The 144,179-nt window shown below is 42.0% G+C and overlaps 2 protein-coding genes across 4 annotated transcripts; one reads left to right on the top strand and one right to left on the bottom strand.

Annotated features, from left to right (window-relative positions):
* Positions 1-71,252: 71,252 nt before the first annotated feature.
* KIAA0319L (KIAA0319 like) lies at positions 71,253-124,973 on the bottom strand. The gene is made up of 21 exons (XM_026702644.2): positions 124,469-124,973; positions 117,883-118,049; positions 104,405-105,096; positions 97,047-97,311; positions 95,134-95,235; positions 94,529-94,626; positions 93,883-93,970; positions 92,094-92,186; positions 90,005-90,137; positions 87,516-87,744; positions 86,367-86,490; positions 83,869-84,001; positions 82,168-82,316; positions 81,545-81,699; positions 80,643-80,781; positions 79,020-79,179; positions 77,500-77,642; positions 75,679-75,801; positions 74,490-74,580; positions 74,227-74,318; positions 71,253-73,169 (listed from the first exon to the last, which is right to left on the bottom strand). The coding sequence occupies exons 2-21, from the start codon at positions 118,022-118,024 to the stop codon at positions 72,982-72,984; spliced, it is 3,339 nt and encodes a 1,112-aa protein (XP_026558429.1). The 5' UTR covers positions 118,025-118,049; positions 124,469-124,973; the 3' UTR covers positions 71,253-72,981.
* A 205-nt stretch (positions 124,974-125,178) lies between these two features.
* Positions 125,179-143,959, top strand: NCDN (neurochondrin). Of its 3 annotated transcripts, none has more exons than XM_087939613.1 (8): positions 125,179-125,343; positions 131,718-131,817; positions 132,227-132,363; positions 132,698-133,672; positions 134,293-134,537; positions 136,198-136,422; positions 138,561-138,703; positions 141,598-143,959. In XM_087939613.1, the coding sequence occupies exons 3-8, from the start codon at positions 132,241-132,243 to the stop codon at positions 142,032-142,034; spliced, it is 2,148 nt and encodes a 715-aa protein (XP_087795739.1). In that variant the 5' UTR covers positions 125,179-125,343; positions 131,718-131,817; positions 132,227-132,240; the 3' UTR covers positions 142,035-143,959. The 3 variants fall into 3 exon arrangements, with proteins under 3 accessions (XP_087795739.1, XP_026558432.1, XP_087795740.1); XM_026702647.2 differs by having other exon boundaries at positions 125,180-125,343; positions 131,713-131,817; XM_087939614.1 differs by lacking the exon at positions 131,718-131,817 and having other exon boundaries at positions 125,224-125,343.
* Positions 143,960-144,179: the final 220 nt, after the last annotated feature.

Raw genomic sequence — 144,179 nt, 5'->3', positions numbered from 1 at the left:
AATGTGCATTAGACCAGGGCTCTCCAACCTTGGCAACTTTAAGCCTGGTGGACTTCAACTCCCAAATCTGGCTGGGGAATTCTGGGAGTTGAAGTCCACCAGGCTTAAAGTTGCCAAGGTTGGAGAGCCCTGCACTAAACCAGTGGTTGCCAACTAGTGGGCCAGGGACCACTGGTAGTCCACGAGAAAATTTTGGAAGTCCGCAGAGAAATGTCCCCCACAAAGCACTCCTCCCAAAGCAATTAATCCAGGCTGCTCAGTAACACAACGCTGTGCCACCCACATGGCCTGCCCACCCACTGGCCCCCACCCTTCAACCGAGCGCAAACCTTACCTTGAGTAGAACCACATGAGCTGGAACTGGAAGGTAAGACCAATGGCAGGGGAGGGAAATCCGCCCCAGGGTGGCTTGCTGACATTGGTGGGAAAGTCAGGCCCATATTTCAGAGCTGCAGTAGTCACAGGACTGGCCCTTTGGTCATCCCAGAGCAGCTCCTTCAGTCCATGGCAGGCCGGTGCACCTGGGTGAAGAAGTAGCTGCTCCGGGATGACCAAAGGGCCAGTCCTGTGACGACTGCAGCTCTGGAATATGAGACCGACTTTCCCACCAACATCAGCAAGCCACCATCAGTCAAAATTCATCACTCACATTTAGGCACGCATCTCCTCGCCTGGCCTCTCATGACTGTGGGGATGCTGCAACAGTCCTAAGTGTGAAAAATGGTCATAAGTCACTTTTTTCAGTGCCATTGTAACTTTGAATGGTCACTCCACACAAGCAAAGGACCAGCAAAGGAGGGAAAAAACCTCCAGAGAAATTCCAGAGACAGGAAGTCTAGTCCTGGCAAGAATGTAATAAGGGTTAACAGAAAGGCAGTTTCTGTAAGCAACACCAGAATGTTTCCTTCCTGCCTTCCTTACAGGATTAGACCAGTAATTTCTTCTAACAATTGGTTCTCCGAACTGCTTAGAATGTTAACAACTGGTTCTAATGAATAGGTGCGAACCTGTAGGATCCCACCCCTGATTATAACCATTCCTTTGGGCAACCATTCAAAGTTACACTGGCCCTGGGAAAAAGTCCACTAGTTGAAGTCTACTAGTCTTAAAGTGCCCAAAGTTGAAGAAAATTGTGGGCCAGAAATGGCCTAACTTTGGAGAAACATCCCCAAAATGCATATAAATTTCAGACCAATTTCTCAAGTGGGATGAATGGACTTGGAAATAATCAAACGCAGGTAATCCTCAACTTGTGACCACAACTGAGCCCAAAATTTCTGTTGTTAAGCAAGACCAGGGCTCTTCAAACTTGACAGCTTTAAGACTTGTGGACTTCAGCTCTCAGAATTCCTCCTCCTCCAGTCATATTAACTCAGGAATTCTGGGAGTTGAAGTCCACAAGTCTTAAAGCTGTCAAGTTTGAAGACCCTTGAGCAAGACAGTTGTTACATGAGTTTTTATTATCTTTCTTGCCACCTTTGTTAAGTGAATCCTGCAGCTGTTAAGATAGGAACATGGTTGTTAAGTGAATCTGGCTTCCCCATGGACTTAGCTTGTCAGAAGGTCTCAAAAGGAGAATCACACATGACCCCAGGACACCACAGCTGTCATAAATATGAGTCAATTGCCAAGGGTCAAAGTTTGATCACATGACAATGGGGACGTTGCAATGGTCACAAGGGAAAAACAGCCACAAGTCACTTTTTTCAGTGCCATTGTAATTCTGAACAATAACTAAGCCATTGGCTGTAGGCCGAGGACTCCCTGTATGGAAAAGAATCTGAGCTGACCGAGTCAGCAAACGAGGAACTAAGACTTATCCGATGTGATCTGCCACACAAATCCTTAGGTAGAGAAATTCCTGATCAGTCGACGAATAAATGAACTCCCAGGAGCAAGTCCAAAGGAAGTGCAATGGAAACAGACCTCAGTCTGGGGACCACTGGTGGTCCATGAGAAAATGTTGGTGGTCCGCAGAGAAATGTGACGCCCATCGCAATTAATCCAGGCTGCGTGGGATCACAAGACTTGTGTCGCTTGCATTGTGAACAACATGAGGTTGTGAGTGGAGTGGGGGGAAAGGGCAGAGGGGAGGGATTTGCCCCACATGCCTCACCTGGCCTGCAGGCTGCTTCTTTCCTCTTCTTTCTTCTTCTGCTTTTGGCTGCATGCAAGGAAAGCAGCAAAAGTCTTTCTTTCTCTCCCTCAAACTCCACCAGAAATGAGTCTTTGGGACCCTGCAAGGCCTCCTGCCCCAAGAGGCTGCGCCAGCAAAGACTCATTTCTGGTGGAGTTTGGGGGAGAGAAAGAAAGACTTCTGCTTCTGCTGTTTTTCTTGCATGAAGCCAAAAAGTCTCCCTCTCTCCCTCTCTCTCTCGCCCCCTGAGAACGGAGCTGTAGACGGTATCCTGCGATCCCAAATAAAGAATGATCGATTGGTAGGAAAACGGCTTGGGAAATTTTCCTGTAGACTTTTTGGGGATTTTCCCAGGGTCTCTGGTCTGTGAGATTTAAAATTATGAGTTTGGTGGTCCCTGAGGTCCAAAAGGTTGGCGACCCCTGGCATAAAAGATCAAGAATCAATACATCTAATGGGTGAGTCACGGGAGCGTTTTGAAATTAACTGATGTGTGATGAAACCATTTTTTAGAAATGGAACCCTCTGATATGCATTGGAATCGTGACTCAACCTTCTGAGACGGGGCAGAAAATTGCTCATGATATTTGCATGGGTGGGAGATCCGGTAAGAAAGACAATCAGTCCAAAAGTGAAAAAGGGAGAGAGTTGCATTGATACTTAGCCTGCCATACTACTCTAACAGGTAATCCTCAACTTACAACCGTTTTACAGAGACCGTTCAATGTTACAATGGCACAGGAAAAAGCGATTTTCATCTGGTAGCTGCACATATTCGCAGCTGCATCCTTACGGTCATGTGATCAAAATGCGGACGCTTGGCAATTGGTATGTAACTTATGTCTCAGGGATCACGTGATTATCATTTGTGACCATCCCAGAAAAGCTGCCAACAAGCAAAATCAAGCCAGATTCACTTAACAATCGTGTTATTAACTTAACTGCAGGCCATTCACTTAACCATCATGGCAAAAAAGGTCATAAAATTGGGTGTGACTCACTTAACAACTGCCTTGCTTAACAACAGAAATTCAGGTCTCAGTTGTGGTCATACGTTGAGGACTACTGTAATTGTAGAGTCCAGTTTTGGGGAGGGAGTGATAACAAATCAAGTGGTTTGTTGGTAACTCTATAAGGCAGGGGTCCCCAACCTTGGCAACGTTAAGACTTGTGGACTTCAACTCCCAAAATTCCCCAGCTGGCTGGGAATTGAAGTCCACACACACTTGTAAACTTGTTAAGGATGAGAAACACTGATGTAGAGATTCAGTGAAACTCACTGAGCTGAGCAGACAGCAGAGGCAATCGTAGTTTTGTGTTTCATTATTCATATCGGAAACCTGAGGAACCAGTTCAACTGCTTTTGATTCAACTTAAAAATGTAGCCCATTTCTTCCTGTGAACCAGTGGTGGGATTCAAATTTTTTAAATACCGGTTTTGTGGGCGTGGCTTGGTGGCCATGGCAGGGGAAGGTTATTGCAAAATCGTCATTCCCTCCCCACCTCTCCAGTAACCTGCTTTCCAGCTCCGTTCTCCTGTGCAGGGCAACAAAAGAAGACCCAGCCAATCAGCTGGGACTAATGGGAGGCAGAGAATAGATGGGCGCAGGGCCAGTCAGAGGTTGTATTGGCCAGTTCTCCATACTATTCAAAATTTCCACTCCCAGTTCTCCAGAACTGTTCAGAACCTGCCGAATGCCACCTCCGCTGTGAAATATACCCCAAATGTTTCCCCCTCTTCTCTGTGCCTCAGGAAAGCTGCGTTGGTAGCCTCTTTCTTTGGGACCTACGGTGATAAGTGAAGATTCAAAAGGACCAAATGTATCTTGGCATCTAGAACAGAGGTCTCCAACCTTGGCCACTTTAAGACTTGTGGACTTCAATTCCCAGAATTCATGCTGGCTGGGAAGCTCTGTGAGTTGAAGTTGACACGTCTTGGAGATATTCAGATTGAGAAATACTAGGTTAAAACCTTTGTTAACTTTTTTTTGGAACAGATACCAGAGGTGGTATTCAGCAGGTTCTGACTAGTTCTGGAGAACCGGTAGTGGAAATTTTGAATCATTTGGAGAACTGGCAAATCCCACCTCTGACTGGCCCCGCCCCCATCTCTTCTCCGCTTCCCGAGTCCCAGCTGATCGGCTGGGTCTCCTTTGGGTTGCTCTGCACAGGAGAACAGAGCTGGAAAGCAGGTTAGTGGGGTGGGGCTGGGAAGGAACGGGATTTTGCAGTATCCTTCCCCTGCCACGCCCACCAAGCCACACCCACCAAGCCACATCCACAAAACTGGTATTAATTTAGTAATTTTAGTAATTTAGTTTTTTTTTTTTAATCCCACCATTGTCACATACCAAACTGAGGAAGACATTGTTTTAATGTAAGAACCAAGAACATTACTGGAATCAAGTGTCCAGAAAATATGGAAGGAGACAGACGACTCCTTTCACAGAGAAGAATCAATGTCTACTTTGTGACAAACCATGGTCAGTCTAACTCCATGTCTTGTTGAATATGTCATACCCGATTAAGGTTCACAACCAGTATGTTAAGCCAAAACCCATCATTCCCCCAGCCACAATTCCTTAACCAGCTTTGTTAAGCCAAAGCAAAACAAGTTGTATTACGGCTTAATGTGAAGGGTGAATTCTGATGACCATGGTAGAAACCTAGTTAGTGATTTGGAAGGGGCCGGTAAAGGTCATGAAATCTAACCAGCAGCAGAAGGCATGTGTTGTTTTCTCTACTTTATTTTCAGGGGATGAGTGGAAGGCAAGAACAACACTATAAAATATTGAAGGATAAGAGGAGTAAGGTGGGTAGCAAGGAAGCTGCCCAATGTGCGAAGGAGGTTTTGCAAGATGTTTGATCCAAAGAACACCAGATTGTTTGGAGACGAGAGAAAAAAAAATCTGATGGGTTATTTTTGTAACTTGCATGGTGATCAGTCATCATCACTCGCTTATCATCTTCCTAGGTGGACTCAAAGCTCACCAAAATGAGGACCCAGTTTGTTGGGGCAATCTGTTGACTCTGTAAACTGCTTAGAGCAGAGGTCTCCAAACTTGGCAACTTGAAGACTTGTGGGCTTCAATTCCCAGAATTCTCCAGCCACCATAGCTGGCTGAGGAATTCTCGGAGTTGAAGTCCACAAGTCTTCAAGTTGCCAAGTTTGGGCTTAGAGAGTGCTATAAAGCACTACGAAGTGATACATAAGTCTAGGTACTATTGCTATTACCGGTATGAAATTTGAATCAAATCCTCATAAAGGGCCTGAAGATCATCTCCTTTCAACTTTCTGGACTTGGGGGACGATTCCTTTGACCTTGTTATTTGAGTTGAACTCTCTCTCATTGTTGCAAGAGAAAAATGTGCTGAGAAACATATACCTGTACAGACAGGTATGGGCCTATCTGAGCACTCTCCTGGGTTGACCTGTCTAGGAGAGAAAAGAGTAATAGGCCATGACCGTGTTCATTTCAAGAGGTCAGACCCAAAAGTAGTGTTAACATCTGGTCAGTGCTAAGTTTCCCTTTTCGAAAGTTAACCAACTTTTCCCACTTCACTAATTTATGCTCCTATGTCCCTTGTGCAAACCCAGAAAATGGATTGATTCAGCAACCGGGTAACATGCCACTAGAATATAGCATATATAGAATTTGCTTTGAAGAAATGCATCTCTTTCTGAAGCTTATGCGCCAGAGTTTTTGGTTCTGAATTCACAAATGGCTGGATTAGGCCCACACAGCTTGCAGAGTCACACACCCTGGAGACACACCCAGTGAGGTAAGACATGACACTGTGAATCTAGTATCGTAGAGGTGTTGTGGTGTAATTTAGTAAGTCACAATTCCTTTCATCAGGTTGCATGGTGTGATGTACTGAAAGAAGGGGATATATGCAAAAAATGGCAGAAGGATGATACCATGAGAAGTGAAGCCACAATAAATGACTAGATGCCTCCAGAAAAACCATAAAATCGGTGCAATCAAAGGTTGCGTAAGAAGGAGGTGGCTATGAATCAGCTGTAAGCTTTAAAATGTTGAGCAAGAACAGTTGGGTCGCAATTAGATTTTTTCATCTCTCTTTCAGATCTAGGAATGTTGTGTCAAACACAGCTCGTCTTTGACTGGGAATCACAGTGGGGACTGGAACTTCCATTGCTAAATGATGGTAAGGTTAAGTGACTCATCGTCCCATTTTGAGCGTTTTTTGGCACAGTCATTTAACCAACCTGGCTTCCCTATTGACTTTGCTGCTGCTAAGCTTCATGGGAAGATCACATGACCCTGGGATGGTGCAACCAGAGTAAATATATGCCAGTGGTCAAACACCTGAATTTTGATCGTGTGACATGGGGATGCTATGATAGTTTTAAGTGTGAGGACTGGTTGTAAGTCACTTCTTTCAGTGTTGCAACTCCCAATAGTTGCTAAACGAATGGTTCTAAGTCAAGGACTACTTAAGCGTTGCAAGTCAGAGTTAATAGCTCTGTAGGAAAACAACATGCTGTGTATTGGCTCATTCATTTGCTATGCTGGGTAACATGATTATCCAAAACAATAATTTCGCTAGCAACAGGGGATCATAGCGGCGGTCTCAGTGAGAGGATTCGGAGTGCAGGAAGTCCTCAACTTACAACCACAATTGAGTCCAAAATTTCTGCTGCTAAGTGAGTTTTGCTCCATTTTACAATTTTTCTTGCCACAAAATTGCTAAATGAATTACTGCAGTTGTTAAGTTAGTATTATTTAACTAATACGTTACAAAGTTGTTAGATGAATCTGGCTTCCCCATTGGCTTTGCACAGGACCCTGGGACATAGCTTAGTACTTAGCAATAGCACTTAGGCCTATATACCGCTTCACAGTGCTTTACAGCCTTCTCTAAGCAGTTTACAGAGTCAGCCTCTTGTCCCCAACTATCTGGGTCCTCATTTTACCAACCTTGGAATGATGGAAGGCTGAGTCAACCTTAAGCTGCTCCGAATCGAACCCTTGGCAGTCGGCAGAATTAGCCTGCAACACTGCATTCCAACCACTGCGCCACCAGGGCCCCTACGTCCCTTTTTTCAAGGCCATTGTAACTTCACATGCTCACTAGATGAACTGTTGTAACTTGAGGACTACCTGCACTACCAGGCCTTCAACTCGGAGGATGAATATCGAAGGATAATCCTGTTAAATTGGGGTGACTGTTTGGATAGATAAGATAACCTGTCTCCCAGGAGCGCTTCCCTCTCCTTCCAGATGTGGTCAAAAAAGTCAAGATGGCAGCCATGAGGGTACAATTGAAGCTGTGTATGAGTGACACATAAAAGCAGGCCAAGCTTCGACCGAGCTATTGTAGCTGCCGTCTTGACTTTAATTTAGACCACATCCCGTGGTCAGTCCTCCTTCCCTGCTGCATCTTGCTTTGGGTTTCTACTCCATCTTTAAATAGCGTTGCTGGCAACCACAGCCAGCCCTTTGCTTAAGAGTTTTGAACTTCCAATTTTTTATTTTAATGTGTCAGCCAGGCATTGCATTAAGCCCCTCTCAGCTTTGCAAATAACCAAGCTTTACTAAGTGATGCCAAACTGAACAAATACAAGCGAAGACGTTCAACTGATATGCTCAGCCTTCAAAGATGGCATTGAGGAAGAAACAGATTACACAATTAGGAGTCTCTGTCCCTGAAACGGCAGCTGTGGGCTAAAAGAGGCCTAAGAACAGATAAAGATTTATTTTTTCTGTGTTGATGTCCCCCCGCGTCCCATACAGATTTGGTTCTCTGTGGAGAACATCTGGTTCAAGAAGGCTGAGGTAAGTGAGCACTGGCATATTGAAAAGAAAATCTTCCAGAATACAACACAGGAAACATCTGTCTTAATTTAATCTCATCACAGTTTAGTCTTTCTGGAGGGAACTTTATTGCTGTTATGAATTGGACAAGAAAGCAGACAAAACACAGGCAGTCCTCAACTTATAACCATAATTTAGCTGGCAACTTTGGTCATAAGTTGTGACAGTCCTAAAGCACGTTATCACATGACCAGGCTCAATTGTGGCAGTCATTAAGTAAACATTTTGTTTGTTATGGGAATAGCTTTTTGCTGGAAACCACAAGTAAATGCTGATTTCCAGGAAAATATGATCAATAGCAGTCATGTGACTGCAGGATGCTGCAAACAGCTGTAAACGTGAGCCAGTTGAGTGCTCAAAATGCAGTCATATGACCACAGGGAGAGGCAGACATCGAAATTCTAAAACCAGGTTGTAAGTCTCATTTCTGTGGTCCATTATAACTTCGGTTGCTAAACAACTGATTGTAAGTTGAGGACTATCTGTACATCGCTACACCAGATACATATGCTGGCCATGGCTAATTTTATTTTCCAAGAAAACAACTTTGAATCATATCTGTGCTCCTATATGTGTTCATTACTGAAGGCAACCCTAGGTAATGTGAAGAGCCAAAATCTACTTTATGAATAGCAACCACCTTATTATTCAGTATGCTGGAGGTTGTAGCACAATGTCAGCTGGTGCTCCATTCAAAATCCAAGAAAGAAATACTTACTCTTTTAATTAGAGAAAAGGTATCTTTTACTGGAAGTCAAGTGGTAGCAACAAAAGAATTCTGAATCTGAGAAAATAGGCGCGTAAATCACATATACAAAGTGATGGCAATGTTCCCACCCCCAATAGTTCAAATGGTTCTTCCAATTAAAAGTTGTGAATGTCATCATGTGGACATCTCCAGGTGGTGATGTCCGTTGACCTTGGCATACTTTGATAAAGGTTTGCAGCTGCGCAGAGAAGAGAAAGCTAAGCAAGAAATAGAAACCTAAGCAAGAATGTACTCTCCCCGCTCCTCAGTTTATCCAGTAGTAGTTTGCAACACCTCCAGCTCACTTCCCATACTCCCCCCCCCCCGTTACTTATGACAGCCAAAAGATGCAAATCAAAGGAAGAAAATCTTGAAGGCTGACACACCCTATTGGAGAAGGGACATAGGCATGTAGCCTGCCCTGCATATCTAAAATCAACGTGAAGATTTCAGGTGTGGTAGAGATCACGTGAGGTGTTAGTACCACTTTAGAATACCTTGGTAAGATCACCTTTGGAATATTGAATTCAGTTTCGATCTCCATGATCTAAAAAAGATGTTGAGCCTCTGGAAAGAGTGCAGAAAAGAGCAACAGAGATGATCAGGGAACTGGAGGCTAAAATATATGAAGAATGGTTGGGTTTGTCTAGTACGATGAAAGGAAGGAGTAGGGGTGACATGATAGCACTTTTCCAATATCTAAGGAGCTGCCACAAAAAAGAGGGGGTCAAGCTATTCTCCAAAGCACCTGAAGGCAGGACAAGAAGCCATGGGTGGAAACTAATCAAGGAGAGAAGCAACCTTGAATAAACAGACGTAGCCTAACAATTAGAACAATTAGTCAGTGGAACAACTTGCCTCCAGAAATTGTGGATGCTTCAGTATTGGAGGTTTTAAGAAGAGATTGGATAACCATGAGTCTGAAATAGTATAGGGTTTCCTTCAGGGGGTTCGACTAGAAGACCTCCAAGGTCCTTCCAGCTCTATTAAGTTGTCCCCTTGGCAGTGTTGAACTCAACTACCCATCCATTCTTCTTCTACATTTGGAAAGAGAGAGGCCTCGTTTTGCATTCTCTTCAGGCACCAACATCTCTTGGCTTGGTTCCGATCGAAACAGCCAATTCCTTGACATTAGATCATAGAATAACAGAGTTGGAAGGGACCTTGGAGGTCATCTAGTCCAACCCCCTGATGGAGCAGGAGAGCCTATTCCAAATATTAGCCTCTACCTAGGATCGAACTCACAGCCTCCTGGTTGTGAGGTGAGAGCTCCACCTTTTGCAGGTTCAGATTTTTAGCAGCTCTCTTTAGAGCTGGATGATTTAAGAGAAGTCACATTCACGAAGGTTTGTCTACCTTGTCAAGCCTTTATTTAAATCATGATTTATGGAACGAATTAACTGTGGCTAGACTTGGCCAACCCACGAAGCCAAAACTAAACAAGATCCTCGCGTGCTGTGAAAAATGTACTGCTGTTTTTCACTGCTGGCCCATCCCTTCTTTTAAATTGCTTTCACTCCTTATTTCCACATGGAGCCGGGAGAGTTTGGGCAGAGGCTGTTTTCTCAGCCATAATTGCGATTTAAGAAGTTCTCATTTTCCCAGCTACCTACAACTCCTGGTCTGCCGCTCAAAGCAATCTCTTGCAAGCTAGGTTGGGCAAGCCTCACCTTTTCTCAGCTCAGCTTGGAAGTCAAGATGATTGATGCACTCACAAAAGATAGCTGGGCCTGGGTGGGTAAAGCCAGACAGCAAACTAGGCCTGCAGCCCACCGGGGAGGGAAAAGGAAGAGAAGGGTGTGAGAGCGGGAGAGGGAGAACAAGTGTGAGACTATTAAGAGCAAAGGCGTTGGGGATAGAGTGCAAGGAGGACCAGGGGGAAAATTGGAATGCAGCGAGGCCGCAGACGGCCAAGTGTCTTCCAGGTCACAAGATGCCCCTTAGAGTCTTGCTCTTTCCTCACTTAAACCTCTTGGCTTAACTCAGTTTTTGCAGAACATTTGCTACGTCTGTCTGCTTCTCCTGCTCTCCTGGCGGGTTCATCCAATGGTTCTTTTGTTAATTAATGCAATAATTTTTCCAATTGTTCCTTACGGCTGCAAAATTTAGACTCTGAAAAAGGTAGGTAGGAGAAGGATGGACCAGGGGTGGGATTCAAAATTTTTAACAACCGGTTGTGTGGGCGTGGCTTAGGTGGTGGGCTTGGCTTGGTGGTCATGTGACTGGGTGTTTTACTACAGTCATAAATTGTAAATAAATTCTCCACTGCAAATTTACTGTGTAAAACTCTTTTTTTCTCTCATTTCCCTCCAAAAAGAGGGAAAAGATGTTTACTCAGACCCAATCCAGATACGATACAGGTAGTCCTCGACTTATGACCACCATCGTGCCCAAAGGTTTCTGTTGCTAAGAAAGACAGTTCAGTGAGTTTTGCCCCATTTTATAACTTTTTTTGCCATGGTTGTTAAGCAAATCATGGCAGTTATTAGGTGAATCGTGCAGTCATTCAGTGAATCTGACTTCCCCCATTGACTTTGCTTGTCGGAAGCTGGCTGGGAAGGTTAAAAGGGGGAATCCCCTGATCCTGGAATAGTGAGATTGTTATAAATGCATGCCAGTTGCTGGAATTTTGATCAGATTAACAGATAATCAGAGTTGGAAGGGATCTTGTAGGTCATCTAGTCTAATCCCCCGCCCAAGCTGGAGACCCTACACCATTTCTGACAAATGGCAGTCCAATCTTGTCTTGAAAGTCTCCTTATTTCCAGGTTGAATCTCTCCTTGTTCAGTTTCCATCCATTATTCCTTGTCTGGCCTTTGGGTGCTTTAGAAAATAGATTGACCCCCTCCACTCTGTGGCAGCCCCTCAAATATTGGAAGGCTGCTATCCTGTCTTCGCTGGTCCTTCTCTTCCCTAGACTAGCCATGCCTAGTTCCTGCAACCGTTCGTTGTATGTTTTAGTCTCCAGTCCCTTAATAATCCTGGTTGCTCTTCTCTGCACTTTTTCTAGAGTCTCAACATCTTTTTTATAATGTGGTGACCAAAACTGGATGCAGTACTCTAGGTGTGGTCTTACTAAGACTTTATAGAGTGGTATAGAGTGGTATCACGTGACCATGGGCATGCGGCAACAGTCGTAAGTGTGAAAAACAGTCATAAGTCACTTTTTTCAATGTTATTGTACCTTCAGTCACCAAGTGAATGATTGTAAGTCAAGGGCTACTTGTTGGCAAGCCTTCCTCAGTTAGTTGCTCTCCAGATACAGCAACCACACCCTGCCCAGAATGGTTGGAAATTCCAGCCATGGTCCTCTTAAAGAAATCCGAATTAAATCCACTTTGTAAAATGACTTCGTTGCTGTTATACAGGAATCGGAGTTCCCTGAGAAGGAAGCGGATGTTCTTCTGGACTTTGGAACACAAGTTGACAACATGGATGGATTCCCTTCAGTTACCACGCAGCCGTTTCTTTTCCTTATCTCTTGCTTTGTCACACCACATCCTGCTGATCTTTCTGCTTTTGTTTCTCTTAGCCCAGGGGTGTCAAACTCGATTTCATTGAGGGCTGCATCAGGATTGTGTTTGACCTCGGGGGGGGGGGGGGGGTGTGTGGTCAGGGTAGGCGTGGCCACCTTGATGTCGTTCCTGTTGGGGGTGCCTCACCTGTGGTGGCCTGAGTGCTTTGCCAGCGAAAATGGGCTCCCGAGCTCCGCTTTCTGCTGCCAGGACTTCCGTTTTGACTGGCAGAAGGTTGCAGGAGGCTGTGGTAGCCAAAAATGGAGCTCGGGAACCCATTTTTGCTGGCAGAAGCATCGCAGGCCGGTCTTTCACTGTTTCCAGAGCAGCCCCACAGGCCTTAAGTTTGACACCCCTGTCTTAGCCTATTCCAGGACCTCCAATAGATGCTACAGTAATCCTTGACTTACAACCATTTGCTGAGTGACCGTTTGCAGGTACAACAGCACCGAAAAAAATAACTTATGACAGTTTTTTCCCACTTATGACCATTGCATCACACCCATGGCCATGTGATCAAAATGCAGGTGCTTGGCAACTGGTTCCTATTTACGACGGTTACAGTGTCCCAGGGTCATGTGATCTGTTTACTTTACAATGGTGGCAAGAAAGGTCGTAAAATGGTTTTAATTTCACTTAACTCCCAATTCGGAAGGCCAAATTCTCCTCTAATTCTAGCATCTTGTAGAAGTTTTAATTTTATTCTGGCTTTCTTACCTTGCCATATAAACTTTAACACAATTTTATTTAATTCTTCAAAGTAATCTTTACCAAGCCTGATCAGTATGGTTTGGAACAAATATAAAATTCTGGGTAAAATATTCATCTTGATTGTTGAAATTCTACCTATCAATGACAATTGTAAATTTTCCCATTTCTTCAAATCAGATGCTATCTGTTGTTTAAGTTTAATATAGTTATTCTCTTTCAATGTAGTACACCTTGACGTCAAATGTATCCCCAAATATTTAACCTTATTCGTAACTTGAATTTTCAATAAATCTGCCAGTTCATCTCTTTGTTTTAATAACATAATTTTGGCCTCAGTTGTCATTGGAAGTTGAGGAGTAATGGAATGGGGGGAGGGGGAAGTTTGGTAACATAACACACCTGATCATAGATCTGATTGGCTATGGTGAGAAATGAAGTGATGGACTAAGATGGATGATGTTCTGATATGCAGCTGCTATTAAACTTCTTCAATGAACTTCATGTTCTGGCTTCACATAATCACCTTGACCCATAAACTAATCATATGCTAAACCGAGGATCCCCCATATTATAGTCAATAGTTCCAGGGTTAATATGCAATTTAAAGGGGAGCGGGCTCCCCTAATTTTTTAAAACCTGATCGGTATTCTGCAGGCAAAATTAAGCATTGTGATTTATGCTGTTATACTGGGGCATGGCTGCCCGGGGAATTCTGGGAGTTGAACTCTGCAAGTCCTAAAGTTGCCAAGGTTGCACACCCCTGCTGTACACAGAAAAGCCAGGTGGAAATTCACTTATGCCATCACAGCCTCCATTCTGCCTATTTTTGGCTGTATCCTGGCTGGTTGTTTTCTTTGATAACCCTATGGTAGGCTGGTTGTAGCACTCCAAAGACTAAAAAAAAAACCCAGTAGGGTATAAATTAAAATGTAATTATTCAAAACTAACATTTGTAATTAAAGAAAAAGAAGACACTGAATATTTTGAGGTATGGGATCTGTTCTATCATTGGTTAAATAAGAGAAACAGGAGTTAGAAATTCAAAGATTACAAGAGAAAGATTAATCTCACGATCAGGGTTGTTTATTGTAACTTATTAATTTTGATTAATTTTGATTAGTTTTACTAATTAATATGTATCAATGTTATGAGGGAAAAGCACTGTTATCATGAAATTTTCATTAGAGAAGACTATTACTATGATTATGACAAATATTACTCCAAGAAATGTAATCAGGCAACATACTGTATGTATGGATTTTGAACACATTGCTCTTTCTTTTTATTTATATATTATTTTTTAAAAATAATTTTTAAAAAAATGTAATTATTTAAAATAAGTGGTCGATTACATCTCGATCACTTCCAGAACCAATATGTTTACTGGGGATTCCCGTATAATTCCTTTATAAACTTAGATGGTTGTGGTACCAAAAAGCCTGACAGCTCCTGTGCAAAGAAGAAATACTAACATTTGACTAACACTAATTTATCTGCTTGTACTTTGACTGATATGGAACTGCATGTTCCATTTAGACAAAATAAGAATCCCATTCATGGATAAATATTCCCAGCCAAAAACTATATTCTGGCGAAGGACTTTGATCTTATCACACATAGTCATTCTGATTTGACCCAGTGCATGCTGTCAAAAAACTCTGTTGAATGTCCAAACAAAAAAAAAAGATAATGTCTGCTCCAAATACCCAGAACACACACACACACACACACACACACACAGAGAGAGAGAGAGAGAGAGAGAGAGAGAGAGAGAAAGTACAGACTTTTAACAACAATCCTGTGATTAGGTTCAGCTCAGAGACTGTACAGGTAGGCCTCGTTTGGTGATCGTTTGAAGTCACAACGGCACTGAAAAAAAGTATCTTATGACCGTTTTCCACACAACTTTTGCAGCATCCTCATGGTCACATGATCAAAATTCGGACGCTTGGCAATTGGCTCCTGTTTATGACGGTTGCAGTGTCCTGAGGTCATGTGATCCCCTTTTGCAACCTTCTGACAAAGTCAGTGAGGAAGCCAGATTCACTTAACAACCATTTTACTAACTTAACAACTGCAGTGATTCACTTAACATCTGTGGAAAGGAAGGTCAAAAAATGGGTCAAAACTAACTTAACAACTGTCTCACTTAGCAACAGAAATTTTGGAATCAATTGTGGCTGTATGTCAAGGACTACGTGTATCTGGAATCAGAGAGTAAGTTTCCACATGGACGAAGGGAACCAATCTGGAACCACATCAAGATGGATTTGAACCTTGTTCTCCCTCGTTCGATACCTTCACCATTATGCCACCCTGGCTACCAGGATGGAGACTTTGCCCCAAATAAGAGAAAGCACTGGAGAGATTATCTAAAATTAAACAAGATATCCTGATACGATAGCATGCAAGTATTTTATTAAAAAGAAAAGACGGAGAGAGTTTATTATGGGGCAATTTGCAGGAAACCCCGAGGAAGATGCAGGTGTTGTGAATTGTAAGTTGACAATACCAACAGTTTCAAATCTTTCTGTGGTGCCCAATAGAAAAGTTTATTTGAGAGTTTACCCTCACCATCTGTATATTAATAAAATTATTATGCCTGTTTACTTATTTGGAAACTTCAGTTATGTGAAACACGTCATATTGTTGGAAAAAAATATCCATCTGTTTCAGTTCCAAGACAAGAGAAAAGAACTAGAGACAAAATGGAGGCTGGAGCAGAGGTGGCATTCAGCGGGTTCTGACCAGTTCTGGAGAACCAGGAGCAGAAATTTTGAGTAGTTTGGAGAAGTGGCAAATCCCACCTCTGACTGGCCCCGCCAATCCCATCTCTTCTCTGCCTCCTGAGTCCCAGCTGATTGGCTGGGTCTTCTTTGGTTGCCCTGCACAGGAGAACAGAGCTGGAAAGCAGGTTAGTGGGGTGGGGAGGGAATGGGGATTTTGCAGTATCCTCCCCCCAGGAGTGGGAAGGGAATGAGGATTTTATAGTATCCTTCCCAGTGATGGGATTCAAATTTTTTTTACTACCGGTTCTGTGGGCATGGCTTGGTGGGCATAGCAGGAGAAGGATACTGCAAAATCCCCATTCCCTCCCCACCCCACTAACCTGCTTTCCAGCTCTGTTCTCCTGTGCAGGGCAACCAAAGAAGACCCAGCCGATCAGCTGGGACTCAATGGGAGGCAGAGAAGAGATGGGGGCGGGGCCATTTAGAGGTGGGATTTGCTGGTTCTCTGAACTACTCAAAATTTCCGCTACCGGTTCTCCAGAACTGGTTAGAACCTGCTGAATGCCACCTCTGATCTTTCCCCTGCCACACCCACCGTGCTACGCCTCACCAAGCCACGCCCACTGAACCTGTAGTACAAATTTTTTTGAATCCCATCACTGGTCCACATGGAGTTGAGAGTAAAGGGTTTTTGTACCTCAGCCAGCTAGCCATTAACATCTTCCAGCCGGTATGAGAACCAAGGTCATGTCAACAGACACCTGTTGAAATTGGGTGGGAAGCTCCACCTGGACTTATTGGCCCATGTGAACTGAGAGACACAGGCGAGGGAGAGATCTTGTTCTTTTAACTATCACTAAGTCCAGGAATAATTTAGACCTAGCTTCACATTTCTAAGCGCCGATAGGATGTGCTCAATAAAGGATCTCGTGGACCTGAACAAAGTGTTGGTGTCCTGACTTCCCTGAGCTCATTACTTGGAACGATGACGCAGAGTTTGCTAGTGCTGTGTTTCTCCATCTTGGTTATTTGAAGGTGCTTGGACTTCAACTCCCAGAATTCCCCAGCCAACTAAGCTGGCTGGGGAATTCTGGGAGTTGAAATCCAGACATCTTCAAGTGGCCAAGGTGAAGAAACACTACTCTAGCAAATGAAATAGGCCACGCTAGAGGAATTGTACAATAAAAATACCATTGGAATCATTTTCCGCCCCTAAAAGTAACAAAAGATAAATGCTGGAGCTCACATCACTCAATAAAACATGATGTGTTGATTCGAAAGCCGATGTGTCATCTTCCGATGTTACCATTTCACAAAAGATGATGCATTGCAGACCTGATGAATGGTTTATTTTCCGTTTTAACCAGCACAAAATCCCTGGACATATATAATTTCTCTCTTTCCCTCTCTCTCCTTCCTCAAACCCTACATCTTAACTGCTTCTTTTGTCTATATATTTATTTAAAATATGCATCTAAGCCAGTCCCGGGGCCATTTAGAATAAAACGAAAAGAACTGGCACAGGCTCAATATGAGATTCATCGTGGAAATCTACAATAAAGAAGCTACAATTAGCAGGTTTCTTTTGATGAAGCTCAAAGAGGGGTAGGCATGAGGTCCTAATATAGCACGCTATTCAAGTCTCGGCAGTCTAATCTGCAGATTTTGCTGAATTTGGTCAGCCCCCTTCCTCAAACCCTACCTGCCACATCTTCCCCTACCTGGAAAGGCAGCTGGGAATGATTCCATCTTTCCTTTTCATGTGCCAAGGAAAAACTGACTTCTTCTGGGTGAAAGGAGGCTGGAAGCAATCATCTCTGTGAGTGGAGACAGGACCAACACTTTATGAAGTGGGCAATCTGCCGTCATCTAAATCAGGCATCTCCAAACTTGGCAACTTTAACACTTGGGGACTTCAACTCCCAGAATTCCCCAGTCAGTCATGTGTGGACTTCAACTCTCAACTCCCATGCTGGCTGGGGAATTCTGGGAGTTGAAGTTTACAAATCATACAGTTGCCAAGTTTGGAGGCCCCATTTGGCAACTTTTAAGATGTGTGGACTTCAACTCCCAAAACTCCTCAGACAGCCATCTTGATTCTTTTGACCATGGCCAATGCACATCTTTGCAAGCAGGCAACCCAGAGTGGAGTTTGCCTACAGGAGTAAAGCTGGAAAGCTTTCAAAACTCATTCCGGGGAGTCAATTAGTAAGGTCAATTTCCATGGCCAAAGCCACCATGGTTAGCGGGAGAATTCTGGGAGTTGAAGTCCACACATCTTAAAGTTGCCAAAGGTGAAAAAACACTGCTCTAGATGTTGCCAGTTACCAAAGAAACATCTGGAGGCTCAGTGGAATGGAAATAAGATTTGTCTGATATCTAAAAGAGAAATGAGCCAGCTTGGTATCTCATTGGAAGGGATTTCCATAACTACAACCAAAAAAATCATTTATGTCCAGCCACATTTCTCTCACCATTCAGAGAAACTCTTCAAGTAGCACTTATAATATTACCTAGTTTGACGAAACATCTACAAGAAAGCAACTAAGCTCAGAGAGCACCAAGGATCTCTATTCAGAGAAACATCAGCAGCGGAGGTGGTATTCAGCAGGTTCTGGTCAGTTCTGGAGAACCGGTAGTGGAAACTTTGAGTAGTTCTGAGAACCGGCAAATCCCACCTCTGACTGGCCCCAGCCCCATCTATTCTCTGCTTCCCACTGAGTCCCGGCTGATTGGCTGGGTCTTCTTTGGTTGCCCTGCACAGGAGAACAGAGCTGGAAAGCAGGTTAATGGGATGGGGAACAGGGGTGGAATTCTACTGGTTCGGACCGGTTCAGACGAACCGGATGTTAAGTTTTCATCTGGTTCCCGAACCGATATTTCAACCCACCGGCTGACCCCACCCACTCTGCCCCTCCCCTCTCACGAATCTCTACACAGGGTCTACGTGGAGGTTCTGGGAGGGGGAAATGGGCCTGTTTCTGGGTTCTGGTGGGCCTCTAGAGCCTGCAGGAGGCCGTTTTCGCCCTCCCAGAGGCCCGGGGGAAGCCTCCAGACCCTTGGGAAGGTGAAGAAGGGGCCCCTGGAAGTTCTGGTAGGCCACACCCACCATGGCCATGCCCACCCATCAATCATGCAGAGAACCAATCGCTGGGATTTTTGCATCCCACCCCTGGTTTGGAGGGAATGGAGATTTTACGGTATCCTCCTGCCACGCCCCCCCCAAGCCACGCCCACAGGACTGGGAGTAAAAAAAAAATGGAATCCCACCACGGATGAGCAGAAGGTCTTTCCAATACGGGCTAATTCAAAACTTGGTGGTCTTTCCCTCATTACTCAGCGAAAGGGAGGCCCACCCTACTACAGCCTCCCTAGAGCTAGGAAAGTCAATTGCCATAACTTGATTTCCGGATTAAAAAAGGAAAACCATCAAAGCAGAGGGGTGATAAAAAGAGAGGTGCTTTGACTGTTCTTTGTCAGCAAAAAACAGGCGATTAGCAATTACCAGCAGACCTCGAGCCATGGGGGCTGGCCGGCCTGGGTTTTGTTTTGTGTGTGTGGTTTTTTTGCTGGCAAGCAGCAACATGTGCCTTCTTGGCATCTGAGAATGGGCGCTGATACCACCGTCTCACCGCCATGTAAAGGATGATCTTGCTCAGTGACATCACCTCAGGGCGGGGTTTGCCATAACTTGTCCTGCTCTGCCGTCGACATCCCTCCATTATCTGAGTCAATGGGTGCAATTTTCTAGCTGCCAGGAAGGTTTCTCTCCCCCCACCCCAGCTAAAATGCAAAGCTTTTGGCTGGCTGGCTGGCTGCCTAAACATCTTGCCAAGCGCCGAAGCTCCAGATGAGAGGGCCAGATATTATGGCTCCATGTCAATTTTTAATACAGAAGGCCGCATGTAGCATTGGGAATGGGGAACAGAAGAGAGCAATGATATATAGCAGGGGTCTCCAACCTTGGCAACTTTAAGCTTTGCTGGCTGGGGAATTCTGGGAGTCGAAGTCCTCCAGGCTTAAAAGTTGCCAAGGTTGGAGACCCCTGATACAAAGTGGGAAGGGCTATCTCACAAATGTGGGTGGGGCCAAGGTTTTCTCTTTTTCCTGAATTTAAGGACTAGAATGCTTCCTTTTTTTTTTTAAAGCCCTGAATCTGTTATGGCTTAACTTCGTACTTTTGCTATTTTTCCTGTACCAACATAACAGAAAATTGCCCTTAAAAAAAAAAAAATTCACACCAAACCAAAATTTTTAGGCAGAGGAAAAAACTTTGTAGTCAAAACAAACATTTTTTTTTAGAAAAACATGCTCAAGCAAAGAAATGCATAGAACATAGATATTTGGCGATAACAATGGAGTTCAGTGAATGAATGGAACGGGGCCTAGGGGAATACATGTCAATCTATTCTCATTCAAGAAGCTTCTTCAGTTCAATGAAGATGAGAAGAAGCTTCTTGGAAGAGTAGTGAAACGTTTTTTTCTTAGAAAAAAGTAAGAAAGTCCAGTTGCCTTTCGAAAAGCACCTTTGGGACAACCAGGACCTTTGAGATGGTTGAGAATCTCCATAGACATATCAATCCAGTATTTGTTGGTTATGCTTGGAGAAGGTTCCAGATTCAAGAGAGAAAGATGTTTTGGCCTACGTGGAAGAGTCAGAAGGTTGCCAGACAGGAATGGAAAGTCTCATCTTGAATTCTTGCTCAGTTACAAGCTTTACCAGATCACCTGTTGAGATGGTCAGTTGCTTCTTTCCAAGGCTAAACCCAGCACAGGTTTGTTGAGAACATCAGTCGAGTGGAGAAAGGGTGAACTGAAGATGTTTGCTGAATGCCTTGGAGAAGACGCATCCTTTGTACTGATCTCATTGATCACATGAGTAATTTTCAGAAACCAACCGAGGTGACCCTCAGTTTCCCTCATTATTATCCTGAATTTGGTGAGGAGGCTTACCGACACTCAGTGCTCAATCAGCAGAATCTTCTCATTCTCTCTGAACTCTTGTCCAGCCAAGCTGTAAGGGGAGGTGGGGAAGTCTCTACCCATTAAAGCAAGCCAATGGTAATCTAGGATTGTGTCCTGACTTCCCAGCAGCCAATGAAAGCTGCTGAGTCTTTTGAAACGGTAGCTGGGAGGAAAGGTGAGTTCTCGGTGATCAGGGCAAGAAGTCTATCTAGGTCACAGCTACCATGCCCCTTGCAGAAGCAGAGAGATAAACAGCGAATGTTTGCTAATCTAAACTCTGGGATGGGCTATCAACAAAAAACCGATGGCCACGTACATAGGTGATATTGACTGACAGCCCCTATGTGAGGCTTGCACTGAACAGAGAGGCATGATACAATCAGGACAAACTTCAAAAGTACATGCCAAGCTTTACTGTGCAAGTCCAAGGGGTTCTGCCAGGTTTCACACACCGGGTTTCCTTCAGAATTATAAATATACCTGGCAATTTATAAGAGGTCACAAAATTCCCAACTTCAGGCTGGATGCAGGGGGATCCAATCTCGACTTCAACTCCAGAAGTCTTAAAGATAGATGGCTGTGGAATTCTGGGAGTTGAAGTCCACAAGTCTTAAAGTTACCAAGGTTGGAGACCCCTGGGCTGCAGGATTGTTCTATGAAATTGATTGTCCTTTTTGGTAATAGGTACCCCATTGACGATATTCAGGACCTCAGATTTGGGGAAAGGTTGTTTTAATGGCAAACGAATGAACATTTATTATAGTCCAAGGATCCAAGAAATATTATGAGAGCAAAGGAAGAAAAGCCCACACTTGGACATTTTATAGGAAACAGATCGTTTAGCAAATGGTTTTCAGTTCTTTTGTTTTAATTATCTTGCAAAAGCCTCTTTTTGCACGCGGCAAATGTTTCTGTCCTGTGTCTCAGGGTTGCTCAAGATGATTTGCTAAGGCAGGAGAAGACAGCCACATGGCTTCTGGCTTTCTCCTGCATTGTCCTCCTTTTCTGGTATTGCCACACACCATCCAGTTCACTGGCCCACTGCCCACCTCATAGTCTTTCCTAGGAAAAGCTGAGGAAGCGCAGCTTCTATGCATCCCTTATAATATAACCATTTCGTGGACTTTCTCAAGGCTGGAAGGACCGCAGTTGTCAAGACTGGAACCAGCAGCCTTCAACCAGCCATGCAGAACCGCATTGCGAACATGGAACGGATGTTTGCAGGACTGAATAGGGAAGGGTCAAAAAAACTCAGGATGGTTGTCTAACTGCACAATCAAAACCTTGCTTTTTTAAAAAAAACATGAACTTATGTGTGCATTTCACAGGGGCTTCAATTATGCAGTCACCGATGCCAACTTGGCTTTCTTACCATCCGTGTGAACATCCCTAGATGTTTCAGATCTGGGAAAGAAAGCGCCTCTTCCTCCTCCTCTTTCTTCCTCTTTCCCTTCTCCCCTCCATCCAGTCTCTTGAACTGAGGCCTGGTTTAAGAAGTGAGGATCCTGCCCTCCAGTTTGACCTCAGGTTCTGTCACTTTCCCCTTTTAGTTCCCAGTGTCCTGCCTCAGCGGAATGCTTCCAGCAAATGCGGAAGGTTAGAGACCTCAACATATCCATAAATTGGTAGACAGAAGCCGCCTATGCCTGTCTGCTCAGCTGGTACAGTACAAGCCTAGCCTGCTTTCCAAAGAGCAGCTCAAAATAGCCTGATTCTTGGCAAGCTGACAGCCAGTAGCTGAACTCTGGTCCACAAAAACCCTTCTTGTTCTCTTGGCTGTCAGGCGCTCTGTTGTGGTGTTGTCATCCCTTATCTCTCCAAAACGTTGCTACCTGGCAATCCAAAGGTTGTGTTGCACTCTTGAATCTCTCGCCATCCCCTTTTTTCCTTTACCTTCAGCCAAGGGGTTGTGGCTCTGCACAAATGTGTTTATTTTTGACTGAGCTTAACACCCACAGGAGAAAAGCACGTGGCCCAGAGTCTGACCCAAACAATGTCAAAAGAGCTTGTGGAGGGAGCAAATTCCAAAGGTGCCAGGAGAAGCGGTGATGCAGTTTAGACCCTGGACTGCTTTATCTTCTAGGCAGGCCCTCTATGGATGGAAATCTGTATTCCTTCTCCTTTTTTTTGGCAAGTGGACCTGGTTGATTCCTAATCACCCAGCTGAGAGGAAGGTGGGATGGGACCCCAAAGGACTTGCCACTGCAGGGGTGGGCTGCTGGGGGTTCGGCACAGCCCCTAGCTAAGATTCTCCACAGTACAGAGAACCCCCAAACCTCACTCCTGGTTGGCCCTCCCCTCCCCTCCCAGGAGTCCCCAAGTGGCCAGTTTTGGATGCAGGTAAGCTCAGGGCATGCGTGGAAGCTCAGGGGGTGGAAATAGACTGCCTGGAAGTTTGGAAAGGCCGGAAATGGGCCTGTTTCCAGCCTCCAGAGAGCCTCTAGAGGCCGTAAGGCCGTTTTTGCCTTCCCAGAGGCTTGAGGAAAGCGCCCGGAGCCCAGGGAGAGCAAAGTGCCCCTGCCCGCCATGGTGCAGGATGCCAACTAGGCCACACCCACCATGGCCACGCCCACCGAGCAACCAGGCAGAGAACCCCTTGGTAAAAAATTTTAAGCCCACCCCTGCTTGCCAGGGGTCCAGGGGTGGGATTCTACCAGTTCACACCTATTCGCTAGAACTGGTTGTTAACATTCTAAGCAGTTCGGAGAACTGGTTGTTAGAAGAAATTACTGGCCTAATCCTGTAAGGAAGGCAGGAAGGAAACATTCTGGTGTTGCTTACAGAAACTGCCTGTTAACCCTTACTACATTCTTGGCAGGACTAGACTTCCTATCTCAGGAACTGCTCTGGAGTTTTTTCCCCCTCATTTGCTGGTCCTTTGCTTGTGTGGAGTGACCATTCAAAGTTACAATGGCACTGAAAAAAGTGACTTATGACCATTTTTCACACTTATAACTGTTGTAACATCCACACAGTCATGAGAGCCCAGGCGAGGAGTTGCATGCCTCGATGTGAGTAATATTGAGTTGGCCACGCCCAGCCAATAACATGACCACCAAGCCACGTCCACCCAGTCACATGACCACCAAGCCACACCCACCACCTAAGCCACACCCACAGAACCAGTTGTTAAAAAATCCGAATCCTACCCCTGCAGGGGTCTAAAGTGCTTTCCAGGCATGGCCTTGGGTAGGTGCCAATGTCAAGGACAGCATTTGGAGATGTAACCAAGACTTGGGGAGACAGACAAGCTGCTGCCTGCTTCCGCTTAAGCCCTCCTGCCAGTTTCTTCCTATCCTGTTATCCATAGCAAAGCTATTATAGAAGGGGTGGAAAGAATCCATAAACCATGTTCCTCATGCTTTCTTCAATCTGTTTCACAAGCCCCGCCGCCTGGTCAGTCTTGCTCCAATCCTTCTCTGCATTTGTTCTCGGTCTCCTAAGTGATAGGCTTGGCACGTGTCTCTCTTTCAGTTCCGTTCATTCTTCTCATCCCACTTCTGTAACTTAATAAGATTGTTTTCTAATTCTCTTTCTGTAGGAATTTAACTACCTCGCCCAATGCTGTGACTTCTGCAGTCGTGATAGATGCTTCCTCCACTTCCACCCCCGCATCCACATTTAATTAACAAAAGTCTTTAACAGTTTGATTAATTAGTGATTTAGAATTCCATGTCAACCCAGAAAATGGATTAATTTAACAATGGAGAGAAAGCATGTGGCACAAAAATATGATAATGGGATGCAACAAAGATGATTAGCGGGCTGGAGGTTGAAGAACAGTTACTGGAATTGGGTTTGTCTAATCTAGTGAAAGGAAGAACTAGGGATGACATGATAGCAGTGGGGCTGCCCCCCAAAAGAATAGGTCAACCTACTCCTAAAAGCATCTGAAACAGAGGTGGGATTCAGCAGGTCCCAGCCAGTTCTGGAGAACCGGGAGCGGAAATTTTGAGTAGTTCAGAGAACCGCCAAATATCGCCTCTGACTGGAGATCTTACAGTGTCCTTCCCCTGCCACGCCCACCAAGCCACGCCCACAGAACCGGAAGTAACAAAAAAAATTGAATCCCACCACTGACCTGAAAGCAGGACAAGAAGCAACAAATGGGAACTAATCTAGAACCAACCTAGAACTAAGAAGACATTTCCTATCGGTGAGAGCAATCAACCAGTGGAACAGAAGTTGCCTTCAGAAGTTGTGGGTGCTCCATCACTGGAGACCTTTAAGAAGAGACCAGGCAGTCACTTGTCTGGAATGGTATAGGGTCTCCTGCTCGTGCAAGGGGTTGGACTAGAAGACCTCCAAGGTCCCTTCCAACACTGTTATTCTGTTCTATTCCTCTTCCTATTGGGTCTTCAAAATCCTACAGGGTCTTGAAAATCAACGACCATTCCAGATCTTCCTGGATATAGGAATACTGCGAAGACGAGACTTGTTTTAAACAGGTTTGAAATCCAGACCCAAGTTTTGCCTGTCCTTTTTGTGGCCAAAATTGAGAACTGCTGGCCAACCAGTGGTCAGTTATTGGCCAAAAATGTACGTCATGTTCTCCCCCATCCACTTGATGTCTAACTTTTCTCCAGCCTGTCAAAAAAAATATGAAGGGATAAATTTCTAAAATTGTTTCCATTTCGTTGAATACTCTTTCCATACTGTCAGCTTTTGGGATCTTCTCTGAGATAGCATGCCATTATACACCGTAGAACTGCAGGTGGAGGGATTCTTGTTTATAGGAGAAGGTGATGCAACCAATATTATGTGTTATTATGTGTTTTTATCACATGCAATCAATGCTGGCATCCTGGAATTGCTGGAAGGATCACCACAACTGTGTGCTTGGATCTCCCTTGCCCCTTGTGCCCCAGGTCAGAATAGCTCAAAGCTTTGGCATGTATGTCTCCTTAGGCCTGATGGAGCAATTGTAGGTCCCACCCCCAAACCAAGAAAGACATGAAGAGATACTTCTAACCAGCATCTCTTAGTGTTCCTCACCTATAGACAGAAATATTGCCAAAGTAAAGCATCTCCTTGTACCATTAAAGACCATACGCCGAGAATTTTTAGAGAGAAGCTATCTTGACTCTCTTCCTCCCAATCAAACTATCTAAACTTTGCTATCTCTTGTTCTTCCTCCCTTCCCCTTCCTGGGAATCCGGACTACATTCCATCACAGCTGAGATTCTAAGATTGACCTTGCAAGAAGCAAGATTTAGAAATGATTGATGGATGCATTTCTCAGCTGGGCATCTACTGGTATCTTCGGATCCAAAAAGTGTCTTAAGCTGTGAGTAAACTTCTCCCCATCTTGTACCACTCAACTGATTAATTTCCAGGAATGCCAGAACGTAATATTCATTACCGCTTAGCCATAATTACATGGGCTGCTAATTCTGAAATTATAGTCCAACATATCTGGAGGGCATTAGGTTTATGACAGCTACCATCTGCTTTTTTGATCCAGACTGTACACAGACCCACCACTGCGGATTGACATATGTGGGTGAGTGCTTACGCCTAGCATCTCTCAGTAGTGACCATATTGGTTGATGCTGACGGGAGCTGCAGTTCAATGACATTTAGGTGGACCATCTGTGCAGGTAGCTAAAGGTTGAATAGAAGATTTCTGGAGAACATGTAGTTTAGGCTGCCTTCCGGTGGCCATAATAAGATCTGCAAAGTTTATCCCCAATTCCCTTTCAAAATAAGCTTGCAGTATTTTGCAGTCAGTGCAGAATAGATGGGCAGACGAAAGAGACAAATCTTGGGCAGTGTTTCTCAATCTTGGGAATTTGACAATAGGTGAACTTCAATTCCCAGAATTCCCCAGACAATGTTTTTTGACCTCTCTGTTGGCGTTCCTGTTTTCAAGAAAACTGATTTCCTATAATCCATGTCACATAAGATATGTGTTGAATTTCCCTTTTTTATTTAGGACTGGCCGGCCTTAACAGAGAATAGAAAAGAGCACCTGTCTCCTCTTGGACTGTCTTGTCTGTACTGAAAAAAAATCCAAGCTACCACCAAAAGCAATAAAGAGATACACAAATTTCTGCTTTTTAATTTTATTTATTCATTCCATTTATATGCCTGCCCATCTCAGAGACAAGTGACTCTGAGTGACGTACCAGGAACCTAAAAATAAAATATTTACAAGACAATTACAAATAGTACTGTTAGTAAAAGCCTACAATGGTAACAAATACCTGTAAAATTAATATATAAATATGTAAATATTGGGAGAACAGCAGATTGTGGAGCTACTCAATCTTTCATCAATCTTTCATCCGTATTGGCTGTCATATAGTTATTATCTAGACTTTTATAGGCCAGATCAGGTAGCCCTAAGCTCATCAAACATCAAGCAGAACCTAGCATCTATTCTAGGCGATTGTTTCTTAACCGCGGCACCTTGAAGATGGGTGAACTTCAATTCCCAGAATTCCCCAGCACGCATGGCTTTAGTCCCTATACTGTATCTATGACCACTTCCCCGTTGACTAGGCATCACTGTCGTGTTCATTGTGCTCAGCTGCTAAACATGGCTAAAGAAGATGGCCTTTGGCCCCTCAAACTTTGGCCATGCAATAGACACGGAAGGGAGAATAACAATATAAGCAGCCAAGCTATGGAATAAGGAGTTACAAATATTTCATATGTCAACCTTTTTTTAAAAAAAAAAAAAAATCTTTCCCTATGCTTAATAAGGAATGATGCTGCCATCCAGTGGCTGCATTCACACAACAACCTGAGTCTAAGCTACAAAAGGCTTGGAAGACTTGTTGGAAGACTTGGTTCAGCGTGTTGAAGGACTCTAGCGATTGTCTTAGCATAGCGATGACTACCCTTTTCTGGACGGAGTGTCCACAATGCATGTGTCAGCTGGTGCTCCATTCAAAATCCAAGAAAGAAATACTTAGACTCCATTAACTAGAGAAAAAATATATTTTACTGGAAATCAAGTGGTAGCAACAAAAGAATTCTGAATCTGAGAAAATGAGTGTGTAAATCACATATACAAAGTGATGGCAACGTTCCCACCCCCAATAGTTCAGTTGGTTCATACAATTAAAAGTTGTGTATATCATCATGTGGGCATCTCCAGGTGGTGATGAGGCCTCTGTCCGTTGACCTTGACATATTTTGATAAAAAGCTGACAGCACGTGTGCACAAATGAGCATGCACACAAACCCACAAAATGAAATGCGCATGCCGCCCTGCGCTTGTGCCCCCCATGCACCCGGCCCCCCCACATACATCCAACACACACACACACACACACACACACACACACACACACACACACGCATATGTAGCAGAGACCCAATGACCAGCTGGATGATGGGATGTGCACGCACATGCACAATGGAGCTGAACTAGGGCAATGGCTTGCTTGCCTACAGAGACAGCACTGTGTGCCACCTGTGGCACATGTGCCATAGGTTTGCCACCATGTTTTTAGCACATGGTATAGACATGGCTGTCCTGCTAAGCTACAACTTGATCTATTGTAACTATTTTCAAAGGAAGCTGTGTCGTGAGGAATCTGGGCTCTCTCCAAGCTGCACAGTCCTTGTCCTGCCTTTAGTGGTCGACATCTATCACCTACCACTTGGCTCAACATCTGTAACTGTGAGAGGGACCTAGGTATCCTAGTGGATAACCACTTAAGTATGAACCAGCAGTTTGCTGCAGCTACCAAAAAAGCCAATGCTCTCCTCAGCTACCGGCAGAGGGAGGACATTAAAATCATGTGAAGTGTTAGTACTGCTTTATACTCAGGGGTGGGATTCTACTGGTTCGCACCTATTTGCTAGAACTGGTTGTTAACATTCTAAGCAGTTCGGAGAACCGGTTGTTAGAAGAAATTACTGGCCTAATCCTGTAAGGAAGGCGGGAAGGAAACATTCTGGTGTTGCTTACAGAAACTGCCTCTCCGTTAACCCTTATTACGTCCTTGGAAGGACTAGACTTCCTGTCTCTGGAACGTCTCTGGAGTTTTTTCCCCCTCCTTTGTTGGTACTTTGCTTGTGTGGAGTGACCATTCAAAGTTACAATGGCACTGAAAAAAGTTACTTATGACCATTTTTCACACTTATGACTGTTGTAACATCCCCACAGTCATGAGAGGCCAGGGGAGGAGATGCGTGACTCAATGTGAGTGATATTGAGTTGGCCACACCCAGCCAATAACATGACCACCAAGCCATGTCCACCCAGTCACATGACCACCAAGCCACACCTACCACCTAAGCCACACCCACAGAACCGGCTGTTAAAAATTTGAATCCCACCCCTGTTTATACTGCATTGGTGAGACTTGGAACACCGCATTCTGGGCATCACAATAGAAAAAGGATGCTGAGATTCTAGGAGAAGTGCAGAGAAGATCAACAAAGACAGTTAGGAGACTGGAGGCCAAACCTTACAATAAATGATTGAGTGAACAAGATATGTCCAGTCTAATGAAAAATATAACTAGGGGTAACATGATAGCAGTCTTCCAACATCTGAGAGGCTGTGATAGAGAAGAGGAGGTCAACCTATTCTCAAAAGCACCTGAGGGCAGGACAAGAAGTTACAGATGGAAACTTATCAAAGAGAGATCCAACCTAAAATTAAGTCAATGAAAACAATTAATCAGTGGAACAGCTTACCTCTGGAAATTGTTGGTGCTCCATCACTGTAGGTTTCTCAGAAGAAATTGGACATTTATCCGGAAAGGTATAGGATCCCCTGCTTCTTAAGGGGCTTGGACTAGAATGGGTCCCCTCCAACTCTACTATTCTATATCCTGAACATCAAGAACCAGAGACCAGAGACAAGATCTCAGAACTAGCAGCTGTCTACCACACTGGTGAACAACAGTCAATCAGAACTACAGTCAATGCAATGAGATATGGAGATACCAAAGCTGTGTCCTTCAATCCTTTATGCCCCGCAGTTCCCTCTCTGACCATTTACTAGGGGGCAATGAAAGACAGACAATCTTCAGGCATTCAGTGACTTTGTCATTATTGCTGTTTCCTGGTATGAATGGCTGAAGGAAATCACCGGCTTGATTCACAGAAAGAGGGAAGGCTTCATAGGAGGAAGAAGATTGATTACTTCCTATGATCTTATCATTGAGCCATCTATGATCTTGGTCACTGAATACATATCCCATATCCCAACACAAATTACTTCTCTCCTTATTGGACAGCTGTGAGTTGGCTGCACAACAGTGCGTTGGTTGCACTAGTGCTAGTAAAAACAATAGGAGTCCAGCTCTTTCCTCCCTATTCAGATCAGGACTTTACACAGGGGCATAGAAGTTTTTGGAACTCAACCAGAAGGCAGCAGTCAAAGACTCAAAGACCAGCCTTGAAGGAAGAAGACAAGAAGCCCTAAGAATGAATGAATGAATGAATGAATGAATGAATGAATGAATGAATGAATATTCACCTACTGAAAAGTCTAATAATCCAAGTACAATACAGTGAAAATATAACCCTTACATCTACTTCTGGTGTGCTTTGGTAGAGATGGATTTCTTGACCTGAAATATGGGGGAGAAGCACAGGGGTGTCTACCAGGGGCGGTAAAAATAGTAACGGCATCAATCTTGGTCATTTGACTGAAGCTCCTCCCATGGGACATGTAAGGGCTGGGTATTAATTGGGCTGCCACTGGTAACATCTTAATTTATTTTTGACACCTCCCTTCCTGTGAATGTCCCTAAGTGAACACTGGCACTCTGTTCTTGGTCTTGTTTATCCATGGCAGCTTCAGCCATTACATATACATTAGAGTTTTGGTCTTAGACCTGTGCATGGTGATTGTTGTGGCACAGACGTTTTGAGCCATTTTGAGATTTTGTGAAGTAGCTTCCATATTCACCATCAATCTTGTAGTTTGGAGTGGGGGTAGGAGGTGCTTCTGAGTTTCTCCTCCTGGAAGTTTCTGGTTATAGCAACCTTCTTAGTTCTTCGGTGCCCTCAGTGCGTTTAGAAGCCAATGAGACAGTCTGGAGGAAGTAATGTCCAACCAACAGGGAACAGGTTTGGTTAGAAATATCTGGGTGGAAATGTTTTCTGGTGGGGGTAATTTAAGTATCTGGTCTTATTTTAAAATACGTATTAGCTTTCTTATCAGCTGCGATCACTAAAATGTTGGCTCCCTGAAAGACTTCAGATCATAAAATTGCAGAATTGTAGAGCTGGAAGGGACAACAAGGAAATGTAGTTCAACCCAGACGACCTTCCCTTGCTAGCTCTTGTCAAAATTTATGGTGATTTCCGTTGCTTCAGTTCTGAAATGGATGCCTTCTCTTCTGGATTATGAACACTATTCAGAAAAAAAGACCGCAGTATGATTGGTGAGGCATCTGGCATCTGTTCTCTCACTTATGATACTGCTAGTAATATGATAAGCTTTATGGCAATAGAGCGTAATAAGAATGTGATAAAAAGAATACAAGTGCAGATCTTTGCAGAGTTCAATAGCAAATCAAATTAAAATACCAACCAACTTTGTGTCTTCACGAGCTTCCAGTCTGGATTCTGGCTGGAGAAAGGAGGTGGAGGACAGAAAGAGACAGGTGAGTCTTAACACAGGGGCCTGATGGGCACTTGCCTGTGGGCCCCACGAGCACAGGGGCCCCATACTAATCTATGTTAACCATTCAACTATATACCTTGTATCATATAAACACAGCAATGTATTTATTATATTTTACTGCATTTTTAAATTAATACTAACATGCAAATATATGTTTAATTTTATCAACTATTTACATTTTTTTTCCTGTGAGTAGTTGTCGTAGGGGCCCCAATGCACTGCTTTGCCTGGGGCCCATAATAACGTTAAGACGGCTCTGCAGGTGAGTGCTACCTGTAGAGGCTTAGACCTACAATGAAGGAGCCAGAGGTGCAAGAATGGGGAAAGGTGTTCGGTGACCTCTTTGTGGTTCACAACTAGCTTGAGAGGGAAGCTTCCAGACTGAGGTGTTTTTTTTAGTCTGTTCTTCAAGGCATCAGTCAGAGAGACACGTAAGGGGCTGCGCTCCCTCACTTTGGGACGAATCAGAAGGAGGCTACTTGGAAAAATAAAATAGCTTCTTTGCTTCTTGTTTCATTTTCAATCCCTCTAAGAATTCTGCTGCCATATTTTGGAGCTGAAAAGGGGCCTGGGATACAGGCGGCCCAATTCAGTAAGCAAAATAGCTTCAAAAGTTTATCTACTCTTTTTAAATGTTAAGTTGCTTTAAAAGACCAGGTGAGCTTTCCTGTATGTACTCTTTTACATTTTTATTTCTGCACCTTGTTTGATTTTTCTGGTTTATGCTTCTCCTCTTGGCACTTGGTCTCTAGCTTTTAAAGATTCATTCAAGGTTGTCCGCTGAGTTTCTCATCTCAGTGTGGAGAAGGAAGGAAGGAAGGAAGGAAGGAAGGAAGGAAGGAAGGAAGGAAGGAAGGAAGGAAGGAAGGAAGGAAGGAAGGAAGGAAGGAAGGAAGGAAGGAAGGAGGATTGGAGGTGGAAGAAAGATGGATGGGAGGAGAGAGAGAGGAAGGAAGATGGATTGGAGGAGGAAGAAAGGGAAAGAAGGAGGGGAGGGAGAGATGGATGAAGGAAGGAAGGAGAAGAGGGAAGGGGAGGGAGGGAGGGAGGAAGATAGATTGGAGAAGGAAGAAAAGGGAGGGAGGGAGGAAGGAGAGGGAGGGAAAGAAAGAAGAAAGATGCTGCACCTTAAAAGTTTTCTGCTCCTTTTGTGGATTCCTAAGGTGGGTGTACAGAAGACCCCAGAAGCTGTTTGTGCCCCCCCAGCTGGTTGAAGGGGACCAAATCAGTCGCCAGTCGATCTGGTTCCTTTTTACCAGCCCCAGGAGCACAAGAAAACCGGATCTGGCTGCTGGCTGCCTTCCTTCTTCCTGCAGCGACCTGCTGTCCCCGGACTCTGAGTGGTGCGAAGACTCCAAGCTCACAATCTATCCCAAAGATACATACTTCTTAACATTCCATAGCCGGCCGATTCCATATGGGCATATGAAGAAGTATGTAGACTCAGGAGGGAGAGACGGAAAGTAGCTGGGCTGACCATCCTGCCCTGGGTTCCCATCCCCAGCCATCGAGTGTCCTGCAAATAAAACAGAGTCAAAGCAGAGAATGGAAGACAAGATTTGGCCAAGGCTGTCCAAAAAGTCAAGATGGCAGCTGGGATGGGGCAATAGTACAGCTTTTAATAATCTTCTTTCAATCTGTCTATAGTTTTATTTGTTTTATCGTTTTAATTATTTTTATCCCTTTGATAACTTGTAAGCAACCTAGGGTCACCTTGTAGGGAAGATGGATAGCAAAAAAATGTAATGAATAAAATAAATAATAATAAAGCAAAGATATGCCTGCGGTTTGTGTATGTATGTGTGTGTGCGTTCTTCCATCATGGCTGCCATCTTGACTTGATGGGCTCATTGGCTAAAGGGAAACCTCCAAGAACGAATTTTGAATGGTAAGCCGGCCAGAGTCTTTGATTTTAGAATTGGAATAAATAAATAAATGACAGAACTGATGGGCCATCTGCTAAAAAAAAAAAAAAAGCCAGGTCATGGCACACACTTCAAAGTAAATCAGGAAGCCTGTAATTGGAGCGTCTGTCCGGCAAGAACAAAGAATGCTTAACCACAGGTGATATGCATGTGTGAATCTTGTAACAATCCTGGCTAATTAGAAAGCCGATAAAAGTTACACGAGTTAGCCAACTTGCAGACCTCCGCTAAAAGTTAGAAATAGAGAATGGCCTGCAGCAAATCAAAGGTGTATTAGATAACTCCTAGGGATTTCATTAGCCAAGATTTAGGAATAGGGACAGTTAGAACAAATGGTAGAATTATTACTAAAATGTTTATTAGATGATATTTCTTATTATCTCGCTTTGTCCCACCTTCTCCTTTAGAGAATATGTCTACAACTTGCTCAATCCTTTGTTCTGGGCTCTTGGCATTTTGACCAGGAACCCTTTTCCTTGGAGTACTCCAAGGAAAAGCGATCGGAAAACCTGCACCTCGTATCTGGCGTCTATCATTGGCTTTGGCACCGGGCTCAGACCCAAATTGGGGACAACAGAACCAAGCAGGCTCTCTTTGAAAAGCAAAAGGGGCCTCTAACCTTTAAGAGCAGGTGGGCACCTCAGGAATGTTGAAAGAGGAAATGTCAAGGGTGCCCTCGGACACACCTCCTGGGCCTGAGGGTGGCCCCTTTAAACAACAACTGGGTGCTGGGGATGAAGCCACCATGGACCCATTTCACAGGGAAACCAAGCTGTGAGATGAAAACAACAAGAACCGGAACTCGAGGCTAAGCCTGAGGGAATGCCAAGTCTCGGAACTTTTCAGCTTTCAGATCCAGCTAAACCCATTTCACGGACAGGCAAGCTGAGTATGCAAATTAGATATACCTTGCATAAGATGGCAACAACATCCCAGGGGTAAATCTGACTCCTAAAACACACTCAATCTAGCTAACGGTGATGTTAAAATATGGATGTTTTCACACAAGATGCTTTACTTTCAAATCTAGTGGCTGCATTTGCACAATTGTGTTTGGTTATCTTGGTAAGGGTGATTTTCTCCTTTGGAGGCTGAGTGTATCGTGAGAATCCAGTCTGTTGGATTAACCTTGACCAGAGAACAATTTTTAATTCAGGAACCAGGTGAGCATATTGAGTGAATTCAGCTTCCAAATATCTTTATCTAAGTACAAATAGTCCTCGCCTTAAAACCACAATTGGGAGCAGAATTTCCACTGCTAAGCAAGACAGTTGTTTGCCACTGTTGTTAACAGAACCATTGCAGTTGTTAAGTGTGTCACAAATCTGGTTTCCCCCACTGACTTCACTTTTTGTCGATGGCCAAGAGCTCAAATATTGATCATATGATCATGCAAGGGCTGTGATGATTATAACAGAACAAAATAACAGAATTGAAAGGGACCTTGGAGGTCTTCTACTCCAACCCCCTGCACAGGCTGGAAACCCTATATCATTTCAGACAAATGGTTGTCCAATCTCTTCTTAAAAACTTCCTATGTTGGAGCATTCACAACTTCTGAAGGCAAGTTGTCCCACTGATTAATTGTTCTAATTATCAGGAAATTTCTCCTTCGTTCTAGATTGCTTCCAGTGGTGGGATTCAGCACGTCGGGAAAACCGGTTGTTAAGTTTCTGAGCAGTTTGGTGAACTGGTTGTTTGAAGAAATCATTACGGCAGAAAACCGGTTGTTAAATTATTTGAATCCCACCACTGATTGCTTCTCTCCTTGATTACTTTCCACCCATTGCTTCTTGTCTTTTCCTCAGGTGCTTTGGAGAATAACTTGACCCCTTCTTCTTTGTGGCAACCACTGAGAAATTGGAACATTGCTATTATGTCACCCCTAGTCCTTCTCTACATTAAACTAAGCATACCCAATTCCAGCAACCATTCTTCATATGTTTTAGCCTCCAGTCCCTTAATCATTTTTTGCTGCTCTTTTCTGTACTCTAGTTTTGGTCACCATGATTTAAAAAACATGTTGAGAATCTAGAATCTCAACATCTTTGTTATATCGTGGCAACCAAAACTGGATGCAGTATTCCAAGTGTGGCCTTACCAAGGCATTATAAAGGGTATTATTAACATTTCACGTGATCTTGATTCTATTCCGTTAATGCAGCCTAGGACTATGTTGGCTTTAAGTGCGAGGACCAGACATAAGTTATCTTTTCAGCGGCATTGTAACTCTGAATGGTCGCTAAACAAATTAGTGTAAGTCAAGGACTACCTGTACCGAATCACAAAATTGATCAAACCCATGGTTTAATTTTATTTAAGGATTATTTATTTTTTGTTTATTTATTAAATTGATTTGCTGCTCATTTCACCACAAAGTGAAGACTGCCTTCTTCCTTTGGCCCCTACCTCGCCACACAGTCACACATAGCAAGATCCCTCCGCCCAATTTCTAATTTCTCTTTCAAGTTTCCCTCCAGGTGTGTTGGTTGGGATTGGCAAGAGAAATTGTGTGGATCACAGTGTCATCTCCCCGATTGTGCAATTTGTGTCATTTCCCTCACATCAAAAATAGAGACAATGCCCCCCACACACACCATTTCTCTCCGTTGAGCTGCCTTAAACCCATCCCTGATGCCTTCCCTTGCTTTTCCTCAGCTAGGTCTCCTCCCAACAGCAGTTAAAATTAATTCCTATACTCAAATCACCTGGTTATTAAATAAATCATCTTCCCAGTTGTAAACTATATGCTGGACACTTAAGATATGATAGAAGAGACAATAAATTGTTTAAAAGGTCCCTGGCAGATCAAGAATCATTTACATCTCAAGATTGCATAATAATCACAGGAATTCTACAGATAATTTCCTGTGATTATTATACAAAATTCAGTTGTAAATTGAATTTCTTTGAAAGAAGAGTTAAGGCTTGACTGAGGATGGGAGAGAGCAGAGTTCAGATGTTTTTAAATTGTAGTAACTGTTTTTCTTAAAAACCATGTTCTCACAATCAGGCCTTCAACTCTTCCCCAGCCCACGAGGAAGCAAGTAACTGTTCCATTTTCAAAGTGGTGTTTTCCCTCTTCTCCCAACACAATATGACCAGGCCCTTTCAATGATTAGCTAGTTGTAGATGTTTTTAGAGTTAACTGGTTTGGTCCAGTGTTTGGCACCTGGCTGGAAAGCAGGAGACAGTGAGTTTGAATCCTGCTTTAGCCATGAAAGCCAACTGGGTGACCTTGGGTCAATCACTTTCTCTCAGCCCAACCCAGCTCACAGAGTTCCTGTTATGGGGAAAACAAGAGGAGGAAGGTCTGTTGGATATGTTTTTGCCACTTTGAGTTATTTGTAATCATCATCATCATAAATCTCCTCAGCGCCTATTGGACCATCTCCTTCCCCCCCAGTCACTCCAGTTGACTCAGCCTTCCATCTTTCTGAGGTTGGTAAAATGAGGTCCTAAATTTTGGGGAGCAATATGCTGACTCTGTAAAGAACTTAGAGAATGCTGTAAAGCACTATGAAGCGGTATATAAGTCTGCTATTGCTATTTTCAATGGGCTCCTTGGGATGCTGTCAGCCACAGCTGCTTTCTTGCAGTCCAACATGGGAAGGAAAACCAACCATTGCCTTAGTATGTTGTAGGAATTGGGGAGAGAAAGAGAAGAGGGAGGGAGGGAGGGAGAGGGAGGGGGCCTCTAGGAATTCTGGAAGCTGAAGTCCAGACCTCTTAAATTGGCCAAACACTGGTCTTGTACGTTGTGCAAATGGAAATATGGACTAATCTCACAGTCACATGTCCAAATTTGCTTTGCCCAAATGGGTGGCAACACTAAACTGACCTTGGCTGGTCTCAGTTGGACTAAATCATAGAATCCTAGGGTTGGGTGGGACCGAGGACTCTTTTAGTCCAACTTCCAACAGACAGAGTTAGATCTTAGATGGGAAACCACAAGGAATGTAAGGCAATACTTATAATCTAAACTACAATAGATGGATCTGATTAATTTTCCTGAGGGATCATGAGATTAAATCCTGTGATACCGGTTGCACATTTTGCAGATTCTGCAATTTTGTCTGGTACTGACATCACAGAACAGTTCATTCTTTTTTTAATGCAGTCCACTCCTATCCATCTTCTTGAATTAAGGTGGATGAACTCCCAGAATTAAATTTCATTGCCCACCAGGAAATTTCTAAGACAGCAGAACTGATAAGGTTAAAAAACATCAAGGAACAAGGAGAAGGAAAAGGCGGAGGAAGGGTCCATGAAGTCACCAGAAATTGAGCTCAGCTTGAAGGAGTTGTGACTCTTAACGTTAAAAAATATGGCCATAAATTACTTGAATTTATTCCTACCCAGGGTTTGTGGTTGTTTGGTTGGTTGTTGGCTCCAGATCAACCAAACAGAGATACAGAATTAAAAATATGGATAAACACCAAAACTAAAACAATCCATAACAAGAAGGTATCAGTGGATTTCTGCAGGCCATAACCATTGTTAGAAACTTAACAGCTTTTTTAGTAGTTGCCCAAGTTAGGTCTTGTAAAAGGAAGGACAATTAAAATGTGATCCAAAAAACAATTGAAATTTCTGACAATTGAGGTGAGATTCCATGGATGGTACAATGGATAGTCCAATAATGCATGGGTCACTAACTCAAGCTCTACACTTGAGCATTCAAATATACAGTTATTATACAACAGACCAATATATATGCTTTTAGTCTCCATAATAGATATGACACCAATTTGAACCAAGATTTTTTAAAAAATCATCTGCATGGAACATGTATGATGCTATGGAAATAAATCATTACTGAAATCCCTGCAATTACTTATAATTACAATTATAAGGGTGGATTTTTTTTACTCTATCATTTTGAAGGTTTAAAACCCAGGAAATGTTTTTGGAGAAAAGAGAAATCTGTGACATTTGATACAGAATTTTTAGCATCTCTATGGTGTCCTTTCTGAACTTTTTTTGTAAGCAAGCCATAAAATCTGTGTTGCTATAGAATGGAAATAAGATTGTGATCCATAGAAAAAATGTACAGATCCAAGAGTACTTCTCTAAACAAAGGCTGTTTTGGAAATTCCATTATTTAATCACTTTTCCACTTGAAGATTTAGGCTAGAAGATGGGTCTACTGTAGATCACAGGCTGGGCCTGAATAGCAGTGATGGCATTGCACCGAATTAAGAGTTTTCAAACCGGAGCTTTCTTTTTAAGTCCCACTGACTGGGCTCACCCAACACAAAACAACAAACCATGATATTCTCTATATATCATCAATACTCTACCTGACTCTGTGGTTTTTTTCCCCAAACCCCCAAAGACTTTAACCTTAGAGAGTCTACTATTGACCTCACCCCTTTCCTAAGAGGTCTGTAGGGGGCGTGCATAAGCGCACCAACGTGCCTACCGTCTCTGTCCTATTGTTTCTTTTATATATATTTTTTATTTTTCTTATATGTATCCATGTATTCATAACTATGTTTTTACTTACACCTATTATCTTGTAAGCAATTGACAAATAAAAAATAAATAAAATAAAACTAAATAAATAAATGATATACAAACAGAATGACTGCTTTTACTCAAGCTAAATAAGCCACGCTGTGATTAATGGGATGGGGAGGCTTAGTCAATGGACAAAGTGGCTTAGCAAAGATGGGAAGGGAAAATGAACTTTTGATCCATCTAGTGCCCAGTCCTAGGGGCAATGATCTTTACCCTTCCATTGGTAGTAGAATGACACATCATAGCACTGTTCAATGCTGGCAGGGGTTCTTGGGAATTATTGATGAGCACCTGGAAAGCTACCAGTTCCCTACCCTCAGCGGATCCTTCCTGGAAGATCTGAGTGCTTAAGAATAAAATAGAGTTTATCTATCATCTGTCTGTGTGTGTTTGTCTCTTTCTCTTTCTCTCTCTCTCATCTATCTATCATGTATCTAATCTAATCTAATCTAATCTACCTGTACACACAGACACGTATGGCTCTATCAGATCACATGGCAGACCTGTAGAGGTGAGACCTTGAAGAAGTTAGCCTAATTTGATCATGAGTAGATGGGCAGATAAATCCAGAAAAAGCTTGTACCTCAAAAATTTGGACTGGAGCCATGTAGTTAGTACATGTTAATACATGTATGCCAATGACATACACACCTCATGATTGGGACCACTGCTGTAGCTTTCAAATGCTCTTCGCGGGCAGCCACCTGAACAGCATCTTACGGTAATCCGTGTAGGAAGAGGTTAAAGCATGAGTGATGGTAGGCAGATCCTGTTAGTCCAGGAATGTTGTGTCTGGCACACTAATTACATATAGTGTGCCAAGACCTGTGAGTCCAAGAGAAACCTCTAATCTGTGAACCATCTCTGAACACAGTAGTCCAGTTCAGGGGTGGGATTCAAATTTTTTAATAACCGGCTCTGTGGCCGTAGCTTAGGTGGTAGGCATTGCTTGGTGGTCATGTGACTGGGTGGGCATGGCTTGGTGGTCATGTTATTGGTTGGGCATGGCCAATTCAATATCACTCACATTGAGGCACACATCTCCTCGCCTGGCCTTTCATGACTGTGGGGATGCTGCAACAGTCGTAAGTGTGAAAAATGGTCATAAGTCACTTTTTTCAATGCCATTGTAACTTTGAATGGTCACTCCACACAAGCAAAGTACCAGCAAAGGAGGGGAAAAAAGCTCCAGAGAAGTTCCAGAGACTGGAAGTCTAGTCCTGCCAAGAACGTAATAAGGGTTAATGGAGAAGCAGTTTCTGTAAGCAACACCAGAATGTTTCCTTCCTGCCTTCCTTACTGGATTAGGCCAGTAATTTCTTCTAACAACCGGTTCTCTGAACTGCTTAGAATGTTAACAACCGGTTCTAGCAAATAGGTGCGAACTGGTAGAATCCCACCCCTGGTCCAGTTCCATTCAGAGTCGGAGAGGGAATTACCTCTGCATCATTAGGATCATGACCTCAAAGCCTCTCTATCTTGAAGAGAATTGGAGCCTGTTCCTCCCATCCTGACATTCACCGGGTCGACATTTCCACCATGCGGCAGAAGTGGACAGTTGCCAGAAATTACACAAGGGATACCATTAGATTAATTGCAGCTGTCAGGGTTGTCTGCAAGTAAAGGTACAGGTAAAAGAGTGTCCTGTGGATTTTACTCCACTAATCATTGCTGACTTTAGGGTGTGTGTGGTCATCTCCATTTCAAGGGCCTTTGAGCCAGCACTGTCTGAAGACATTTCTGTGGTCAAGTGGCCAGCATGGTGTCAGGGAGCATTGTTGCCCTCCCACCAAAGTGGTACCTATTTATCCACTCACATTTACAGTACATGCTTTCAAATTGCTAGGTTGGCAGGAGTTGGGCAAAGACTCAATCATGCGATATTCAGGTCTCGAACCTGGGCTGTCTGCTTTCCAGCCAACAAGCCCAGCATCTTAACTGCTGAGCCATTATGGTGCTCCGTTGTCTGTGAGGCATGGTCAAAAAAGTCAAAATGGCCAAAGAACTGCCAGCTTTTTATGGGCACCACAGGTGCAACATCTGTTAGATCGGGTAGATTGGTCCCATAGAGGCGTGGGCCGATCGCGGTAAATTCAAAGCGCACCAATCACAGCCGTTTAGTCGGCCAATCAGGTTGCGGTCCATGCGGACCAATCAGAATTCAGGATTTGGAGAATGTTAATATAGAACAACATCCATTTTAAAAAGGTGGTGGTTGGATCACACCATCACAATAGCTATCCTGTCCTTTTTTCATCATACACTGCAGCTGTCTTGGGTCTATCTTCACACGAGGCTAAATTAATCTAGCTTTGTGGAGTTGCCCAGACTGAATCCTAAACTCAATCCTTGTGCCAGGGTAAAAAAAATATGGCTGGCAAGCTTATTTTTCCAGTATGTATTGATTTCTCTTGCCTGAATTCTATTGAAATAAAATAAAAATGCATTGTTTTTCTGGTCCTGCTCCTTTCCTGGGTTGCCCTACCTCTTATTAGGGATAATTATCATAATTTCTGAAACTTGTATGCCACTCAACCCTCAACACCTCTGAAATTACCATGGAATCAACAGAATTTTTTTTTAAAAAAATAACAGTAATGATGGCAAGGGCGATGAAAGTCTCACCAAAGCCCTGGGTTGAATCTCTCTTGCCCCTCCTCTCCTGGGAAAGACTGTAATTATAGAAGAATCCATGTATTGCCTTCAGAGAAATCCAGTCCTTGGCAACTCCAGTTCTAGCCATCTACAATCTGGTACCCTCCAGATGCGTTGATTGGGGGCTGCCAGAATATTCTACTAGCATTATCAGCATGCTAGAGGCCACGCTGGCAGAAGATTCTGGGCAGCCCCATCCAAGACATCTGGAGAACATCAGATTGGAGGCCATTCCAGCAGTTAGCAAGAAAGGGCTTTCTGGACAAGGGCAAACTGGAGACTGTTCCTGATTGTAGCTAGTCCTTGAATTATGGTCACATGTAGGACAGAATTTTGGTCGCTGAACAATGCCGTTGTCAATCGAGCCGCCTCTCGACTGAGACCAATTTTATGACCATTTTACCCTAGTCTTCAAGTGACTCTACCTTCCCCCACTGCCTTTGCTTATCAGAATCTGGCTGGGAAGGTTCCAGACCAGGATCATGTGACCATGTGACACTGGTTAAGGTCACACATGGGAGCAGATTGCCAAGCACCCAAATTGCAGTGATGTCATCACAAATTGCAATGATGTCATCACAGGGATGGTACAACAGGAAAAATCATAGCAGAATACCATAATAACAGAATTGGAAAGTACCTTGGAGGTCTTCTTGCTCAAGCAGGAGACCCTATACCATTTCAGACAAGTGGCAGTCCAATCTCTTCTTAAAAGCCTCCAGCGGTGAAGCACCCCAACTTCTGGTGGCACGCTGTTCCACTGGTTAATTGTTCTCACAGTTAGGAAGTTTCTCCTTAATCCCAGGTTGCTTCTCTCCTGGGTTACTTTCCATTCATTGTTCCTTGTCCTGCCCTCTGGGGCTTTCGAAAATAGGTTAACCACCTCTACTTTGTGGCAGCTTCTCAAATATTGGAACACTGCTGTCACCTCTAATCCTTCTTTTCACTAGACTAGACATGCTCAATTCCTGCAACACTTTCTTCATATGTTTTAGCCTCCAGTCCCCTAATCATCTTGGTTGCTCTTTTCTGCAAACTTTCCAAAATCTCAACATCTTTTGTATAATATGGTGACCAAAACTGGATGCAGTATTCTAGGTGTAGTCTAATTAAAACTTTATAAAGTGGTGCTAATACTTCACGTGATCTTAATACTACCCTTCAGTTAATGCAACCTAGGATTGTATTGGGGTTTTTTTGGGCTGCTGCCGCACACAACTGGTTCAAATGTAAGTGATTTCCACTAGGATTCCTAGATCCCACTCCAGTTACTGCTCTTGAGTCAGGTTTCTCCTAATCTGTACCTGTACAATCGGTTTTTCTTGCTTAAGTGTAAAACTTTAGTTTTCTCCATGTTGAATGTCATTTTGTTGAATGTGTTCAAGTCTATCAAGATACATCTGGATTTGGAGCCTATCTTCTGAGGTATTGGCTTTTCTTGCCAATTTAGTGTCATCTTCAAGGATGAGCCCTGCGTCAGTGTTTTTTCAGCCACATCATAACTCTGAATTGTCATGAAACAAATGATCATAAGTTCATCACTTCTTGTAGTGTAGTATAGATGATATTGGCGACAACTACACTGACATGCTTTAAGTAAGTAAAAAGGCAAATAGATTTTGGGTCAGTTTGAATAGATTTGGTGTTGATGGGGCAGACTCAGGAATGGGACGAGAAGGCTGATGGGTAAAGATTACATAGCTGATACCCAGAATAATCTCTAATAGTTCCCAAATCTAAAGAAATAACTTAAGCAGGGATTTCTGTCTCTCTCACACTCATACACAATCCATTTGGGGGAAAAAGGCTCCTATAAACCAGCAAGAAAACATTATGGCTGTACTTGGTTGGCTGAAATTCTTAAAAGGCATATGACATATTTAACCTAGTTGCCAAATGATCCCATTTTCTGGATTTATACTATTTGTGTAGCATACACCCTTAACAACAATAGCAAGCTGGAATGTTCATGTGCAAATGCAGACAGCAGGTTTAGCCACTGACCCAATTCAGTGAGCTGTGTGAAGGAAGCCAGAGGACTAAGCAAACAAATGAGTTCTTGAAATGGATTTAGCTGGAAGTGCCAACGTTATTCCTACTGATTGTAAGTATTGCTTTCATTTATTTATTGCATGCATATTTAGAAAGAAATTATAGCAGTACTTGCAATTCCCTGAATTCCTCATTGGGAGTGAGGGAGGGGATACATCCTGTAGCATCAGTCAAGAAAATTGAAGTTGTGGCCTAGTTATTTCTTGCTGGAATCTTGCAGTCTTCTCCATCTGAACTTCTCTCCTTCCAGATCTCCTAAATCCCTCTGCTTTTCTTTCCCCCGGGGCTTCCTAGTCAGGATAACTCACACATTCCCTTCCCCAAGCACAGTGTCCCCTGTTAAATCTTTGAACTGATTTCTTTCTAGCCCTGGAAACTATTGCAAACAGTTGTCTTTCCTTTCAAAGTCCTTGATGGTCTTTTACCCTTCCACCACCATCCTCAACTACAATCACAACTACAACCAAAAATAACCACCAAACCACAACCACAAATAATTACTATCCCATCAAATAATTCCACAAATGATATCTCCTTACTCATCAGAGACACCATTGAACGTGATCAGAAACGTCCAAATGCCATCTTATTTGGTCTTGAAGACACCAACGTATCAGATGACATCACCAAAGTTCATAATATCATAAGCAACACTAATACAACCAACATCTCTCCTGAAGGTATCATTGAAGTAACCAGAGATGGCCCTGAGCCCAAATACAATGATGGCTCGGTGGCCCCAAAATTTTGTAGAGCTGTTTGCAAAACTGAGTCCAACAAACGCATATTCATTCACACAATAAACGCCATTGCAAAAACCAACCCTAACCACAAAAAAATTCGCTCAAGAGCAGACTTATCCATACTGCAAAGAATCCACTCCTGTGAACTCCGCAAGGAACTCAAAAGACGTCTAGACAATGGAGAGAAAGATCTCTACATTGACTACCGCGTTGATTATATCAAAAGTAAGTCACACAACCCACAACTCCACATCCAACCCTACCTCATCCAACCCACCATCACTCAAAACTAGGCATGCACGCCCCTAACTACCTCAATTTCAACTACAACTGGCCTTAAATGCAAGCTACTCAATGCAAGAAGCTTTGTGAATAAAATACCTGAATTTCTCCTCTTACTAAATATGGCTAAATTCGACATCATATTTGTCTGTGAAACATGGCTCAGTGCATCTCTCCCTGACTCCATTACCACAGTAAGAGACTATCATGTTTACCGATCAGATCGTGAAATCCATAGAGGAGGTCGTGTTGCTATCTTCTATAAAAAGTCCTTATATCTAAAAAACATCCAAGTTACCCAAGAACTTGCTCTTCCTGAGACCATTATCTGTGAACTGTCCTTAAATATCACATTTCGGTTCTTACTATGTTACAGAGCCCCTGATTATGACATCGAACATGTAAATAAGCTAAATTCACTACTAACATGGGCAGCATCCTGCCCACACGCTTTTATCTTTCTTGGCGACTTCAATCTATCTCACATTAACTGGACCCTAAACGAATGTAAAACTGAACCCATACATGCAACCTTCTACAATGCCGTAACAAACCTGGGACTGGAACAACTAGTAACCAACAATACTAGACTTAACTGCCTCGATCTCATCTTCTGCAATAGTTTGAATTCAATTTACGGAATACAAATTAAAGAACCCTTTTCCAGCAGTGACCACAGCATGATTGACTTTTGTCTCAACATATGTTCACACAAAAATCAACAATGTGATCCCCAATTATAACTTCAAAAAAGGCAACTATGATCTTATAGACAACGATCTCTCATCCCTTGATTGGCAATTTATATTCACTGGATGCAATACTGTTGAAGACCATTACAACATATTTTTACTTGAAGTCAAAAGAGTCATCAAACTATATGTACCAATAAAAACTCCAAAAACCAGAAAAAACAGATTACCCATAACAATAAAGAAGCTTCAATCCAAAAAGAATTCACTTTGGCGGAAAAACAAATCTGGTCATGTTGCCAACTTCAAAACCCAATATAAAAATTTATGCCACCAGATAAAAACTGAATGCACCAATTATCACATTAAACAATAGGAAAACCTTCTACCCACCAATTCCACCCGCGTTTTCTACAATTTTGTAAACAACAAACTAAAAGACTCAAGGTCCATCCCACCCCTGAAAGGACCTAATGGTAAAGACTGCAACAAGGACACAATTAAAGCCAACATCTTCAACACATTCTTTGGCTAAGTATTTGTAAACAGTAATGGATCATGCCCAGTATTTCCTAGTCGAACCACAGACAACTAAAGTGATCTAATACATATCAATTTTACAGTAGACAATGTTGAAAAAGCACTATGCAATCTAAAACCATCTCTATCTATTGGACCAGATGGAATATGTGCTACTTCTTAAAAAAGCTATCCACTGCCATAGCCGAACCTCTAAGCATAATCTTTGAAAAATCTTTCAGGACCAGCTCCTTGCCAAAACTATGGTCACAAGCCACGGTAATCCCCATCTTCAAAAAGGGAGACCCCAGCCTAGTTGAAAATTACAGACCAATCTCTTTACGCTGTGTCACCTGTAAAGTCATGGAATCAATTATTAACCAATCCATTATTCTCCACTTAGAGACAAATAACCTACTCTCTAATAAACAATTTGGTTTCAGGAAAAAACTATCCTGCAATCTGCAACTCTTACACTGCAAAAACATATGGACAACACAACTCGATCAGGGCAAAGCAATAGATACAATCTACATAGACTTCTGTAAAGCCTTTGATTCAGTGGTACAGGACAAACTACTCCTAAAACTAAAATCTTATGGTATCTTTGGACAACTGCATAACTGGATAGAAGCATTCCTGTCAAACAGACAACAAATGATCAAAATTGGAAGCGTCCTTTCAAATTCTGTACTTGTCAACAGTGGTGTCCCCCAAGGCAGTGTTCTAGGACCAACTCTCTTCATGCTCTACATAAATGACCTCTGTGATCATATTAAGAGCAACTGCGTTCTCTTCACTGACGATGTAAAGCTATTCAACACCACAGATAATACTGCTACCCTTCAAAAAGACCTCGACTACGTACCAGAATGGTCAAACAAATGGCAACTTCAAATCTCAACAAATAAATGCTCTGTCTTACATATTGGCAAAAAAATCAGAAAATAAAATACAGGATGAATCGTCAAGACCTTGTTGATGATCCAAACTCTGTCAAGGACCTTGGAGTACTCATCTCTAATGATCTAAGTGCTAAGAGCCCACTGTAACTACATAGCCAAAAAGGCATTAAAAGTTGTTAACCTAATCTTACATAGCTTTTTCTCTGGTAATATCACACTACTAACTAGAGCATACAAAACATTTGCTAGACCAATACTCGAATACAGCTCATCAGTCTGGAACCCACATTATGTATTTGATATTAACATAGTTGAGAAAGTCCAGAAATATTTCACAAGAAGAGTTTTCCACTCCTCTACTCGTTGCAGAAGACCTTATGCCACCAGACTAAAAATTCTATACCTAGAAAACCTAGAACTACGCCACCTTCAGTCCGATCTAAGTATAGTATATAAAATTATACATTGCAATGTCCTACCTGTCAATGAATACTTCAGCTTCAAGCATAACAACACAAGAGCAAACAATAGATACAAACTCAAGGTTAATCGCACCAAACTTGATTGCAGGAAATACAACTTCAGCAATAGAGTGGTCAATGTCTGGAATTCTCTACCTGATTCTGTGGTTTCTTCCCCAAACCCCCAAAACTTTAACCTTAGGCTGTCTACTATTGACCTCACCCTTTCCTGAGAGGTCTGTAGAGGGTGTGCATAAGCGCACCAACATGCCTACCATCCCGTCCTACTGTTTCCTTTATATATATTTTTATTTTTCTTATATGTATCCATAACTATGTTTATACTTATACCTATTATCTTGTAAGCAACTGATGAATAAAAATAAATAAATAAATAAATGTTTCTGCCCCATAACAAGGGAAAACATGCCATAAGGCTCTGGTGCAGAAGTGTCCAACATTGGCCACATTCAGATTTGTGGAATTCAACTCCAAGGATTCCCCAGCCAGCAAATTCTGGGATTTGAAGTCCACAAGTCTTAAAGTGGCCAATATTGGACACCCCTAATGAAGAAAAGGACCAGGGGAGTATTCCAAGTAGTATTCCAATATTTGAGGGGCTGCCACAGAGAGGAGGGGGAACAAGCTAATTTCCAAGGCACCTGAAGGCCAGACAAGGAAGAATGGATGGAAACTGAACGAGGAGAGATTCAACCTGGAAATAAGGAGAAATTTTCTGACTGTGAGAACAATCCATCAGTGAAAAAGCTTTCCCTCAGAAGATGTGGCTTCATCGCTGGAAGCTTTCAAGAAGAAACTGGAGTGCCATCTGTCAGAAATGGTGTAGGGTCTCCTGCTTGGGTGGGGGGCTGGACTAGATGACCTACAAGATTCCTTCCAACCCTGATAATCTGTTAAATTGGTTAATCTCCTTTATGACCAAGATTGCCCTCTGAGTCCATAAATACTTTTTTTTCCCAGAAAGGCACGTGGTGATTAGTTGTCATTCTTTTACGGAAGAGCATCCACCCTGTCCAGAAAAATGGATACAAGCTGGGAAGAGAGAAAAACTTCCATAGAGTTTTGGAAAAGGAGATGACAGACAATAAGCTCATCTAGGTCCTTTGGGGAAACAGATGCTTGTGACTGGCTAGGCTCCCCTTTGCAGCTACTTTGCGCCAGCACACCATGTCAGCTCTCAAAATTCCAGATGTGCCAACGGACCCCCTATGCTTATCAATCACAATCAGTCAGTCAGTCCTAGGTCGGATGTCTTTAATTTGCTTCTGCTACAGTCCAGAGCCTTTCTGCTCCTTCTGGGTTTTTTTTCTTTATTGGCCCTTGGACACCTGATTACTGATCACATGTGCCGCTTTCCCACAGAGTCTTGGCAAAGCACTCTGCAATCTCATGCCCTTAGTCATCCAGTAAATACATGTCATTGAAGTGAATTCATATTCTCTTCTATTGACCCGCAATTTGCATTCTTTCCTTCCTCTCTGTTGTCCTGGTCTCCAATTAAGATCAAGGTAAAGGTTCCCCTCCCACATACATGCTGGTCGTTTCTGGCTCTAGGGGGCGGTGCTCATCTCCGTTACAAAGCCTAAGAAGAGCCAGCGCTGTCCGAAGACGTCTCCGTGGTCATGTGGCCGGCATGACTAAACGCCAAAGGCACACAGAACACTGTTCCCTTCCCACCAAAAGGGGTCCCTATTTTATTACTTGCATTTTTACATGCTCAAACTGCTAGGTTGGCAGAAGCTGGGACAAGTAACGGGAGCTCACTCCATTACGCGGCGCTAGGGATTCGAACCGCCGAACCGCCCACCTTCCTGATCGACAAGCTCAGCGTCTTAGCCACTGAGCCACCACATCCCCTTGGTCTTCGGTTAGAGGTGGTCAAATTCTTAAGGCAGGGATCTCTCTCCGTGCGGTTTATAAAGCTGCAATCAAACACACAATGTTACAGCAGAACCGGGCAACTTGGTGACTTCTAGATGCTCTGGACATCAAACCCCATCAGCCACAACATAAAACATTTGGAGAGGGGAACAGGTAGTCCTCTACTTACAACAGTTGGTTGAGTGACAGTTCTAACTTAAAACAAAACTGGAAAAAAATGACTTATGGCCCTTTTTCACATTTTGGACTACTGCAGAACCCTCAGGGTCCCATGATCAAAATTCAGGCGCTAGGCAACTGGCTGATATTTATGACAATTGCCGTGTCCCAGATCATGTAATCACTGTTTATAATCTTCCCAGCTGGCTTCTGAGAGGCAATGGGGGAAGCCAGATTCACTTAACAACCATGTTACTACCTTAGAAACTGCAGTGATTCACTTAACAACCGTGACAAGAAAGATTGTAAAAATGGGAGAAAGTCACGTAACAAATGTCTCATTCAGCAGGAGAAGTTTGAGGCTCAATTGTGGTCAAGGGCTACCTGTAATCTAAGTTGTCCCATGATTAGAGAAGCATTATCTTCTCCAGGTGGGTATAGATAATATTCCAGAGATGTAGACCAGCCTGCATTCAGAAGTTGTGGGAACTTCATCACTTAAGACTGTCAAGAAGAGACTGGACTGCCATTTGTCAGAAATGGTGTAGGGCTGTGTTGGTGAACCTCTGGCAAGTGTGCCGGAAGTGGCACACAGAGCCATTTCCTCCAGCACATGAGAGGTTGCCCAAAAGAGCCCCACTGTGCGCTGCCTGACAGCTGATTATTGGGTATCTGGCACGCATGCACAGGGAGCAGGAGGGGGTGCATGGGAGATGTGTGTGCATGTGCAGAGACACACAGCATGCGAAGGGATCAGGTGCACATGCACAGAGATGCGCAACACGTGAGCGGTCGCGCACACATGTGCAAGGGCCATGGAGAGCCCCAGCACGCATTGCCTTCTGGGGGCTGGCATGCAAGTGCACACAGGCGAGCGCACAGGCAATTATTGGCACGGGAGCCGAAAAAGGTTAGCCACCACTGGTGTAGGGTCTCCTGCTTGGGTTGGCCTACAAGGTCCCTTCCAACTCTGTGAATCTGTTAACCCTGTTAAAAGTTCTCAGCTACAGCAATTCTAGCTCAGCAACCTGGAAATTAAAGTCCACCCATCTGGATGGTAGCCAGGTTGAAAAAAGACTGTGTTAAAGAAATGGATAAGGTCAGGGATGGGATTCTACTGGTTCACACCTATTCGCTAGAACCAGTTGTTAGAAGAAATCACTGGCCTAATCCTGTAAGGAAGGCAGGAAGGAAACATTCTGGTGTTGCTTACATAAACTGCCTCTCCATTAACCCTTATTACATTCTTGGCAGGACTAGACTTCCTGTCTCTGGAACTTCTCTGGAGTTTTTTTCCCCTCCTTTGTTGGTACTTTACTTGTGTGGAGTGACCATTCAAAGTTACAATGGCGCTGAAAAAAGTGACTTATGACCATTTTTCACACTTATGACTGATGCAGCATACCCACAGTCATGAGAGGCCAGGCGAGGAGATGCGTGACTTGATGTGAGTGATGTTGAGTTGGCCACGCCCGGCCATTAACATGACCACCAAGCCACGTCCACCAACTTAGCCACGCCCACAGAACCGGTTGTTAAAAAAATTGAATCCCACTCCTGGATAAGGTGATAACTAAGCTGAAGGCTCCTGGCTTCTTGGAATTAGTGTGGCTGTAGGTACAGATCTAGTTGTCAGTCGTCCCAGCAATCCACCGAGTACGTATTGTGAGTACACTGATGTACAACCACATTCCAGTCCAACATTTTTATTGCTAAGCGAGGCATTCATTAAGTGAGTTTCGCCCCCTTTTATGAACTTTCTTGCCACGCTTGTTAAGTGGATCACCATAGTTGTTAAGTTAGTAGCCCGGTTGTTAAGTGAATCCGGCTTCCCCATTGACTTTGCTCTTCAGGTTGCAAATTGTAAAGACATGACCCCGGGACCCCCCAACCGTCGTAAAGATGAGTCGGTTGCCAAGTATCTGAATGTTGATCTCCGGTGACCCTGGGGATGCCGCCACGGTCGTAAGTGTGAAAAAATGAACATAAGTCACTTTCTTGAGCACCGTTGTACCTTTGAACGGCCGCTCAATGAACTGCTGTAAGTCGAGGACTGACTGCGCAGCCCTTCTGCGAAGAAAGGCGAGGTTTTTCCGCAGAACCTTCCCTCAGGAGAAGATGCTCCGGAATGAGATGTTTAGGATTCCGCATTGGGATGAGGTTTGGTGATGTGCAGAACAATATGGAGTCTGGCCAAGTCAAGGCATTGATGAAGTTTCTTGGGGAACTTGCCAAAGGCAGACTGGGCAAGGAGCAGCCTCCGCCTCCCCTTCGCTGCTCAGCATTTGCTATAAAAGGAAGTCTCTGGCTTTTTAATTCCATCTCGTCCAGCGTCAGCCCAGGGCTTCTGCAGCCAGTCACTTAACCGAGATGTTCCAAGTTTTGCTCTTGCCCTTGCTTGGCCCAGTTCCTGGTTTTTGCCTTCCCTCACTCCCTGCTTGCTCCATCGATTCCATTATAAAGGGACTGCATTAGCCGCTTTATCAAATGAACTCTCTTTTAAAAGAGAGAGAGAGAGAGAGACAGACAGACAGACAAAGGAAGAGAACCGCTTCAAGAAAACAAGCCTGGAACTTTAAATCCACACCCTGCTTCAACAGCTACAAGATTTGTGCATTCAGAAGCAAAGCTCCTAAGCATCTTTCCTACCACCATGTCCAAGGATGACGCCAAGATTCAATCCCAGCAAAGTTCCATCCTTTTTCTATTTTAGAATACTTGCCTTTTGCTCATGGGTGCCCAGCCAATCAATCTCTCTCTCTCTCTCTCTCCGTATCAGATTCCTAAGAAGCCCATCAAAAATTTAAGACTCCGATGCAACCTGACGTCTATGCTTATTTGTTTTCATTTTGGGACGGGACAAGAGACAACCTTTCGAATATTAAGCAAGATCTGGATTTGTGGGGTTGGTCAAAAAAGTCAAAATGGTAGCCGGAATAGCACAGTCGAGACCCTGCCCTTTTCCCCAGGAGCGTGACGCACAAAAAAAAGAGGGCAGGGCTTCAATTGTGCGGTCTTGGTAGCTTCCTTCCCCCCAAGATGTTCTGTTTAAGAATTCCCCATGAAAGCAGCACTGCTAAGCATCCTCTGGAGATAGCTCTAATTTCATGCCTACAAAATTCATTTTATGGCACTTCTAATGTAAGAGATTTTCATTATTGGGAAATATATATATAATTTCCCCCCCAACCCTTCCTGGTAATTTAGGCCTACATCTCCAGAAATAAAATTAACACACCCATCAAAGATTTTGGATTTTGACACCAGGATGGCATTGAAGCAACAAGATTATTTCTGTGTGCATGTGCATGTGTGTGTTACAATGAGGATATATAGTGATTTTATATATATATTTATATTTATATGTATGCGTATAAATATAAATAAAACGCACACACATATACATACACACATACACACCTCTAGATCTCTCTCTCTCGTTCATTTATTGCTAACTATCTATCCATCTATCCATAGCTATAATCTCTCTCTTTCTCTATCATCCATCTCTATCATCCATCCATCCATCCATCCATCCATCCATCCATCCAATCTATCGCCTCTCTCTGCCTGTCTGTATAATATTTTATTCTAGTCCACCTGCACATAGAGCAGGAAGAATGGCGTCCTCAGACGCAAAGTCGGTGCTGATAATTCTGAAAGAAGAAAAGTCCTGCAAAGTTACGGATCTAAATGAGACCCATGCTTTTACTTGGGGACACTTCTGCAAAACTCTCCGGTGCAGATGGCCCTCAATGCAGAGGAGAGATAAGAGCAACCTGACCGTCTTTCGGATTAACAACTGCCTCCTACCTTTGCTCCTCTTTTTTTTTTTAACCCCTGCTATGCCTTCTCCATCTCCCAGGGGTGATTGGGTAGGCTAGGAAGCAGGAAGGGGGATTGCCATCGCAGACCACCTGCAAAGCAGTCAAGACCCCTCCCTCCCCAAGAGGCTCCATGGCAGAATCCCCTTGCCCCCCCCCCGCCACCCCTTGGGGGAAACCACTTGCACACGTCTACGGAAAGCTGCTAGTTCGCCCCCACCCCAAAAAACCCCATTTGTACGTGCATGCTTCCCCCTTTACCACGTCCACAAGGTTATTCTTATTTGTTCTGCATTTCTTTTTCTTTTTAAAAAAAGAGAGAAACAAATGAAAGGTACATCTCTAATGTCCAAGCTTTGCAACATCAGCTCTATACTGGTGAAGGTTAAACACGCCCAACTCTTCTGCAGTGCCCGGCAATCTGCTCGCCTCCCCCCCGCCCCCCCGCCGCCCCCAGCTCTCTCTTTTCCCAGAGCATCACTTACAGTCCTGGTGGAGATGCTCCCATCCTCTCTGCTTGGAGGGCGGCGGGGTGGGGGGGGCGTTCAGGGGCCTTTGGGGTTGTGCTCTGCAGCCTGCCAAGACAGCTGCCTCGCTTACCGGCACCGGGGTTGACTTTGCCACGGAAAACTCCCAGTTCATCCTCACCGCCTCCTGCATTCTGTTCCTTGCTAGCCGGCTGGTAGGAGCCGTGGCAAACCACTCGCAGTTCAGCTTGAGAAGTTCCTTCCTTGTAACGAAAGGGAGGGATTTCTCTCTCTCTCTCTCTCTCCCTCTCCCTCTCTCTCAGATGTGCATGGGTTGCGTGTGTGTGTGTGTGTGTGTGTGTGTGTGTGTGTTTGTATAGGCAGAGGCACACACAAACACACATCCATTGGGCCATAGAGGGACCTTCTTGCTGAGCTTTGCAGGGCTGGTCAGGTGCAAAGCAGCCATGGATTTAAAAAAAAACGAAGGTCGTTCTGACTCCCCATCTCTAAAGCACAGGAGAGTTCCCTTCCCGACTTCTCCTGCACCCCCAACTTTAGAGAGAGAGAGAGAGAGAGAGAGAAAAAAAATACATTAGTTCCGCCTACCTCTGTCCACGTAGACCCATAGACAACACCTCCTTCCTTTCCACCCAACAGCCAATGGAAGTTTGTACAGACTTAGAAGGGGGCGAATGGACGCCTTTAAGCTTTATTTATCAGCAAAGGTTGGCGCAAAGGGGTAAATTTCCTTTCCATTTTTATCCACCCTTGCCAAGAAATAACTCGGGAGCTTATATGCCTTCCTAGCCTGGGCACCTCTGAAGGGCCAGGGAATTGTGCTCTGCACACGGTTGCAAATAGCCAAGGTTTGAGTGGAACTGGGGCCAAAGAAGAACAAAGTGGAGGGGTAGATGAGCCCTGGATCCGCTAGGAGGCAAAATATTTTTTGCTTACGGCGGGAGCTTCGTTCTGCTTCTGGCATAGGAACGTTGGACCAATTGGAATTTGCAAGGCCTATTTCCAAGGAGCCTGGAGCCTGTGCTTGAGGTATGACTACAGGTAGTTCCCGACTTACAACAATTCATTTAGTGACCATTCAAAGTTACGACAACTGCTGGAAAAAGTGACTTATGGCCATCCTTCACACTTACAACTGTTTGCAGCATCCCCCATGATCAGATGATCAAAATTCAAACATGTGGCAACTAACTCATATTTATGACGGTTGCGGTTTCCTGTTATAAGTGTGATCCCCTATTGCGGCCTTCTGATAGGCAAAGTCAATGGGGAAGCCAGATTTACTTAACAGCCGTGTTACTAACTTAACAACGGCACTGATTCATTTAACAACCCTGGCAAGAAAGGTTGTAAAATGAGGCAAAATCCACTTAGCAAATGTTTTGCTTAGCAACAGGAATGTTGGACTCAATTGTGGTCGTAAGTTGAGGATTATGAGCCTCGATGGCACAGTGGTTAGAGTGCAGTACTGCAAGCTACTCCTACTGCAATTTGGCAGATCGAATCCCACCAGGCTCCAGGTTGACTCAGCCTTCCATCTTTCTGAGGGGGCTAAAATGAGGAGCCAGATTGCTGGGGGAAATAGACTGACTCTGTAAACCGCTTAGAGAGGGCTGTAAAACCACTATAAAGCAGTATAAAAGTCTAAATGCTATTGCTATTTCTTCCTTTCCTTGGCCCTGGTGGCTCGGTGCTTAGAGTGCAGTACTGGAGGCTACTTTTGCTGCCTGCTGGCTGCCTGCAATTTGGCAGATCGAATCTCACTAGACTCCAGGTTGACTCAGCCTTCCATCCTTCCAAGTTGGGTAAAATGAGGACCCAGATTGTTGGGGGCAAGAGGCTGACTCTGTCAACTGCTTAGAGAGGGCTGTGAAGCACCATGAAGCAGTATATAAGTCTAAGGGCTATTCCTTCCTTCCTTCCTTCCTTGTGGTTAGAATGCAGTATTGCAGGCTAAGTCTGCCCACAGACAGCAGTTTGATGCTGACCGACTGGCTCAAGGTTGACTCAGCCTTCCATCCTTCTGAGGTGGGTAAAATGAGGATCCAGATTGTTGGGGGCAAAGGGCTGACTCTATAAACTGCTTAGAAAGGGCTGTAAAGTAATGTGAAGTGGTATATAAGTCTAAGTGCTTTTGCTACTCCCTGTACCAGGCATCCAGCAAATCAGGAGCTCACGTTCTCCTTTTTGTCCTCATCTCCTCCATCCATCAGGCATACCCTTAAAATCAAATATTGACAAGCTTCCTGTGTAATTTTTTTTTAATGGGACTGGTTTTACAACAGTAGTGATTCAAACTTTCATGCCTTGCAACTTCCTAAATTGCCTGCTTCTTTCTTTCCCTCATCCATCAATTGCCTAGATTTACATTTGCTCACTTTCTGATTCCAGCAAGCAGCTTCAATCCGGACTCTTTAAATCTATGATCATGGGTGTCTGGAGATCACATGAATCATGGTACATTTCTAGGGTGAAATTTGAAAAGTGTCTTGCTGTCAATTCTATATTATTGCTAGCATATGTTGTTGAAAATAAATATTTGACAGAGGAACACTGTGATTGAAAAACCAATCTTTCTGATGCTGGAAAAAGTAATTTCATATACATGTAGGCCCAAGTATATTTCTTTTGCTGTTTTTTGGCTATGATTTTTTTTTGCAACAGTACATGGGAACGATTTTGGGAGATTTGCAATAGAAGGAGATGCTGCTTATGGAATGAATAGATCCGAGGGGGTATTCAGCAGGTTCTGGAGAACCAGTAGTGGGAATTTTGAGTAGTTTGGAGAACCGGCAAATACCTCCTCTGACTGGCCCCGCCCCCATCTATTCTCTGCCTCCTGAGTCCCAGCTGATTGGCTGGGTCTTCTTTGGTTGCCCTGTACAGGAGAACAGAGCTGGAAAGCAGGTTAGTGGGATGGGGAGGGAATGGAGATTTTGCAGTATATCCTTCCCCTGCCACACCCACCAAGCCACGCCCACAGAACCGGTAGTAAAAAAATTTGAATCCCACCACTGGAACAGATCAACTGCGAGGAACCTACGGCTGCATAATGGGCAGGAGAAAAAACTCAGAAAGGAATGTCTCATACTTAACAGCTGTCCCAAGAGATGGTGGGAGATTTGTAGTTTCAGACTTGGAAGATTCTCTTAAGGTAGACTTATAGTAAAGTAGAATTAGCTCATCTAGTTGTGTTTCCTGCTTGGGTTACCTGGGAAGGCTGATATTTTTGTCAGGGAGGCCAAGAAAGATAATGAATCTCTCTCCTCCTCTTCCCCAAATTGTTCTTCTTTTCGATTGTCCATGTCCTCTTTTGCTTGTTCAGGAGCGTATCTACAATAGGGATTCAGGCTATTAGCTACAAGTTTGAAGATGCTTAGTTGGAAGCTGTTTTGTAAGTTGCTTGTGTGCCACCTTGGATTCCACGACAAAGAGTTAAACGGAGTTGTAGCCCTGAGAACATCATCTCAAGTTTTCGATGTCTTTATGGATCTTAAACAAGAGTAGATTCACTCCTCTCATCTGTTATAACTCTTAAGCAATGGAATATTGGGATTCTTTGGTTTCTTCCTTTTTTGACTCAGCCCTTCCTATTATAAACGGTGACTGCTCATCCACTCATTTTCAATGATTATATTAACCATCTCAACTCACGCTCAACCAGTCCTCCCATGAGTCCGCTCTGGGGCAACACTTTCCTTTGGAAAACAGAACATTCCACACCCACACACGCCCAATCTCTGGTTTTCTTCTCTCAAGCAAGAAACCCTATAGCCAGCTTAAACATCCATGGAAACAGGGGAAAGAGAGGTGTAGCAGTATGCAGGTCTGTAGAGAACCTTATTTCACGGTGGTGGCCTAAAATGGAATCCTCAATCCAAGATGTTTCAGAATAAGGGGACTGTGGTCTCCTGTAGGAAAAGGAGAAGGTACCATCTTTCCCCTCGGTCTCACTCCAACCTTCTCCAGCCTGGTTGCCCTCCAGACATGCAATCTCCAACATTTCCAACTGACCCCATACTGGCTCAATGGTATGGCCCCTACACCAATGCAAAACCTCAGGCTGGGAAAAGGCTAGATCAGTTATCAAAATATATCACGCTTGCAGGAGAACAATAGCAGTGATGGGGGTGGGAATGGAGACCCCGCCCCCCTAAAGAAAGGGAAAGGAACAGAAAAGGTAAGGAAGGGCTGGGAATGACACTCCTTTCCCAATACCATCCTAGGCTAGAACTAGTGGGTAGGAACAAACTGGTGGGGGAAAAAAAGGCAATGTGTCGTGGATGACATCGAAAGAAGCAAGAGGGTGAACACCCAGAAGCGCAATCAAACCCGCCCCCCAATTCCTTTTGTACATGGATCCATGTGGCCTGCCAACACAAAGAGACTTTGATCATGTGGCTTTCATCACTATCTTGCCGCTTTGGGCCTCCCTGTAGGTGTCACTGACAAGTGACCACTTGTACAAGTCAGTTCTCAGTCACACGCAGATAGCCTGATAACACAACAACCCTTTACAAACACGAGAGCTATCGTCCCTCCTATCCAATAATAAAATAGCTTCTAGCCTTTTATAGCATCCAGGCAGGAGAAATAACTACAAACATTTGACCCTTAATTTTTTCCATATAAATAGGGCTTGCTTTTAACACACAGCACTAACTGGAACTCTGTCATAAGGGCTCGGTTAGGTTTTCTGCAATAAATCTTATCAGAGTTTTTGTGACCTTGGAAGTTTGTTCTAACAGTTTCTTGTTTAGCTGCCCAAGAGAAGGCTGACATTATTGCAGTGACTGTCCCGTTCAAATTGGGAAGTGGGGTGAGAGTATTTCAAGACGTGAGATCACTCAACTATGGGCAGGGCCTCCCTAGGGGCAATCATTTCTTCTGCTTAGGCAAGGCCTACTGAAAAGTAGAGAACTGAATTCCCAGTTGACAGTGAAGACAACCTCTATGCCATGGCTTCCTTGTATCAATGCTTCCTCTATGGAGGCGTCAACTGCAAAGACAGTTAGGGACCCTTTTAAGAAAGGCCGCCAATATTCCATCTGCCCGTCAAGCAGGAATTAGTTTGGCATCCGCTCTGAACTAGTCTAGGCCAAACAGAGCTTCAATATGAATCAGTTCGGAGGAGATACCAATGCCAGCTTTGAAAGGAAAAGAGTCAAGTTAAGAGCCTTGTCAACTGGCATCATCTTCCTTTGAAGGAGTTAGGAGGCTGGATCTCCCACCTTCATTCTCATCCTGTAAAGGAGGCTCTGGGAAGGGAAACGGTTGTTTTCTACTTGCCCCAATATTTCTAGCCCTGGAGATTTCGGCACGGCTCCTATCTCCTCCCATCTTACCTAGATGCATGTGTTGAACCAGATCCATCTCCTCAGGAGGTCCTGCTTACAACTGCCAGGTCTAATTTTGTAAAGTGTTTTGGAAACTAGCGAGTCTTTAATTTCATTGATTTATCTGAGCGCAGAGATGCTCTGAATTGCAAAGCTGGTGGCTTCTTTGTTTGTTTAACATTTACAGCAAACTTTTAAAAGCTCAAGACTCACTATGGGGGCTGCAGTCAGTGAGGCCTCACACCATCTTCTGCAACTTGATCCATTCCAAAGTTCCCAGAATTCCCAGGAAGTCTGGCCCAAGGAAAGTCTTGGAAATGTAGCCTCCATCTCATTTTCAGGAAACTATATTGGGCAAGCCTAGCTGGATCCCCAAATAGGAAACATTAAGGGATCGAGAGAAGGTTTTGTGATAGGAGTTTCCCTTGTCAATATTCTGTCACCCTTTTTTAAAAAAAAGAGTTTTGCAAGCAATCTGATTTTACACGAAGGCTTAAATGCCAATCTGCTACCTTTGAAGGAAAATAGAAAGAAAATATATGACCATATCTTGGTGTTTTACCACCAAAAATATTTAAGGATGCAGATCACCCACTCCTGTCCTGGGCTGAAGGGGAGGGTGTTTCTGAAAATACTTTTTTTTTTGCTTGAAACAATTCCCTTCCTATGAGTGTAACTCTTCTAGGAATCCTTATCAAAATTGAAATTGGCTCAAAATGTTCACAGCCCCAAATTTGAATTGCACTGCCCACAAAACCAGTCAAGCAATTTTAGCCTCCCCAGAAAAAAAAAAGAAAAAAGAAAATATAGAACAAGCAGCCTCCTTCCCTGGCTCCAAAAACACTAACTCCCTTCCGAAGATGCTCAAACTCATCAGCAAAAATATTTCCCTATTTAACTGGAATGGGGGCATCCAGTGTCATCCAGACACGAGGAAGGAAATTCTTCCTCCTCTTCCTCACTCTGACTTGGCCTGCCTTCCACATCTCTGGATCCCTCTGAAGGGAAGCCAAGTCGGAGGACATTCTCAGTTGGAGGAGAGTCAGTTGAAGAACTCCGACCGGTGGGATCCAGGGAGAGACCTTCTCCGCCACTGCTCCCATCCTGTGGAACATTCTCCCCCCTCCCCCCAGAGGTGAGGCAGCCCCTCCCCCCACCCTCCCAGCCTTCTGAAAGGGAGTCAAAACGTGGTTCTTTGGCCTTGCAGGGAGAAGCCAGAGGATTACGCAGCCCTTCGCCTTTCAATTAATTTTTAACGGTGTTTTAATCAACCTTGGCTCTTAATTTTTTTAAAAAAAGTTTTTATATACCTCTTTTTATATTTTAATATTTTATTGTACACCACCACCCAGAGTCCCTCCATGAGGGAGATGGACAGTTTAAAATAAATACATGAATACATTCTCCAGCTGACCCTCCGATGATACCAAGTTTGCTGTCCCCGTTGGCTCATGACTTTTGCAAGAGTCTCCATCATGGGGCCCCCTCCTTCTCTGCATTTCAGTTTGCCAGCCTTGCAAGCCAGAGGCCCTGCAAAGTCATTTGGCATTGCTCTAAAATAAAATAAAAACATTTTTTTTTTAAAGAAAAAGAGGGACCTTTTACACCAGAAGTTAGGAAAAAAAACAAACCAGAAACTCCTACCTCATCCTTGCTTACCCAGGAGAGCTGAAATTGACAAGGCTGGGACATACCTTTCTCCCTCTGGACTCTTCCCTCCCTCCAATCTCCTTCCCCACCATCAGGCAATGTTTGCTTGCTATTTTTGGCAGGATCCTCCAAACTCCGCTCCGCCTATTAATAAGGGGAGTAAAAGAAATCTGTTTTCCCTCTGCTATATAAGGAAAGGTAGAAGGATCTACACAGCTAACTATACTCAGAGCCAGTGCTCGCAGAATCAGGGGAGTGTGTGTGTTGGGCGGTGGGGGGAAGAGAATCACGCTTTTGGCACAAGGAATGGAAAAGAGATTGTGTCAGGACAATGCAGGGCAGCCGTCTTGCGCACACAGAGAAATGCACCGGCATCATCTTTCAAAAATCTTTGATTGCCCACCTCTGGAAATCTCTTTACAGTTTCACACACAAGCCAGAATTAATTGTGCTTGTTTGTGAAGGTGGAATTCATCACCTGTCACATCGCTGAACCCAAACTTGATCCTGAATAGAATAAAAAATCCCACCTGGTCTATTTTAGCTATTGGTCAAGTTGCCTGACTAATAAGTCATATCTAGTGTGCTTCGTGCCCGTTACTTGTATTTCTGGACAAGGGTCTACTGTTCCTCTGAATGAGGGTCACACAATTACGGGGTCACATTTGTGTCATAGGAAGTGGAGGGCAGCCTAAGCTGAATCAATCTTGAAGCTGTCTGTCAGGATGGGGCGAAGATGTTTGCAATCTTGCAGTCACATTTATGTGGGATTCATAGCAATTTTTGGTTATTTTTGAGTTCTTCTGCCTTTCAAAGAGAGGAATAATAAGCATTATCCATTCTGCACCTACATTTTCTACTCTGCAAAAAGTAGCAGCAGGGTCCCCTCCTTCTTTTCTTGTGGAAAATGGAAACCCAACAGTTTCACAGACAGCAAATGAAATCCAGAGCAAATATCAGCACGTGCTATCCTGTAAATGAGGTGTCAACCTTCCCAAGTAGGAAAGGAAACACAACTAGATGAGCTGATTTTATTTTATTGTAGGGCTATACATTAATGGAATCTTGCAAGTGTGAAAGAACAAATTTCCCACTGTCTCTTTTACCATCTGAGAAGTTAGGGAAATTCCTTTCTGAGTTTCTTTCCCTGCCTGTTATGCAGCTTCAGGCTATACACCTTCTTATCTGATTGTTCCCTAGGCAGCATCCCTTCCCCATAACCCAAGGTCACTCCCACATACCACTACATGAGGCTAGTTACTAGCATTTCCTTAAACACTTCCTTTTTTAAAAGCAAGAGTGATAAAATAGAATCAGCAAATAAAACAAATGCAGCAAGAAATTGGATGCCTATCAGGCACAAATAACAGGAGCATTTGTTGAGTCCAAAGTACAGAATTATTGCTACCTATACACAAGAATCTAGTCGACTAATAGTCAAAGCTAAATTGGTGCTAAATTAGGGTCAATAGAATTCAAGGACAGCTGGACTTATGTCTCTTGTGGCAATGCCATAACTCCAAACTGATAACATGTTTAACTCTGCCTTCCAGCTCAGCCTGCTCTTCTCCTTCATCACCCTTAATATCAGCATTATTTCAGTTTCCAGGATTCTGGCGAAGCAAAATGACCACAGAGGCACATAGAAATCTGTGTTTTTCAAACTTGACAACTTTTAAGATGTATGGGACTTCAACTCCAGAATTGATGTTGGCTGGGGAATTATGGGAACTGAACTCCATCTATCTTAAAAATGTTGAAGTTTGAAAAATACCGAGATAAACTTGAAACTGTTCCCTTTTAATGTCAGAGAGTACCAAGAATATCAAATATAGTTTTAAAAAACTGCATTGCATGTGAAAAAAAATGAAACTTCACTCAGTCTCTGTCTTAGAACGGACCTCCTAAAACAAGCTATTAGTTTCCTAAATGACATAGGTGACTGGAAAGTCCCTGTTTTGCTAAAAAACAACAACCTCTTTGTATTCTGATCTTAATCTACTGAGTTTGTGTAAAGAAATCAAGAAGTAAAGCTAAGAGTGCTCTAGTATACAATACTGTATTATTCCTGCCTGAGAAGCCCACTGTGACCCCATCTTGGGCCGGTAAATTCTAAAATGTGCTCACTCAACCAGCAGAGTTGGTTCAGTTTTTTTTCACTCCATTGGTCTATCCCAAATCTTTGACTTATACATTATACAGGTAGCGTCATCCTCTTCTTGCTTCAGTCTTTTTTGCTTTTTCTTGCTGAAATCAGTGTAACACGTCTGCAACCATCTCTTCCCTCCGCCTCACCTTTCCTGGTTGGAGTCCAAGAAGCTTTGCTGGCTGAGGAACTCTGGGAGTTGAAGTCCACAAGACTTAAAAGTTGCCAAGGCTGGAGACCCCTGGGCTAGATTGTAACATGCTTAGCGGCCATTCAAAATTACAATGGAGCTGCCCAGTGGCTACTTACAACCTGGATTCTAGGTTCCACATGGCTGGGTCCTTTCCACAGTCATAGTATCATATTTTGGGTGCTCCACAGCCAGCCTGCATTTACAGTTATGTTTTTCAGTGTTCTGTTGTCATGTGATCACAACTGGTGTTATTTTTGCCAGAAACGGGCATTTATTTCTGGTTTCTGGCAAAGAAAAAAAAAACCCATTGCACACAATGGATTCAGATAACAACCATGGCGTTTACTTAATGACCATGAATTTACTGCCATAACTAAGTCTTAAAATGAGGTCAGTCACATGATGAGTGCCACCTAACAATTGGGTTATGACAACTTAGGATGGTAATTCCGGGTTCAATGATGGTCATAAATCAAGACCTACTTGTACTCAGCATTGGATATCGACTTTTCAAGCCCCATAAAAGCACCAAGGGAGTACAACGGCTCAGCGATTAAAGACACTGAGCTTCTCAGCTGGAAAACTAACAGCCTGGGTTCAAGACCCGAGTGCTGCACTCCTGCCCACCTAGTAGTTTGAAAGCCTGCAAATGCGAGCAGATAAACAGGTACCACTTTGGTGGGAAGGTAACAGTGTTCCATGTGCCTCAGCATACAATTATGCCAGCCACACAACCATGGAAATATCTTTGGATAATGATGGCTCTCTCGACTAAGCAACGGAGGTGAACCCAGCCCGCTTAGAGTGAGAACCGATTGGACAGGGGAATTGTTTACCTGTACCTTTAAAAGCACCAAAGGTCTCAGATTCAATTTATCTAGAAGGCAGACAGTGTGAACAGGGATTGTTTGGGGTCTACTGCCCATCCTTAAATGCTCCACGGATTTACTCAACCTAATTTCCTGGATTTAAGGATGTCATAAAATGCAAAGCAAAATGTGGTTTGCATTCAATGCATTGTGTAAACACAATTTAAGATTCCTCAAGTATTTTTCACCTCTGCATTGGCTTTGGGTAGATCTGTCACCTCCAAAACAACTAAAAATAATAAAGCTAGTGTTCACAAAAGACTTGAACTGGCAAGTCAGTAAAAGACCTACAGGTTACACAGTATAACAAGCCTGGATTAGTTTTAACCTTCATTAGTTTGGGAGTAGCTTACTTACTGTGCTGGTATGAACCTAAGCTATTTGGTTAGTTTGGGTGTCAGCAACCCAAGGCTCTGGAGCTGCATGCAGCTCTTTGGGCTCTCTGCTGTGGCTCCCTGTTGGGTGATCCTACCACTGGCTGGCCCTGTCCCTCGCCCTCCCCTCCCAGTCACTCCTGGGAATGTAAAACACGAAAAAGAGAAATGAGAGGCAGGGAGGGAGGGAGGGATCCATTTCCCACAGAAAACACTGGGAGCCACAAAACCTGGGTAGGCGTGGTGGTGGGGGTCATGTGACTGGGTGGGAGTGATGTTGAGTTGGCCACGCCCACCCAGGTTTTGTGGCTCCCATTGTTTTTTGGCGGGGTGGGTGGGTGGGTCTAAATGGCTCTTTGAGTGTTCATGGGTTATGCAACCCCATCACCCCAAACTGGTTGTTAATTTGGGGAGAAGCTGCTGAAAAGAATTATTTTGATGCATATATTAATATATTTCCATACTGCCTTTCTAAGTGAGTTGCTTTTAAATTTCATGAGTAAGTATTCAGATAGTTAGTTTTTATTAAGTGTGGAACAGGAGAGGTGGAAACAATGAGTCATGTCCTTTCACACTGCTTGATTAAGAGATGTGTTTGTGCAAAGCTGTTTTTGCTTTGTAAAAAATTTTCAGGCAGATAAATAGACCTAAAGCTGAGTGTTTGCAGTTTTACAATTCATACGTACCCAACTATCATGGTATTCCCTCCCAGACCAAGCCATATTATGCAAAATATAAAAAAGGACTAAAGAAGGACTTACAGCGCGAGATAAAAAAAGAAAACATAGCTAAAACTACTTTACCTTTGCACATTAGGCCTCTCCACAGTTTTTAGTCCTAGAAAAAAATCCTTGCTTTCACATTTATATACAAGTAGTCCTCAACTTATGACCACAACTGAGTCCAAAATTTATGTTGCTAAGTGAGAAATTTATTAAATGAGTTTTGTCCCATTTTATGACTTTTTTGCAACAGCTGTTAAGTGAATCACTGTGGTTGTTAAATTAATAACATGGTTGTTAAGTGAATCTGGCTTCCCCACTGACTTTCAGGTTGCAAAAGGAGATCACATGACCCCAGGACACTGCAACCGTCACAAGTATGAAACGGTTGCCATGCATCTGAATTTTGATCACATGATCATGGGGATGCGGCAAAGGTCATAACTGTGAAAAACAGTCATGTCTCTTTTTGCAGTGCTGTTGTAACTTCAAATGTTCACTAAATGAACTGTTGTAAGTCAAGGACTACCTGTACTGTGGTTATTTTCTCTTCTTTCACAAACAGAACACACCACATTCTACTTACTACCTTTCCATCCGATTTGCAACTTCTTAAAAATATTACCATTTTTGTTGTTGTTAGTAAACATTCTACCAATGTACACACATTCATCTATTTACTTGGGTTTTTTTTCCATTTCCATATAACTTTAAACAGTTGACTCCATTATTCTTATTGAGTTCAATTGCCCTGGTCTCTGGTACATTAATTTTCATGCTCTTTATTTCGTTGTGTAATCTAACATTCCCTGCATATAATTTGAGATCTCGGCAAAGAATACAAAAGTATATGTGCATGTGCACATCTTCAACCAATAGTCTTCTAGCATCGTAAGCAACCTTTATGTGTTTCTCTATCAATACATTAAGTGACTAAGGGAACATCTTACAGAGCCTCGATGGCGCAGTGAACTGCAAGCTACTTTTGCTGCACCAGCTGCCTGCAGTTTGGCAGATCGAATCTCACCCAGGCTCAAGGTTACCTCAGCCTTCCATCCTTCTGAGGTGGGTAAAATGAGGACCCCGATTGTTGGGGGCAAAAGGCTGACTCTGTAAACCGCTTAGAGAGAGCTGTGAAGCACTGTAAGCCTAAATGCTATTGCTATCTTGTCTTAATCCTTTTTCAATGTTAAACTCATTCCATTTATTCTTACCCACTTAGTTCCACTCTTAATGCATTCATCAATTAACCTTCAACTTCATACTCATGCAAAACATCCACAATTCAAATCTATTCACTTAATCATACACTTCTACTAAATCAACAAATGCACAGTAAACTTTCTCATATTCATATAGTTCTTCATGACCTAAAGAGGAAAAGTTGTTCTCACTTTTCTTGCTTGGCAGTTCTCAAACTTTGCTTGTTATTTCTTCCCATAGCTTTACCATCAAAATTCTACCAAACATTTCCCCAGGTACACATAATACACTAATCTTCTGGGAGTGTTTGCGTTGTTTTCTTGCTACTTTGAATAAGGTACAACAACATTCTTCTGACTCTCAAGCACCAATATAGTTTTCATACACATTTTAAACTACTAACGCAGGCACTTCATAAGCAAATTACCTTCTTAACTTCCTGTTGCTCTAGTTATACTGTAAAGCCCTGCAATCTTAATTTTTAACACTTTCACATCAGTTATGTTCTTTCTTGGAAACCAACATTTCTAGCAATAAACTTTAAAGTTATTACTCTAACTTTGTTGCTTGTATCCTACAATTTATATTGTTTACTTAGTATCCTAGTATGATTTATGTTGATTGCTTAGTTAGTACACATGACTATTACTAAGTGTTTAATGTTTTATGATGAATGTATTTTTACAATGACTATGATAATGATGTATCACTATTGTTGGATGTTTACTGAGAGCTTATGCACCGGAGATAAATTCCTTGTGTGTCTAATCCGTTGGCTAATAAGGAATTCTAATTTCTAAACACACCCTTGTTTTTTTTAAATATTCTCCTTCCAGCATTCCCCTACTTCAGTTTCATCTCCGATATATTTTTATTCCTTGTATGTTTACAGTGTTACCTTGGTACTCAATTGCTTTGAAATTCATCAGATTTGGCACTCAATGCATTTTGACATGAAAATTTTATCCCAATACTGGTTGTTTGTTAGGTACTCAATGCACAAGCTAGAATTAGTCAGTGTGTTGGCTGCCTTGTGACTCAGTACATTATTCCTTGTGGGGAAAAATTATTTTGTATGCATCATTTTTGGTACTCATCACATCTCCCAGAATCAATTAATGATGAATACCAAGGTACCAGCATAATTCTAATTGTTTTGCTGGCAGCTTCTCATTTAATCCTTTTCAACTACTAATTTGCATAAAAGTTGCGTTTTTTTTGTCTTTTCAATCAAAATACCTATCTATATATTTACAATTATCTCTATACATATCATATAGTTTTTTTCTCATTTTTTGCAGCTATCATTCTTTTATATACTTTTCCCCCACCCATAGTCTCTTTCACTTCATCATCCTACCAGATAATGTTTGTGCTTCTTCTGATTAGTGTCATTTCACACACTTCTATGCAGAGGTGGTATTCAGCAAGTTCTGACCAGTTCTGGAGAACCGGTAGTGGAAATTCTGAGTAGTTCGGAGAACCGGCAAATCCCACCTCTGACTGGCCCCACCAACCCCATCTCTTCTCTGCCTCTCATTGAGTTCCAGTCCTCCACTTACGACAATTGAGCCCAACATTTCTGTTAAGTGAAACATTTAAGTCTATTTGGTCATTTTAAGACCTTTCTTCAGGGGTAGGATTCTACCAGTTCGCACCTATTTGCTAGAACCGGTTGCTAACATTCTAAGCAGTTTGGGGAGAACCAGTTGTTAGAAGAAATTACTGGCCTAATCCTGTAAGGAGGGCAGGAAGGAAACATTCTGGTGTTGCTTACAGAAACTACCTCTCCGTTATTACATTCTTGGCAGGACTAGACTTTCTGTCTCAGGAACTTCTCTGGAGTTTTTTTCCCTCCTTTGCTGGTACTTTGCTTGTGTGGAGTGACCATTCAAAGTTACAATGGCACTGAAAAAAGTGACTTATGACCCTTTTTCACATTTACGACTGTTGCAGCATCCCCACAGTCATGAGAGGCCAGGCGAGGAGATGCGTGCCTCGATGTGTGTGATATTGAGTTGGCCACGCCCAGCCAATAACATGACCACCAAGCCATGTTCACCCAGTCACATGACTACCAAGCCTTGCCCACCAACTAAGCTATGCCCACAGAACTGGTTGTTAAAAAATTTGAATCCCACCCCTGCCACACATCCACCAAGCCACACCCACCGAACCAGTGGTAAAAATGTTTGAAATGCACCACTGCTACAATTGTTAAGCTAGTAACATGATTGTTAAGTAAATCTGGCTTCTGCAATGACTTCGCTTGTCAGAAGATGACATGAGTCAGTTGCCAAAAGTCCAAATTTTGATCATGTGATCATGGGGATGCAGTAGTGGTTGTAAGTGTGAAAAATGGTGATAAGTCAGTTTTTTCAGTGTTGTAACTTTGAATAGTCACTAAATGAATAGTTGTACCTCGAGAACTACTTGTATTTTAATTTTTTTTAAATAGTTGGGCACATTTCTGTCAATTGGTCACAAATACTATTGAAGCCAAGTCTGATTCCAAGTATGTTGGTATGTACTATTTTTTCCAAGCTAAAATCTCTACTCTGGAGATTATCTTGCAAGCCAACACACCGTTGATCACAATCCACATCCTAGCAGGTACATGCATCATACTGATTGTTGCTAGAACCAAATATTGTATTATCTGTTTCACCTGAAAACTGCTGGTCAATAAACAATAAAACATACTTTGGATGGAATAGCTTTTAAAAATGCATGATCTGCATGTTTGCTGTTCATCATTATTGACTTATGACAGCAATAAAATAACAAAGGTCTACCTTTTTAAATAATATAGCAGATTCAGAGAAAAAGTCAAAACATTTTTTAACAGTATGGAATCTTCTAATTTGACACACTGGCTCTGTGAAGATATTCTACCTTGTGTTTTCTTAATGGACATTTTTAAAGAAATATCAGAAATCATTAGAGAAGCAAATTCATATTACCTATTTAAGTTAGTAATATCTGATCCCTAAGTAGGCGTAGTAAGTTGGAATAATAAAAAAGTAAAATAGAGGCACATTAAATTACTGGTCTCCAGTAGACAAAAAAAAAGATGGAAACCAGGTATCAATTTGAAAGAGGATTGTAACCAAAGTTTAAATGTATGTATGGTCACAGATGCAAATACACTTCAAATATTAGAAAGCCTAAATGCAAGGAAATGATGAAATATGATTTCCGGCTAAGGATGGCCTATCTCGTGTTCTAAGCTTCCTCATACAAGAAAGTTATAACCTTTGAATCTTTAATTAGGAGATCATAATGCATAACAGTACAGAGCAATTCTCAAGGTCAGCATAGGCTCTGAATGCATAGCAAGTGGTTAATAATATTCAAGTGTACAAGGAAGAAAAGCAATGTACATTTGGACTGCAATCACAGCTACGAAGATTACACTTCGGATATTGCTGGGTTTAAATGGTTAAATATTACTTCATAACTGAACTCACACATTGTGTAAGACATGCATGATTTGGTATTGGCTTCGTTATGAGATTCCATTGCTCTTCTTTGAAAACTGTGACGTGGCATTATGAGGTAATATGGTGGGGGAAAAAACCCCACAACCTTGTGTAATTCCTGAATCCATTTGCCGTTGAATGCTGTTCCTCAAATTCAACATTACTCCTATGTACAAGATACTACATGATGTAGCTATCCAGGAATAGTTTTAGGGCCAGCTTCTGCTTCTTTGCTGGACTTGTTGTTTTTGAACTTTTTGTTGTTGTAAGTACTGAGAAGTTATAGTAGCTATATATTTATGGGTGAGAAATAGTATCACTATTACAGAGCTTGGAATACGCTTTCTTTCATCTTCTTACCCTTCCCATGGCCAATGACTTTTTGTTAATAATATACCAACATTTGCACAAAGGCTCAAACTAAGAGTTGAAAATTTCAGTTGAGACTGGAAAAAACTTGTCAACAAGACATGTTACATAAAAGACTCAGTTATATTTATTGAGGGTATCAATGTGGGTGTCCAAGAAGTCAAGATGGTGGACTCAACCATGTGACTGGAGCCTCGTCATTTTTACATTGGCTGTGACCCTCTAATTGGTTGTGACTGCCATTTTGAGCCCTGTGCCAACTCCCCCCCCACCCGCACTTAGGAGATCATCTAGAGTCATCTCCCCCCTATCCATTCACATAGGGGCTATTCCCCTCTCACATACAGTCAAACTAAGGATTCCACTGAGTCAGGCTCAGTTCCTGTGACTTTATGAACACATCTAAAGGGGTGGAATGGAATTTAAAGATGTTCCCCCACTGCCTCATCCAGTCCGGCTCGTTGTCCTGGAAGTGCGGTTTGCCACTTTGGTACCAACTAGGCCTGCCTAGTTTTTTTTAAAGACTGCATATGTCAACTCCTATGTTAATTTTATTTGTTCGTGAAGTTCAAACCCATCTTTATTCATAGCCAAAGCCTACTGCTCATGCATGTAAATTGTTCAGCCTCCAAGTGATGTGTTATTCTCAGAGCCCTCAAGGGTGCTTCAGAACCTTCCTACCACCAGTCTTGACTCACAGGGCAGGGGCTTGTTCCACTTTCTTTATCGGTTACATTTGGAACATCACTAAAATGTGCTATGGAACCTGCACATCTGCTTCTTGTTAGGAAAGGATACCCAGCTTTTGGAACCAATAGGATGGTTGGGAATGTCATTATTTTCAGCAAATGGACTCTGGGAGATAATATGATTATTATATGTTTATGCCACCTTTGTTACTTTATAAATAACGCAAGGCAATGAACATACTTAATACTCCTTCCTCCTCCATTTTTCTCCACAATATTATGAAATGTATTGGGCTGAGAGTAACTGATTGATCCAAAGTCAACCCAGCCAGCTAGCATGCCTAAGGTGGGACCAGAACTCAAGAGTCTCCTGGTTTCTAAGCCAGCACCTTAACCACCACACCAAACTGTCTCTTATCCATAGGGACCTAAAAGGAAGAACATTTCAGTGTAATAAGGAAAAGAAACTACTCAAAACAGGCTTGTAGCATCCTATATAGCTCCTTTGCCTGAAGAATAATTTAAGGCCCATGTGGGCCCTAGATATCAAAGACCTTGACCGTTTGTTCTGGATGGAGATTTTTATGTTCAGGCCCCTAAAAGTCCTCATTTCTCCCGTACTATCAAGGAATTTCTCTGTACTTGGTGAGGAAGCAAATCTTCCTCCTGAACACATCCCCGTGGCAACTTGGACCCCATTCCAACCTTTGGTCTGCTCGAAGTAGAAAACCCAAGAAACTTCCTTTGCCTAGGACAAGGTTGTTCATTTTCAGGGAACCCTCAAATACAAGAATTCCACCTCTACTGCTGGAAAGAAGGAAAAGAAGACAAGGAGAGCCATGATTCCCGTTCAAAGGGGTTAAGTGCCCCCACAGGCTGAGCAGCATATTTATTCTTCATCTTCCAAAAAATCAGTAGTGCAGCAATGTAAACAGGAAACTTGAAAAATGATTCTTCACCAGAGACAAGCCTGCCTAACCCTCAGTGTCCTCAGGGCCGCATTTCTATTTGTAATATTTTTTGGGGGGGGCTACATAACATTATCAACTTTTTCTCTCTTACTTCCAAAGACTTTATTCTAAGAACAAAATGTAGTAAACCATTCATCTTTGGTCTACTAACCTCTACAGGACCACATAATTATTCAGGGGGATATCTGGCTCCTGGGCCACCAACTGGCCATCCTAAACCTAAATTTTTTAAAAATCTGAACTTCCACAATGTTAAAATCAGGGCCCCTCTCATCACAGTGTAAGCACTTAGAATGGTTTGCCCCTCGCAATTAATCAATGATAGCACTAAGAGGAGGGAATGGAAAGGAGGCAGGGAAGGAAGGAACTCTCAATTAGAGTTCTTTTTTTTTTCTTTAGAGGGAAAAAGGATGTTTGCCAAGTGTGAAACATGGAGCATGGAAATGAATAAAGCATGTAATAATAGGAGGGAAAAAGAAAAATGAGCGAGAGTAAATCAAATACCCCCTAGTGAAACTCGGAAGCATTTTCCATCATCTTAGAAGAAGAAAAGGGGGCTGGTTCACATTGCTTGGTAATTTGTGATTTCCACCAAATGAGCTATTCAGTGGAGGTGCCTGTATTGGCTCTAAATTTAAAAAAAAAAGGTGGGGGGTGTTAATAGGTCTGACATGGGATAACTAACATTTTCATTGGGAAGCACACAATGTGCATAGGATGAACAACAAATAAAGAAGTGGTGCAATAGGAGAGGAAGAGGTACTGATCTACTAGGCATCAATTTGTCTACATTTGTTTTTTTACCCTCTTCCTCCTCATTTTCCACTTGTGCAAAGGTGGGGTTTGGGTTTTTTGCAAGATGACATGTCAGTGTTTTTCACAGGCAAAGGAGCCTGTTGTTTTACAGTGTGACTGACTACCAGTGAGAAAAACTTTCGGGGTCGATGCAGTGTGGGAGGAAAAGAGCCAGAGCAACCAGTGATCTGGAGGCTCCATCTCAATTCTCACCACTGGCAAAAACTTAAAAAGGAAATTTATCATCCTAGTCAAAATGCAGTTTCTTCACTTGCCATGGAGACAAGGCTTGGTTTCTTCCATTTCTGGAAAATGAAACTCATAAATGGTGGTGAATCAGGAAAGTTTTCCCAGGAGTGAATTAGAAAAAAAAATATATAGTTCAAGGCATCTCAGCTTTCAAGACAAGTTACAGAGCGTGTTCTCACAAACAATATGGGAGAGAATGTGAAGGTGGTTGACAACTCTGTAACAAACAGATGCTGGCATGAGTAGCCTCGGATCTGTACTGCAGCCCTATGCAAATAGATGCCTTTTCACAGGAGTGGCTGGCTGGGAAGTTCTGCATTGTTTTCAGAACCGCACCTGCCCTTCGTAGTCTTTGTTTCACAGCTTCTTTTGCCCAAATTAAATTTCTCTTTTGAGTCCAAATTCAAGTACTGGCAGTTTGACTCAACATTTTCTTAGAGATCATCGGACTCTCCAAACAGTGGTACTCCCAAGATTCCTCGTGCAACCGAGGAGGAAGAGAGTGGTCTTTTGTTGGCCAACTCATTGGCCAACTCTTTGTGACTACAGGCCTGTCGCTATAGAATCTCTTCTCGCTGTTTTTTTGGCTTCAGTATCACCTGCCCATTTCTCAGAAAGCCATTCTGGCCATTGAGGAGCTTTCCCTTCTCCCGGTCAGGCCAAGTGAAGATGGCTTCGTCACTGTCCAGTTCAGACTCCGAATGCATCAGACTGGTGCTCTGGGCCTGGGATTTCTGCTTGCTGCCTTTAAAAACAAAGCAAAATAAGGAAACAAAAGGTTGCCTGTGGAATCATCTTCATTCTGACATCAGCCCATCTGACCTGGTCAGGCAGGGAAGGCATGCTGTGACATCCCATCAGTCAAACAATTCTTACTGGCTGGGTCCAGGAAAAGAGCCTCCTCTCCTCCCCTTCCCGGAGGTGAGGCAGGCCCCCACCCTCCTGGCCTTCTGGAAAGGAGCGAAGACCTGGCTTTGTGGCCTTGTGTGGGGAGCCCGGAGGAGCATGCAGGCATGGGCCCAGTTAGCACCCTGAAAACTCTCCCATCATCTTTCAATTAATTTTAAACAGTGTTTTAATCATCCTTGCCTCACTTCAATGTTTAACTTTTATATACTGTTTTCATATTTTAATATTTTATTGTACATTGCCCAGAAGTGCTCTGAGAAGGAGAGGAGTGATTTTAAACTGTGATAAACAAACCAACAAACCAGCAAATGGGAGAGACTCCAAGCCCATTCTTTCTTTTATATCCCTCTCCCGGAATAAATGTTTCTTTACCAAGTCAAGAAAAGCATTCCATCTCCAGATCACAAGCTATGATGTAGTAGAGGAAAGAGAGCAAAGGAATCGCATGCTTGGTCCTCTATTTCACATACTAGCAGGAATGAGGAATTACATCATGTGGCTGGATCGGATTTCATAACCACTTTTACTGTAGTCGTTAAGCAAATCACACATTTACTGCAGTCGTTAGGGAAGTCATTATGGCTCTCCCAACTGATCACACGATCACATGACCGCAGCATACTGCAACCATCATAAACGTGAGCCAGTTGCTAAGCACCTAAATGGCAAACATGCGACCTTGGGGTTGGAACGACAGTCTTAACTTTGAGGACTGGCCTTAAGTCGCTTTTTTAAGGCAGTGGTAGCTTCAATCTGTCATTAAACAGTCATAAGTCAAAGACTACCTATAAAGATCTAAACTGAGATTCACGCCGATATTTGAAATCCCTGGAGAATAAAAAACAGGTTGCCTCAGTCTTCGGCCATGACTACGCTCTTCTCTCAGGTCTCACCTGCTTTGGAATTTGGTTTCAACTCCAGGCTCTCTTGATCGGTGGCATCCAAGATCTTATACTTACTCTTCCTTTTGGGTTTTCCTTTTTTCCTTCAGGAGACAAACAGACAAGGTGGGGCTCAGAATCAGGTGAACAGTCGCGGAACAGCAGCAACAGCACGTAGACTTGCATACCGCTTCCCAGCCCTCTCTAAACGGTTTGCAGAGTTTGCCCCCAACAATTGGGGGGACGCTGGAAAGGGGCCTGGGGAGCTTACTCACTTCTTGCAGCAGCAGACCACCACCCAGGAGAAGATCCCAAGGGAGACCAGAATCACAAAGGACGCAATCACGACGTAGAGCACGCTCCATTCTGGAAGAAGGACAGAAATGTTCTCAGGCTGCCTGACTCTTGAGACCTGACGGAAATTTCACATATCCTTCGGGCGGAACAAGGAGATGGGGATGCGGTAAGGGATTCCCAGTTGGCAGGAAAAATTGTGCTTCTGGATTACCAGGATTAGGATCCTGAATCACTGCCCTTGCTTGGCCACTCTTCTCCATCCCCTGCTATCCTTCTGACCCCAGCCTCATGTATCCACCTTTCGGGAATCACACAGGAGAGCCTGCATTTTACCTCTGTCCTCCGTAGCGAACAACAGATAATTTCAAGCTCTGGTTTAAGTTCAGGAACTGTTTTAGGCATAGAGAGAAGCATGGATTGTGCAAATTAAAAAGCAGCCCGACTCTCTTTACTTCACCCTTGGGAAATAAATCCTTCAGGCGAGAATAGTAAACACGGGAATCTCGTGAAATTTGACAATCTTGTGAATTTTGTTCTTTTTTAAAAATTAAATGAGCTCCACTTGTCCCCAAATGTCAGACCGAAAAAGTTGGGGTGTGTTTTTTTATTGCCCTTCTGTGTTTGGGGGGAGCTTCAGCTGTCCCTTTGGATAAATACTGTAAATGAATTGGCTGAATTAAGGGAATATCAGCAGAGCCTCACACCCCAGACAAACTGACCGGGATATTTTAGCAGGGGGCTGGACTAGAAGACCTCCAAGGTCCCTTTCCGTTCCATTCTACTCTAAGGTAGTAGCTGCTGTGGCTACTCTCCCATCCCCTTTTGAAAGGGTTATCCCCACTGACTTACCAGGATGTGCTATTGACAGGTGGTAGACTAGGCGAAGTGCAATTATTGTGATCTCCCCTGAACATTCTTGTGGAACAAGAATGAACGGCCTCATCGGCCCTTCCTCTCCCGGATAGCACTTAAAACACGAGACACACAATCCTAGAGGTCAACATCAGTGCTCTATGCCAACCATTAACCCTCCTCTCCCTATAACAGAGTGTATGATTTAAAATGTAAACAGAATCTAGACACATGTAAATTGTAAGCAGCATCCGGACAGAGCTTCTAGCAAATTTCACTGTCCAGCAGAGTCGTGAAACTGGAAGGTCCACCTACCACAATTGCTTTCACCATCACCAATCTGCACTTTGATGAAGTTCTCCATCCAAAAAGGATCACAAATACAACGCTTGGTGAAAGAATCACAGTGGCCGTGATCCGAACAGTTTAGCTGGCAGGCTGAGGAAGAGGGAAATCTAGTTAATATGGAGGCAGACAATACCAGGGACAGGCACAGAATAGGAATTCTGTCTTTATGCATATTTCTTATGGTTGTTTGTCCATATAGCATAAATAAAACACAAGTACTGCCTGCCTGTTTGCAGTCTGTAATGATTTAGATGAAGGATAATAAACTGAATCCAGCCTATATAAAATAACTCATTGTGAAGGATCAAATTTCCAGTGACATGATGCATATGCTAATTGTGAATACGGTTATACCCTAACAGAAAATGAAGAGATTTGCAGTTTGAGGCAAATCTGCATTTTTTTCTGGCTTTGCAAATGGAGGCAATTATTTTGATCAACTTTGATTGATGTACAGCTCTACCACTTCCCTATATACGCATATATAGGATTTGATAGGCTTCCATTTAATATGGGTATCTGATGTTCAGAAACTTCAGCTGGTCCAGAACTCAGCAACCATGTTGGTCTCAGCCATAACTAAAAGATCACATCATATCTATGCTAAAGAATTATGTTGGCTTCCAGATTATTTCCAGATAAATAGCCAGCACTGGTTATTATTAACTCTATGGTTTTAATACAGACTACTCGAAAAGACCTTAAGATCTGCGACACCTTCTGCTGACTCCCTTGTTCAGAGTTCAACTGAGGAGTTTTAGCTAGAGTTAAAGTGGGCTCATCTTGTGGCAATTCTTGTAGCTGGATTTCTGGAACGTGATCCGTGTTGAGTTGTGGGAAATGGCTTTTTTTTCAGTTTTAAGGAAGTCCTAAAAATGTATCTTTCAAAAGAAATTTGGGGTAACTGGTTTTAGTAGGTATCTTTAATATTTCTAGCTTTCACTAATAATTTATATGAGTATTTGATGTATAGAAGCAAATTAGTTTCCTAGCCAGATGCATACATAAGGCCCGGAGTTTTAGATTTATTTATTTATTTTATTTATATATCAAATTTGGAGATGGAAGATCTCCCTCATAGAGCAACTCTTATGAGGTGCTTATTGAAATTAACCTTTCCGACTTTGCTCATTGGAAACTAACTGGGGAGGTTGCAAATGATGATCACATGACCCCAGGACACTGCAACTGTCAAGATACCTGCCAGTTGCCAAGTGCCCCAATTTTGATCACGTGGCCATGGGGATGTTAAGTGTGAAAAACAGTCATTATTATAACTTCAAACAACCACTAAATGAATGGGTGTAAGTCAAGGACAACCTGTAATTTGTTTCACCAAAAGGCATCAGCTTCAGGAAGCTTCAGCTCATTTCAAGGGGTGCATTTGTGAACTGAGGCTTGCTTTTCTTGCTCATATGTTTGGATGCCCCCCATTGAGAAACATAACTCTGGGAGGCTCACAACAGTCGCATAAACTAAGCATCATAAAAACAAAAAGCAATAAAACCAAACATCGAAACCTGGCACGACAATGAATCTCCTTCAAGGCAGCCAATAGCACCATCTTCGAAAGCTCTAACCCCCCCCGACCCAGTACTTGGAGGAAGAACCTTTATGGACCCCTGGAAGGTCAGGGAGTTGGGGCCTGTTGGATCTCTAGAGGAATGGCATGCACAGGGCAGAGGCTGCCATGGAAAAGGGCACGCTGCCAAGCTCCTGCTGGGAAGCAACATGATTTCTGGGTGTGATAAAATTAAAGTGAATCTCCCAAAATATCCTCTGACTTACTGACTGTATTGATCTCCAGTGCACGGAAGATAAGGAAATCTGATTGTTGCTTCCGCAATTCACTCTTGAGGGTCCATGCAACATCGCGTCCTTTGAAGATCTGGTGGGGAGGCTGATTCTGCACGTAGAACACCAACTTTGTGCTGTCGAAGGGAAGAAAATTGGGAACAGAAAAAGATAAAAAGAAAACGGTTGACCAGAACTGCAATTCAAGAAAGGCAGAAAGGAGCCATGGAAGTATGCCCCTATGCTCGCTTCAGCAGCACATATACCAAAATTGAAGTGATACAGAAGTAGTTCCATAATGCACAATCTTCAACAACTTGCCCAATGCTTATTGCACAATGACCATGTGGTCCCTGTGTTTAAGATAATCCTCTTTCCTCTGAAACCTAATGAAGAGCAAATATATTGTATAGATGATCGAACCCCAATCTTATAAAACATACGTTATGCATGTGCAAAAGCCCACCTGCCATTTTGTGCAAGTAAGAACTATCAAAAAAATACTCAAACCGCAGACATGTGAAAGTTTCCCATGTCGACTGAGGGCTGCTGGATCCTTATTTATCAAGCACGGATAAGTGAGGCTGCAGATAATGAAGGTTACCTGTACATATGAAAGGGAGGTGGGGCATTTTTGTTAGCTAACTGCTCTTTCCTCTGCCACCATATTGCTCAACAGAATCACGCAGCTGACGCTGGACTGCAGCCCCCTTTTCTCATGCCTCAGACAGACCATCCACATTGCTTTTGCTTCTTCTGTTTCAAACCACGAACCAAACAGATTATAGGCTTAAATATTTGATGTTCCTATATTTTTAAGGTTATTAAAAATCTGCTTGAAGGAAGCAAAGGTAATTTAAGAAAAAGACTTTAGGAGTGGATTCATCAAAACTATATCATTTTTTTCGTGGGGGGGGGGGTGTTGTTGCCATGTTTATTACATAAAACAAAATTGGCTATGTTTAAGACACACCCTTACAAACTAGGCTGTGTGGAAATGAAGCAACATCCTAAACTACAAACTTTCAAAGTACATTTTGGTTGGTAGCATTTTTGAGCCCAATAGGCCTGTAGCCCTCTACTTTGTACTCTGGGAGTACTCTGTACTCTCACAGTGTGAATGGCTGGGGCAGGGGCGTTTAGTACAGATATAAGTGTGCATACACAGTTGTGCCACACAATACAGTGTACCTGGGCCATCTCTGTTCCAAGAAATCCATAACGCCTTAAAAATAGATCACTTGGAGCATGTCAAAAGAAAATGTTGCTTTGTATCACTTTATTTTGATGAAAAGGAACCGCTGCCGGTGCCTGTTAGGATAGTCAAACATTAGTTATCTCAGAACGAGTCCCTTGCAGGGACCTTCCTAACCCAATTGATGTCTGCATTCATCTCCAACTTCTTATCATGAGAGCTCAAAGGAGCAAGTATGGGAACAGACTCTCATTTACTTCCCAAGACAAACCACCATGGAAAGAAAGCTGGGTTGAAAGCGGGACTCTTCTTTGCTTACCTCTTCTCAGTGTAAGCCTGGATCTTCTGAACTGTGATGTCTGAATCCAGGACCCCAAGCAAAACCCCGATCTGACGGATGAACATGCCCTTCTGCCGCTCCGTCAGGTGGCTGACGTTCACATCTAGGATCATTTCCACAAGGTTGTTCTTCCTAGGATCTGGAAGAATGCTGGCGTAAGTGCTAGAATGCACCATATGAATTGGTGAGTTTGGAATGTAACCTTGCTCCATCACAGGGGTGAGGGTGGACCTCATTCAAAACAGGCCAAGGAAAAACAAAATAGGTCTGCTGTAGTTATCTTTGCGTTAACTCAGTTTATTCTTTGGAAAATCTCGAGGGAAGAACATGAAGGGTGGCTCCTGAGAGATGGCTGCTGCATTCCAGCTGGGGCCAACTTGAGAACAACAACTTTGTGTTGTTTAGAACAGGAGGCAAAGTTTTGATTTAGGGTGGGGGGTGGAGATACTTAAACATTGCAGGAGGGATATGGTGAGTGGCTGTCACGTACGTGTACGTGTGTGTGTGTGTGTGTGTGTGTGTGTGTGTGTGGTAGTTTCTACTTTTTCCTGGATTTGGCAGAGACTTTTTTGTTGGAGTTCCTTTGTTGGAGTAACTACATGTGAGTTGGCCTGCCATATAAATCCATTAAATTAATAAACACTTTTGTGTGTTTCTCCAACTTAAAAAGTAGAAACCACCCGAGTTTTCAGCAGTACAACTGAGTATTGCAGTTGGAGAAAGATTTGTGGATTGCATAAAATGATGGAGGAAAGGGGGTGCATGCCATTTGTACATTGTGTGCCAAGAAACATGATCTGAGTAATGTAAACTTACAAAGTACTAACCCTACCATGTCACATACAGGTAATTCTCATTTAGTGATCACAATTGGGACTAACAACTATATTCTTAAGTGAAGCTGTCATGAAACTACAACTGTGCTCTAGATCCTCCTTCGGGATCAGCGAAAGTAAGGCTCCCCTCCACGAGTCCGGCATCCTAGCTGCTAAGAGTACCTCATTAAATACTTCCAACATCAGTGGTCCAATTTGTTCTATGATTGTTTTATAAAGTTCTACAGGTATCCCATCTGGTCCTGGCGATGGTTTACAGAGTCAGCATATTGCTCCCAACCATCTGGGTCCTTTAAAGGCTGCAGGGGTCATAAACTATGAGGTAAGGTCATAAAGTTCCTTCTTCATCACTGTCATAACTACAAATGGTTGCTAAATGAGCCAGTCCGTAAACAAGGACTATTAGAAGTGAAACCCAATGTTAGGGTCTTAGATTTGAAAATGAATGAAGCATGGTAGCTGAGACCGGAGTTGTGATTTCATCAGATCCACGAAGGTCCATTTCTGCAATTGGAAGAGATGAATTTATCCCTTCTAATGATTACTAACACTGTAGATTAAATGGTTGGAATAGTATTCTGAAGTATACTTCTGACTGCCAACCTTGCTCCTTCATTAGTTATTTATATTTGTGCTACTTGTTATTAGCACATAATAAGAGCATAGCTGCAGTGTCTACATTGTTTTCCCCTTTCCATGTCTAAGCTTCATGTGGACTCAATCATTTTCTGAAAGAAGACGGGATGAAGGAAATGGATGCACTCACCAGCTTTTACTTCCACAGTGGCTCGGTCCACGTCATTCTCCCCTTTGGCATCAATCACTTTCAGGTGGAAGGTATACGTTCCCTCCACCAGGTTGGAGAGAAACAGAATGGGATGATGATCCGAATTATTTAGCACCTCCTGTATTTCACACAAACGCCCGAAAGAAAACGTAGCAGAAATTCAAGATCCAGCAAAGGTCTTGAGGATCCTTCAAACAGCTCCAGAATTCAAATTCTTAGAAGCATTGCACACAAACACATACGCACAGTATAGCAAAAGGGATTCTTTCCTTCATGTGGAGGAGAAATTGGAAGCAACCCAGGTATTCTTATGTGTTTTTGATCGACAACATAACCGGTAAAGTACCAGAAATGCAGAAGAGGCCTCTTTCTGAATGCTTAAAAAAACAACAACCTGGGATTTTAAAGGAAGCACATGAAGTTATTCTGAATAAATACAATTGCAGGCAAAGTGAGCAAACATCAAGGGCCAATTAACAGTGAAATAGATTTAAAAATTAAGGACAGAGCAAGGGTATTTCAAAGATAGAGCAACCATTACATAGAGATAATGCCGTTTAGCTTCAGGATATGCTGTTTCCTTTCTGGTTATCTTCTATTAGAGAGCTCCAAAGGCCCCCTGGGGTTAATTAGGTTTATACAGATTTTACAGACTTCTCCTCTACAATATTTATGGGAGCTGTTTCCAACCCATTTAGAGGGCAACGGACTGAGGAAAATTGCTCTAAAGGAAAACAAAATTCAATATACTGGATTGTCCCTAGCTCATGAGCTGCTGTTATCGTTCAGGCAGTTGTGCAAAATATTGCTAAGCGTTCATGAGTCTCACATACAGGCACAAGCACTGCAGAAAACGTGGTAGCAAATCGCTCATTACCCACCCCTGCTGCAGGGCTGCTCTCATCCCGAGTCCACAGGAAGGTGACAATTCCTTTGTCATCTGCAGATTGGGACCCATCAAGCTCTGCCGTGTTTGTAGGGAGAGTGATGGTGACGGTGCTCCCCACAATTTTTGCCACAGGAGGCTGATTTATCTCTGGGCAAAAAAGGAAGACGGAGAGATCAGAAGGCAAATGGGTCCAAAGGGGAACAGTAGGGGAAGATACTCCAGGAGGGGGATATTGGGAACATTCGTTCTAGCATTTGAGACCATAATTAGCCATAGCACCCAACTGAATTAACCATATGCTAGCCAGAATATGGTCGATCATTTCCCTCAAACTTATCAAATTAATTACTAAGGAAGGTGAGATAATCCAGAAATATACTTTTAAAAAACTCCCATTAGTTCTCGTAGGAGAAAGTAATTACAGAATACAGGAACAGCCAGGGTGTTGGTTTAGTTCAGTGTTTCTCAAACTCAACAATTTTAAGTTGTGTAAACTTAATTCTCAGAATACCACAGCCAGCATGCGTGGACTTAAACTCCCAGAATTCCTCAGCCAGCATGGTCCATCTGATTTGATGGCCATTAAAATATTATGACTTTCTACATGCTACTCACCTTCTTTCACAATGACAGTAACTGAACTTTGTCCTTGTAAGTTCCGTTCATCTTTGACTGTTAGTGTGAATTTATACATTCCTACTTTAAGCCCAGAGACTGTGGCTATGCTGCTGTTGGCGTTTTCCAGTTTCACACCATCTGGGCCCCTGGCACAGAAGAAATAAGTTGAACTTGACAGAACTGCTTGCACAGTAAAGAGAGACGGTTAATCGTTTGGACACCTGAGGAAGACCTAGTCTTCAGGTGACGCAAGGAGAATTATTTGGTGGGCTCAGGAAGAACAAAAAGGCATTGAATAGTGTTTCTCTCTCTCTCCCTCTATGGTGGTCTTGGTCATAATTATTTTTCCTTGTCCTATATAAGTGAATGGAATAAAGTCAAAATAATTTTATTTTTGGTGACGTAGATTTCTCCCATCAAAAAAGACCGAATATTAATTTATGTAAGTGTGTGAGGAAGAAGGGATATGCCGCCCTTAGAGAATTTCCCGATTTTCCAAAATCTTTGGCATTTTTGCAACTCTAGGAAGCTACTTCTAGGCTAGGTCAAAGGGCAGCATAGTTCTTCAAATACACAGGAGCAATGAGTGGCCTGGGACAAGCTTTTGTTCTAACCTGAGATGAGGTTCTTGTCAGGACTGCCAGGAAAAACTCCCGAAAGACTCCAGAAAATTGTCTGGCCCCATCAACCTCTTATAACAAAAGGATTTGTTTCTCAATCTAGGTTTCAACATTATGTATTCCCATAACAATCGGTGTCTTTTTTTTTAAGATTCTTCCTCCTGCCCCTCAAGATGATTATCCCTAATTTTAGACAGAAAAAAATATTCTACCACAGGGTTCCCAATCTCCAGTCTGCAGCCCGGTACTGGTCCATGACCCATTGGGAACTGGTCCGCGCAAGCACGCGAAGCTCCATTTGTGCAAGTGGCAGGCACATGCACAAAATCATCCCCTCTACCGCCACTGCCAGTCTGCAGGCCCAGAAAGGTTGGGGGGTGGGGGGTTTGCTGTTCTACTACATATCTTAGGTCGGTCAGGGGTGTCAAACTCAAAGCCCAGGGGCCAGATCCAACCCCTGGGGCTGCCCTGGAAACAGCCAAGGACTGGCCCATGGTGCCTCTATCAGCAAAAACGGAGCCCGGGACCTCTGTTTTGGCTGGCAGAGGGGCTGCTGCAGCCAAAAACAGAGCTTGCAAGAACCGCCCATGGCCCTCCCAAATTCAGTTTTTCTGGCAGAGGCCTGCAAGGAGGCCATTGCAGCAGAAAATGGAGCCTGTTTTCGCTGGCAGTGTGCTCAGGTCACCACAGGAGGCCCCAATGTGAGTGATGTTGACCTGGCCACACCCACCCTGGCCACACCTGCCCCGCCCCTTGAGGTCAGACATAACCCTGATGCAGCCCTCAATGAAATTGACTTTGATATTCCTGTCTTGGGTCATGTGGAAAGAAGTCTTGACTGCTCCAGAGAAGGTTGCTTTGGTGGGAATACAAGCTGCTCCAAGGTTACCAGCTTAAGTACTCAACATCATACTCAAAATAATCTACAACAGTCAGTCTGGGAGGTGGCAAGGAATTTATGGATTCTCAGGCCTATCTCAAGAACCCAACGCAGAAGACCTTACTTAAGTAAGCAAAGCAGTATTTTTTTTTCCATACAAAAAACAACCATCACGTATGGGAGAAAAAGGAGACATACTGTGTTTTCTCCCAAAGGAAGGAGACAATCTTCTGGTCATCTGAGCTCTTGCTGCCATCCAGAGTGGTGCTGTCTACTGGTAGGGTGAGTTCTTTGTCTGGACCAGCATCTGCCCTGGGAGGCTTATTGTTTTCTGAGTAACACATCAGAAATTGAAAAGACCAAGAATGTGGCAGAATGCTTGTAATGAGAGGTATAAAGATGGATAAACACAGATTAAATGATTTATAGGAGATCATTATCTAACCCACCGGAATCCATGCTGGCAATACCCCTGCATCCTAATGTTCAAATATGACTCTTTTCTTTCCCTGCTAAATCAAGATGCTTTAAGTAGGAAGGCTTGGAATTAAACAGGGCCCCTTTTTACATGCAAGGCACATTCAATGTCCTAAATTATGGATTTTTCATCAACAGTCTTTAAAATATAAAGTTAAGTTACACATTATAAATTTACTCGGGTACTGCCATATCTTGTTTCACTCACTTTTTATGGGATTTATACATTTATTTAACTTAATCAGCTTCTCCTCGGTAAACAAGGAAGCATTCTTTAAAATCCAACTGAGAGATTATAAGTGGCCTAGACAACAGTGAGAACTTAAACCTAGACCTCCTTTTTATGGCATTAGCAGAATAATAATATTCTCTCCACAATATAGGCATTAATTTTGTTGGTAGGAGCTGCACTTTACAGAGAGAGAGAGGGAGGGAGGGAGGGAGGGAGAGGGAGAGTTTCATGCACCTGTCGGAATCCGACTCAGAGGGGGAAGCCAAACAGCTGACAGGGAGTGGGAGCGTTGGTCATTGGCTATGGAAGAAACTGGGGAAGGGCAAAGTCCAGCTGGGTAGAGCAGGGGAGAGGTAAAGCAAAGGAGAGGTTGAGCAAGGGAGAGGGAATTCAGAGGAAGACCCAGGCCCACCTCTCTTCATCCTAGGGCACGTAGGAACGGAGAAGGGAGCAACGTGGGTTGCGTGGCTTATGGGGGAGGAAAGGGCCCTGATTCCCTTCATTAGCTGCAGCTGGGAACTCAGTGTATAAAAAAGGAAGCTGCGCACAATTTATCTTGTATCGTCGTGGCTTATCTGTGTTCCTGGAGTCTTCTCAACGTGCTTTCAAGTCTGAAATTCCTTCTCCTGCCCTGTCAAGCTAATTACTTCAGCTTGGTTTGTTTGGATTTTGTAACAGTTTGTATGTACCTTGTTTTGGACTAGGAATTTTCTACAGTTAAAGGCTGTTTCTGGGAGAGTTTTTCTCCAGCCGAAGGTAACCTGGACATTGGGGGCAAAGTTAGAGATAATAAAGGGACTGTTATTGCTTATTTGACTGTGTTGCCTTTGTGCGACACCCGGGTCATCACAGAAGAGGAGGAGAGAGAGAGGGAGGGGGAGGGAGGGAGGGAGAGGGAAGGGAGGGAGGGAGGGAGAGCGCAAGTTCCTGAGGGCCAAAGGGAAAAAGGTATGACATAATTCTGAGTTCCCTAGAGAATACATGGTCATGGCATGTTTGTTGTTGGTTTCATTTTATTTTTAGTTTTTGAACTGTTTTTTAAATAAAAATTGGTATGTTTGCCTGTTCAGATTCATACACTTATTCATGTTCTTTTTTGTGAATAGATAAAATAATCAAAATGCGCCATCAAAAATAGATAATATCCTACTGAGATTGGGATAATGATCATAGGTAGGGATGCATGTGGCCTATGAATTGCTTAGACTGTTAATTCTCTATATATGTGAGATAAGATCTTGACCTGGAGAGTGGCATATCCAGCAAATGATATCCATTGTCTCATAGTATAAAATTTTCCATTCCATATCAGGCCTACATTTCAACCTAACATATAGCATATAGGGAGCCTGTAAAGTAGGTTAGCAGAGTTTTAACAGACTTCCATTAAAGATCTCAATGTACAGTACAGAAACTGCTGTACGGGCTTAGCTTTCTGCACTCCGGCAAATGTTTAGATTTTGGGGGGGACAGCAATTCTTGGTGCTATGCAACGTGCCATTTCTAAAACCCAAGGGAGTTTCACATGCTACTTTTTATTCTTTAAGTAGCTTGGAAGGGGATTGGTAGGGAGATAGAGCATGTGCGTTTATTTGGGGAAAATGTTTTTTAAAACATTTAAAACTAAGGGGCGTGCATAAGTGCACCATTGTGCCTCCCATCCCTGTCCTAGTGTCCCCATTTAATCATACCTATTTTCTGTATTCTTACTCATGTTTATACTTATACCTATTTTGCAAGCGATTGACAAATCAAATAAATAAATAAAAATAAGTAAAAAGAAGGGCTTTTAAGTTCCATTGGTTGTACCAATAGTATTTTAAAAGCACGCACCCCTTTAGGATGATACTCAAGACGCCTCCCGCTATTAGCATCCACGTTTTACACTGATCCATAACTATCTTCATAACTAGGTTTCTGGGATGTAATAGGGGTTGGCATTTTACATCCCCTTATGCAGAACAGTTTGTTTTGAAAGCATACCTACCAGGTTGTACAATCACAGTGACCTCAGCAGTGGACTGATGGCCAGCAGAATCTGTCACTGTCAGTTGGTAGGTGTAGTCACCTTCACGCATGGCTGAGAGCTGCAGAGTTGAAGTTCTTACCCCCTATGAATTGGAGGAGGAGAAGGAGGAGGGCAGCATTCAATATATTACTAAGCATTTCATTATTTTGATTCAACATCCTGGGACAAGAAATAACAACGTATGGCCCCCTTTTTATGCTTGCAAAGGCAGCATATTGCAGAAGGGATGGACATTACCAGAGTGGAACTTGCCTAGGTTGAACAGGGAATTATTATTGTTGCTACCATCAGGCAAAAAGTGATAGATTACAGCTCCCAACATCTCCAGCCACTCTGTAGTCCACAAACAAATAACTTGCAATTCTCCAGATGCTGCTGAACTTCAATTTCCAACATTCCTCACCACTAGCTGTGTTTCTGGGGGATGTCACAAGTTATAGTTCAGGATCTGGAGAGCCACAAATTGCTTATTCCTGCTTTGATTCCTCCTCTCAGTACAGCAGACAAATAAGGAAGGCTGATTAAACTTTTCATCTTGGATGGCCAGAATGAATCCAAAGGTTACACCTCAGATAAGCACAATTTTAGCTCTTATTTCAAAACTGTGGAATACACTTCTTAAATGAAAACTAATCTGGGAGACTTAGATATCATGCTGATTTGGTGAAGAAAGCTAACCTTGAGAACTTATATGCATAGCAATTGTGATTAGAGAGTGGAACACAAACTAACGCATCCAGAAATGCAATGACATCAGCAGGAGAGAATCTAACCACCTTTTCTATGGATTGAACCAAAATGTCCACTATTTGTGACACTGCATGAGACAGGAGTTCCCACATTTATTTTCATTACCTTTATCAAAAAGCGGAGGGAGATGGATATTCACTAGGCAATAAAATTCCTTGAAAATAAAAGGGGCAATTTAAATTTAAATTTTAAAACCTTAAATTTAAAATTTAAAACTTGCCCACTAATGTGTCTCGAACATAAATGTTAACATTAAGAACTGTATTATTTCTTAATAAAGTAGAATCAAGTTGAACTGTAAAGTATATTAGGAAAAGATTTAGGGTCTCATTGAAATGGGGGTCCTGGAGATCTTACCTGCATTTCTGCTACCTTCACTTTGCTGTTGGGGCTGAGGGACCATTCGTAGCTGACAATGCCGTGGTCATCTGTGCTCTGATTTCCGTAAAGGGTGATGGAATTTTGAGGCAGAGTGATCACTTGGTTAGGGCCCGCATTTGCCACAGGGGGATAATCCACTGCTTTGTTTACTGTCAGGCTAGCGGTGGTAGAGTTGCTAGCCCCATCAGAATCCACCACAGTGAGGCTAAAGTGGAAGAGATAATGAGGGAGTATAACGATCAAGCCTGAAAGGGAACAATTTCGCAGGCAGTGATCAGAGCTAAACCTGGCAATCAGAAGCACGCTACCTCTGACGGGTTTTACTTGCATTAATTAGCTCCTAACGGAATGGACTGAAATGTTAAGATGGTGCTTATTGGAACATCTGTGGCAACATCCCTGGCTATAATGGTTATTTATTTCCCATGCTGCATGAAACTGAACTTTAAATAAATATTAGTGCTTCTGGGAGAAGCACTAATGATGGCCAATTGCATGACACACAGCTTTACAGAGTAGCTCTGAAGCCCTTCATTACTATTCACAGGAAAGTTAGGAGCTACCTAACAAGCAATGTGGAAATTTCCACTCTTTGCATTGAAGATACATCATTTGCGATTCCACAATGCACCAAGAAGTTTCACAAGGCACGAAGCCCCAATTAGCGAAGTCTGGCTAGCCTCCAGGGACACAGGGGACTTCTTAATAGTGGCCACTATTGAACCGGTCTCTTTCCTAATGGATATGTGATTGGCTACTTCAAAAACCTACCTGTACCAATGAACTTTTAATCAAAGCTTGTTATGATCTGGGAGATTGCCTTGTACTGGCAGAATTATATCGAATGCACTTCTATTTTTGTAATGTTGTTATATCAATACCAAGCTTCATAATGGTAATTTTATATCATCTATAGCCCCGGATATTCTATTAATAAATATGTTAAGATATTAATGCCATAAATCATTCAAAATAAATATCAGAATTCAATGCCAGAGGTCATAAGGCTTGTGTGGTGTGGCAATTTTGTATCATTAAACATTTGCCAATGCACTGTAAATAAGGTGAAATTAAAGGAACAATTCAGATAAGGTGGGTGGCAGAAGTGACCGAAAAGATTTTGTTAATCATTTGGTTTTACATCTGTGGCAGCCTAGTGTGGGCACTTCTGTGTATATGAGTCTCATGAATAATAAGGCTTTTTTGCAATTACCAGTTTCAAGCTAGTATTCACTGCCAAAGTAAATGCATTTTTAAAGTGTTCCTCAAAAGTGCCAAAGAAACCCTTTCAGAAACAGCTGAAAAGCCTTGCTAAGCATGAAAAAAAGAAGCATAAAGAAACAACTTGGCAATTAAGGTTAGCACATGATCCAAGATGCACTGCTGGTTCAAACGCACAGATGAAATCTAAGCCATCGCATTTTATAGGTTATTTGCTATTTGATAATTTGTCTGTTCACTTATGGAGGGGTCTGAAACAGAGCCACGCAAACAGTTCATTATTTCAAATCATTGGCAAAGCAACCCAGGAAACAGCTTTTGAGAAGAGAACATCTGAAGCATATCATCCTACCACAGATCAAAAGAAGAAGAAAAGCCTTTAAAGGCTTAAAATATTTCTTTTACAAAACAAATAGCACTCTACCAATGAGTAACCCTTATCCTTTAGCTATTAAATTGAAGCCAGCTAGACAAAGAAAATTGAATAATCATATTTATTTATTTTTTCTATTTAAGACCCTGTAATCCCTTGTATTGGGGTAGAGGCTGAACAACTGGATGGAGCTGAGGGTTTACTGGCTGGATGCTCTTCCTGATGCCTTGTTTATTTAAATTTATTATAGCAGCCCAAATCCAACAGACTCTGAGTGGTGTGCAATCCCCCATCCATAAAAACAGATAAACCTAGCACGACAAATATCCCAAACAACAGAGAACTGCTGCAGAATACCTCTTGACGCTTTTACAAAAGATGTTAATTTAAAGATATCCTCATTGTTTTATTACTCATTTGCTGTGTCTTGATAACCCTGTGAAGAATATCCACCTGAAACTTCAGTTAAACAAACTGGTATGTAAACACTATTTTAAAAAAAAGATGCAGGCCAGGTAAAAGGAGGGGGAGGGGGAAATTTAGAAAGAAATAATTAGGGATGATGAACCATTGGATATTCTTTCACTAATGTTCATAACTTGCTAAAAACGACATAATGTGGGACCCAACTGTTTTATGAATGCAGCAGCAGCCTCCTGGATCCAGAATGATGCTAGTAGCAGCTTTGCCAGATTATGTTGTGAACTGAGGTGTATATGCTTATATAAGCAGACCACCTACACAGGCTAACAAAAATAAAATAAGATTCTGGGGAAAACAGCGTTTCTGATGTAGTTGCTAAGCTTATTATGTAATCTAAAGTAACACTGTATTTTGGACTCACCATCAGAGATAGGATCCCTTGACTTACCGGAATGTGTAATTTCCTGGTACCAGGTTGGTCAGTTCCAGAATATCTGTATCAGCAGATACCTTCTCTTCTCGAAGAGGCCCCTTTAGCTCTTCCCAGTGATAGCTCACTATTTTGTCATCATCAGTACTTTCTGGTCCAATAAACACAGATAATGTGTGTCTTATTTTACAAGCCACTTTCTCCATAAACATGCAACACAATAGTCCAATTTACTTAAAAACTAGTCCAAGGCTGATGTGTAAGTTATAGACCCTTTCACAATATTTAATTACGATTTCCAAGAACAATGCTTTAGCAACCATTAGATATTCAGAGGATGAAAATCTCCCACGAGGAGAAGCTGTGTTATAGAAATATTCAATTCCAGTTTCAATCTCCCGAATGTCATGAGCAGGGCAAGCAAAAATTGAAGATGAGATCCTGGATGGCCCAGACATAATTCTAGCCAAATGTCTTTGTAAAACAGTCTTCCCCAAACTGAAGTGCTGAAGAAGAAGCAAACTCCAGAATTGTCTGTGGGGATTCTCAATCATCCAAGTCATGGTGGTCTCAAAAGGTGCTTTTTTTTTTCTTTTTCCAAAAGGCAACTGGACTGTTTTCCCCATGAGGAGGAAAAAGAAAACATTTCACTTCTTATCCAAGAAGCTTCATCAGTTCAGATGACGGGGGGATGGAAGGGCAGGTTCTAATAGAATGGTGGAGGGGGTTTGGAAGGTGTGTATTTCCCTTTAGTCACCTGGTTGTTAGCACTCTCTCTGAGAGCTGTGTGAGGCCACTTGGAGGGTTTAATCTGTGCTCTCAGGTTCACCTGAATTAGGGTGCAATTGGTTCTGGAATCTTCTTGGAACAGCTGCCAGGGCTGCATTGTGGACTGGAGAAAGATGCTGTCTCATTCCTCCCCCTCTGTTGAAGGAGGGGTGTTCAATTCTAACATAGATGGATAACACCCCCTCCCCCAATGTTTTCTTCTTCCTCCTCAAGTAAAAAACCAGTCCAGTTGTCTTTTAAAAAAGAAAAAAAAAGTATCTCTGAGACAAGAATTCTTTTGAGCTGGTTGAAAAGGCTAGGAGATAACACTCCCAATATGACCACATTTGGGACCAGAATTTCCATTGAATTTGCTTGTCAGAAGCCAGCTGGGAAGGTCACAAATGGGGACCTGGGATACTGCAACCAATGCAGTAAATGCATGGCAGGTGCCAAGCGCCTAGATTTTGATCATGTGATCATGGGGATGCTGCAACAATTGTAAGTGCGGGAAAAAAGCGTAAGTCGCTTTTTCAATACTATTGTAACTTTGAATAATTGCTAAACAAATGTTGGTCAATTGAGAACTACTTGTGCTTAGGGGAGGCAAAAGAGTATAGGAGGCTGGCCTAAAATACTTTGAGGAATTAAAACCCATTTAGTTGAAAGAGATAACATACAAGTTGATGATCTTTTATATCCTCATCATTTGCAACCATTTGAATACAGAAATCTTTTATGATGGCTTTCTTTGTTATTGAAAAGGAAAAGTAAAGAGCTTATTTTTGAACAGATGTAGAAATCTCTTCCTGAAAATATGGCAGCATGAAGTTTAGGACCAGAACTGGGAAACTGAAAAACAGTGTTTAATTGTGTGTGTGTGTGTGTGTGTAAGTAGCATAAAGCCTTGAATCTTTCAAACATTAAGTTATGCATTTGGCAGTTATGGCTTGTAGATAGGAAGTATGAGGAAACCCACAAGTGAGTAACACTTGAAGTGCTCCAACAGATATCTCTTGTGTTCTTTTTTTCTTAATTAATTATTCTTGCCTTCCCTAGCTTTTCTGATGATTTCAGGAGCAGACTGCAAAGGTTGTGTTGATGTTGGGAAACTTTCAGCCTGCAAGGAGGGGTCAAGCAAGGGCCTAGCTTGGAGTCATTGCACAGCCGCAAGTGGCATACGATTGACCTCTCCCAAGACCCATTAAGTCTTATCTTGTTGTTCCCAGGGGAAGGTAAGCAGTCTGGAGAGATTCCTATAACACTGTTAGTAGACAATAAAGTAAGTAGATCTCCACAAGGGTCTCTGGTTGCCTGTGTCTGACAGTTGAGTACTTACGGCTGCCATCAATGACTGTTGAGGTGGTTGGAAGAGAAATCTCCAGGAATGGGGGTGACACAATGGCCACAGGTGGCTGATTTACTCGAGGCTCTGCAGTGACAAGATAAATATGACAATTTCCCTAGGAACATATTAGAAGATACTTATGGCACATGCCATCTCCTTCAGAAATCCACTTCATTCAATTGCTGCATAGTGGTAGAAATAAGAATGACAAAAACCCAATGTTGCCTCTGGATTGTGCTTGCTACACAATCTTAAGATGAACCCTCTGGAGCTCCCATTTCCTGTTCAGTGTTCAATATGCTATTCTATCTTTAAAGCTTAATAAGGATTAATCAAAGAATCTATTAAAAAGTCTGAATTTATCTAGAAATGTTTGTAAAATGTAAAATCACAGCAACTTTTCAGCTTCAAAATCCTTCTATTTACAATCATTGTAAGGATTATTACTTATTAAATCCTCTTGTTTGCAAATTGTGAACCCACTTCTCTACAACTAGCTGAAGTCACAGCCTTTTTTCCCACTGTTGTTAGATTTTTGTGGTAAGGCAAACGGTCCCGCCATTAAGTTAGGGTAGTATTATAACCGTAAGAATTAGTTCTCTATAGCCTGTGGATGAAGCTTCTAACATTTTTCAAAGAATGGACAGGGAAGCAAGAGTGTCCTCAATTTGCTGCATATATTTAGCGTGTTCTCATATTCATATTTGTAGTATTCAGATGTTAAATTACTTTCTAAGTATAAAATAGGGAGATGGATAATTTGAACACAGTAGTCCTAAATTTTGGATTAGCAATGTCGACTGCCCACTGCAATTCATTACAGATATCCACTCTGTATAAGATGATTCTTATACTAAGAATTGTCTTTTGCAAGTAATGCCATGCAAGTATTCTGATGGATAATAGGGAGCATTTAAAACAACAAGACAGAAAAAAAGCTCTACAGAGCTTTTGCAGTTCATAACCAAGGCAACACTATTTATTCAATGCTGTATTGCCTAACTTAAAATAATTAGTGGTAAACAGTAAACACTTCCAAAAGCTGGCAATCTTATTAGACTGCTGGTATAAAAAACAGTCTGCTGCATCCTAGCTAACTTATTTTCATATAAGCTTTATGCATCAAGCCCACTACATCAGACAGTTGGAACAAAACCCATGAGAGAGATTCTCTTGAGTACATGCAAAGGAAGGGAATAAGAAGAATTCATAAGAGAATCAGGACACAGGATGGTTAGATGCTGGTCATAATAAGTTTTCAGAGGTCTGTGTTTTGCCTCAAAGGGCACTAAATCCAGTATAATGTGAGTTTTGTGTTCTGAAAGTGGTGGGTTGTCAAAATTTAACCTGTCTCTTTTCAAAGAATTACATCATTGGATAAACCTGGGAGAGCAACTGCAGTTCAAGACAAGCCTATAGTGTTTTCAGAGGGGCAGAAAGTGGTTTATATTTATTATTCATGCTCAAATTGGTCCCTAGGTATGATCTCACATCATGAGAGATTGCCAAAAAAAATTATATAACCACCACCAACAGAAACACTGCTGCTGCTCACACAAAATACAGAAAGGGAAAAGAGGTGAAAAGAATGTGATAATGACACATTCCTTTTCCTCTCTCAAAACTGAGTCAAACGTTTTGCCTAGAAAATATTCAGGTCAGCTATAATTTGGGCCACTTAGCTTGCTTTTCAAATGTTTACAAAGACAGGAAACGATAAGAATAAGACCTGGGAAGACAATGCAGAACAGAAGCAGTTTGATGCAATTATTGAGCATACCTGGTTTAACCGTCACATTCACCATCCCTTCTCCATGTGCGTTATCACCGTCTACTATCACATTGAATTCATATAGGCCAACAGTGAGCTGCCAAACAAAACGAGCAGAGATTGTTAAGAAAAGGGCAAGGCTATGATGGGATGTTAACAAGAAAATCAATCACAAGGACTATTGGCAGCATGACTGGGGCAGGCCTTGTTACAACACTATTCCCCTCTCTTCCAACAACTCTTCCCTCATGAGCTGTAGTCACCAAAAGATGTTGCCACGTGCTCAGGGAACTTTTAGGAGCCAAAAAAAGGTTCAGATAAAATGGGATGAAAATACCGAAAAGCTTTAAACTGCTTTATATGCTGCTCCCAAGGAACATGTTGATGTTTAAAAATGTTCCTCATATACACTAAAAAAGTAATGCATGTTAAACTAGACTGCATCCTCATTCTGAGATTTTTACATTCTCGTGATCTTTAAATCTATTGCTCTTGCATTCTTGTTTCATTCATTTAACCTTTTGCAGTTGGGACAATGAGGCGGGGTACCTACAATGAACAGATAAACACTTGGACAGCAATGTTTTTATGTGTTAACCATCTGAACATTGTACAATGACACTTCCAACCCGTAGTTCTTTCCAGGCAGACTCACCTTGGACAACTTGAGAATTTGTGAATGCTGTCCTTCCATCTCTCCACTATAATCCTTTGGGTGTGTAATTAATCTCCAATCATAGGAATAGCTACTTCCTAGTGGAAGAAGATTAGAAATTATGGGAAGGCCTTTCCTCTAGCATTTTCTTATTTTGTTTATTCTTATTTTTCTTCCCCATGTAAGTTATATCTATTCCCCGAATATATGCTTCAATAGTATCCATAGAGTTTGCAATGAAATTTCTCCTTTCCTGTTCTCTTTGGAAAAAAAGTCCAATTCTTTTTTCCATATTTTGCATGAATTCTTTATCTTGCAATATTGTTTGATTCAACATCCATCTCAACTTTCCTTTTTGTCCTTTCCATATCACTTTTATCAGATTGTGATCTGCCCATACATTAGGTTTTATTTCTATCTCTTGTACATATGTTTTCAATTCTGAGGACATCCATTCCATATCTGTTCTGGAATAGATAAGTCTTGACTGCCCAAATTGATTTGGCCAGGCTTCCTAGCTTCATCTTCCATCTTGAACGTACATGCATTTACCAAACAAACTTGCAAGAGCTACCAAATTCTGAATAGGATTGTTCAGTTCCTACCTTTAGGTGGTGGAGGTAGGACATATGCATTTAGTTCCACTTCATTCTTTGGCAGAGTCACCTGGACACTGTCTCCAGCAGAAACTGCCAATTTCTTAATAACTGTGGAGGTAAATTAACATTCAAACACAGCAGAACTGGGGACAATTCACATTTTATATTTTTCATTATGTACAATAGGTTGGATTCAAAGGGAAAACAGGTGTTTCAGAGTGCACAGATGCCCATGTAGCACCTACTGGCAACTTCTTAAAGCAACTGCATCTTTCCCTGGGACTAGTTATCTTCCCTTTACAGCTGCACAAGAGAAAGGGGAAAAGGTTATTTGCTTTAAAGAGCTGCTAACCAGTGCTATGCTTCTCCTTTGACTTCTGAAATGCTACGCAGGATTAATATACAAAGACTTCTGCAACAAATGATTAACAAACATGGTTTACGATGTATTTAAGAATCATGGAGCATTTGGGCATATACATTCCCCCTCCTCCCTCTTTTTAGGCATAAATTTTATGAAGAGATCTAAAAGGGATCTAAAATATCTTTCTGCTTTTATACAACTATAGCTTCTTGTTACAGAGACTGGCTATTAAATTAGAATTTGATACTGGGTTGCTTGTCTTAAACTTGCTAAGATTGCCACATTTAAAAAATAAAATACTTAATAAAAATAATAGGTAATTATAGACAAGTAACCATTAACCACAACTGCTTCTCAATTAATATGCTACAATATTCTGGAACTGTACATTACATGGTTGTACATGGTTGTCTGAGTGAGTTGAGACCGAGTCAAGAACTGGGGACTGTTACCTGGGGGGATTCAACTCGGTCTGTAGAGCAACGAGGTTAGAGACTACCCAACCTGGATTCTCCCGTCGACTCAATGGAGAATATGAGTTTTATTTCTCAGATAAGGAGAGGCAGGAATCTTGATTTATTCAATGTGAACTTACTTATTTAAAAGACTTGCATGGATGCTCATATTATACAACAACCTAGTGCAGTTCCAAACAATAAAATCACAAACACAGTAAAACACACAAAAAAGAAAACAAAAAACTGGCACCTCAATCATCCTTCTGGGATGCTCCCACAAAACTACCCACAGGTTCTCATCACTTTCTACTCTAGTGCCTGAATCTCAGACTTCTATAAATGTGCAAAGGGTCAGAATTAGTTTGAGTTGAAAATTGAGAAGCATTTTAAAATCCAAGTATGTAGTCAAAGCTCACAGAACCATGACTCTGTAGTATTTTGAATGTTTGGGTATGGAGTTAGCACTGAAGCTGATAATCAAATCTTGTTTCAATTTAAGGAAAGCAATACAAGTCTCTTTAAATAGCTCTCTTGCAACAGCCAGATGAGAAAAGCAAATAACAGCCAACATTCGCAAAGAAAGAAGAGCAAGACATATTAATAAGAATACACCTGGATTTTAAGAAGTTCAAAATCAGGCCAACATCCGTATTCCTGAGTAATGAATAAATTTGTGAAGAAAGAGTTAATCTTTTTTTTTAATTCAGTGTTTTTTTAGGTGGCTAAAATGAGGATAATAGTTGACACAACATTTTTAAAAATATACTGGGTCAGTAGAGACTGAAACGAGAAAATAATCAAAATGTACGTCCCCTTAATCACGGGCCTGATATAATATCTGAATAATTTGTCTTCAGATCTGGTATAACAGAATCAAAAGATCTGTTTTTGAACGAAGTTAACAAAATTTGCTGTTTTTATAAAAGTACTGGGAAAAAAATTATCTTCCAAGCTAGTTTAGTTAGTTACGTTTATTTATTAGCCTATATAGGCCATATCAAAATTATCTTCCATGCATTGTTGACAATACCAATGTTAAGAGAATCCAGAATTTGGAACCTGGTTGAGAACATTTAAAGAAGGAAGTTTGCTCTTACCTGGTGTTGGGGCAGGAGTACTAGGTACCATAGCAGGATCCGCAGTAACACTACCATTGATGGGAATGCCAGTTGGACCAGGGATAACTTGTGGCACCTTCCCCACATTCTCTCCCAGAAGACTGTTAGAAGTTGGGATGGTTTTTTCTAAAGAGAAGCCCTGGATGGAAACATTGTTGGATGGTCTGGTTTTCTCAGAGTTCCCAACAGGACTGGGGAAGATGGTTGCTGAAGAGGGATATGGTGTAGAAACTCCTGTAGGGGCCTAGAATTTATATGAGAGAGACAGAGTTTGTGAGAAGAAACATCAATTACACATTGTAATAAATAACAGTTCTCAATTCTTAATAAGTAACTTAATTCTCAAATGTTATTTTAGAGGATTTCCTCAGTTCTGTTCCCCAGAAATTATACCCCATTCATGAATTACATAGATAAATACTGCCATTAGGCAGTAAAATTATTCTTAAATATTGCTTAGTTAATAAATGTTTTGTTATTTTTAAAAACATTAGTATTAAATTAAATGAAGCATTCAATACAGCTATAACATGTAGGAATTGTAACAGAGTTCGATTTTTATTTTTTTGGACTATAGCAAGGATTATAGATATTTTTGTACTAGAAATAGTTATTATTTAAGCATATGGTATATAGTACATACAGTATCGTTTCAAGGACAGAGTTATAAAACCATTTAGATCACCACTGATCTAAATGAGAAATCCTATTTAGAATACCTGCCAGCCAGCCTAAATAGCAAATATTCAAATTGGGTATATATTACAGTATTATAGATGCAACATATGAAATATAATTGGGTCAAGTGATTGTTGACTATTACACAACAGGTGAGTTATGTAAAATTGAGGTGCTGTAGAGCAGGGGTCACCAACCTTTTGGACCTCAGGGACCACCAAACTCATAATTTTAAATCCTGGGGATCACTAATATAAATTTTGACTGACTTGCTGACATTGGTGGGAGAGAAAGAGAGAAATCTGATCTAACCTCCCCACTTCTCTCTCTCTCTCTCTCTCTCTCTCTCTCTCTCTCACACACACACACACACACACACACACACACACAGAGGCAAGGGTGGGATTCAAATTTCTTAAAAATTGGTTCTGTGGGCATGGCCTAATTTGTGGGTGTGGCTTGGTCATGTGACCGGCTGGGCATGGCTTGTATGTAAATATTAGAAATATTTATGTAAATATTGAATTTTTTATTTAAAAAGAGCAACTTTTACCCAAAATCAGGCAAAGCAGGCAGGCAGACTGAGTGGCTCACAGAATCACAGATTAACTTAGAGATCTATAATTCTGCAATTGGCTGCCTGAGTCTGTCACATAAAATTTGCTTGCAAGCAAACTCATAAAATCTGCTAGCAAGCAAACTCAGAAAATTAACTCACGACATGCTATGTATGTAAATATTGAATTTTTTTTATAAAAAAAGAGCAACTTTTACCCAAAAGCAGGCAAAGCAGGCGGACAGATTGAGTTGCTCACAGAATTACAGATTCACTTAGAAATCTATCTATCTACAATTGGCTATCTGCACTGAATAGAAGCTTCAGTCCTAAGGAAGGTTCGGCTCTGCAGAACCAAAGATCTAAAGATTAGCTACAAAGCAAGAAATGCAATGATTTCCTGCTTTTTAGCTAATCTAAATCATCGGGCACAGCAGAACAGTTGATGGTTGGAAAAGGAAAAAAAAAAGGAAAAAAAGCAACTTAGCAGGCAAGTTTGCCAGGTAAGGAGTGAGTGGGCGGGGAGGGTTCCCGCGGGCCATATAAGTGGCGCAGCCTTGTGTTCCTGCACAGCCTGGATTAATTGCTTTGGAGGGTGTTCTGCGGATGATATTTTTCTGTGGACCACCAATATTTTCTCACGGACCACCAGTGGTCCGCGACCCACCGGTTGGCAACCACTGCTGTAGAGCACACTGGTTCTCAACTGAGGCCCTAGGATTCTTAAAGGACACTAAGTGTATCAGATTGCAAATACTATATTGCTGATGTTGAGAAAATGCACCAGTTATATTCCATATCGTATCCAGGCCCTGATGGGGGACATAGGAGAAAAAAGTTTGAGAAACATTATTTTAGAGGATGGGGATCACTGGGATGATGATGATTGATGTTGGGATAGAAGAAATATTGAGATTATGCTAGCTATCTAAAACATGACAAATAATTTTTTATTTTCTATTCACTCAACATTTATCTTTCTTGCAAGCAGGATTTCCGTCTTCATGTTCAAGAATGCGAGTGAGGGGTTTGTTTTAGTAATATATAATATTATTTTACTCAGAAACTGATCAGACTGTTGTAAACAAATCTAAGGAACAGATGGAAACAATTTCCTTTCTTTTATCAGGAAATTCCTTCATAGACCTTCCGCATTCCAACGGCTTGCCTGAAGCAGCAAGAACCGGACATTTCAGTTTTAACTGGGCTTATCTGTATAATTGCATATTTTCTTGATCCTTTTTATATAGCATCAATCAAATTCTTAAACTGAAGTACCAAGAAACATCTATGATATGGACCATGTCTATAAGGAAAAATGCAGCATATGTTATTGCAGTAGAAATAAATTATTTTTATTATTAAATGTGTGATTTGGGAAGACAGAAGATAAAATTCTGGCCCTCGGTTTCTTATGAAAGAGCTTAAGACAGCAAGAAAAGGAGATTTGCTATAAAGGTACTACCAATTAAAACCAAAACACTGAGCATAAAACAGACAATCAGTTGCAGATTGTAGAGTAAAAAATAGCACTGGAAACCTGCTAGCCGTTAGAACTGCCAGAATCCGATATGATTACTCCAATCTATAATACAGGTAGTCCTCAACTTATAACAGTTCATTTAGTGACCATTCAAAGTTACAATGGCACTGAAAAACCATTGCAGCATCCCAATATTCATGGGATCAAAATTCAGATGTTTGGCAACTGGTTCATATTTATGACAGTTGCAGTGTGCCGAGGTCATGTGATACCCTTTTGCAAACTTCTGACAAGTAAAATCAACAAGGAAGCTAGAGTCACTTAATAATTGTGTTACTAACCTAACTACTGTAGTGATTCACTTAACAACTGTGAGAAGAAAGGTTGCAAAATGGGGCAAAATTCACTTAACAAATGTCTTGCTTAAGAACAGAAATTTTGGGTTCAACTGTGGTCATAATATTTACCACTAACTTAAATACAGATTTGCCTGATTAGCTGGAGCAAAAATGGTTTCTAACTTCTCTTAAGATGCTATTGACTTCTCCCATCTGTTCTACCCATCAGTCCCTTGGAGAAATCAGAAATCATAGCACGACCCTTGGTTTATAGGTGCTTGGTTTCTATCTTGTCAAATTTAATAAGATAGTTTCAGTAGAAAACCAGTCAATCTTATTTTTTAGTCAAGTCTATTAAAAAAAAATCCAGCAAGATTTTCTCTATTTTTTATAAAGAGGATGCACCTTCTCCTAGTTGGGGCATCTCCTACTTTGGACATCAAAAATGGTGCTGATAGTGCTTTGTCTTTGAAATATATTCCAACAGTTACTGTGTGAGAATTTCACTTGCTTCTCCCAACACAGTCACCAAAGCAGTGAGAGAAAATAGCACCAGGAGGACAGGTTGGATAATCTCTGGTATGTCAATACAACAGAACAAACTACCTATATAGATCCAGAGCTAGTGACAGAAATTGTCTATTTGGTGAATTAAATATTCGAACTGCTTTTTGCCATTTTTCTGTATATCAAGTTATAAAAACCTTCTGTTGCTCCTAAATGGCTTTGGAGTTGAAAGCTATACCAGTATAATTTAAGAAACAAAGCAAATTCTGAATCAAAATAAAAGGTTGTTTTATCTAGCTTTGATTTAGATACAGTGGTATCTCGATGCTCATTGTTAATTAGTTCCAGGAGGTGCAATGAGTATTAAAAATTATGAGTACTAAACGTTTTTTTCTCATAAGGAATAATGTAGTGAGTTAACAAGGCAGCCCACACCAACAAGTTCTAGCTTGTGCATTGAATACCAAACAATGAGTACTGAGATAAAAAATTTGCGTCAAAATGCATTGAGTACCAAATTCAATGAGTTTTAAAGCAGTTGAGTACCAGGGTACCATGGTATTGACCAGGTAACAGGCAGAGTTAACATACAATAAATGGACATATTACTTTTTATAAGGTTTATTTTCTAGGAACTGTATTTTTCTAGCTCTCAAATTGCAGTATCTCATTACTGGTAAAACTCAATTCCCTTCCTCTTAATTTTTAAGCATATTTTTTGGATGAACAGTGTTCCCTGTCACTTGTCATATTATCAGAGGTTCAATGCACATTCTAATGTATCCAGAAAAAGACAAATGCAGTGTAAATATGGCTTTTGGAAAATAGAAAAGGAAAACATAGGATAAAATAGACACGTTTTTCTTGCCCCACAACATGGAGCACAAAAAACTAGTCAGTGAAGAGTAGAAGCGACTGCTGTAATAAATGTTAGGAATAAAGCTAAAGCTACTATTTTTCTATCTTAGCAACCATAGAATTTTAATAGGTTGTTTCTGCAGTCCTTCTGCAGTGAAACAGCACTGATTTTGATCAGCAAGCTATGCTTCACATTTCTCTTGTTTAATCAGTCTCTACTGTCAAGTTCAAACTGACATTTGGACTTATTTTATTAATCCTGTTAGGTACTTAATTTTTTTGTTAATTAAACTGATGCAAGAACAATATTTTTAAACATAGCGGTGTGGAACAGGAAGTTGATATCTACGGAATCTGCACTCTAAATTTATCTTTTATAATACATGGCAGAATTGCTTTCTCAAATGATTCTGTTGCAAGGAAATTTTATTTTTGCATCTCTCAAAATTCAGTTTTCCACTATAAGCCAAAATGTAACCCCCTTTGCCTCCCACCTCAAACTGCAACACTTTGGACATTCATTCTACTAAGGTCATGCAGAAGTTTTAACATCACCATGATAATTAACTGCACATATATCCCTCTTTTCTTAAACTTATTATATGAAGATTAGCATCTGTGGAGTCCTTAGTATCTCTCCACTGATAACAAAATAATAATTTTAAATTTTCTTCATTTCTTTCAATTCACGGTTTGCTCTTTCTTAGATTACTGTAATAATTGATCAATCAATGTTGGTAGCCAAAATAGTCCCTATGTGTGTTCCTTTGTGTTAGTGTTGACTCCTGGCTAATGTCTTGACAAGCCCTTGTAATTTTATTGGCAAAATTTCAGAAGTGGTTTGCCATTGACTTCTTCCTAGGGTTGAGAGAGAAAGAAAGAGAGAGGGGGGGAGGGAGGGAGATTGGCTTAAGTTTTACCCAGTTAACTTTGTGCCTAGGGAAGGACCAGAACTCATCAGGTTTCTAGCCTGATTCCACTCCACCAAACTTGCTCTCAGGAAAACATTGCTATTATATGTATACCATTGGTTTTAAAAATATACATATTATTTTCTTCTCCCCCATTCTTTAGAATTACATTTTTTCCCACCACTCCTACAGTTATAAGATGCTCAGTTTCAGACTAGCAGCTTCCCTATAGCAGCAATGTAAAGTACAATGAGGAAAAGCAGGAACAGAAAGGTTTTTATAATCCTTCAATCACGTTTGAAAATGCTCTCTCCTGGCAACAGATCTAATTAACTGCACAAGACACTTTTTTCCAGGCTCATTGGAGCAATGAATTGAGAGAACTTTTCCTAGAACATAAAAATGGCACGATGTTGTGCTATAAGGCCGCACTTTTAAGCTATCCTGAGAAGCAAACCAGCAACCTTGCGAGACACTTAAAAAGTCGGGATCACAACTGAATCTTACATAATGATAAGAAAGGCTGATTTCCACATTTTCATTATAGAGACTTTTGCTTCTGAAAATCTTACATTCCTTCAAAGCCCAGCATTTGGTAACTTGGAAAGTGATAGAAATTTCCTATAAAAGGCCTAAATGAGCTTTTGCCAGAGTATCTTATGAACATGGGTTGGAATTGCAGCAAAATGTCATTATCAGAATATAGAGAGAAAAATGACAACTCAGGATGTGGTTTTAAAAAGAGGATGCAGTATACTTCAGTTGAACTCCCCTGAAATGAGCATTTACTGCTCAGGTCAGGAAGGATTCAGCACAGGGAACATAGTGTTATCTTTCTGTCATACCAAAGTAACAAACTCTTGTGAGAGGCCAGATGTTTATAATTTAAGGGACATGTTGTTGTTAAGGCTTTGCTAAGACAGAAAAGCTGAACAACTCCTAGGTCAAAGGACAGCAGAAGGATAGCAAGGACAAAGCAAAGCCATGTAGCTGTTTCCCATATAAAATGGGCCATTTCCAAATTTCCCAGAATGTCCTTTGACTCTGGTCTATATCCTGTTCCATATGATTCTGATCCTATTGGACTTCTCTGTAGTTGCAAAAACCTTGCTTTTTGTCATGCCCTGGGGTAGGAAGGAGATGTCTGCTCCTCAAAGGGAGCTTTTAATTAGGAATATCTTTGAATATTCTCCTTAATGGACTGTGGACTGTTTTGATTTTGTCTGTTGCTGACTGTTACTGATCTGATGTTTTAATGCTATGATATAAGCCACCTAGAGTCATCCTGTGATTGAGGCCATACAAACTGACAAATAAGTAATTTTATTTCCCAATTCAGGAAACTTTTAGTGAAAACTTTACTATAGAATGGTTAAACAATACAATGGAAGAGTACTGCACACGTAATTTACAATAAAAAGCTATATTTTGATACAATGTTTCAGTAACATCTGCAACATTTGAAGCAATATGCCAACAAATGGAAACATATTTATAGCTTTTAATAGTTCTGTTTGCTATTTTTGCTGTGTGAAGAGACATGGTGATAAGCAATAAGCTTTATTCTCAACCTTGCAACTGCAGAGGGGTATGGAAAGCATTCTGATGGCTGCAAATTAATCCACACTTTCTCTTTACCCTAGAGTTGAAAATAAACCTGGTAAATGTGTAGCCAAGGGTCTGGGTTAGGGTCAGCCTTAACTTTAGAGAGGTGTTGGGTCAAACCAGCACAGCCTTCCCTACTTCAGGGTTTGCTCAGAGAGAGATATGTATGATTTACCGAGTTTTGTCAGGTTAAAGGAATACAGATGCTACTCTAAAAGTCTGCTATTGAAAGCAAACAATCCCCTATCCATCTATAGATCAACAGAATATGGATTGTCTAAAGCCAAGTGAACTAGTTGGGTAACTGTCAAAGTAGAGAGACAACAAGAGAACAAGGTCATAGAAGTTCTGCATTGCCATTGGACTGAGTGGCATTAGTGCCATTCTAGGGATTCACTTACCCCCAAGGAGCCACTCCCACCAAGGTCATGCTCACTGTTCATGTTATCGCTGTTGGAAGAAGATGGGCTTTGGGGTTTCAGTTCTTTTGAATCGTTATTTGGCAGGAAGGTTTTTTCTATTTTAGTATGGTTTCCTGAAAGGTTTGCTTCCGGTCTTGAAGATTGTGGTTCTGTAACATCCTTCTGAGTAGGTACTCTATCCAAGGCTTCTGATGGAGCTGGATGGTTTATAGAGCTTCCAATACCGGAGTCCAGGTCTCGCTTTAGAGGATTTCCCCGGACATTTCCGAAATGGAATGCGTGAGCAGGCAGCTCTCTGAAGGACCTCTGGATCCTTGGTTTCCTCTGATGACTCTCCCTCCAGTTCAACCATTTGGGAAGATGGACTTGCCTCTCTTTGGCAGGTTGGGAATCTACATCAAGATCAGATTTTGTTACAAAGACCATGATGGGGTCCACCATGTCAGTTCTGATCTCCTGACACTTGTGAGACTTGCTACAGTTCACCTGGATGCAGATAGTGCCCATGAGCCAAAATGCATCACAGGCTGGGGTTTGACAACAAGCAGCTTGGCAAGAGTGGATAGAGTGCAATCCTTCTAGCAGCTGGAGTTGGACACTATCTGATGACCTCAAATTTCCCTCTTCCAAAGGCTTTCCAGACTGGCAAGTACTTCTGCTCCAGCTTCCATCTGTGCAAAGAGAAATAAAATTACAATCATTTTAAAGAAGCAGTAAAAACGAAGGCAAAATGATCACCAGTGGTTGGTTTTCTCACCTGTACAGCAACACCAAAGGTAATAAATCAATTAGTTTCCCTTTTCTTATCCAGAAAAATTGTTGTTGTTGCCATCATTTTTTTTTTTATCTCACCCTTTTAAATGTATTTTTAGTCAACTCAAGGTGGAGGACATGCCTGGTTCACCTGCCTCCTATTTTTCCCACAACAGCAACCCTGTGAGTTCGGTTGGGCTGAGAGAGAGTGACTGGCCCAGTCACCCAATTGGTTTCATGCCTAAGGGAGAACTAAAACTCACATCTCATCATTTTGAGCCAGCAATTTAACTGCTATACCAAATATGCTCTCTTACATTCAAATGTTTATGTTTAAAATAAGAAGGCGAGAAAGGAAGCAGTATACCAGCTGCTCAATGAAAACGGCAAAATGCTAAAAGATAACAAAGGAAAGGTGGAACTATTCTTGAACATACTATTGTGGGGTCAGAACACCAATACCCACTAACAAGTCTGCTGCCCCAAATCTGATACTGCGTTATGAAGTTGGGCAGCCTTATCAGTCAAATAAATAAAAAATCAATAAATCAATCTTGCCTAACAGTAATTGAATTTTTCCAGTAGAAAAAAATGTTCCAGAAAGTTTACTCAGTAGCTATATTTCTGAAGCTGCAACATACTGCCTCTCAACATACCTCGTGCTTGCTGTCAGGCATGAAATTATTGTCAAATGTATTACACTAATTATTGCAAATCTACTGAGGTATATAAGCTTATTTAGTTCCCAAATGAAATGTGCAGTAACAGCAATATATCACTAGAAGTATAATTAGTTCCTTTCTGAGCAAAAAAATAAACAAATGTTGCCACTGCCATTTTTAGGTGAGGTGATAAATTCCATCTATTTAGTGACAAACAAAATACCTCTTCATTAATTCAGATTTTGTAATAGTGACAAAAATATGCTTCTCTTTCCTCATTACATTAAAAAATGATGAGGTCATACATGCATTTTTTACATGCGGTAACTATTTAACAGAACATTGCTTTTTCTCACTGCACCATGATATTAAGAGGATTGGAATCCAAGAATAAAAACTAAACATAACCCTCCTACTCTTCAATATGAATCAATGGTGGCATTTCATTGTGATATGTGATGTTAAATGATAAGTAGAAAGAAATGTAAGTTATCTAGGGAACTCTGACTAAACAGAGCTGTTTTGAAATTCTGATCTCGGCTCCATCAGAAGGCTCCATATCTTCATGCCATCCCAGGATTGTTGCTTTTTTGCGAGACTTCTAGACAATGATTAAAATCAGATCAGGAATACTAACAACTAATTCGCCTATATTCAACTGCTTATAGGATTTTGACTGCACTACTGTAATCTGGTAATCAAATAATGATTCAGCATCATAATAATACAACATTGTAATTAATAATATGTAATTTAAAAGGCCCATATTTCTGAACTACAGAAGAATGGAAAATTAGATGGACATTAATAAATAAATTTAACTCTGTTTCTCTGTAAATAATTTGATGGAAAGGAATACCTGATTTCTCAAGAGAATAGATTTATTTTTCCCAACCCTATGAAATGACAGTGGTGAGATGTTTTCTACTTCACCAACCTAACCTATTGGGAGGAATTTTTTTCTCCTGTGCTATCCATTTTATCACAAATAACACCAAGAGTTTTTGCAACACTACTCTTAAGAGATATTAAGGGATGTATCTCCTTTGAGCTGAAAAGATGGAAGAAAAACTCTTCCCTGTGCATAATTGAATATAAACTGATACAAAAGTAAAATATGCTTCCCATCTTCACCCACAAATACCTAACTGCCTGGAACACATTAAAGTGACCTCAACATTTCCCAGCATCATGTGGCATGTATATAATCAGCTCAAGCCACTTATTTTCCTGACAAACATCTATGCTCCTGCATGCTCAAAGCATCTTTTGGAGTCTGAACCTGAAATGTGAACTGTCATCCTTGGTACTGTATTACATACTATTATTTAATATTCTATGTAGGCTTTATAATGATGTTACTACCATATAAAAGACTATTGAAGAAGAAAAAAATAAGCACTATGAACTTTGAACTGGCATGTATCCAATTAACTGTCATGATACATTATGTCAAATTAATTAGCTTACTAATCAGAAAGTCATAAGATGCTTTGTCAAACTGAAATCTAAATGTATTACATCTATAGCATTACAATAACTAACAAAAAAAATAGGTGTTAGCCGCATAAGATTTTGTCTTGACAATGCAAGCTGACTTCTGGTTTTTAATGCCTGGTGTATGGTTTCTTGGATTTTCCTTTCAAGATACAGATAATATTTGTCTTTTCCTAATCCCGATACTGTTCTCCAGAATTATTCAAAGGATAACGTACATAAAAGTTTGGCAAGTTTCTTACTCCCTCTCAATTAATAAATTAGTTAATTAGGCCCTGGAGATTTAAACCCAAAGAAAACAGAAGGTTTCTGTCAGTCTCAAACTAAGGTTCTGGCCCTTAATCTTGTTTTTTTACAATTGTGTAAACTCTTCTAGAAAAACAAGCAAGAGGAGCAATTGAGCAGTTCCACTTTTTCTTTCTTCTCTTTTAGCATTTTGTCATTTTCATGAAGCAGCTGATATACTGCTCATTTCTTGGGTAATCAAAATTCTCCATACTACTGCTTCATGACTCCTTGAAAGATTTAGTTTGGAAAGCATCGTTCATCCTGGTTGTGTAAGCAATAGTCAATAACAACAACCACATGTAATTTGTACAGTAAAGTACATGTACAATAATTTATACATTTTTGAAAGTTCATTCATTGATTCTTTGGGGAAGCACAGATATTTTTAATGCACAGTGCAATTTCACCTCCCTTTCCATTGCTTTCGTTCTCTTTAACAGCTGTATCCGCCAACTGCTATGTTCCACAAGCGCTTTCATTGCTATGAAATTACTTTAAGAGTTCAAGCTCATCCTGCTTACTTCTTGTGTTCTGAACATACAGAAAACAAAGGTGTGAAGCTTGTGAGCCAATGTTATTAGTGATTTGTTTTCATTGAGTTAAGTAGGTCATATTTTAAAAAAGCATATCCATTTTCCTCTATAGAGTGCAAGGCTTTATCCAAGTTCCTTACATCACTATTTTCTTTTTCACAACACCAGAGAATTCAGTTTAACGCCCTCTTGATTAAGCCAGATATATTTTTATCAGTCCTGTGAAATGCAACTCATTTTGTGCCAGCAGTCCATCAGGTGTCAGGCACAAGGAACCAGAAGCAGAATGTGAGATGATCGAGAGTTATTACTGTATTCTTGCAATGTTCATTTACCAGAATTTCACCAGGCTGATTGCGTTCTCTAGGGAACAGTCAGATAAGGCTTCAATCTGATGCTTTCTGCGATGTAAGGACTCTAAGCTCAACACCCTCTTCATACCTCCCCACTCTAGCTAGAGATTCCACTACATCAGAGATTCTTCAGATCACAGCCCTGAAGTTAATTATCTTCCACTAACAGCATTTGAATAATTTTAGTCTTTTACCTACATCATTCTTCTGTTGTTTCTCAATTCTCTACTATGGCCCAGAAAGTTGAATAAGCACAATAACTTGAACCCCCTGGTTCAGTATCCTTCATAGATCATCTAAATCTACAGTGATAATAATATATCTGCTCTGGCAGTATCGCTGATATCACATCTATTACTTAGAAATGGTAATTGATAAGTGGATTTTATGTATCTAGAAATTATTCTGTTATATTCCTAACCCATGCTTTTGGCATGAGTTATCAGACATGTTTGTTCCATAGCTCTTCTCCTTATCTTCTTATAGAATACTGCTGCATCTCCTCTGTCTTTCAGGGATACATTATCCTGGAGCATCTTCAGCCAAGCCCATTTTTCTTTCCCTGAAAACTCAAAAGAGCCAGTTTCTTCTCTGAGGCCTCAGATCTGTTCTAAGTTCCAGCAGTACAGAATATTTACTATATTATTTGTTTCTGGTTGTCTCTTTCACTAACTTTCATTAATTGTTCCTTATTTGATTCTTGTTCAGACAATATGTAGAGTTATTACCTTTGTCAGCTTATGCTGCAGTATCTCCACTGTTCGAGCTAGTAAACATCCAACCTCTCTTATGAGGTTGTGTGGCCATTCACTGCACCAGTCCTCCAATTTGTTTTTCCAGGTGCCCCCTCTAAGTTGCATTACTCAAATAAGTAATTTCTGGAGTCTGGAAATAAGACTCTGGAAAGAGTGTAGGGAAAAGCAGCAAAGATGATTAGGGGACTGGAGGCTAAAACATATGAAGAAGGGTTGCAGTAATTGGGTATGTCTAGTCTAGTGAAAGGTAGGACGAGCAGCGACATGATAGCAGTCTTTTCAATATTTGAGGGGCTGCCACAAAGGGGGGAGGGAATTGATTCTCCAAAGCAACTGAAAGCAAGACAAGAAGTAATGGTTGGAAACTAACCAAGGAAAGAAGGAATCCAGATCTAAGGAGAAATTTCCTGATGATGAGAACAGTAAACCAGTGGAACGGTTTGCTTTCAGAAGTTGTGGGTACTCCATCACTGGAGGCTTTTAAAAAGAGACTGGAGAGACATTTGTCTGAAATGATATAAGACCTCCTGAGCAGGGGGTTGGACTAGATTCTAGAAGACCTCCAAGGTCCCTTCCAACTCTGTTATTCTGTTAAATATACTGCAAGGTTGATTTCAGGAAAAAAAATATAAACACAGTGCAACCACTACAAGTCATGATTACAGAATCATATCCATTCATTTTGGAGCTCTCTGAATTCCTATCACTAACAGGAAGACAGTTAGATCTTGTTTTCTACCCAGGCTCCCAGGATAGCCAACTACATGCTGAATTTGGGAGTGGAGGGAAAGGTTTAGTGTTCTTATCCTGAACTTCATTGTACTGCCGAATCCCCACTGAACTACCCTGGGATCAGTTTTCACCTGACTGAAAGAAAGGAAAGGGATTTCCCCCCCCCCCCCTTAGTTTAACTGAATTAGAAAGCACCTGAATGTTTTTCTCTTCCTCCATCCTGCAGTCTATTTCTGAATAACAGGCATTTTCCTTCTTTGCTACAGAAATAAGCATTATAGATTTTTCCTGCAGTTTTCAGTGTTGTGCTAATTATTACACCAGAAGTTAAGCTCATAAGATTTTGACTGCATCAAAATGAAAGGCAAAAATAGAAAGGCAAATATTAAATAGAAGGGCATAGTTTCTATGCTTATGTTTCTTTGCATTTTTTCTTTCCTAATCTCCTAATCTCAAATTGTAATGAACTGGAAAGTTCTTGTATCAAATGTATCTTGCATCAAATGTCAATTCAATTACCGGTAAGTTGGCCCTGGGAAAATCTTTCAGTATCATCCTTTATCCTCATTACAACACTTAAGAATATGTATTTTATTTATATCTTACCTTTTGATAGACAAATCAAGGTGGCTAACATAGCAATAGCACTTGAGACTTACATACCACTTCACAATGCTTTACAGGCCTCTCTAAGCGCTTGACAGAATCAGCCTATTGCCCCCAACAATCTGGGTCCTCATTTTACCAACCTCGGAAGGACGAAGGCTAAGTCAACTTTGAGCCAATCAGGATCGAATTCCTGGCAGAGTGGGCAGAGTCAGCCTGCAATACTGCATACTAATCACTACGCCACCACAGACTCCTAACACCTAATATTTCTCCCTCCCATTTTCTCCACAACAACAATCCTTTCAGTTGAATTTGGCTGAGAGTGACTGACTAAAAGTCACCCAGCTGACTTTCATGTCTAATGTAGGACTAGAACTCACAATCTCCTAGTTTGTAGCCTGGTGCCTTAACTACTACATTAAACTGACTAATATGACAATAAAACTGGGAAAGTAATATAAAATGAACAACTTAAAGTGCTCTGGGATTTGGAATTCCAACAGACAGGCAGGCACCTGCCAATAAAAAAGTCAAAAAAATCTGGATAGTGGACGTGGCAGTATTTGGATATGGTAGAAGAGAAAGAAAGATTTGGAGAAGATAACAAAATAGAAACAGAAAATTTGTGGCAAAAGGAAGCAAAGATAGTACCAATAGTAATAGGTGCCTTGGGTGCAATCCCAAAACAGCTGGAGTTCCACTTGAACACCATCGGCGTTGACAAATTCACCATCAGTCAATTGTAAAAGGCAGCTTTACACTGAATAGCTTACATTCTGTGATGATATTTCTAACACCCTAAACATCAATATCTGCTTACTGCAGGTCCTCGGGATGGACCTATCTGTCCTTGGGAAGGATTCAATAGGACAACAAAAATGCCAAATCCAGTCTGAACTGTGATGAATCATAATAAGAAGATATTGACCATGTCTTACAGGACTATTGTAAGGATGAAAAAAAAATTAATGAAAAGTATTTGAATATAGTATGCTTATAGTGTGCTTAAATATTGCAAAAGAGTACTGTGAAATTTACAAATTTGTTATTAATATTCATTGGTCAATGAATGCTCCATAATCTTTAACCTAGTGATCAAAAATAGGAAGGAAAGAAGGAAGGGGAAAAGGAAAAGGAAAGGGAGGCTGTCTTTAAAATTCATCTAAAACTCAATAGTTGAACTAAAACAAAAGAATGTACTTAACATTGGGGAAACGGGCAGCCAGAATTTATTGCAAATGATCTCTCACACCAGGGCCCCAGCACACAAAGGGGCAAATTTGACTTGCAGCAAAGAACAATTTAAATTCTTACAAGATGTTGTATTTGCCAATTGCATTTATTAATCCGTCAAGCATCCTAACAATTCATTACAGTGTAATTAAAAAGAGGACACAACATTCTTGCCAGCTTGAAGAAGGAACGGTAGGGAGGAAATGAAAGGAAGAGCATTTAACTTCTGACTATAGTTAGGCAAAGCAAAATATTCCTAATTATACTTTCTTGCCAGCTGCCTCATATTTAAAATGCTTAATTTTAAAGTTTTCGGTTTGTGGCCATTATCTGTTGTGCTTATGTTAGCATTTGTCTTCACCAAGTTCCAGTTTGTTTTGTACTAAGCTCTCTGAGTGAAATTTATAATGCATGAGACAACAAGGGAGTTGTTTTCAAGTGAGCTTATTCCAGATCTGATGTTGATTAGGGATGAGAGAAAATGGGCCCAAAGTCACCCAGCTGGCTTCTGTACCTAATGCTGGACTTCAACCTGAGTTTCTCTGCCCCTATTCCAGCATCTAACTTTTAAACTATTTGGCCACAACAGAGAGTATTTTTTTCTCTTGTGTTTTGGCCGAAACAACATACTAAACTACACACAATAAAACCATATTATAAAATAAATGAATTTCTGGAATTTGCTCTGGTTTTGAAAAAGACATTTAACAAACACCAGAAGAAAATTCAACAATTTACAGAGTTGGTCGGTACAGAAGAGAGCATCAGGATGGGACGACTGGTGTAAAGAAATCTGTGAATTAATGTTCAACTATATTTATTTATTTATTTTGTTTGTATTTATTTATTTGTCAAGCAAGTATTAGATAACAGGTATAAGTATAAGCATGGTTATGAATACATGAAATGGATATGAATAAAAAAGAAACAATAGGATAGGGACAGTAGGCATGTTGGTGCGCTTATGCACGTCCCCTACAGACCTCTTAGGAAAGGGGTGAGGTCAATAGTAGACAGTCTAAGGTTAAAGTTTTTGGGGTTTGGGGAAGAAACCACAGAGTCAGGTAGAGTATTCCAAACATTGACCATTATGTTGCTGAAGTCATATTTCCTGCAATCAAGTTTGGTGCGGTTTACCTTGAGTTTGTATCTATTGTTTGCTCTTGTATTGTTGTGGTTGAAGCTGAAGTATTCATTGACAGGTAGGACATTGCAGTAGACAATTTTATGTACTATACTTAGATCGGACCAAAGGCGGTGTAGTTCTAGGTTGTCTAGATCTGAAATTTCAAGTCTGGTGGCATAAAGTGTTCTGCTACAAGTAGAGGAGTGGAGAATTCTTCTTGTGAAATATTTCTGAACTTTCTCAACTGTATTAATATCCATTATGTAATGCGGATTCCAGACTGATGAGCTATATTCAAGTATTGGTCTAGCAAATGTTTTGTATGCTCTAGTTAGTAATGTAATATTACCAGAGAAAAAGCTACGTAAGATTAGGTTAACAACTCTTAATGCCTTTTTGGCTATGAAGTTACAGTGGGCTCTAGCGCTTAGATCATAGGTCCTTGACATAGTTGGGGTCATCAACAAGGTCTTGATTATTCAGCTTACATTTTATTTGCTGATTTTTTTTTTGCCAATATGAGATAGAGCATTTGTTTGTTGAGATTTGAAGTTGCTATTTATTTGACCATTCTGACACATAGTTGAGGTCATTTTGAAGGATAGCAGTATTGTCAGTGGTGTTGAATAGCTTTACATCATCAGCAAACAGAACACAGTTGCTCTTAATATGATCACAGAGGTCATTTATATAAAGCATAAATTATTATATCTCATAAGGATCTAATCTGGGTCAGTCACCAGGACCAGAGATTTTTTCTTCCAAGCTTTCTGACGTGCTGGAGCCCATCTTCAGGACACTTCGCTCTGCTAGAAGAAGCCCAGAAGACAAAACTTCTGGTCCCGGTGACCGACCCAGACTGGATCCTGCAACATTATCCTGGCACCAGAGGTGGCATTCAGCAGGTTTTGACCAGTTCTGGAAAACTGGTAGTGGAAATTTTGAGCAGTTTGTAGAACCGGCCAATCCCACCTCTGACTGGCCCCACCCCCATCTATTCTCTGCCTTCCGAGTCTCAGGTGATTGGCTTGCTTTAATATGCAGTTTTGCTTGCTTTAATATACTGTGATCACATGTCATTTTAGACATCCTGAATAATCACCAAGCAGGAAATAAGCTTGTCTATTAGAGAGTCACATCATAAAATCTCTACAGCTTACGTGACAGCTTTAACATAGGCCCTTAAAGGAGAGAGACAGAGGAATCTTTTAAGTACTGAGGTCTACGTAAGATATGGAGTCAGGTTTCAAGAGCCTCATGAATGCACAACCTGGACACAAATAAATGCTACCTATTTGAGGCTTTTTACTCATTTTCAATTATAATTATGATATACACCTCTACTGGGATCAATTAAAAATCCAGCTTAATGCCGATAGGAAAAGCCAGAGTTTTACAGCCATCCAAAAGACCAGCAAGATTGGGACCATTCAGATCTCTGGGAGGAGGGCAGGCACTGCACAGGAAAAACATATCCCCTGGGTCCTGTGAGATGTTTAACAGAAGAGCAGAGTTGGAAGGGACTGTGCAGGTCTTGTTCTTCTGAAAGGATCCAGACCACACCAACCCTGCCAATTCTGATGAGATGGGCAGAAACAATTGGAGATAAGCAGTCCTGCAAGTATCTTGGCCTTATGCCATATAGGGCTTTAAAAGTGTGACAACTAGCATCTTGAAGTATACCTGTAAGCCTATTGGGAGCCAGTGTAACACACAAAGCAAAGATGTTACACAGTCAAACTTTATTGCATCCAAAGCACATTGTGCACATTGCGGCATTAATCTAGACCATTTGAAGCTTCTGAATGGTTTTCAAGGGCAGCCCCAAGCAGAGGACATCATCCAGATGGGAACTGACTGGGATATGAGTAACTATGAGCACAGTCTCCTGATCCAGGAATGGGCACAACTGGCACACAAGATGGATCAGTGCAAAGTCCCTCCTATGTTGCCATCCTCTCTGTGAGCAGATGTTGTGAATCGAGGCTGACTCCCAGATTATGCACCAACTTTGTAGAGCTCAAGAACTAGAGAAATCAATCTTTGAGTCCCCAATCTTTTCATCTCCACTAAGACCCACACAGCCTCTAGCATTAGCTAAGCACCTTTACAACATCACTTGTACCCAGCAGAGATCACAGCTGGATATCACTGATATAACGATAATAGTTCATCCTGTGTTATTATTCTTATATTAATTCTAGATTTAAAATAAAATCAACTTAGAGAAAAAGCAGTTGGGCATATTAATAAATTCCTCCTTTACATAAGTATATTTAATTTCAAGAGAGGAAAAATGGAAACCTGGAAAAATGCTGATTTTAACAATTTAGAATCACATCACTGTTTGAAAACAATCAGGACTTTTTAATGCGCAATACACTAAGCGCTAGACAATATCCACTTGTCCAGGAGGGAACAGAAGTTTGTCTGTTGCAAGAATACATTTATTCATTTTGAAAGGAGAGAGGTTGAGACAGACTGTGCCAGTACAATCTGCTAGAGAAACCCTTCTCAAGTACTTTTTTTTAAAATTGAAACTTTATGAAAGTTTTCTGGCTTAGCCTGTCAGAAAACTTTTGGTATTTATTTTGAAATCTGCACAAAATTTGGAACATAGTAGTCTGGAATAAAAATGTCATTGTAAGAATATTTTTAGTGAAACAAGGTCATAATGTTGTGAACATTTTCCTCACAAAAGCTTAAACATTTATAGGGGAAGGAGAAAAATTAAAGAAAACAAGGGAAGGTATTTGCAAGATAAGAATTATGATGACTCTTTAGCACAAATAATATGTTTGAGAAGCAGGCAATAGCATTGTAGTACAAGATATTTATTCCTTCAACTGTGTCTTAGTTCTGCATTTAGGATATTCTTGAAATATGGTAATTGATTTACATTTTTAAAAATACACCAAGAAAAAGACAGCATTGAAACATAATTTTGTGGAATTTAGGAAACAGAAAACTAATCTCAAAGAAATAAACACAGGCATTCAAACTAAATAATTTGTGATTTCTACTTTTACTGTGTATCCCAACCAAAAATAAGAACAATAAATCCAAGAGACTTTAAAATCAACTGTTTTTGTATGTGCAATACTAAAGACCAATGACTCACTTACTGCATTGTATATCAACTTAATTTTACCAGTTACTGAATGTCAAAAAAGACACCAGATAATTTACCAGAAGTGAGGAAGAAAAGTGATTTTTACTGTGCTATCCACTAACATAATGAGTTCAAATAGAATAATGTCAGTTTAAGAACCTTCTCTCAAGATATCAGTTTTTGCAGTTGATAAGATTTTTTTAGAAGAAAATATTTTTGCAAAAGCAATTAATTGAGATAAAATGCTGCACTTTTTGAGAAGGGTTTAAGAAATTATCCTAGGAATTTTCCATAGGCCATAAAGTTGACTCCAAGAGTTCTCCTTGTAATACCTCTTGTCTTCCCTTGCAAACCACAGAGTAAAGCTCCTTCTCTTTTTTTTCCACTGAGTCATTGATCTGTCTTCTCTGACTGCTTAAAGAGAAAACTTTCTCCCACTGAGAAGTATTTGCTATGTCAACATGTGATACAAGCTCCCTCCTTCCATTTTCAGGGTCACTTTGGGAGTCACAGCTTACAGGTGAGTTTTTGAACCCAACAGCATTATATAAGGAAGTTTATATCAAGAATCTTGAACCAAACCCAACTATTTAGCCATTTTAACTCTATTTCTGAATCATATCGTTGTAGTCCTTAATAACTAATTACAGCTAAGTCTTTGTACAATGTCCTTATCATTTACTAAAAGAACCTGTTAACAACTTTTATTTAAATATTTCATTTAATTTCCCAATATTTCCTATGTGCCTTAAAGCTTTTTAATCTCTCAGTTATATCAAAATTATTTACATGAGAATGTAAAGGTAGCAAGTGTCTATGGTATCTTTATAAGATTCTGGAATTAATTTGAAAGTTAAATATTTCCTGCTAAGTATTTACCTTTTCTATTTCTCTCCAAAACAATCTTACATATCCCTATAGCCCAGGGCTGTCAAACTCGCAGCCAGCAGGCCGGATGCCGGGCACGCTCATGCCTGGTTTAGCAAAGGGGGGGAAAGTCACAATATGTCATGTGACGACGATGTGATGACGTGAGTTTGACACCCCTGCTATAGCCCCTCATCAGAGTTTTGTGTGGCACATAGGACAACCCCTGTCCTACTTAGAAATGGTGTGTGTGTGTGTGTGTGTACATATACATTAGTGGAAAGAAAAAAAGTACCTGGAATAGAAAAGCACTATATTAATTACATACAAAAAGCACTACATATTAATTACATACAACATATATAATTGGCATCATTTGCCATGTATTTTATATTAGAAGATGTATACCCAAATGCTCACAAGAAGCAGACACGCTCATTTAGAGCTTTGTATTTCAAAAGGAGAAAAAACACAGTGTGAAAACTCAGAGCACACAGATGGTTTGAAGGCGTAGATAGATAAAGTGCCAACTTAACAAACCTTGGCTAAAAATCATACAATGTGGGAAGCTGTATGTCTAACTCCTGCTTAAAAGTATCTCAAGAGACGATTTTTAAGATAATGATATTCAAGGTGCAGTCATATTTACAACATTTATTAAAAGGCAACACCTTTCAGAAACAACAGCTCACTTTAAAAGACATATATGCACTTAATAAAATTTCTTACAGTAACAAGATGCTACCAGTTACTTCTGATTGTTGACTAATAATAGACCAATATGGCTTTCCTTCTACAATGTCAATCTTAACAATGGGTGTGCATAAGCTTTAAATTGATAACAATTCATAGAACAAATATGTTTACATTGCATAGATTGATAGACCCTTATTCATTCACAATTGTAAATATCTTGGAAAGAAGCATAGAGTCTCACCTGTACAGAAAGAGAGGGCACTGAGGCAGACAAATATGTAGATTAGAGGAAGATGGCCCAGACACTTGGCAGATTTTCTAAAGAAGGGTACCAGTGAGTCCAAAAAGCTGGTGCTGAAACTGCTTTCCAAGCTCTTCTCCATGGCCTTTGCAGACAGACACAGAACTCTATAAATATAAATGATATACAAATTGCTTTTAAATATTTTGATCTCCAACTACAATCACTTTTGGAAAACAATTATACCTGTGTATTGAGACAATGAATACACACACTCAAACATAAAAAACAGTTTCTACGATTTATAATTAAATTCTAAGATTTGCTCCAGAATTTATCTTTAAAAATTCCATACAGCTGTCTTAATTGGTATATAGTTTAGAGGTTAAAGGCAGGGTCCCCTATGGCCACATGATGAGATATAAAATCAGTTAATCTTCAAACATGAAACAAATAAATGCAAGGAAAACTACATGTGGCAAATTCTATTTTTTTCAAAATAGTTGCCTACATAATTCTGAAGGCTGCCTGCTTGACATTTGTTTACTGATGGCCAGCTGTGTTCACATATCAAATACTCAGTACTGAAACTAGCCCACATTCGGGAACAGTGGCATATTATGAAATTATGCAATACAAGCAAACTCAAAGCAAAGCATGCTAATTCAATGGCTTTTAAATGGAGGTTTTAGCCACTGTTTGAAAATTAAAAGCATCCATGCAGAGACTTCTAGTTCCACCTGTGCTTCCACAAATATAGTCTATCTGCTAAACAGGTGAAACTATATGCTTATTTGTACTTCCTAACAGTAGCCAGAAAACAAGACAAAAATTGGAGCAAGCAACAAGTTGAAATGCAATGGAAAAGTAATCTTAGCCAAGTAAGACCTGAACTTACTTTCTACTAGAAAAATTAGAAAAGGTTAGATAAATGAATCCTTTGCTTGCTGATATATTACCATAATTGAGCCCAGAATTTATATTGCTAAGTGAGAAATTTATTGAGTTTTGCCCATTTTATGACTTTCCTTGCAACATTTGTTAAATGAATCATTGCAGTTGTTAAATCAGTGACATGGCTGTTAAGTGAATCTAGCTTCCCCATTGAATTTGCTTGTCAGTAGATCGCAAAAGATGATCACATGAACCCCGGGGACATCATAAATATTAACCAGTTGTCAAGCATCTGAATGTAAATCATGTGACCGTGAGAATGATGCAACAGTCATAAGTGTGAAAAATTGTCATAAGTCACTTTTTATTGTTGTTGTAACTTCAGTCACTAAATGAACTGTTGTAAGTTGAGGACCACCTGTACTGTATAAATTGTGCTGATTTCTGGCATGTTCCTTTTATTAAATTTAAATGGAATTCTGCTTAGCTTGCACCTACATTTATCTTAAACTTACATTGGGCATTTATATCTTGCCTTTTCTATGTATTCATTACAAGGGATCTGAAGAATAGAAAGAATAATTCTATCAAGAACCTTTATTTTAACTCTCAGTGAATTTTTCTAGTCTTATGCCTATAGAAAAAAAAATAGCTACAGTTAATTCTCAACTTACAATTCATTTAGCGACCATTCAAATTCAAGCATTGAAGCATTGAAAATTTTAACTTATAACCATTTTTCACAGTTATGACCTTTGCAGCATCACCATGATCATGTGATCAAAATTCAGAAGCTTGGCAACTGGTTCATATTTATGATAGTTGCTGTGACCCCAAGGTCATGTGATCATCTTTTGTAACCTTCTGACAAGAAAAGTCAATGGGGAAGCCAGATTCATTAACAACTGGATTACTAATTTAACAATTGCAGTGATTCACTTAACTGTGGCAAGAAAAGTTCTAAAATGGGGCAAAACTCACTTAACAAATGTCTCATTTAACAACAGAAATGTAAGGCTCAATTGTGGTTGTAAGTGGAGGACTACCTATCCTGAAATAACATACAGAAAATAGGATTAACACCTAACAAGCAGTAAACAATCAAGGAACTACCAACTCAACCAAGCAGCAAACAACTGCCCAACCACGGAACTACCAAGGAGAAACAACACCCTGACTAACAGTATAAATAGAGAGCAAATCCCACTCCCTTCAAGCGGATGTTAGCTAGTTGGGTAACAAAAGCAAAAACATGTAAAAAGGAAAACAACCAAGCTCAAAATGCAACCATGAGCTATATTCTCTTCTATTGGTAAATAACTACAGTACAGTCCATGTGTTGCAAAAGTGTATACTTTGGTGAAGAGATCATAACATAGATGAAGAGAAGATGCCCCTCCACTTTTCCTTGTACCACAAAGGTTTGCATTGTCTGGTAGGGTCACTAGCAAAACTGTTGTATTTAGTTGCTGGAACCGAAAACCGGATGTAACTTGAAACTTTGGTTCTTTCCCAAAACAAAGCAAATTTTATAATCTGGTTATTGTATTCACCATTGAAAATGAACAGTGGAGGGAAAAACGAGACAAAATTATAATAAGAGGCAGCTACAATCTTAGGGAACTTTATTACTGCATTTGAACTGCCTCACTAGTAAATTTTGCTGGTTCCAGAATCTACTAACAATTTAGCTCTGGATATTGTTACATCAATTTAAATACTGAAACATCATAAAATTCCCTTTACTTTCTTTTCTTTCCTATATAGAATAATGTATCCATCCACATGACAATAAGCACTGGATTAGATTGGTATTATTATCTTAGAGAAAAACATAGAAGTTTGTTCCTGATGACTTGGATAGCCTGTTCATCACATTACTGGATTACATAAGAGATTGGCCATGCCAAAATCAGTGCAAAGCTTCTGCAGTGGCTGAACAGAACATGAACAGAAAGTTCACCTGAAAAGCTACTGAAATACTGCAGAGGATTCTAGGGTACATTTTCAGCTTGCATTAGGAGTCAACAATGCTGGAAGACATATGACAGCTTGAACTCCCATGTATGGCAGGTAGTCATTATTATGACAGCAAGCTGTCTAGTCTAGCTATATCATAACACTGCTGAATTCATCTATATCTTGCATTCAATTTTATGTTTTGCTCTAGGATGACTAACAGAATTAGGTCACTGCTACTATGCTTGCCTTCATTAAAACACCCTGAGAACACAGGAAGAGATCAAAGTTCAGTTCTGCCTTTTGTAAATGTGGAAGTCTACAGTATTTACGTGGCACAATGAATATAACCTTGTTGCAAAACCAGATATTAATCTGGTATAATACTTCATAGTAGGTATTAGTTGTAATCATATATCTAGACCTTTGACCACTGACTGCAAACTTTAACTCCAGCTGTTTTTTAAATCTTTTTATTAACGAGACAGCAGCTTTTATAAAAACACAGTTGTTTGCTTCTTGTAAAAGAGTTATAGCATGGTTTAAAGATATACATAGGAGATCAAACTGTAAAAGAACTTGGAGGGTTGGTTTTTTTTGGCTGCTGGATGTTTTAAGTATGGATCACATCCTAAATTACTCAATACATTCAATGTATGAATAACAACACCAATTTTTCTTTATTAAAATAATAGCATTTGGGATCATACTGATTTTTTTTCTTAGTCACTTCACCCTACACTGCTGGTGAAAGACACCAGCAAAAAGAAGTTGCTACTAGAACTAAAGTGAGGAGAGAATCACTGAGACTTTTTTAACAAATAAGAAACAAACATTCTGCTAAATTTATTTACATATTCAATGCATTATCTGTGGTCTTAAAATTGCAAATGCAACAATAGCAATAAAGTTCTGTTTTAAAAATAAATGTAATAATGACCTGTCTATGAAACAAATGAATTAATGTATCTCTGACCTACAAATATGAAAGAAATACTTCAAGCATGGTCTTCTATTACAATTTGCTATCCAAGTAATACTTGGAATTATTATTTGTACTCACTGCTGATTCAAAGGGGATGTTAAAAGTATTCACTGAAGATATATTAGATATAAGGTATTTCAAAATGTTAAGGTATGCTTTCATATATAGCATATGAATATCTGTTTATCAACACGCCAGATTTTTTAATAAAGGAAAAGGACTCCTTATTATGCACAGTTTAAAAGCTTCCCTCAGTGTCTATGCAAATGGATGCATATTCATTATTCATCAATATACCATTGCTCACTTGATTCAATTTAGGTTCATTACTGTTTTAACAGAACACTCTATTTCACAATTGTAAAGCTCTTAATACAGAAAATATAATTTACTGTTCATTACAAAACCCCTTCCAACTTCTCATTTAGAGAAGCTTTTAACACTCTGAAATATTTAACCAAAAAGATGTTTGTATCCAGCAAAATATCCTTATTTGAAAGGTACCTCAGTCTTAAACCACTGACAAAATTAACATTTGAGGGATGCTACTTTGAAATTTCTGATATTCAAAGTGATTTTTCTCAAAATTTAAAATAAAAACCTAACTTACCACCAAAAAGTTTCTTTCTCCTCAAAGAAATTAAATCAATTTCTTTTTTTAAAAAAAATATCTGATTTCTAAATTAGAATTGGTCTTGTCTATCACAGAATCTACTATTTGGGTCTCTGTGAGCAACTGTTGGGCAAGCTCTGATAGGATAAAAGGAAAGTCCAGAAAAGTAACTCATAAAGAAAATCAAAATATAACGCCATTGGAAAACTCTAGTGCAACAGAAGTAGATAAATATTTCCAGTCAAAATAGTACAATCCACTGCTGACAGCAATCTACAGAGACATAGTCTCCTTTGATAGGTAAGGACTTATCTAGCTAAATAGGTACCTACCTATCAAAATAACAATAGACAGTATAAGAGCTATTTAGTTAAAAGAAAAAGCAGGCTCAAATATTAAATCTGATCATTTTAATCCATAAAAATAAGACTCAGCTTTCAGCCAGAGTGTACCCTAGCATTTCTGAAGACATAGAGCATTTCTGTCTTCCTAGTGATGTTCAGCATGGATTATATTAATCCACTCAAGATGGATACAGTGCATGGAGCTCCAGGAGGAAAGGTTGCATATATATTAAAGAACAAATCATATTTGTTAGAAATAAGTTCTCATTTGACTGTTAATTTTAAATTCATTTGACTTATATAGCCACCCATCTCAACCGCATGACTCTGAGTGGCTTACATTTAAAACAACTACAAGAAAATACTATCAAACCATAAAAAGAACATACAAAAACAAATACAAGCTAACAATATCCATAGCAAGGGCCTAAAATCTACATCCAACATAACTGCTATATGGGCTCCTTAAAACAACACAGTTTCTGTTTATCCTAATTGTTATGCAACAAGCCCAGTTTCAATTCCTTCCACAAAACAGTACCAAATTAATTTCCTGTTATTTTCACTTTAGTAAAAGACAAACAGAACATGTGATATAGACATCAGTGTTCTGCACTAGTTCAGTTTTGTACAATAACTTTAACAGGTTGTAGGAGCTGTATTCTCTATATTTGTTAAATAAGCACCCAAGGTAATTGTTAGTTCTGTAACTATCAACTATCAACTCTTCAGTGGCAGCTATGCTATGTTAAATCAGGTACCAGACTCAATCTTCAGCATCTTTTGGAAAGGGGGTACGAAAGAGACAGTGGCCCTGAAAACCTTGGAGGGCTGATTAACCAACGTTCAAATTTCTAAGTTTCCATAACGTGCAGAAATGCTTTGAGTGGTGCAGGAAGCTATGGCCAGGCACATCTGTCTCTGCTACCCATGACTATATAAACTTTTCAGTTCAGACATTGCAGGTCAAGGGTCATCATCATCCCTTGCATATCCCTTTGTTTGTGAACTCCAGGTAGGTTTACTTATTTATAAGAATTATAAATCGCCTCGCTCCAAAGTATTATGAGTGGTGTAAAAATCAAGTTAAGAGTATGGAAAGGCAACAGAATAATAAAAAGAATTGTAAATTGTATTCACTAACAGACAATAATGGTGTGAGCAACACAAACAAATACTTAATTGCCTCACAGTCTATACACGGCATGAAACCTTACTCTATTTTTACACCCCCAATTCTTAAACTGGCAGTTTTACTTGGATTGTTATATGATTTCGTAGATTGTTTAGTCAATTTCTGTGCTGTAGAGGTTCTTTTGATGTTCAGGAAGTTAAACCTGACTCTTGGTTCTGTTTTGCTGGACAATAACAGAAATAAATGACTGACAGCATAATCGCCAAAGACCCTCAGGAAAAAAAAACACCAAGTTTTAACTCTTCCGGGGAGGGAGCAAAAAAATGGGGGGGCCACTCTTGCTTTGGGGGGGGGATCAGCTGTTCCAACGAGGGGATCGGCCTCCCAGGACACGGGGAAATACAGGCCGATCCCACGACGGGCCGGTGAAGTAAGTAGGCAGGTTCCGGTGACAGACGGCCCTAGAGCTGGGGGGTGGGGGGGAGACGGGTTGGGACACACGAACTTGGATCGTCTCCCTAACCTCAACCGCTCCGGGAACCCTAATCCCCAGCGCTCCCAGTCACGGAGGCCCCAGGACCTGACATAAGGGAGCCAACAAACCTGAAGGCGCCGAGGAAGCGCAAGGCAACCCAACCCAGACGGCGGCTACTTACCAGGGGAGCATGGCGGGCCGCGGTGAGGGGACAGGTGTTCTTGGCTGACAGGTGGAAAGGCGGGGAGCGAGCAGTTGGGTTGGCCTCTGAGGTAAACCGCTGGAGGGAAAGGTCCTCCTGCCCATTACCCTCGTCAGGGCTGCGGCTTTACCGCCACCATGGACAGGAGGTAGGCCGCAGAAGCTCCCTGGCAGCTTCTTCAACCCCCCGCACTCCACCAAGTTGTGTTTTTAAACAGCCCCCCAAACCCTATTTCGGAGGCAGAGCAACTGCAACGCCTCGCACTCCGTCCCCCTCCGCCCCCTCCGCTTCTTTCCCTTCAGCCGGAAACGCAAAAAAAAAAAAGACGTACGCCTAGACCGGCCTCTCCACCAATCGGCGCTCCCGACCGTCGGAACGAGAGGAGGGGCGGGAGGGAGAAGAAGAAAAAAAACGTCCTCTCGCCGTTGCTATGGTTGCCCGAGCGCAATTCTTCCACACACACACACACACACACACCCCGCCCTTCGTTTCCTCAAAAGGGAAAGCGGAAAGAGCCGGCCTTGAGGGGTGGAGACACAAGGCCCCCTGTCGTTGCCTTTAGATGACATGGCGGGAGAGGCTTCGCAGAGAGGTCGCATCAAGGCGACCGATGATTGGGAGCTCGATTAGCAAGCCGTCAAGGAATTGGCTAACGAAAGAGAGAGAGAGAGAGAGAGAGAGAAAAGGAGGGGGAAAAAAAGCCAAGTAGAGGTGAGGAGCGGGGGGCGGGCGGAGAGGGAAAGCCGACAGGCGTTGCGTTGGAGAGAGCGGCAGACGGTCCTTCGGCGCGCGCGCTCGCTCCTGGCAGATGCCATCCGGGAGAGCCGGAGGAGAAGCACGCGGTCGGCTGTGAGGTAATGAAGGGAAGCGAGCGGCCCATTCGGAAGGCAGAGAGTCAAGCAAGGGAAGAAGCCCTGAGGCGGCGAGGGGACCCCAGGCCAGGCCAGCCCAGGCCACCCGTCCCCCTCAGAGCTTGGGCAGCCAGGGAGGCTGAGAGGAGGAGGGCGGGGTTGGGGGGGGGGCTGAGCCTCCCAAAGGGCGCCCTTTAGTCTCGCGCACGCCGTTGCCGCGGCGCACATTTATTTGGGGGGGGGGCGGTGGTGGGGGGAGAGGAATCTGGCCTCTCCCGCCTGATGTCGCAGTTAGGGAAGGCAGGGCTGGGGCGGCCCCTTTGCAATCCCCCTCCATCCGTGCCCCCCACGCGGCCCCCCACGGTCGGGTTGGGCGGAGAGGCAGCGCCCGTCCCGTCCCGCCCTCGGGGGCCGGGCTGCGGGCGGGCGGGGGAGAACAGCGAAAAGTACCGTTGCAGCGGAGTCTTCCTCCCCACTGTGCCGACGTCCCTTTTGTGCTGCGTGGAAGCCAGGGGAGCTCGGCGTGGGGCGGTCGTGGGAAAACCGGACCCCCCCCCCCCGCCTCTCCCGCCTGGGGTATTTGGTGGAAAGAGTTTTGCTGGGGTGGGGTGGGGTTTCGTGCTGTCCTTTTCAAACGCTGGATGGTGTCTCTGAGGGGAGGGTGGGGGGTTCAGTTGTGTTTCAGAGGGGCAATTCACCCCCCCCCCAAAAAAACACCCTCCCATCCACTGCTTCTTGGGCAGAGTTTGCCCTTAGCAGCAGCACCGGGTCCAAGGCTTTTGGCTGCCTCTGTTGGCATCAGTTTTGACAGCGGTTCCATCCCTGCTGGACATCTGTGGGGCTGGTTTGGATGGCCGGGTTGTGGTCTCCTGGGGATCCCGTGGGGCTGGTTGCCAAGGCGAAGGAAGGCAGCTTGGAAGGGTGGATGGCTTGGAGCATGCGAGGGGGGGGGGGGTCAGGTTCTTGGATTGCATGAGCCGCTGCCTGCAACAGCGTTTAGGAACCTGCTTGCACCACTGATACCCATCAAGCCATTCCTCCTCAGATCATAACTGGAAGAGAAAAGGGAGCAACCAGGCTTTTGTTTCTCCTGCAACCTAATTGCAATTAGCTGCATTCCTGCTGCGAAAAATGAGTGATTTTAATTAGGATCACTGAGGAAAGGGGGAGAAGCCTCCCGCCAGGCAAATCTGTTTAAGATCCCTGATTGCCTGCTGGGTGAACAATGGGAATGCAGTGGTTTTGCATAGAGATGCTGGAAGAAAAGGATGGGTTTCTTTTTCTCTTTGCAGGCTTGCCTGTAGTTAAGTGAACCATCATTAACCTATTTGTAACTACCCACTGAACTATAAGCGCTGGTTATATGAGTAGGTTAAACACAATTGCTAGTTTGTTCCTCCTAACTATCATTACTGAGGCTTCTTCTATCTAAGCCACTTGGTACAAATTGCTGATTTTTCAACCCTTACCAACAGTAAACCAGCAACCCATTTTTGACTGCTCTGCAGAGCAAGTATTCAGAAAAGTGAGCAGAGGCTCTGCATAAAGGAATTTTTTTTTTTGCAGTCAAGAGCTGGATGTAAGCTATAAAATTATTCCTGGTTTGTTCTTACTTGAATTGTCCAGTCTCCTAAGTCTCTAAGACTAGCTTTCTTTTAGCCACCAAAAATCTGATGAGAAACGTTAGTACCATGGACAGCAACTCTTTGTGATGGTTTCACATTTGTGACATTCTGCTTGTCCTATTTTTGTGTGTGTTTTTGAATACTGTTCCCAAAACACATAATTGTTCTTACTGTTGACTCTATTATAAATGTGTGTGTATATGTATGTATGTTTGATTTTGCTTTTATTGAATAGTTTTGTTTTTAAAGCATTTAAAACATTTGCCTTGTGAAAGCTTCCTTTAAAGAAGAATAAAAATCCACTAAATGCAAAGGGAGAAGGCATACTTATTAATTTGTTGCTGCAATTTATATGCTGATCAGTTCCAAGAAGGCTCTAAATGGCTTAGAAATTATACAAAATTATTTAGAAAAGAAACACCAGGAAAAACATTAACCCAATAACAATCTTGCTTGCCATTAAGGCACCAAGGCAAACAGTCATAGCCGTAACAATTGCCTGCTGCAAGGAAGAGACACGCCGTATCATAAATCTTCAAAGGCTCCCCAGAATAGGTGATGGCTTTCCTGAGCAGCAAATTGGTGCTGATCTGACCCTAGAGATAGCACTGTTCCAAATATTTGGGGTGGGGGTGGGGGGGCTTACAAGAAAAAGAACTCTGGTTCCGCAAGGATGGGGTCTCCCTACTAGATCATACTGGATGAGCAGACAGCTGGAACAAAATGGTCTTTAAACATGCCAGCCATGTACAGCTTTAAAGGTGAAAACAAGCATCTTGAATTGCACCTACAATCTAATTGATCACCAGTGCAGTTCTGACAGATGTGCTGTGACTTGGGCACGTCTGGAGATGCCTTTAATTACGTGACACAAGCATGTTCCGTTGGTTCCTGTTAGGTTAGTAGAAGTAACCTAATTAGAACAGGATGGTCCAAGGTTATACATCTTCAGCAGCTCCAGTCTGAATCTGGATTTGATTCTGGCCATGGATGGAAGACTTTCTGCCTTAATTACTCTCTCCATCCCTTTTAAGAAGCCATCCTTCCTTCCAGAATCTGGATTCTGGTGTAAGAATAATAATGTTGGTTTTATTTCTTCACATTTTGTCAGCCTAGGAGCTGCCGGGCAGCTTTTTAAAGATTTATATTTTTCCAGTCAGGAAGATCTGAATTTAAAAGAACCTACATTTCTGTGTTTTTTCATGGTAGAGGAGCTGAGGTCACAACTACTATTGTCATCTTTCTGCACGGATGAAGTCCTGGATATTTTTATAAAAATGTGTCACATGATTATTTGTTCCGTTCCTTTCAATTAGAACCATCCAAGAATAAAGTGCGCGTGCACACAGATGCTCTCACACCTGGATTGAGCAAATAACATTTCCATTTTCCAAGGGCAAAAACCTATTTTAAAAATGGGCTAGAGTTTTAACATTCCAAATTTGTCATTAAGCTAGCAACTATAAAAAGACCAAAAGGTTCCCTTTCTTATCCATTTAGAATTTTATGCTTTAATAGTAATATTAATTTGTTATTGCTTAGACTTACATTCAGTCTTTCTCAGAGATATCAAGGTAGCACATCTGATACTCCCTCTCCCGTGTTTTAAAGCTATATTTCACAAATTTCATTCATAAAATTAGAGGGTTGGAAGGGACCTTGGAGGCCTTCTAGTCCAACCCCCCACCCAAGGCAAGCATCCTCATACCACTTGGACAAATGAATGTCCATTTTTTTCTTGAAAACCTCCAGTGATGGGAGCACTCACAACTCCAGGAGACAAGCTCTTCCACTGCTTAATAGTTCTCACTGTCACGAAATTCCTCATTTCTAGGTTGGATCTCGTTCTCATGAGATTCCCCGTCTCTTCCACATCCTGTTCTTAAGGGGGCTGTTTCTATTTTAATTGGTCATCTGTGAAATATGCTGCAGAACCATTATTTATTGTAGAATATTTTTATAGTGTGCACTACAGCAAGGTTGAGAGAAGCAAAAGAGAAAAGAAGGACTTAAATATTAGAAAAAGAACATTTTTATGTTTTCAAAAGACATTGTGCACAGCTTCATTCCTCATTTGAGCTATGTTAAAACATTATTTTGTATTAAATGTTGACGTAATTTTTCAGATTATCGGCCAACATTATCATTCAAATGTCTGAAATAAACCAGTTTATCGCAACTGTATATTTTACGATTTTCCAAATTTTGATGGTTTTTGAACAATATAAATCAACTTGTTCTGAGGACGTTATAGTGGCTAAGGCTGAATATATTGGCAATATTTTATATGTAAGGGAAAATCAAGCAGAATCAGAATTCTATGTAGCAATGAAGATAATTCTTAAATCTTAGGCTGGTTTTATTAACCCTGTTTTAATGGTTCACATAGAACATAATTTTTAACAATGTTTTGCTGACATTTCTAGGTGAGGAATGGGCAGGAGATCAGAAGTGGCAGATCAGAGTGTCTTGCAGCCAGTGCAAAAGTTTATGACTCATGGTTGTCTAACAATAGAACCAGTTGAAAAGCTTTCTCACTTCCTCCCCACCTCCCCAATTATTCTCCCTGGATTAGGTTGCCGGAAAGTAACTATTGGGGGGGGGGGGACAGAAACAGATTTTCTGAATAGCCACATTCTGCTGCTTTTGATAAATTCCTGGGTTCCTGAGTATATAAATATTTATTTATATATAAATATTTAAAGACCATCCACTTCTGAGAAGCCGAGGCACTTTACAGCCAAGTGAAACAGTAACAGACACAAAAATTACATGACTCTTATCTAGCCAACAGAAGGCAGCCATTTTGCCTTTCGTATCCCGAGTGCCCTGTGGAATAGTAAGATAGTTAGTGGCTTTTGAAAGACCGTTGGGTAGCTTCTATGTCTAGGCAGGCAAAAACTTTTACAAAAATGAAGAAAGCCACGGAAAAAGTACATTACCATTTCTCACCACATATTCATTTGGGTGGGAACCTTCCACTGTGTGATGGAGTGTGCACCTACAGCAGCAGAGGGAAAGAATTTGACCAACTCAAGAGTTTTCCCAGAAAGAGACTCAGATGAAGAGACTGTGAATCACGGAGTTGGAGAGGAGAGGGGGAGAAAGGAGTTCAGGGTAGCCACATCCTAGAATCTGTCAAGATATATCTAATAGCTTAGAAAGCTATAGCTTTAGTTTGGCAAGATTCTGTCTACTAGCTGTAAGTAAATAAAATATTGGACTCAACTGGATGTCACTGTCTCTTCCCCTGGGCTTCGGCCTGACAACAGACCTTCCCTTAAAGGCAGCATGGGAGAGACCAAGTAAGGGCAAGAAACAATTCTGCAAGTGTCAATTCGTGACGAGCTTTAAAATGGTAACCAACAATTTGAACAGAACCCAGAAGTAACCCAACAGCCAGTGCAGCACAGTAAATGTACCCTGCTGAATCTACTCCCTCCAATTAACAGACCAAGCTGCTAGTTGAAGCATCCGAGTTATCTTTAAAGGTGGTCCTACATAGAGTGTGTTACTATAGTCTACCTGTGTGGAGAGAAGGGCATGAATCATGGTGGCCAGAGCTTTCTGCTTTAAAAAGGCCCGCAGACCAAAGAAACCCCATGTTAATACATGAGGATGGGAATCTTCATTCCAATTCGTAGGTGGCCTCCCTGTCAACCTTTTAAGGAAGACTAAACTAGGGAACCAATGCCAGGTAGGTCAATGCTACTTTTATTGGAAAGCTATCGCAGTAGGACTGAATGCATCTCCCTCCCTTTATCTTTCTCCGTGGCTTTCGTCATCTTCTGAAAGTTCTTGCCTGCCAAGACACAGAAGGCACTCAGCCTCTTTGGTCTCTCACCTTCTTCACAACCTTCCCTAATTTTCACAAATTGTCCCGTTGGATCATGAGTCAAAGTTGCAGGTATTGCCACAGTCCCACTCCACATCCTTGGTCTGCACAAGCTCCAAAGAATCCCTTGCCAGAATCTTTGCCAAGATTCTTTCCAGGAGGAAACCAGCTGAGAAGAATACAAGCAATTGTACCTGCCAAAATGATTTGTAAATATGTCACAGCAGCCTCCCAGATCCGAGGCTGAACAGAGTCACTGGGTGCAACGCTGCAGACCCAGGAAGTTAAAACTCCCCCATTTTTATGGTGCATTCACGAATGTGGACATGCACTCATGAGCCATCAGATTTATTCTGGTTTCGTCCACCCTCACTCCAATTCCTCAACAAACCAAGGAATTTACAGGGATCTACAAGGAGAGACCACTTGAGGCAATCCTTATCTACTGCTTTTGCCAGCACCATATTCCAGAGGTTGGTGAGGGGCATAGAGCTGCCTGCAAAGAGTGCTGGAAAACTCCCGTAAAACCTCTGAAACCCTGGGGGAGTGGGGCAGTAGGCACCAGGATGGACAGTTTAACTGGGCCACCACAACAGCAGAGGTCTGATGAGCTGGAAAGGTGTAGGTGATCCAGAAAGCATTCTGACATGACAAAAGACTGGTCCTTCACCTTCAGATCACATTGCAAACAAATAGTGTCATCGTGTTCCTTAATTCATAACATAAATCTGTCTGCACGATCTGCAGATCCCCAGATCTATTTGTGGACTCAATGCTGAAGGTTAGACATCCTAATCTACGCTATTGGAACAGCGTGCACCGGCACAGTCGCTCAGTTCTGATAATCCAAAATTCTTTGTCATTGTCACTAAAAAAAAAGAAAAAAAACACCACGGGGCCATTGTTTTCCAGAGCAGCTCACGTCAAAAGCGAGAGAACCTCTACTATCAGGCCTGCAAACAAAAGTCTAAAAGGAAGAAGGAGGAAAAGAACCATTCTTCAAAGCCGGATACAGTGGTGAGCCGCTATAGGTTATTATTATAGTCAATTTGGGGTGGGCTGCCCTCCTTTTGCTTGCGCTGTTCCTTAAATAACAATTGACAGTTCTTGTTCCTGTGGCAGATGGGTGAGAGACCAAGGTACTCTTTACTTTGACAGTCGTAGGATTGTGCGTTGCTGGAGCTAAGTGTTCTTTCTGGTAGAATGGAAGAGGCGAGCTGCCTGCAGCTGCTCCTTCTCCCGATAATAGCTGGGCCAAGCTTGAGGTTGGTCTGATGGCCATCCCGGGAGATAAAAAGGGCCACTTTCAGTTGGCACTCAGTTCCTTCCTGACAACGAAAGCCAGATTCGTGCTTGATTTCCCAGTATTACTTTGGAGCGGAGCCTTTCTGTCTTTCTGAGTTATTCCTTTTCTCTTTTTTGACAGTCAACGTTGGCACCATGGCCTCAAACTCCGGAATTGTTGATGATGGTGAGAGCAGCAAGAATTGTACCCTGGAGAGATGCCTGAATGTATTTCGTGATGCAAGTAATGATAGCGAACAATTTGCAGCTTTGCTCCTGGTAAGTCCCTGACCCAGTCGGCGGGGCGGGGCGGGATGAAGGAAGGAAGGAAATCCTTATTCATTTTAGCTACTCATTAGCAGTTGGCTAACTATCTGAGAGATAAACTCACCTGGGTCCCACCTGTAAAATGTGGTGGTGATGATGATAATAGGACCAGCAGCTTTTGAATGTTATTTAGGTCCTTTGTTGAGTTTAAACTTCTCCTATAAATCAAAGATGGGCAGCATGAGTGGAGAGAGGTTTCTAATTCACTTCTTAGCCCAGGCAAAGAGCTGGACTCTCTCCACCACCACCATCACCACCTTTTGGTACCTCTTGCTGCTTTTTTCAGGTGACCAAAGCGATCAAAGCAGGGGAAATCAACTCCAAAGCCCGTCGAAGGATTTTCGATGCCGTCGGCTTCACATTCCCAAACCGGCTTCTGACTTCCAAGGATCCCCCCGAGGGCTGCCCTCAGCACACTTTCCAAGCTCTGGGTCTCACTCTGCTGGCCTGTTTCTGCACCGATCCAGATTTAGCCCGGCACCCGCAGATGCTGAACAAAATCCCCACTTTCAGCGACGTGGTTTCAGCCAAGACCAGAGATGCTTCTTACAGTGCCATGATTGACGATGCCTACCAATGCCTCAGAGCCATCTTGGCTACCCCCAAGGGTCCCAGGGAGTTGATCAACAGGGGCGCCCTCTCCGCCCTCTGCCAGGCCTACGTGAACCACAGCTACGGCTACGATCAGGCCCTTCAGCTGCTGGTGGGGCTCCTGACAGCGGCGGAAACCAAGTGTTGGCAGAGAGCTACCACTGACCTTATGGGTGTGCTTAGCGTCCTCAGTGCGGAGTTCCAGAAGGCCGAAGACATGACCAAATTCCAGCTGTGCGAAGTGCTGGCCCGCTTTGTGCCTCCTCTTCTGCCCCCAGGCTGTGAATGCCTCCTGCCCCTCTACCGAGGCCTGTCGAGCATCTTAACAAGCAAGCTAAGCTCTTCCCAGCGAGACCCTGCCTTGAAGCTTTCGGCCTGCCTCTCCCAAGCCTGCAGCTCAGCCTGGATCCCAGCCGGCAGTTCTGGCAGCAAATTTTTCGCCCTCTTGGTCAACTTGGCTTGTGTGGAAGTCCGCTTGACCTTGGAGGAGCTGGACCTGTCGGAGGTGGATAAGAAGCGGGAACTGATGGCTGCCTGCTACATCCTGATGGAGCTGGCCATCGTGGAGTGCACCCGAGAGAAAGGCTCTCTCCTGCAAGAGACCCAGAAAGTGCAGCTGGTGGGGATCCTGGAGGAAGCTTTGGGGGCTGTCATACATTACCTGAGACAGGTAAGAGAAGAGCCTGTTGCCCGGGGCAGATAATGATCCCTTTCAGATGGGAGGTTGGGGCTGGGAAGTGGGTCAGATTGGCGAGGTGCGCCTGGTCTACAAAGAGGCCATTCTGGCGTGTAAAACGTTTGGCGTACAAGAGGACTAGATGGGGGCGGGAAGGGGAATTTTAGGCGGCATTCCTTTGCAGTTCTTTCCAAATGTGTGCCCTCGAGGCTTCCGTTTCAACTGAGTTGTCAGCTGGGAGCCATTTGGGTCCTGAAAGTCACTTTAGTTAAAGCAGAAAGGTGGGAAAGTGCAGTGGTTTTTCTCAGCCGAGTGCCTGAGCTGTCCATTCAAGAAAACGCAGTACTTTGGCTGCAACCGCTTAACTTTAGTAAAAGAACCTATCACCCCTTCAACCAAGCGGAGTGGAGGGTCTTTCTTTCCTAAAGACCTACGTTGGGGCAGGCCTGGCATTTATGGTCCGACGGAGGCCAGCTCTTTCAGCCTCCTCAAGGGGGTCTTCCTTGGGATTCGGCCTTGCAAGGCCTCTTGCCTCCGCTGTTTTCGTGAAGGTGGGATTTGGAGAGGTGTGTGTGTGTGTTTTTTTCTTTTCTTCTTCTTCTCCTGTTACTCAGGTAGGGCAGAAGAAGCTGGAGGATCCTTTCATCTTCGCCTCTGTCCGAATCCTGGGCGCCTGGCTGGCTGAAGAGACCTCGTTCCTCAAGCAGGAGATCTGCGACCTGCTCCCGTTCCTCATTTACTATGCCAAGGTGCAGTTCGAAGAGGAGAGGAGAAGCCGGCGAAGCGCTTCACAGTCCGAAAAGGAGCAGGCTGGACAAGGCCCCATCCCGGAGCCTCTTTGGAGGGGAGACGCTCTGAGGTGAAAAATACAGGTGGTTGCTGGAATACAGGAGCTGACAGGGTTTCTCTCCAACAGATCAGTGCATCTCTGGTCCTTTTGGCCACGAGCCCCTTGTTCCCAGGGTTAGAACTGAAATGCAAGTCGTCCTCAACTTACGACCACAATCGAGCTGAGGGAGACAGTTGTTATGTGAATTTGCCACCGTTTTGTCCTTTGCCACCGTTGTTAAGGGAATCGCTGCAGGTGTTCAGTCAGTAACACAGTTGTTAAGTGAATCCCCATTGACTTTGCTGGTCAGAAGGTCACAAAGGGGGGAATCACATCTCGTGACAGTTGAGGACTGTAATTTGAGGACGGCCTGCAGTTCTGTCTTGTTTGCATTTGACGATCAGATGGGTCGTCTGAAAGGCAGAAAAGACCCTGGTTCAAATTTGCAGCATCCGTGTTCAACTTCCTAGCCTCAGTTGCACCCTTTATAAAAGCACGATAAAGTGACAGGCGACTCTGTTTTGGGAAACTTTCCCCAATGTTTTGCTTCTTGAGGAGAGTCAGATGAAGTTTCTTTTTAGAGTGTTAATTATGGGTGATTTGCCATGCCTTGGCCTGGTTCCATCCTGTGCTTGTAGGAGGCCCAGAGATTTGGCCGTCCTCCATGGAAGAGAGAGGGCCATCTTTTAACATGGACATTGTATGGGATGTCCAATTTTGTATGTCCAGTACTCCGATTTCTTGACCAATTCCAGGGCAGATTTGTCCTACTGATGTTGACTTTTATGGAGAGTCTTCCTTCTATTAATGTCGAAACTAAAGTCTGTATGCCTAGTTCCAGAGCAAAGCTGGCTGAGGAATTCTGGGAGTTGAAATCCACACATCTTAAAGTTGCCAAGTTTGGAGACCCCTGGCCTACTTCCTCTTCTGATTGCAGGATGAGGCTTGCGTGTCCTTTTTCTTCATGCTGACTTACAGCTTCCAACACTCCTTGTCATTGGCATAATTTTGTTTTGCAAAACATTCAGAGTATTGCTTAATCATTTCTTCATACTAAGCAAGACTGGCTAAGGTATTCTGGGAGTTGAAGTCCACGCAACTGAAAGCTAGCAAGGCTGAGAAACAGTGGGTTTTAAGATATCTGATAGTCTTGCTGTTAACTACAACAGCTTGTAATCACTAGCAGTGGTTGTATTATAAATGCAGCAAACTTCAGGAGGATTGTGCAGCAATTTGTAATGATGGTTCTGGGCCCACATATAAAGAAAAGTTCATGCATTTATTTCTGTACCCTCCATATAATTTCTTGCTGTCTCGCCAGTACTCTGGTAAGAGCTGGATTGGAGAAACCATGTCTGTCATGACTCCACTAACTTTGGATTTGTTTATCTTCAACTTCTCCTAGTTTTCTGTTCTATTGCAACTGAGAAATTCTCCACTACTATATTATCTTCAAGCCCCTGAGATGTAGGTACCATAATTTGACTGAACAGGTTACCAACACCTCTTGCTTTGAAACACGGAAACATTTCCTCATGGAAACGTTTCCTCACAGGTCCTTTATCTTTGCCTTTAAGTCCAGAATGAAAGTCCATTTGGAAGGCTGTTTGCAGGCTTTTGGATCGAATGATTAATTCAAAACTCTCTGGCTTTAAATTCACTTCCAGGGCCTTGTGTTTCCCCTCCTTAGATTCCTGTTACCTGGTTTGAGCCACCTGACTGCCGAAGATCGCCCCCGTGAGATCCTAATTTCGGAGGGGGCGCCTGTTCTCTTGTGCCAATATTTCCTGCACCGCTGGGAGACCTTTGTTTCGAACACCGAATCCCAGTCCGCTTCAAAAGTTATTGAAGCCAGTCTTCAAACCTCGTGCGAGATTTTCCTGAATTTCGTTGTCACCGCTCCCGATCTAATCAGGTAATGTACGTAGGTGGAGGTGTAAGCAACTCCTTTCCTTGTTAGAAAGGTCCGCTTCAGTTTGTTGCTTTAGCGAAGCACTCTGCAGGGAGTTGATGCTAATTGCTCCTGCGTAGGCGTTTGCCAGCATTCCGTGAGAGAGAGAGAGCGCTAGTGGGCACACGACTCCTCATGTGCCTGGGCTGCTCTTAGCGATCTCTGCACATTGAACACAGAGATCTAAAAGGCATTTGTGGCACATTCGGCTGCTGTGATTATGAAACTCTTGTGTTCTGGGCTGATGTTTTGCAGGGTTTCTGACAGCAGGCAGTTTTGCAAGCCCCATCAATGCCCTTTGCGCTGAAAGCATCTGGACGTATTCCTGTGAACGCCTCCATGCTAGAGTCGTAGGCTAGAACATGGAGATCAACCCGTCCAACCCCTTGCCTAGAAAAAGATCTGGACTGCAGAATTAGTTAGTCCTGACGGATAGCTGGTTTGACTATTTCCAGTGAAAGGGGGGAACATCCCAAGGGGTAATTTGTTGTGTGAGACCAAACAGCGCTTAACAATGGGAAGAAATGAGAAAGAGTGCGGAGGAGAGCAACGGAGGTTATTGGGGGTCTGGAGACAAAAACTATGTTGGAACAGTTCCAGGAACTGGGTATTTCTAGATTAACAAAGAGAAGGATTAGAGGTGACATGAGAGCAGTCTTCCGGTACTTGAGGAACTGCCACAAAGAAGAGGGGAGTCGAGCTATTCTCCAGGACAAGAAGCCATGGATGGAAACAAACCAAGGAGAGAAACAACCTAGAACTAAGGAGGAATTTCCTGCCAGTGGGAACAATTAACCTGTGGAACGGAAGTTGCCTTCAGAAGTTGTGGATGGTTCATCCCTGGAGGTTTTTAAGAAGAGATTGGACAGCCATTTGTCCGGAATGGTACAGGGTCTCTTGCTCAGGCAGGGGAGGGTTGGACTAGAAGACCTCCAAGGTCCCTTCTGATTGTGTTATTCTGTATTCTGCACGATGGCCTTTAAAATAGTTAAAACATCTGAAGGCTCGTCATGCCTGCCCGTAACCGCCCTGTCTTTTATACAACTTGGTTTCCACCCCAGCCCTTTTATCCTGGTGGTTTTTCCCTGGAAGCGTTTGACTTTGTGAGATTCTGTTGAAATGTGGTTTATCGGGAAATGCCAATGTATTTGGTTGCTTCTAAAAACCCATCTTCCCCATGTTTTTTCCTTGTCACTCTTGCCACGCCATGAGTTGATCTATGTGCGGTTCAGAATTAGGCAGGATGTCAATAGAAAGATAAAATAAAAAGCATGAAAAACCAGCTCAAGAGATTACGCTCTGGATTTCAATTGAGGAAATTCCAGCAAGAAGTGGCTTTGGGCCTGTCTTTTATTTTAACCTCTTCATCAAATCCTCCTAGTGTTGTTGAAGCAGAGAGCAAAAAAAAAAAAAAAATGGTAATTTTTTTTTATTGAACATACACACACAAAAAAGAAAAAGACATTTAAAAACAATGAACATGATGCAATCATGGTTGTATTACATCGCTAATTCATATTAAAAAATAGCACATATTTACATTTTATATATATAATATATACATAAACTTTAATCATTTCTTATATTCTTGATCCTTCCTTTTTTCCAACCAGTGATAAAACTTTCCCCATATTTTGTAATAATCAGATCCATCCTTATTTTTTAGTTCTTGTGTCAATTTATCCATTTCTGCACACATCCAAATTTTCCTCATTATTTCTATTTCGCCTGGAGTTTCCTTGCATTTCCTATTTTTGGGCAGAGTGCCAGATTTAGAAGTCCTAAGAATATCGTGCAAGAAGGAGGAATTTCAAATAACTCAGAAAACATCACCTCTTCTGCTCTCCCCTTCCACAGCCGAGAAGATTGTTTCTCAGTCTTTTTTTGTTTTTTTTAAAACAAAATTTTATTTTTAGACAAACACACGCAAACACAACATAAAAGCATCAAGCCATCTTCCAATTACGTACATACAGGGTGTCGGTTGGTTACAAATTGTTTTGTGCATCCTCTCCACAGTCCTCCCTTACAATTACTTATATGTATTCTCACATTATCAGTCAGATATTTCTAAATACATGATTATCGTTGTTCTTCCACAGCCGAGAAGATTGTTTCTCAGTCTTGATGGATACGGTGCTGAAATCTCTTTCGTCTCTGCTGCCGCAGAGAGAACATCTCACTTTGAGTGCCAACCTGGCCACGCTGGGGCTCATGATGGCCCGAAAACTGTTCGCTTATCCAGGCAAGTGGTGGCCCCTCCGTTTCTATTGACTGAACTAAATCGTTTGAAGCCGAGCAGGGGACCAAACCACCGGTGGTTTGAATCTTGTTTCAGCGCTTAGTTGGCTGGGCTCCCATGAATGTGGGTGGGCACTTGCAGAACCAGGACACGTTCCTTGTATTTAAAGTAGTGCGTAGATCGCCAAGTCAGTGCCAAGTAGAGTGCTGCCCCAGATTTCCTATTAACCAGTTGCATTTTTTTTTCCCCATGCCACAGCAAATAACAACTGTACACCTCTACAGATAGTCCTTGACTTATTTAGTGACTATTTAAGGTTAAAAAGTGACTTAAGGTTGATCCTTGCATTTACAACCACTGCAGCGTCCCCATGACCCCAGGAGAACAATAGGGGCACTGGGGCCTGGATTGTATTTACCACTGTTGCAGCATCCCAAGGTCACATGATCCCCATTTGTGAACCTGCCCAGCCAGTTTCCAACAAACAAAAGTCAGTGCAGGATGTCAAATTTGTTTCAGGACTTCCAACAGCTGCCGTGAATTGCTTAACAACCAGGTGCAAAATAGGTGGTAAAATCAGCTGTGACTCACTTAACAACTGCCTTGCTTTGCAATGGAAATACCTGGTTCCGATGGTAGTCCTAAGTTGAGGACTACTTGTATAACAGTTTGAACTGATCCACAGTTCCAGGTTGAGGTTGATCAATTATTGAGACCTGCTGTGGGGTGAAGAAATTCCGATTATACGCTTTAATGGTGCTCCCCATCCCCAACTGGGAGTTGATTGATAATTTGCCTTAGTGCACGCAAAGTGCTTAGTGTTCTTCCCTTTTAAGAAGAGACGGGGCAGCCATAGAATAGGGTTTCCTGCTTGAGCAGTGGTTGGACTAGAAGACCTCCAAGGTCCCTTCCAACTCTTGTTATTCAGGGGTTGGACTAGATGACCTTCCAACTCATAATCTGACTTTAAGGAACAAAAGGACCAGGGGAGACAGGAGAGCAGCCTTCCATTATTTGAGAGCGGGGGTTGGACTAGATGACCTACAAGGTCCCTTCCAACTCATAAAACTGATTTTAAGGAACAAAAGGACCAGGGGAGATAGGAGAGCAGCCTTCCGAAAGTTGAGGGCCGAAGGGGGTTGGACTAGATGACCTACAAGTTCCCTTCCAAGTCTGACGATCTGTTTATCTCTCATCTGAGCCAGCGTGACCCAAGATGGACAGCGGTTTCCTGGTCAAGGGCACCTGAATGGACCCACCCAACCATTCCCCCCCCCCCGCTCCCCGCCCCCATGCAGCACACTCCTTTCCAACCTCCTCCCTCCGGGGGAAGATGGCCGCCCTGGAGAGGCCTTGGGGGAGGGGCCACAACCTCCCCCCACCCCCCAAAATTGGCCTGTTACTCAGCTCCGTTTCCCCCCCCCCCGGCACGGGGCAACTTTTAGCCAGGCTCCGGAGTCCCCCCCCCACCCCGAAAAGCCTCCGAGGGATTTCACCCTCTTCCCTGTCCGCATGTTCCGAAGGGGGGCTGTCTGTCATCCATGAGGAGGAGTCGACTCCTTTCCCCCTTTCCCCTTGGAAAGGAAGCCAGCCAAGATCTGGAAAGTATTTTACCAAAGCAGGAACAAGCAAACTACTTCTCTGCCTTGGATAGCAAAGGGTCCAAAGTCTTCCCAAGCCATCCAGCTTTGAATTGCGGGGATGTTCTTATTTCAAATCCTTTATTTTCCCCAAACCTGCCTTTCCTCCACAATCCTCTGGAGATCAGAACGAAGGCTAAAAATGGGCAAAACAGGTTGTGCCGGAACAGCGTCGTTTCCCACATGTTTCCCCCTAGACAGACCAGAACATTTCAAAGATGATTTCCACATTGATTGGAAGTGGATGGTCTGGAGCAAAAAATAAAAATAAAAATCATTGTTCCAGAATTAGGCGTGGTAGTTATTTCCAGAAGGTTCAGACTGGCCAATTCAGGAGGAAGGATGGGAGAGAAGCCAGATTGCTCTAGCTTTCTGCACTTTCCCTGATTCCGACAAAAGTACTTCTTTTTATTTTGCCCCCAGTTAATTCTGCCTTAAATCCAAAAGATGAAAGAGGAGGGAAATTGCTTTTGCTAAACAGGATCACTTTTCCGACGTGTGGACTCCAACTCCCAGAATTCCCCAGCCAGCTGGCTGGGGAATTCTGGGAATTGAAGTCCACACATCTGAAAGCTGCCAAAATTGAGATTCCAATGAATGTTGGAAATGTAAAAGTAAAAAGAAAGGACCTTTTATCACTCATGGTGGATCTGTGACAAAGCAAAGAAAAATTGGAGTAGGATTCTCATCCTAATACAGAAGATTCTCACAAAGATAAAACCAGAAACCTTTCTTTTGGGGTTTAATGGAAAAAGACTTGGGGGGGGGGGCGGCAGGATTGGAACTTTGATGTTTATATGAAAAGCTATTTTGATTCCCACAATGGATGTACAATGGGCTGCAGAAGTTGATGGAGTTAATTGACTGCTTTGATTAAAGAAAGAAAAAACACAATTCCTTTTTTTCCCTACTTGGAAACCGCTTCTGGGCTTTGTGCTTAAGGTGGGGGGAAAAAAATGAAACGTCAGTTTTGAGTTTTACCGATTAGATAGGCTTATGATTATAGAAGTGGCTAGTTTATAGTATTATGTAAAAGTAAAAAGTTGAAGTTTGATGTTATCGTCTTGTGCTACTGCACCAAAGGGTGTCAAAAGTCAGTGCCTTTTCTTTCTTTTCCCCCTTTTTCCTGCACTTTTCCTTCCCCTATCTTTCCTACTATTTTCTTTTGTATTTTATATTATAAATTGTTTTTTAAAATAAGAGAGAGAAACATTGCCCCAGATCCATCTAACCTGCCTCTTGCATTTTCCCTCTCAGGTCTTCAGGGGACACCTGAAGCAGAGAGTTTCTTCGGCGCTGCCATCCGTTTCCTTGCCGAAGCTTACGTGGCCCAATCCAGCACCGAGGGGGGGATCGTGACCCTTGGTGTTTCGCCCGCCTACAAGGCCGCCTGGCCGGCCATCCGCGAGTTGTGGTTTTTGGGGATGCAGGCTTTTGCTAGCTGCGTGCCCCTCTTCCTGTGGCTGCCCCAGGATGTCCTGCGTTCTGGCTGGCTGCAGGACCTCCTGGCCTTGCTGGGTCGCGTCGTCCCATCCTCTGTGGATATGGAGGTGACGAGGGCTTACCAGGGGGTCTTGGTGGAGCTGGCCAGAGCCAGCCAGCCATGCTTGGAGAGGATCCAGCAACACCGGGGTTTGGAGCTGGCCAGTCTGTACGGCATGGCCGCCTTAGAACAGTGTCTCTCCGAGCAGTGAGCGTGCTCGGGAATAGGTGGTGGGAGAAAGGCGCCTTCTCCTGGAATTTGCAGCTTCCCTCTGTGTCCTGCAGGGGGCAGCTCTGTGGCGGGGGAGATAGTGTTATGTCCGGCCTCTCTTCTTCCCTAGTAGCTTGCACAAAGTCATACCGTGTTATAATAGGGGTTGGTTTATTTCTTGCCCTTCTTTGTATTTATTTATTTATTTGTTTATTTATTGGGGGGCTGTCTTTCTGCCTTCTTTCTAGGTGGCAGAAGACTCCCAAAGCAGCTCAGATCTATCATACACACACACACATACACACACACAGAGGCAAGCTTTTGCAAAGTTTAAAGATGATCATAAAGCGACTCAAAATCCATCATAGGGCTGATGATGATGACGTAACGATTAACCCCCCCCCCAACACGGTGTTCATTAAATGATTGGGGCAAGGTGTGTGTGTGTGTGTGTGCTGGCGGGAAGGGGGAGGGGAGTCTTTAAAGCCCCCCCTTTTTTTTAAGAAAAAGAATAAATAAATAGCCGAAGAGGTGCCAAATATTTGTGGCTCGGAGTTCCATGAAGACGGGACCACCACTTTAAAAGGAAAAAAAACGAAGGGGGGGTGGAAAGGGGCAAACGATGTCTCCGTGCATGTTTTGTAGCTCTCTGTGATCTCGTAGAGTAATATGAAGCAAAAGTCTTAACTTGCTGGCAGTTAAAAAAAAAAAACAAAAAAAGCATCAAGCATAATGTATCGCAATGCACATGAGTGCTGCTCCGTTGACTCTTAACGCACTGGTGAAACCAGATAGATTCTTTTCTGGAGAGAGATTCAACAGGTGCTAAAGGGAGTCTGGATTATTTTTTTTCTTTTCCTTTCTTAGCGTGAAGCTGTAAAGATGACCTCGGCATAATGTTTGAACCCCAAGTGTCCTTTGCTAACCTCTGTCATATCTGGATAGGCTCCAAGAATTCCCCGGTGTGGAAAGGCCTCGAAAACAAACCAATTCTTGTCTCAGGACTCTGTCATGGTTGAAGCTTTCCTCTTAAGGAATAGTGGAAATGCTCCACACCTTTATTTGAATGTAATTCTGTCTATCCCACGACGAATAGTACAAATCTTTCCAAAATAATCTGCAGGGAAAAATCAAATGACCAAGAATGATACTTTCTCAAAAGGCAGCTGGTGCCAAATTATATTTTGCTTGGGTTGTGGCAGGGCGGGCGGGGGAGGGGGGGGGGGTTTCTCAGATGTTTATAATAATAACTTGCACACAGCAGCTTATGAAAATTTAAACCTGTGCGTTTTTCAAACTTGGCGACCTTAAGGTAGGTGGACTTTCGACTGCCAGAATCCCTCAGTCAATGCTGGCTGGGGAATGCTGGGAGTTGAAGTCCATTCACCTTAAGAGCTGCCAGGTTTGAAAAGCACCGATTTGAACCAAGAACAATCCTGAAAAAACCTATTGAAAGCAATCCTGATGTCCCTTCCCTGCTTGGGACTGGTTTTGTCAATGAAAAGTAGGATAAGAGGTTTCGGTTTTGGGTTTTTAATTTTTTTGTTTAAAGAAATCCTCCTACAAAGAAAATGGTGAGCGGTCCGAGGGGAAGGTAGGTGGATACCTGTTTTCCCTCCCTCCTGACCCACCCATAAGGGGGCCATAAGGTGGAGGAGGGAGGTCGGGCACTAAAGAGGATGAAAGCGGCTGTTAAAAGAGAACAAGGCGGGTTTCCCTAGGGCCAATATATCCAAGCGGGATGTAGACTCTCTGGATTGTGGGTGTTTGCTTCTTCGTGTTCTTCAGCATGTGAGCTCTTGCATGCAGCTGGTAACTATTGCAGTACTGTGTTCTTGAGTTGGAGGATGGTTCAGCCTGCGACGCTGTGGCCTTGAGTTCTCCTGGTGTTTTCCGGTTCCATAAATAAAAGTGGTTTGTCTTGTTCCCAGCGCCTGGCTGCCCTTCTCTTGTTCATCTCTGCAGAGCCGCCTCTCCAAACTTTTGAAAGTTTTAAAGGGGTTTGTTAGACTTGTATCCCATTTGTAACTCAAAAGAGGGGCGAACCAGACGTAATGCAGGTGGTCCTCCACTTACAGCAGTTCACTTAGTGACCCAAGTTACAGTGGCACTGAAAAAAGTGAATTCGTGACTACTCACACTTACG

The sequence above is a fragment of the Pseudonaja textilis genome, chromosome 10 (genome assembly GCF_049901715.1).
Source record: "Pseudonaja textilis isolate UNSWEBS1 chromosome 10, rPseTex1.2, whole genome shotgun sequence".
NCBI lineage: Eukaryota > Metazoa > Chordata > Lepidosauria > Squamata > Elapidae > Pseudonaja > Pseudonaja textilis.
Note: the sequence above shows the minus strand (reverse complement) of the source record. Positions and strands in the feature narration are given on the sequence as shown.

Bases quoted from the DNA above. Each gene is read 5' to 3' on its own strand.
- KIAA0319L (XM_026702644.2), bottom strand. From the start codon at position 118,024: ATGGAGAAGAGCTTGGAAAGCAGTTTCAGCACCAGCTTTTTGGACTCA. The intron at 80,782-81,544 runs GTGGGTAATGAG...TGTGAAATACAG, and splicing joins AGAGCAGCCCTGCAGCAGGG to GAGGTGCTAAATAATTCGGA. The intron at 75,802-77,499 runs GTAAGTCAGAGG...CCTCTTCCTCAG, and splicing joins ACTGGAGATCAATACAGTCA to CCTGCCAGCTAAACTGTTCG.
- NCDN (XM_087939613.1), top strand. From the start codon at position 132,241: ATGGCCTCAAACTCCGGAATTGTTGATGATGGTGAGAGCAGCAAGAAT. The intron at 134,538-136,197 runs GTGAAAAATACA...TCCCCTCCTTAG, and splicing joins TGGAGGGGAGACGCTCTGAG to ATTCCTGTTACCTGGTTTGA. The intron at 136,423-138,560 runs GTAATGTACGTA...GTTCTTCCACAG, and splicing joins ACCGCTCCCGATCTAATCAG to CCGAGAAGATTGTTTCTCAG.